The sequence below is a fragment of the Carassius auratus genome, chromosome 5 (genome assembly GCF_003368295.1).
Source record: "Carassius auratus strain Wakin chromosome 5, ASM336829v1, whole genome shotgun sequence".
NCBI classification, from domain to species: Eukaryota; Metazoa; Chordata; class Actinopteri; order Cypriniformes; family Cyprinidae; genus Carassius; species Carassius auratus.
The window spans coordinates 20,332,099-20,472,750 of record NC_039247.1 but is presented as its reverse complement, the minus strand read 5'-3'; the positions used below and the strand labels follow the sequence as shown (position 1 = coordinate 20,472,750).

General features: G+C 38.2%; 4 protein-coding genes and 2 long non-coding RNA genes across 9 annotated transcripts; 2 read left to right on the top strand and 4 right to left on the bottom strand.

Moving 5' to 3' along the window:
* Positions 1 to 6,251: 6,251 nt before the first annotated feature.
* LOC113069334 (uncharacterized) lies at positions 6,252 to 8,738 on the bottom strand. The gene is made up of 4 exons (XR_003279707.1): positions 8,273 to 8,738; positions 7,400 to 7,619; positions 7,071 to 7,239; positions 6,252 to 6,349 (listed from the first exon to the last, which is right to left on the bottom strand). It is a non-coding gene; the product is annotated as an uncharacterized LOC113069334 (long non-coding RNA).
* Positions 8,739 to 11,113: 2,375 nt separating this feature from the next.
* Positions 11,114 to 18,968, top strand: LOC113080395 (uncharacterized). 2 transcript variants are annotated; one of them, XR_003281852.1, is made up of 2 exons: positions 11,114 to 18,227; positions 18,811 to 18,968. XR_003281852.1 is itself a non-coding variant. In XM_026252570.1 (2 exons), exon 2 carries the CDS (start codon positions 12,129 to 12,131, stop codon positions 17,928 to 17,930), a length of 5,802 nt encoding a protein of 1,933 aa, XP_026108355.1. In that variant the 5' UTR covers positions 11,114 to 11,340; positions 11,924 to 12,128; the 3' UTR covers positions 17,931 to 18,968. The 2 variants fall into 2 exon arrangements, 1 of the variants encoding a protein (XP_026108355.1); XM_026252570.1 differs by having other exon boundaries at positions 11,114 to 11,340; positions 11,924 to 18,968.
* Positions 18,969 to 19,723: 755 nt separating this feature from the next.
* Positions 19,724 to 25,854, bottom strand: LOC113080387 (uncharacterized). Its single transcript, XM_026252560.1, has 16 exons — positions 25,593 to 25,854; positions 25,032 to 25,170; positions 24,867 to 24,947; positions 24,409 to 24,780; positions 24,148 to 24,243; positions 23,833 to 24,062; positions 23,451 to 23,629; positions 23,272 to 23,359; positions 22,794 to 23,141; positions 22,565 to 22,682; positions 22,178 to 22,269; positions 21,981 to 22,095; positions 21,762 to 21,851; positions 21,151 to 21,312; positions 20,687 to 20,866; positions 19,724 to 20,595 (listed from the first exon to the last, which is right to left on the bottom strand). The coding sequence occupies exons 1-16, from the start codon at positions 25,653 to 25,655 to the stop codon at positions 20,390 to 20,392; spliced, it is 2,559 nt and encodes an 852-aa protein (XP_026108345.1). The 5' UTR covers positions 25,656 to 25,854; the 3' UTR covers positions 19,724 to 20,389.
* A 5,722-nt stretch (positions 25,855 to 31,576) lies between these two features.
* Positions 31,577 to 35,078, top strand: LOC113069322 (homeobox protein orthopedia B-like). 2 transcript variants are annotated; one of them, XM_026242334.1, is made up of 3 exons: positions 31,577 to 31,702; positions 32,076 to 32,473; positions 33,847 to 35,078. In XM_026242334.1, the coding sequence occupies exons 1-3, from the start codon at positions 31,666 to 31,668 to the stop codon at positions 34,354 to 34,356; spliced, it is 945 nt and encodes a 314-aa protein (XP_026098119.1). In that variant the 5' UTR covers positions 31,577 to 31,665; the 3' UTR covers positions 34,357 to 35,078. The 2 variants fall into 2 exon arrangements, with proteins under 2 accessions (XP_026098119.1, XP_026098112.1); XM_026242327.1 differs by having other exon boundaries at positions 31,583 to 31,741.
* Positions 35,079 to 41,660: 6,582 nt separating this feature from the next.
* On the bottom strand, positions 41,661 to 102,375 carry LOC113080372 (ras-specific guanine nucleotide-releasing factor 2-like). Of its 2 annotated transcripts, XM_026252545.1 has the most exons (28): positions 101,759 to 102,375; positions 75,140 to 75,246; positions 73,111 to 73,258; positions 69,651 to 69,740; positions 69,219 to 69,472; positions 68,483 to 68,562; positions 67,965 to 68,158; positions 67,329 to 67,438; positions 66,446 to 66,564; positions 64,951 to 65,111; positions 62,932 to 62,998; positions 62,349 to 62,485; positions 61,916 to 61,998; positions 61,284 to 61,532; positions 60,119 to 60,211; positions 59,269 to 59,684; positions 56,555 to 56,680; positions 54,886 to 54,975; positions 54,243 to 54,349; positions 49,911 to 50,023; positions 49,692 to 49,752; positions 47,343 to 47,446; positions 47,063 to 47,147; positions 46,783 to 46,980; positions 46,599 to 46,678; positions 46,395 to 46,512; positions 46,201 to 46,269; positions 41,661 to 45,167 (listed from the first exon to the last, which is right to left on the bottom strand). In XM_026252545.1, the coding sequence occupies exons 1-28, from the start codon at positions 102,032 to 102,034 to the stop codon at positions 45,075 to 45,077; spliced, it is 3,828 nt and encodes a 1,275-aa protein (XP_026108330.1). In that variant the 5' UTR covers positions 102,035 to 102,375; the 3' UTR covers positions 41,661 to 45,074. The 2 variants fall into 2 exon arrangements, with proteins under 2 accessions (XP_026108330.1, XP_026108336.1); XM_026252551.1 differs by lacking the exon at positions 60,119 to 60,211.
* Positions 102,376 to 104,093: 1,718 nt separating this feature from the next.
* LOC113069313 (uncharacterized) lies at positions 104,094 to 105,056 on the bottom strand. Its single transcript, XR_003279705.1, has 2 exons — positions 104,878 to 105,056; positions 104,094 to 104,361 (listed from the first exon to the last, which is right to left on the bottom strand). It is a non-coding gene; the product is annotated as an uncharacterized LOC113069313 (long non-coding RNA).
* Positions 105,057 to 140,652: the final 35,596 nt, after the last annotated feature.

Here is a 140,652-nt window from a genome sequence, read left to right as displayed (position 1 = left end):
GTAGCATTTATTAGTTTGGAAAACAAGGAAAATACTAATAATCAGGGGTCATGGGAAAAAATGAGGACACCTCTTTGCGCACATATATTGTAACCTTTGAAATTTAATGCTAAACTTACCTGGATGAGTGTCTTTTACTTAATGTAAAATCACCCACTTCCAAAACAAGCGAAGATTAGTCGTTTTCCCCCCTTAGCATTTTAAAGATGAAAAAGTTCAATTTATGGCCTATAAATACCAAGTTCTGGCACGACCAGAGCACTGCGCCCAGCGCGCGCTGACTGTGTGATCCAAATTCATTTATACTATACCATCAGGTAAAATAGCGTCTTGCATGTCAATTACTTGGCAAATCATATCTGTATGTCTCAGTGCAGCCATATAGATAGAAATTAATATATTCTTACTGAAGAACAAATGGGGTGAGAGGGTGGTATAGCGAAATCGAAATAAGCGCATTTCGAGGAATTACAAGAGATGTAGTTATCCGTGATGTGCGCAGATCAGGGGCGTCGCTAGGCCCTTTTTAGGGGGGCTTCAGCCCCCCTAAACTTATGCCCAGCCCCCCTAAAAAATTATTTGATTAATTAATTAGTGATCGCTTCAGTCCCCTTTAAAAACTCATTTGAAACGGTGGCAAGCTGCATCAAGTTCCGGCTCCTCCCCTGATCTGAGTCTGCACGGATTCAGCGCGTTTTTCAATCCACAGGGGCGCCGAGCAGAGCGAACATCAGAGAGTACAAGGTGTGTGTGTGTGTGTGTGTGTGTGTGTGTGTGTGTGTGTGTGTGTGTGTGTGTGTGTGTGTGTGTGTGTGTGTGTGTGCGTGTGCGTGTGCAACCCAGTCTCATATAAAAACGTACCCTGACTACGTTGGTCCAAAGTGCAAAACGTAGAGGGGTTACAATAATGGCCCTTGAATTGTATGACTGTTACGTTTTTTTTTGCCAATTCTTTTCCTATTGTTTAGCGTCCAAGTCACGTGACTTTCAAGATTCCGACCGTGAGAACAAAAAAACATGGCGGACATTTCTCTCATTTTTAGTGAAAAAAATCAATATTTTGAGTTAGTCTCTGCATAAAAATAAGTTTTGATTACATTTCTAGCGAGAAATATATATATTATTTTCAGAATATTCACTCAGTGGATGTACATAATCACTCGCTTGTTCGTTGTTGCGAAGATTTTACTGATTTCGCCAGAATAACGTGAAACTGCAACGTTTTGGTTGCTATGGACGCTGCTATCGCCTAGCATAGCTGTGGCCCCAGATTCCACATACTCTTCCTTGCGATTTCGCTCCGTCTGACAGATCAAACCCCTGCCCACTATATGCGTTTCTTCCGAGCGGCAACCTCACGCTCTTTCTCGTGAAGCCAATAAAGAAGTGACTAAAACTGCAATTCATCGACCGGCCGCTTGAGGCTGGTTGCAGAAGGGAGTCATTCCCATAGAGTCCTCGTGTTAAAATGCCCAACTTTACAGCAGAAAAAAAACGTTTACAGCCTGGTTCAAAAAATGATTTTGGTCTACATTGCTAATTTTGCCCTTCATGACAACTGTGAGGGGGGTGATTTTTTTTATAACTCATCCGTTTAAATTATATTAAGCCTTAAAGTTCTGCATAATTAAGGGCGTGGCCACTTGAGTGACAGGTGGATTGCCGCTGCTGACAATGCCGTCGCGATAGGTGGGCGTGGCTTCAGCAATCAGCTCCCGCCTTTTTGCCCATTTTCGATTATCCGGGAGAGTCACGCGGTGATGCGCTGCCAAGATGGCGACGGCCCGCTCTGCACACTTTAGGCTTCAAAACCGAGGAGTCTATGGGTGACGTCACGGACACTACGTCCATATTTTTTTACAGTCTATGGTTTCGTCTGAGGTGGCAGCGGGAGAAACTAATGTTGACAAAGTGACGAGTTACAAAAAAGAAGTACTTTTTTTAGTTTGGAATCATTGTTAGTCCAAGAATATGGACTGGCGTGTTATTTGTGGTATTACTCCTCGAGCATAATATTTCAATAAATATCCAGGCAGTGTTCCACTGATGTGATGACGTTTCTTATGACATATTCAGTGCTGCCACCACGTGTCTGGTCTTAGTAATAACCACTGATCTATATTAAAGATCAGTGGTAATAACTTATTTCTGGTGTATTATCAAGTTTTTCTCTGCATGGAGGTGAATTAATTTTATTTATATTATTTGAAGTATGCAATATCTATCTATCTATCTATCATCTATGTGTGAAGGAGAGAGATGATCTGTCAAGCTTTTGTAAAAACAGCATGTGTTCTCTGGTTGCAACAAAGTGGGAGTCTTTCAGGCTTTTGAATTTTAATTTTTTTAATATACTGTAAACAACATACACATAGCTTATGGAACAAAACAATGGGATTGAACATTTCCTTAATTTGTGGTGTTCTCCTCCGTCACCCACTGTGGCGGCCAAGTTTCCCCACTGTAATAAAAAGAGATTGTTATTAATTTAGGTCTTTACATCAGCCATGAATTAAATTCAAAACAAACATGACAAGGTTAAGGGCAATGATGAACAGCAAGCCACCCCTTCATTCAGTAGGTTTATAAACTTACAGTAACCTGATAACAGTAAATTTCCTGCCTATGGTAATATTTTGGTTAAGGTTTGAATATGCATTACCTACGGTGTAGCCGGTTATTTGAAATCATATACCTCTGCTCTGAAGGTATCCATTGTAAAAGACCTCTGCAATTTGCTGCACAATATTAGTCTTGAAAATTTGGTCATGAAAGACCTCCCCTTTTGCTCAGAATAAATTGGTTCTTATGTTCAACATATGTCTTTCAATTATGGCAGTCAGGTTTATCTGCCTTAAAGGTCCCATGGCATGGATTATTTCATTGACTGACATGCTTGCATGTGAAATAGCCAGCATTAGATGTGCAACTCTCTCGAAGAGTGCCCAAGGACACTTCGACACACTGAGCCACAGCCACCCACAAATACAAACTAAGGATATTACTTTAAGTTTTGAAGTGCTAAGAATTAGGTTATTCCAATCAAAACTATGATAAATTGTACACACCAGAGTGAACAGGGCTCCCATTCCACCAACTTCATTTGGATCCCCTGAAAAAACATCAAAGTTATGTGGTTAAGGGGTTTCCAGTTGGGGTGCTGCAATTCCACTGAGTACATCTAAGACTTTTAATTATTGTAAAGCTAACCTTCTGCATTTTGCAGCGGATCACCCTCTTCACTGGGTAGTAAGGTTCCCCTTCTAGGATACCATGGTTACATTCTAAAAGAGCAAAAAAAGTACATGAGTTTGACCTCATACATCTTCATCAATTAGTTAAAAAATTATTTTGACAGGCAACACATGATATATTTATGACTTACGTACATCTGGCTAGGGTAAAATAATCACTTTATTTGAAATCTGATTTGAAATGGTGAAATGTAAATCTAGGAAAGCTTAATAACCTTTGGGTGATTTTTTCCCCCTCAGTTTCTTCCTTGTAGACATGTCTGAGGCTGCAGAATTCTGCTGCTTCTTTTTATTGTTTGCAGACATATCTGTTGAGATTAAGGAAATGTAGCTGTTATTACAATGAATACTGGTCTAAATACCTTTATTCCAATAACAAATATATAATATCACATTACAATTGGAAAGATATAGATATAGGCACTCATTGAAATTCATGGAAATTGTTTAACCATATGCTGTATGGTCACTTCTTCGCTCTACCAAGGGTTATAGACTACAAGATGTACACACAAGGTGACCAATTGAAGGAAAAGACAATGAATGTAGTTCCTCCTACACAAATTACCTTTATCCTATAACCTCAATATTGTCTGGAGATGTGTCTTCCAGACTTCAATTCACAGACCACAGTGTCTCACATAATGAATTACTAAGTATGAAGATTTTGTCAATCTGATTCAATGGGTTTTACAAACCCCAGTTTCAATGAAGCTTGGTCAACTGTAAAACGAAAATAAAAACATAATACAACTATTTGCAAATCATTTTCAACCTATATTAAATTGAATACTCTACAAAGACAAGCTGAAAAACTTTATTGTTTTTTAGCTAATATTAACTCATTTTGAATTTGAGCCCTGCAACATACTCCTAAAAACCTGGGACAGAATCAAGACTGGGAATGTTTGGAACATTCCACAGGTGAACAGGTTCATTGGAAACACGTGAGTGTCATGATTAGGCATAAAAGGGGCATCCCCGGAATTCATTCACGAGCAAGTCATCCTTGGTTGTGAATGACTGAGCCTTCTGGGGATGTTATGTGATGGTGGGAATCACTACTGTAAAGGATATTAATGTGGGCTCAGGAACACTTTGGAAAAAAATATGTTAACACAGTTTGTCGCTACTACAAGTGCTATGAGTGCTGTCCGCATTTGAAATAGATTTTTGAAATCATGGACGTTGTGTACCTCGGGATAAAGAGGAAAAGGACCATCCAGATTGTTATCAGTGCTAAGTTCAAAAGCCATGGGGGTGTGTTAGTGTCCATGGCATACCCATGCCCCATGACATTCAAAATGAGAGAATCTTTGTAAACAAACAGTAAAGCTTTTCAGTTTGAACATTAAATATCTTGTCTTCATTGTAAATTCATTGAACATAGGAACTCCACTGGAATAGGGTTTTTTATGATCATCAGGGGCCTAATTTATAAGTGTATAAACACATATAAACAAACTGAGAAATAAGAAATTGATTACGATGACATGAATCCACGCTCCCCACAGAATATGAAAGCTTGCTAAGTTACACATATTTTGAGTTGATTATCATTTATTATTACATGGTTTGGTTAAATTCTAATGTAGAATGTTATTTCTTGATAACAGACCACTGATAAGTATTACACACCGTTGCCATGGAAAAACAGAGCGTTCCCATGGACACGGTGTTCTTTAACGGAAGCAATACAATCGTTTTAAAATCAATAAACTCCTTTTTTAAATCAATATTTTGTGTAAAATTATTTATTTATTTGGTAGGTAGCCATTTTGGTAGACCCGATCAGCCTGTCGTGGTTGTATTCGCTATAACAACCGCCTCGCTATACATTATCCCTTACTTAACAGAAACCAGCACAGGATGTTAATTGTTACAGCCATGTATTTTGATGTGTGTGTGTGCACATACTGAGCTTGTCCATATGCACAGTAGACTGAAGTGCATCCTATACAGCTAAAAATGAGTCACCAAACACCTACAGCAGACCTTGGATGTGCAACAGTGCTCTCCATCATCATCAGTTCCTATATAGATTGAAGCTCTTCTAGTGGCACATTGTGGCTGATACCACTTCAGTAATTCACTTGCCAAAAGTTTGTTTTTGCTTCAGCATCTGTCAATCTTCCTGGCAGAATTTTAAAAATGTTATATTTGCCTTTAATAATATTTGAAAGGCAAGTTATCCAGACCTACATATTACAGTAGTTACTGGTATAACACCTCAAAAGTCACCTCACACTAATCGGTCATTGGATTTTTTTTCTTTTTTTCAAATTTAAATACATTTCCTTGTTTAGAGTATTGTTTCAGTTTAAGAAGGAGAGACAGATTAAATGTTTAACATGGTTATCATGTATACCGTGATTAAACAACATATGAAAAAAAAGATGACTAGCAATTGAATAATGATTTATATGCTATTTGAAAATATCAACATAACTTACTTCGTTTCTGCTGAGGTGGTTCTGTGAGGGGTAGGATGGGAGGACTGGTGGTGAGCTGGATGGTGGACTGGATTGGAGGAGGACTGGTGATGGACTGGATGGGAGGAGGACTGGTGATGGACTGGATGGGAGGAGGAGGAGGACTGGTGATGGACTGGATGGGAGGAGGAGGACAACTGGTGATGGACTGGATGGGAGGAGGAGGAGGACTGGTGATGGACTGGATGGGAGGAGGACTGGTGATGGACTGGATGGGAGGAGGACTGGTGATGGACTGGATGGGAGGAGGAGGAGGACTGGTGGTGGACTGGATGGGAGGAGGAGGAGGACTGGTGGTGGACTGGATGGGAGGAGGAGGAGGACTGGTGGTGGACTGGATGGGAGGAGGAGGAGGACTGGTGGTGGACTGGATGGGAGGAGGAGGAGGACTGGTGGTGGACTGGATGGGAGGAGGAGGAGGACTGGTGGTGGACTGGATGGGAGGAGGACTGGTGATGGACTGGATGGGAGGAGGAGGAGGACTGGTGGTGGACTGGATGGGAGGAGGAGGAGGACTGGTGGTGGACTGGATGGGAGGAGGAGGAGGACTGGTGGTGGACTGGATGGGAGGAGGACCGGTGGCGGGCTGCTGGTTAGTACAACCTAAATGGTACAAAAAGAGGAAATTATTCACCTCCTGTAATAAGAACAAAGGTCCCCTTTTTTCTAGCATGGACTGTGCTCCATAAGGAAATGTCCAGTACATTTGTCTTTTGTATTCTTCTGTCTATAAATGCTGCCCTATGGACTCTATGCTCTCTGTAGAACTGAGGTGAGGCTGATTTTGTACTCTGGTGCAAATTGTAGGATCTCATTATCTCATGTGAAGTGGAGATATGTGTTTATAGTTTTTTGAAGTTGAATTGAGCAATGCCTCTTGCTGTTGACTATTTTGCTATGTATAGCAGACAAATCAGTGAGCTATGTGGCTCACTGACTAGTAAAAGAAACTAGGTCTGCAAACAACTGTTATTTTCATAATCTTTTCAATGAATCAATAAGTTGTTTGGTCCATAAACCATCAGAAAATAAAAAAAAGGCTGACCAGTGTTTCCCAAAGTCAAAGATGATATATATATTTATATATTAATATGTAAGACTCTGAAAGTAGAAACATTTTTTATTAAACAAAAGAAACTAAAAGAAACACCTATTGGATAAAGCAAAGACCAAATTTGATGAAGCAACAAATGAATAGCTATTTTTGGCCCACTGTGGTTTGCCCTGTGACAGCGGTACCAAGAAAATCCACAACTGTAATTGCTGTCACATTTATTTTTATGTTGACTATGGAGTAAGATTTTAAATAATCGCACACACTTACCGTCAATTAACAGTTCATAAAGAGCCTTCATCCTGTCCAGGCATTTTGCAGAATGGTCTGACAGCTGCCATTTTGGCTGGAGGACTTGTGCGGACCAGGTTTTCTGTTTCTTTGTTTTCTTTCCAATGAAGACTATGGCCTTGTACCCCAATGTGTTTAACTTTTCGACCTGAAAATAAAGATATAATATTTTATATATATATATATATATATATATATATATATATATATATATATATATATATATATATATATATATATATACACACAGAAATATAGGCAATTATAAATGTCTTAAACATTGTGGGCTACAGACGTTAAACACATACCAAGACAGATGCCTCATCAATAACATGAGAGGTGGTTTGGTTTTTGGTTTGGTTTTTTAACCACTTCTCCTTTCTGTCCTCAAAATTCTTAAGTTTTTTTGCCAGTCTTTGCTTTCTTGGCTGTACAGACTGGCAATATTTGCAGGTCTTGGTGGCCACACCAATAGCTGCTTTGCAGCCCACACAGGTTGTTATTGTTGACCCTCGTGGCATCTTAAAACTAGAATATAAAACAATCAACATTTAATAACCAAAGAGACATAGGAACTGCCTTATTTAAGTGTTACATTACAAATATTTGTAATTTGGACTATTTCAGCATTATCAGTAGGCTAGTGTCAGATATCAACACTTCATGTGTGTTTCATATTTTCAAACGCGATACAGCACGAGATATCATTAATATCGATGTAGTTTATTTTGCGTTTAAATGACTATACATTTCTGCCCTTGAGCCGTTTTAATGACCTGTGTGTAAGCTATTGCAGTGCATTTTGGGATTTGTAGTTTGAGTGAGTGGTGGGAGTGCGATTTACCGCGGGCCATTAATAAAAGACGTATGAAATTATCCGGCCACGGAAAAAAATATTGATGCAGTTGACTGTTCTGCTGCAGTGACATGAATTTGGAATCAATAAAGTTTCCAACTTATCATTCTGAACTCGATTAGCACATTGCCGCCAACTGCAGCTAACGTTAAATGGGTAGGCTAATATACGTTAATGCTGGATAAACCCCTATGACCTTGGACACATCCCTATAAATTCATGGTGATAAATAATTAACGAATGATGGCTTAGACAGCGCTAACTAACTTTATTATTCCGGTTCCGTAAGCATATGTTGATATCACTACGTGTATTCATTACCTACCTTTGAGGATGTACAGTATGAATTAGTGATGGGTCATGCGCAAAAGATGCGGCTCTGAGAGCCGATGCTTTGTAGTGAATCAGAAGAGCCGGTTCGCTTCGATTGAGAGCCGGCTCCAAAAATGTTTTTCCTTTGGCTGCTTACCTCAAGGCAGAACTTTGTTTTGATTGGTCAGCAATCGCATCGAGGCCAATCAGATGTGAGTATATGGGATCATAACATTATGTAAAAACAGAGAGGGGGGTGAAGTGAAGCGGCATTCCACTGCAAGTTAAGGAGTCGTAACAACGTTAATGGAGGGGAGACTGTGTGTATTGTGGCAACATCTGTTCCTTCAGAGAGAATCTAAAAAAACAGGGCAGATAATCACAGAAAAAAGAAATATGATCAGTCCATCAAAGCTGAGGCATCTGATTTTTTTTGAATGCCAATCTTCACTGAGGACATTAAAACTGTTTGCTTGAGTTTGGTTCTAGTTCTGTGGATTTATTTGCTTTTTTTTTTTTTATTTCTATTGGATTTATATTCGGTTTTGTTGTTAATTTGTGCAATAAAATTTTTGTTTAAAATATTAAACAAAAGACTGGTTTTGTAACAAAATAAATGCACAAAATTTAAGCAATTATAATGATTCTCATAAAAAATACTGCACATGAAAGGGTTTTCAACACACAAACCATTAATATTTGCAAAATTATGGTAAAACAAAGCTCTGCAAAAAATCCTAAATTAAGACCCATTCAGGAGTCGAAAGAGCCGGATCTTCTTTGGAAGCTGAGCCAAAAGAGCCGAACTTCCCATCACTAGTATGAATGGTGGGTGGCGGAAAGAGCGGACCCCCCCCCCCCCCCCCCCCTCCCACTCACTTGTCAATCTGCTGACCTCTGTGCCTCTGTGATAGGGCAACCCACGTGTCAATCAATGACCTCTCAGAGCTACGTTGCCCACACGTAAAAACGTGATGCCACTTTTGTGACAGTTACATTTAACCATTGTATGGTGTCCGGGTCTGTTGGACCCGTTTTCATTTTTTATCAAAATAAAAATGATACGATTAATTATTTGTTCAAACTCAGACACTTTGGCCTTGGCTCATTTTCTGTGAAGAATATATATTTATTTAATCCTTTAGCAGATGCTTTTGTCCAAAGCGACTTACAAATATTTACAATAGAAAATATATTTGAACACATTTTCAATGGCCACACACTGAACACCACATTTATATTACACACAGGATGTTCGGGTCCACTGGACTAATAGAAGACCGGGGGCTGATAAAAGTGTGGAAATTGTAGGTCCTGTGTACCTTTACTCTGTCCCCTCCTGTCAGGGCCTGCTGTTAGTGTGTGTGTGTGTGTGTGTGTGTGTTTTTGTATATGGTTTATGAGGACACAAATTTGCATAATGACATGGGTATTACAACGAAAACATGGTTTGTGAGGACATCTGTGTCCTCATAAACCATACCGCTTTAAAAAACCATACTAAATGGTGTAAAAAAAAAAAAAAATGGAGAGTTCCCGTAAACCACATATCCAAGTGTGTGTATGTGTGTGCGCGTGCGTGTGTGAGAGAGAGTTATATACTAGTGAACCATGCCATCCAATAAAGCACTGCAAACACTTTTCTTGTCTACTTAAATCTAACTATATCATTAGATGCATTGTGTAGCCTATTTGCTGTGGCATATATAAATGATTTGAATGACTGTGTTCATCCTGGCATAAAACCCTCCATAATCATAAAGATCTCAATCAAAAAAAATCTCAAACAATCCTCATTTTGATCATAATTTCAACACACACACAGGGGCGTTGCACAAGATCCCGGGCCCTATGCAGTCCTGATGGGCCTCCCTAAAAATATCCAGGTAAAATAAAATATATTCCAGACTTTTCAAGGACCCTCTCTTCCTTTGGGGCCCTTGTAATCAGTACTGGTTTTACCCCTAGTCTGATGCCCCTGCACACACGCACACACACACACACACACACACACACACACACACACACACTTGAAGCCCTCAAAGTGCTCTCTGAACCAGAGGCTGTTAGGGTACATGTCCAAAATGTGATTTTTTTTTTAACTTTGTCATAGAGCTTAACCAAATACATCTATGGAAAGGTCTTGACCTGGAGAGTAACATATATCAATCTAAAGGTTCTATATTATTCCTGCTTTGAGATATTGACCTTTGAACCTTAACCACAGGGCATATTTGAAGGCTTATAATTATGGGACAAAAAGGGTTACATACATGAGACAAACTGTAATAGATAGATGTTGACATGGGTTATAAATTCAGCATAGTCACAAAGGGATGTGGTGGGGAGGGGGGTGTGCTATGGCGTAAAAATAAAAATCCCCAATTGAACAAGACAATATTTAAAGTCTGATGCCAAAAATTTGTTTGATATCCCCTAAAATCCCTGGAATGCCACCAATTAAGTATTTACAACTTCCAATTTTAAGAAAAACCCAGTGTTTTAAAAAAAACTACAACTCCCTAGACCCCTCTTCAGTAATTGTGTTGACATCAGCACCCCAGTTGTAGTTCTTCCGTTTTAGGGTTGTGCTAGGGTTGTAAAAACATATATCTACCCAATATATCAAATATCACAAACTGACTAATAAATAATTATACTGCATGTATATGATCTTTGCTAAAAGAGGACAAAAATGTTTGTTTAATGACGATAGTTTAACTAAAACATGAGACCAGCGCGCCAACTGCTCTGCTCACGTAACGCAAAGCGGACTGTCCTAATCTCCATAGTAACGGCCATGGACAATGTTGCTACTTTCCTTATCAAAAATGTTAAAAAAAGAACACTGTAAAAAAGGCCCCCTCGTGGCCGCTAAGCATCAGACACTTTACTGTGACTCTCTCTCTCCTACGGGAAGATTACTTGCTTCACCTGGACTCTTAGCCAATCACAAGTTGACTCAGGATCGCTGCACGCTGGTAGCATTCTGTCCGAGACTTTTGCCAGTAGTGCACGCTAACTGCACGGACTTAAAACCCGTTTTGATACAACTGCTTTATCCTGTGTGCGTCTTTACAAGTAAGAATCTGTATTTTGTTGTTCCTTTACTGTCATTGCTGATGCTAGATTGGTAGTGTTTTGTCTGTTTAGTGTTGCTAATTTAAGCTCAGGTTTTTTCTGCCTGATTAGGCTTTGCGTTGTAATGCTTCTTCCTATGTATAAATGTATAAGTTTCTACTCGGGCATTATTCTTTTGTTACACATTGTATAATACCAGTTACGCACCCTCTGCACATAGTTTGTAAGCTATTGCGGCGATATTCGCCTTTAATCCAGTTAATTGGTTATAGAGCACGCACTGTCCGCATGAACACTGGTCGTCATGTGACACCTCTCAGAGCGGCCTGTTGTAGTTATTTATGTGACCGGCAGAGGGAGGCTTTGTATAGCGAATGGTTTATGCTTTCTCATTGTTATAGTTATAGCAGCCTTTTTCATTCTTCTAATGTCAGTTTCGGCCATGTTAAAATAATATTATTGTATTTTATTTCTGCTGTATTGTTAGAATAAGATACAGTCAATGCCAATAATGGTTTGTTTGCATGATAATCATTCATTTTCATTCAACTAATTGTTTGTTTTCACTTCTTTATTGTTTCAGAACCACACACACATCAATGTACATTTCAATCATGCAGTTGTAAATCCAATAAATACTTCCAGTGAAGAAATCTTGCGTGATTCTGACCGATCACCTGCTGTGAGCTCTACCTAACGATCCACAAACTATCAAAAATCAAAGAAGCCAGTCCTCTTCTAAACAAAGTGGTCCTTCGAGCCGGAACCAGAGCCTGCAGCGGAGCAAGATGTCTACCACCTCGGATAACGAGTATAATGCACAATCTAGGAGGCAGCGGTCCCTCCCTAACTACTTGCAAGATTATGACTTGTCTGATCTCCCGACCAGATCTCAAACCATGAAGCCTTCTGAGTCACAGCCTAGGGAGCGGCTAGACGAAGAGGACCACAGCAGACCTGATTCACGATCTGCACCACCAGAAAGTCAGCTGCACCACAGCCCAGCGCGATGGTCAGTCACTGATAAATGGGAATCTTCTGCAGATGAGTGGAGAAGGGAGTGCCGCATACTAGAGCGTGAAAGGGAAGATCTCCTAGCATCAATTGAGGAATTAAAAATACAGAACGAGCAGCTCAGAGCCAGGGCGGAGCCCAGCAATTCCCGTTCAGAGCCACGTACTGTAGCTGCCAGAGACAGACTTTACAGAGAAGGGCTGGAATACGGAGGTGCTTCAACCCAGTACAAATCAGTCTACTTCCGAGACAGAGAGACACCACCACAACGGTCCTCTGACAGGCGTCATGACTACAGTAGAGAGACAAAGGACTATAGGGAAACAACCAGGTATGACTCTCCCTCACCTAAAAGCTCTCCAGAGCCAGTACTCAGCAAGCACCAGGCTTCACGACGAAGCTATGAGTCCAGAGAAGGGCGCTACAGTTCTCAACATAATTATGAGCAGTGCAGCCACCGCCGCTCACCCGAGCGCTACGCCAGCTACAGAGACTCTTGTTATTCCTCCAGAGAGTACAGAGAACCATCATGCCGAGGTGACTACTCTCCTGCACGCCGCTTCAGCTACTCGCCAGATCAGCGTGAGAAACGTAGTCCCCCTTCACCTTGGCACGAGCCCAGACGCTCAGTGACTCCCCCTGGTGGACAGGAAAGAACATACAGAGGGCCTACTCCTACAATCCCGAACTTCAACCGTCCTAACCCAAGAGACTTTGCGAGACTCCGTATTGCCTTAGACAATCTCCTTCCAAGAGATGCCACTGAACGTTTCAAGTTCCAGATATTAGTGGATCATCTGAAGCTGGAGGAAGCATTGCTGGTGGCAGATTCTTACAGCAATTCTGACTACCCCTTTACTGACACTATGGCAGCTTTAAACCAGCAGTACGGACAGCCACACCAACTCGCCCTTCAGCGTATTGCCGAACTGATGGATGGCCCCAACATTCAGAGTGGAGACATCAAGTCATTCAGGTTGTTCGCTCTGAACGTCAGATCCCTGGTGAGCATGTTGGAGCAGCTTGGTTTAAAGGGGCAAGTTGAGCTGGACTGTGGTTCTCATGTCACCCGTCTACTGGGCAAGCTACCCCATGACCTGAGGTCCAGTTTCAGGCGTTACATCCACCCGCTCCGCATTCCTATCCCCACTCTTCTGGACCTGGCAGATTGGTTGGAATACGAGCTCCAGATCCAGGAGGATATAGCACAATATCGCTTGAGAAAGGACACTGGAACTAGGCCCAAAGAATCCAAGAGTAATGTAAAGTCGTCACCTAAGGCCTCAGTCCTCCTGCTGGGGGCTGAACCCAAACCGGTTAGGGAGCCAGCTAAAGTCACTCCTCCAACCAGTCTAGAAGCAAAGAAGTTCTGCCCATTCTGTGAGAATTACAAGCACACTCTGAATAATTGCGCAAATTTCAAACTTCTCAGCGCCACCCAGAAATGTAAGTGGATTCAGGACAACAACCGATGTTGGCGATGTGGCAGAGAACACCGATCAGCGGAATGTGATCTGAAGATGTGCTGTAAAACATGCAACAGCAGACACCTGCTTGTGCTGCACGATGTCAGCGAGAGAAGTTTAGTCAAGACTGACAAAGCTGAGAGAAGGTCTGACCAGGGGAAGTCCAGTGAGAGCAATCCTTCGTCCGTACCAAGTGCAGACCAAGTGCTATACATTGGCAAGCCACCGCAGGGCCCGCGTGTGCTTCTCAAGGTTAGTAAAGTTATCCTCCGCCATGGTGACCAAACTCTAGAGACATACGCTGTGCTAGACGACGGCTCTGAACGCACCCTGCTCCTCCAACCAGCTGTCCAACAACTGGGACTTGAAGGCCAGCCTGAGGATTTGCCCCTGCGTACAGTTAGACAGGAGCTGCAGACGCTTCACGGGGCGGCTGTCTCATTTAGCATCTCTCCAGCCTGTTCTCCAGCCATGGTATACAACATCCAAGGAGCTTTTACAGCACCCAAGCTCGGGCTAGGCCAGCACACGTATCCCTTTAAAGCACTGCAGAGCAAATACAGACATTTGAAGAAGCTTTCTATCCCTTCATTCAAGGACATTGTCCCGCTTCTGCTTATTGGTTCAGACCACCCTCACTTGGTGACTCCAGTTGAGCCAGTCATCTTTGGTCCCCCTGGTGCACCAGTTGCTGTCCGCACCCGTCTCGGATGGACGCTGCAAGGTCCGACCAACAATCTAAAGCATTACCTTATCGAGCAACGCTGTTTTTTCACCGCCTTCGGGGCGCCTCCAGCTGACATCTACCAGCATGTCGAGAGGCTGTGGCAACTGGACATCCTCCCATGGCGCAGCGAAAAGGCCAGTACGAGGTCACGGCAGGACAAGGAGGCCCTTGAATGCTTGGATAAACAGACGGTGCGAGTACATGTTAATGGTGTCCACCGCTATGCAACTCCTCTCCTCCGCGTGAAGAACTTTCCTCAGCTCTGCGCACCAAAGGAGGCAGTACTTCCTCAGCTCCGGAATACAGAAAGGCGGCTGGCAAAGAACCCTGAGACGGCCCAAGTCTACAATGCAGAGATCCAGAGACTTGAACAGGCTGGTTATGTGGCAAAACTACCCCCTGGCACAGAGAACACCTCAAGCAGCTGGTACATCCCTCACCACCTTGTCGAGCACAATGGCAAGCACAGAGTGGTTTTCAATTGCTCTTTCCAGTATGGCACCACTGACTTAAACAAACTCCTGCTCCCGGGTCCAACCCTTGGTCCACCACTCCTTTCAGTTCTCCTACGATTCAGAGAACACTGTGTGGCCTTCAGCAGTGACATACGGGGAATGTTTCACCAGGTCAGGCTCCTACCAGAGGATGAGCCTCTTCTCCGCTTCCTCTGGAGGGAGCTAAAGCGTGATGAACAACCTACAGTCTATCAGTGGAAGGTGCTTCCCTTCGGCACTACCTGTAGCCCCTGCTGTGCTACGTATGCCCTACAGAAGCATGTCACCGACCATACTCAGCCAGCTGATGCAGTGAGAGACTCTGTGTTAAGACATTTCTACGTTGATAACTGGCTGCAAAGTGTGCCTACAGTTGAAGATGCTAAGCCTATCATTGACAAGCTGCAGACTCTTCTTGCTGAAGGAGGCTTTGAGTTACGCCAGTGGGCCAGTACACATCCAGACACCATCCGTCACCTCCCTGCTGAGGCAAGATCGGCTAGTGCTGAAAAGTGGATCGCCCAAGGTCACCCAGATCAAGAAGAATCAGCCCTGGGCCTACAGTGGGACTGTCGAGAGGACACTCTGTCCTTCAAGTGTCGAGAAGTTCTAGCCACTGATGAAGTTGTCACTATGCGCTACATCTATAAAGTGGTGGCAAGCCAATACGACCCCCTTGGCTTTTTAGTACCTTACACCACCAGGGCAAAAGTTGTCATACAACACCTGTGGGACAAAAGGCGTGACTGGGATGACCCTGCTCTGCCAGATCACCTGCTAGCCGCATGGAGAGAGTGGGAGGACGAGTTACCTCACCTACAGAGCATAGCATTTCCGAGGTGTTACACTGGCCAAGAGTTAGACTCTCCTACCTGTGAGCGTGAGATCCACGTGTTCTGCGATGCCTCAGAGCAAGCCTATGGCTCTGTGGCATACCTCCGAACCAAGAATTCTCATGGAGTCGTCCAAGTAGCATTCGTCACCGCAAGATCCAGAGTTGCTCCAAGAAAGCAGCAGTCAATCCCACGCTTGGAGTTATGCGCTGCTCTGACTGGAGCACAAATGGCTCAGATCCTCAAATCTGAACTCACACTGCCCATCCAGCAGGTGATGCTCTGGTCGGACTCTACTACCGTGCTCAAGTGGCTGCAGTCAGAGTCATGCAGATTCAAAGTGTTTGTTGGTACACGCGTGGCAGAGATTCAAGATCTCACTGAGGGCGACACATGGAGATACGTGGACTCTGCACAGAACCCTGCCGATGACATAACGCGTGGCAAACCTCTCAACACATTGACACCAGACAGCCGCTGGGGTCAAGGCCCCACCTTCTTGTGGTGTGAACCAGACAAATGGCCACAAAGTCCTCAGATTCAGACAGAGGCAGATCAGAGTGAAGAGCTCAAGAAATCTCAGTTCTGCGGCCTCACTACTACCACGCCAAATCTTCTCCCAGATGCTAAGCAGTTCTCTTCCTTCAGAGACCTCCTGACCGCCACAACGAAGACTCTACATGGGGCGGCCCCAGGCAATGTCACAGCCTACAGGCAAGCCCAGCTGGCTCTGCTACAACAGGTCCAACAAGACAGTTTTCCTATTGACTATGCCCTGCTGCAGTCAGGGAAACCAGTCACCAAGAGCAGCAGACTTCTCAAGCTTGCACCAGAGTTCGACCACAGTGACAAGCTCATCCGTGTTGGCGGACGTCTGCGCCATAGTAACCAGCTGGAACCGGATACTGTTCACCCGGTGGTGCTGGATGCTAAACACCCAGTAACGCAGTTGCTCATCGAAGAGTACGATTACCGTCTGCACCATCCAGGCCCAGAGAGGGTCTTCTCCGAGATGCGCCGCAAGTATTGGCTACCAGGAGGGCGAGAGGCTATCCGCCACTTTCAGCGTAAGTGCCAAGAGTGTCAGAAATGGCGCGGTAAGCCACAAATCCCACAAATGGCAGACCTGCCTCCATCCAGAGTCCAACTTTTCAAGCCAGCATTTTATTCAACAGGAGTAGATTGCTTCGGGCCATACTCTGTAGCGATTGGAAGGAGGAGTGAAAAGCGCTGGGGAATAATCTTTAAATGCATGACCACCCGAGCCGTGCATATCGACATGCTCTCCAGTTTGAATGCAGATTCATTCCTCATGGCCCTAAGACGGTTCATTTCCCGCAGAGGAAAGCCGTTCGAGCTGATTTCAGACCAGGGGACTAACTTCAGAGGTGGTGATCGAGAGCTCCGGGAAGCATTCGCCGACCTTGCTCCAGACATCAAAGCTCAACTCGCCTCTCAGCAAATTGACTGGAAGTTTAATCCACCTAACGCCCCCCACTTTGGCGGCTGCTGGGAGCGCGAGATACGCTCTGTAAAACAAGCCTTGCAAGTAACCCTTGGAGCCCAGCTTGTAACAGATGAGGTACTGAGAACCCTACTAGTGGAGATTGAAGGGATTCTCAACTCCAAACCATTAGGCTACACATCTGCAGACATCGCTGACCCCGATCCAATAACTCCCAACTCACTGCTCATTGGGCGGCCAGATGCCTCTCTCCCGCAGGTGGTGTATCCTGACTCCGAGCTCCTAAGCAGTAGGCGTTGGCGCCATAGCCAGCTGTTGGCTGACCACTTCTGGAAGCATTTTATCCGTTTCTATCTGCCCAGCCTCCAGGCCCGACAGAAGTGGAATGCTGAAAACCCAAATCTGCACATCGGCAAGACTGTCCTCATGATTGACCCACAGCTCCCTCGATCACTGTGGCCAGTGGGTAAAGTGACCAGCGTCTTTCCTGGCCTCGATGGTAAAGTACGATCTGCTGAAGTGAATGTAGGAGACCGGGCGTACACCCGCCCTGTGGCTCGACTTATCCAGCTTCCAGAGTTGTCAGACTAATCACTACTGGACGAATGGGTGCCTTTCTTTCTTCTGCAGATTACCTTCAGTAATCTGGGGGCGGCTGTAAAAAAGGCCCCCTCGTGGCCGCTAAGCATCAGACACTTTACTGTGACTCTCTCTCTCCTACGGGAAGATTACTTGCTTCACCTGGACTCTTAGCCAATCACAAGTTGACTCAGGATCGCTGCACGCTGGTAGCATTCTGTCCGAGACTTTTGCCAGTAGTGCACGCTAACTGCACGGACTTAAAACCCGTTTTGATACAACTGCTTTATCCTGTGTGCGTCTTTACAAGTAAGAATCTGTATTTTGTTGTTCCTTTACTGTCATTGCTGATGCTAGATTGGTAGTGTTTTGTCTGTTTAGTGTTGCTAATTTAAGCTCAGGTTTTTTCTGCCTGATTAGGCTTTGCGTTGTAATGCTTCTTCCTATGTATAAATGTATAAGTTTCTACTCGGGCATTATTCTTTTGTTACACATTGTATAATACCAGTTACGCACCCTCTGCACATAGTTTGTAAGCTATTGCGGCGATATTCGCCTTTAATCCAGTTAATTGGTTATAGAGCACGCACTGTCCGCATGAACACTGGTCGTCATGTGACACCTCTCAGAGCGGCCTGTTGTAGTTATTTATGTGACCGGCAGAGGGAGGCTTTGTATAGCGAATGGTTTATGCTTTCTCATTGTTATAGTTATAGCAGCCTTTTTCATTCTTCTAATGTCAGTTTCGGCCATGTTAAAATAATATTATTGTATTTTATTTCTGCTGTATTGTTAGAATAAGATACAGTCAATGCCAATAATGGTTTGTTTGCATGATAATCATTCATTTTCATTCAACTAATTGTTTGTTTTCACTTCTTTATTGTTTCAGAACCACACACACATCAATGTACATTTCAATCATGCAGTTGTAAATCCAATAAATACTTCCAGTGAAGAAATCTTGCGTGATTCTGACCGATCACCTGCTGTGAGCTCTACCTAACGATCCACAAACTATCAAAAATCAAAGAAGCCAGTCCTCTTCTAAACAAACACACACACATTTATTTTTCATAACTGAAGGCGTGATTATTGAAACCGTTATTTGATGTCAATCTACTGTAACGTTAGTGCTGCGTTATAAAACACAAATATAATTAAGACAAGAGATATTTAATTTTCCACTTAATGTCCGCCGTTTTTGTTTTCCCGACAGGAACCTCGAGAGTCACATGATTGAGACACAAAACAAATTTTTTGGGAAAGTTTAACAATCACACAGTTTGCGAAAGAATTGACATTTCCCCTCTGACATTTCCGCTTGACAGCTGTTATGTCTGCATAAAGCGCCTGCAGTCCTAGCCTGGATGTCAATCAGTTCGCTGTGATTGGCCGCCTCGTCCAGCGGCAGTCACCTTCCCCACGTGAGCAGTTGACAGCATCATGAATATGAAGCCTAAAATATCGTTTTCGCCCTAGTGGCTTGCTATCGTACAGGTAATATGAGTAAGTTAACACTGGCAAAGGCTAATTAATATATAATAATATAATATATAATAATATATGTCTAATAATATATTACTTATAGGATACAATATTCAGTTTAATTTTACAAGAGTGTCTGGCCCTGATAGTGTCTGCCGAGAAATGGTTTGGCCCTCGGACAAGTGTAGTTGATGACCCCTGCCTTAGAATATAGGCCTTAATACTACTTACTTGAAAGGAACAACTCACACAATGGGATAAAACAGTAAACTGACTTAAATGAAAACTATTCATGAATCAAACAATAGAGACATGACTATAGTTGAAACAACAGTTCATTTTACTGGGTGAAATTAATAAAGTAGGCTTTCTAGAGCTAAGAGACTATGCCCTGTACAAAATAAAGACTATATATATTTAGAAAGGTAGGGGTGTGTGTGTGTGTGTGTGTGTGCGCGTGTGTGAACGAGAGAGTGAGAGTGTGTGTGAGAGTGAGTGTATGTATGTATGTGTGTGTGAGTGTGTGTGTGAGTGTGTGTGTGTGTGAGCGAGTGAGTGTGTGAGAGTGAGTGAGTATTGATATACTATACTAACGTGGAAACATAAGCTGGAATAGCACACTGTTGGAGAGAGTAAGAATACAATAGGCTATGTAAACTACAGTAGGTACACTATATACAAACTATAGTGAAGCTATGTAGGGATGCGCAATACATTTTGACCAAAAAAGTAATGCTATAAAAAACAAAGGTAATTTGTCATGTTTGACAGTTGTGAATCACCAGTGATTGAGTTGGGGGAGAGGGTGGGGACTAATGGGCTAACATTATGGGTTTTTACAGTATCAGAGGAATTTGCAGTACATGCTCTAAACACAAAGAAATATTACAACAGCAGTAAAATAACCTCAGGTTTCACATACAAGTTATTACAGCACTGACGTTTGGGTTCAACACAATGTAAACACATCATCTCCCTAATAACTACTCTCCCAGTTCCTCATCAGTTGAGGAAGTATTCTCTGAGTCTTCCTCTTCAGAAAAGTCATCTAAGGGCAATGTTTGCAGTCCAAGAATACATTTGTATGTTGTGCGTGCTTTAGCCAGTTGTGCTTCAACTTCACGCAATCTTCTCTTCAGCACACAGAGTAGTCCTTCACGTCCTTTCTCCATTAAGCCCTCTGTACTGCCTGAGAATGTGACATTAAAATATAAAGAAATGAGCCAATGGTTACCAGAGAAGCAAATAGAAGAAAGAGACTTCCTATGTGTTGTCCTTACATTTCCCAGTGGTGTCTTCAGTCAGCTGAAAGGTAAACTCTTCGATCAGTCCAGCAACACTCCTCATGTACTCCATGTGCTGCTTGACTTCGCGAACCACAATAAATTCTTCTTCTTTTAGTCTAGCCAGCAGCATTACCTTGTCAAAAACTTTTTTTTTTCGCTCCATATCACCATGACCTGCAATACATTACATCAAAGTGTTATCTTACAACCTCCTATAAAAATATTGGGACAGAAGATGTTTTGCTACTACAATAGAGAAATAAACCCTGACAGGATGAGATAGAACATCAGCGCTTCGCGAAGGGGTCTGATCACATCCATTTACAAATTACTGCATTCTTTTTTTTTGCATATTGCCCAAGTGTCTTAACATTTTTTTTTACATCGGATTCCATATTTACATCAAGATGTGTGAATCAAACAATTTGTATTCAGTGCATTTCAGGGGAAGTACTTACATTCCCATGGCCAGGAGTAGTTGTCTACAGCCAGGAGTTCATTGGGAGGAGGCAGTTTTTCAACTTCCCCCACAGTAGCATTGTGGTCATTGATGGCAACTTCCAAGGCTTTCTTCTCAACAGCAATCTTTCTTCTCAGTTGATGCCTTCGCTTGTTCCCACCTACAATGAGAAACACAAAATGAGTGTACATTCACACGATCACTACACAAAAGCACCATACAAAGTAAGACTTCACAATATGTATGTTTTATGATTATTGTGACAGATGTTGTGTGATAATTTTTGCATAACAAGTTTCATAATCATTTGAAAAATTGTGAAAAAACATTTTTTTTCAGAATCTACTTTTTTTTATTTTAAATAGAGTACAAAATTGGTAGGTCAGGATATCTCTGCACTATGCAGAAATATTGGAAATATTTGGATATTGCACTCAACCTTATTATGATTTTGACAGTTTTTCAGTATGCTGCCCTGACTTGTAGTAAACCTATTTCAAAAGATGTTTTTTTTTTTAATAAAAGGCTTTGCTATTTTTACTATGTATAAATCAGTAGTGAATTCATTTTTCACAAATCTGCATTACTAGCGGCCTTTTCTGCTCTCACCAGACTGACGATACAGCTGAAATTTTCGCTGTTTGATGCCCAAATATAGCCCCTCGATGGTCCTCTGCAGGTCATTTTGGATTGTTGCTCCTTTGGACGACAACAAACAAATTGATTAATGCCAATTTCAGTTTACAATCAGCCTATTTTCAGATGCCCTGTACAAGAGCAGAGCCTATGATTCTTAAAATATCGCATCAAATAATTTTTTCAAAGTACCTGAGGTCCACTGCTGCACATCAGACACCCACTGCTGGACTGTGTCTTGCTGTAGAGATAACTCAGTTGTGAGTTTCTCCAGGTCCTTTGTTGCCTCTGCAATCCTTTGTACAGTCTATCCAAAAGAAATATCCTTGTTAACAAATGCTGAGAATTTAAAAACAAAAATGTTATTATACATATTTTCCTAGTTGTACCTTGATGTATCTTTTGGCCAGTGTCCGGTCAAGGTTTTCTGCCTTTCGCTTGTTCCAGCCACTTGCCTGGATAGTTAGCATGTCTGTGCGAACTTGACACACAATGTATGTGCAGTAATTTAGGTTCACAGTGAGGACCACAGGTCAGATACTACATTGATCATTCTCTAATATTGTCACATAAACCTGGAAATAATCATACAATTAATTAACGTGTCAGAAGTTAAATTATTATTAAGAGAATCCTGATCAGTGTAAAAGTGCTGACTAGACAGTTGTTTTCTAAGGGAGCACCTATGCATGGAACTCTAAAAAGCAAAGGCCGAGCATTAGTGTTAAAACCACTTGGTCTCAATTTGGACACAACTTTACATGAAAAATGCTTACCGGCTTTTGACATGTACTTGGAACATATGGCTGCTCGAGAGAGGAAGCTGTTAACCTGTTCAACCTCCTCCCCGATTGTTGTTCCAGCTCCTTCTTGATTGCGTCCCCCCCATTTTAACTGAAACACATTTAAATGTTATAATTTGGAAAACAACAAGTAGGGGCAGAGGAAAGACAATCATAATGTGTGTTGCAAATGGTAAGTAATACATCTAATTGTCATTATTACCTCACACATCCATGAATGCGCTTTTGCATGCATGATGGAGAGAAATGGGCGCATGTTCAGCAAGTCCTCCAACTCTGGACAGTGGCCCACAACTTTCTGCAGATATGGCCAATATTTGCAGACCACATCAGAGCAAAAAAACTGGACGGTCTGTGAAGCTAGCTGTTTCTGGAGATATAATGGGTATGCAAATATTTCTCCACGGAACATATTCAGTCCCTTGAGCAAAACCCCATGACGGCAGACAGCAACTTCAACACCTTCCTCGTCTAGTTTGCTTCCAGACTTGTTGGCAGACTCTCGTGCTGCGGTCCACTGACCCGCACCACATCTCCCTTTCCCTGGATTCTTAAAAAGATCATGGTATTATGGCATTTGATGCAAACCAAATAATGTTTAAATTTTGGGGAAAAAACTGGCAAGCATTCATAAAAATGTAAAATTGTGGCGTTACACATGAAATATAAATTTAGCTTACATGTCCAGTTGTTTCATGGATGTAATCAACAAAGGAGGACACATCAGCATCATTGGCCAAAAAGACTCCATCAAAAAACCCATCAGGTCTTGAAAGAAATATATAGATGTGGGTTAAATTTACTGTATAAAAGTAATTTGTGGCTCACTAGCATTTCATTGTACATGAATGTTACACACCCTGGTTGGCTTTTGAAACGATATAATTTGCGGTTCCCATCCACTGCAACTGCCAACATGTATGGTGTGCATGCAGGGCACTGAAAATGCTGGACCTGAGACAGCTTGTCAACCTCAAATTTGGCATAGGCCCATTCGAGGAAGGCCCTCTGCATTGTGTCCCCACAAATCTTACCACTCTTAGAGCAAAAGTGAAAAACAAAAAAGTAAGTAACTGTGTCGAAGGTTGGCTTTAGACTGTGGTCATGATGAAGAAAGGGCTCTGTCAAGAAATATGTGCTGAAACTTTGGGGATTGTAACAACAAGTCCTAACAATGAATCTGTTCTATGAATCTCTAAAAGGTGATCCAAACAGGATAACTAAATGATGAGTCCACTCACTCGCCCGAAGAGTTTTGTACGACACTCGAGCATGCTGACAAAAGCTTGTCTGGACATCCCTGGGGCAGTGATTTTTAGATCCTCATACGTGGTGAACAAGTCCACCATGTGCAAGGTCTCAAAATTGACAGTGGCTGGCCAGTAACCACTTTCAACCAGATCACTTATGGTCACTGGCAAGGTTTTTCCACAGGAGCAGTTTACTGATGGAAGGAAGAGGTTGTATCTTCCTGAAATTTCAGACAAAAACAATTATCTCTTGTTCACAAGAAACAAAAAACACAATATGAAGAAATAATAAAAAAAATTTTTTACCATTCATTCCAATTAAAATAACTGGCTTTCCCTTGGAAAAGCTTGTTTGCCCAGTGGAGCAGTCGCAGCAGGGAGGAACGATTGGTAACATGCAATCTAAAAAGCAGAATTAGTTTACATATTAGAGTAAATGGAACCCAAAACTCAACAGAGAGGGTGTTGTTTCTATCAAACACAACTTAATCCAGCATGTTTGTTGGAGTAAACCAGGATTTGTGTAAAATGTAAAACAGCCTATATAACCTGAGACTTAAAAACCACCTTTTTCATGATAGGAGAATTTCCCTCCCTCGTGCTGCTGAACAAAAGTGGATGGCTGCAGTTGTCTGAAGAACCCCTCCACCATGGATGCTCTGTTATGAAGCACCAGGGCCTCATGTGTGGAAAGGTCACAGGCTGTGCAGTAGAGTGATCGTGGTAAACAGTCCCTACACATCACTACTGCAGCCTTGTGTCCACAGTGATGGCAAACCCCCTCCTTGGGCTTCTCAGATGACAACATATTGTTCACCATGAAGGGCCTCATTACTGTCCAATTCTCCAGAGAGGTAGTTTGCCTGTTACTCCACTCTGAGGGGAAAGACTGTTCATCACCACTTCCCAAGAGTTCTCGGACATCTTGAATGAGGGAGTCTGAAAATGAAAATGGAAGAAGGCATTGTTAAATCTGGGCAATTACCACATAACAAATGTGGAAAAAAGTATTAAGGGAAAAAAACCAAAATTTTCGATGATCACTGTGTCTTCAGTTGTGCTGGTAGACGGAGCACAGGACACGCTTTTAACGCTTGCTGAAGAAACTGCAAAAATATAAATATCAATTTAGAACTTGCTCAATAAATAATGAATGCAACTAATGATGAAAAAACAGACAAAAAACCAACCAGTAGCTGAATCTCGCTTTCGTTTCTCTCCAGCTCTACATCTTTTTGGCAGAGGTTGACCATCTTTGTCCTCATCAGGCCAAACACACAACTTTGTGGATTGTTTTGAACCTCCTTTAGTTTGTCCATGCTGATCCACCTAAATAAACAATTAAGCCACAGAATAAACCACCACCCACCAAGGTTATCACCACCTATAAACATCTCATTATAAAACCAATGTTATAATATTACATTGTAAAAATTCAGTCTAACGGTTGTGGCCCTGTCTAGAAAACCCGTTCTTCATTGAAAAATAGAAAAGAAAGTTAAACGTTTTGACAGAATATTGAATTAAACTCTCACTGGCTCTAACGTGTGAACTCAGCTCAGCTCAGCACTATAGCTTGCATTTGAATAAAGACATTTAACCTGGTACTGTATAGTTGCACTTTTTTTGGAGTGTTGCAATTTTGCACATTGATACTTCTTCCCTGCTATACCTCAGAGCCTATTATGGTCTTAGACATTGTAATTAGTATGTAATTCGTATACTTTTTCCACAACTGAGATGTTATTTACCTTGCACTCATCCAGGAATGCATCAACCAGGAATATGGCATCTTCGGGGTCAAGGTGATTCATTTTCAGCTTGGTCAAGTTAATTTTCCACGCTTCTTTTTCCTCCTTGTCTAACTTTCCCTGCTTATTTTCCCTCGTATTCTTCGTCTTCTTCTTCTTCTTCTTCTTCTTCTTCTTCTTCGTGGGGCCTTGACGCGTCAACACCCAACACCCACCAATGAGATCGCACCACACAAATGCACGGAGGTTATTATTTTTTATTTTTTTTTATTATGCCATACATCAAAAAAAAAAAAAAAAAAATACAAAGAGAAACATTAAAATGAGAAGGAAAATATGAACAACAATATTAAAACCATGCCAGAGGACAATAATAACCATAAAAAAATGCACGGAGGTTCCGGTGTTCCGGTAGATGTCAAAATTAAAAACAGCGGACTGATCGTAACTCCTCACTTTGTCAACATTAGTTTCTCCCGCTGCCACGGATTAATGTGTTGTTCAGCAAATCAACCTCAGACGAAACGCATATAGTGGGCAGGGGTTTGATCTGTCAGACGGAGCGAAATCGCAAGGAAGAGTATGTGGAATCTGGGGCCACAGCTATGCTAGGCGATAGCAGCGTCCATAGCAACCAAAACGTTGCAGTTTCACGTTATTCTGGCGAAATCAGAAAAATCTTCGCAACAACGAACAAGCGAGTGATTATGTACATCCACTGAGTGAATATTCTGAAAATAAAATATATATTTCTCGCTAGAAATGTAATCAAAACTTATTTTTATGCAGAGACTAACTCAAAATATTGATTTTTTTCACTAAAAATGAGAGAAATGTCCGCCATGTTTTTTTGTTCTCACGGTCGGAATCTTGAAAGTCACGTGACTTGGACGCTAAACAATATGAAAAGAATTGGCAAAAAAACGTAACAGTCATACAATTCAAGGGCCATTATTGTAACCCCTCTACGTTTTGCACTTTGGACCAACGTAGTCAGGGTACGTTTTTATATGAGACTGGGTTGGCGTGTGCGTGTGTGTGTGTTCTTGCATCCAATACCAATACGTCTTCGCTGCGTTCACCTTCAGCCTTTATCAAAGTGTGACAGTTGTTTTTTCTTCCAACAAAAATGAAGCGATTAACACCCATGAAAACATACTTTAGAAAACGATCATGATTTATTTTAATTTACTTTTTAAAATTGAAAACATATTATTGTGTATTTCGGCATTACATTATGCAGCCATGCAAAATAAATTATTAACGACACACATCATTGTCAGAAAGCACTAAATGGCACAGAGAGAGAAACATCATGTGGAGATATTTTGTTTTCTATTATTAAACATAATTTTGTATTAAGTAATAATGAATCATTAGTGTATCATGATACATATATTAGAGTAAGAGTAAAGGGATCTGTGATTTTTTTTTTTTTAAGTAATTGAGTTATAGAAGTGGCAAATTGATAATGGTGTTATTTTTAATAAATTGAAATAAATATAGAACAGATTAAACATATTGCCAATAGACAATTACATTAATACATGTTTTGTCTATATTCTTAATGAATATTAGCTGGTTAGTTAAATGATTTGAAATGAAATAAATTTTCAGGGGCTGACTTGATGTATAACCAACCATATTGTTGATTATAAAGGCTAAAAAGCTAAAAATTTATAATAATAATAAAATATAATAATTTATATTTCATTGTAGATGGATATACAAAATTTTTTTGTTGTGCGGGGGTCTGCAAATGAGCAACAGTCAGGTGAGAATAGAACAGACAGCCTCACACACACACACACACAATACCACTGTATTCCCAAGATTCATTGCAGTCATTGAACCCTTATGTTGTTTTAATATTCTGCCGATTTCCACATTTCATAAGAAAAAGCAGTGGTATCATCAAAGGATAAACATGAATGTCCTAATACTGAATCAGTTAGTCTTTATTGTAAAAAAAATAAATAAATCTACATTCCCAATTCAAAATTTTCCAGTGACTGGTCACATCTAAAAAACTGTATTAGTTTTTTTTTACAGTGTTGTATATGGCTCAGTCAGTACTCCTACTCCCATATATGAAATACAGGGAATACAATGGAATAGTGGATTGCAATAAGGTTAGTAGTATACAACCCTACCCTAATAGTCAAATAATATTTTTTAATCATACCCTTATTGGGGGCTGAGCCCCCCTAAAATGAAAATCTTAGAATCGCCCCTGGCGCAGATGCAATATCGATTTTATTTTGATTACATAACAAAGTGAAAATGGGCCCTAGATGACCTTTGCTACAGGTTGGTGCAAGATGTGCCACAGGCCATAACCTAGGCCTATTGGTTTGATAAAACACAATATCTACTTTGGAGAAATCATGTAGGCTACAGCTTTCAATACAGATATACACACACACACACACATAATATTCATACGAAATATTGGTGGCTCAATGGTAAAGGTTTGATTAAAGAAGATTTATTTTTATTTCTTTATTTATTTATTTGTACGTTTAATATCGGGATGAATCTGCGTTTATTGGATGGATTTATTTATTATTACTTTAAATTTAATAAATTACCAGAATTAAGCAAAATAATTGTTTGTGTGAAACTGATTTGGCCTACATTATTTTCAAATGGCATTTATGCCAACAAAAAGAAGCAGGTTTGACACAATGACGACTGAAAGTATTTGTAACTGACGCAAAGTTTAACAAAGTAGCTATGTCAGGTTTTCTGATCAAAGAACACAAAGAAGATCGGCCCCATAATGCACCTGACTAATGGCAGTTTGCCCAAGCGCACTGATGATTTCATGAAACATTTATTTTGTCCTGTCACTCCGACAAGTTAACAAGCAAATCCAGTAAGAACTAGTGCGGAATCATTATCAATAGTTTTATCTACAAACTCTATTAGAAAAATCAGCCAGCAATTTATTCAACAGATGAATCTCGTTTGTGCGTAATTGATACATAATCAAAATTCAACCTTGTATCAATGCAACCCGCATACATTTCAGTTACAATCAAAGAAAAGTAGACCATTTACCACCTGAGTTGGTCCGAATTAGGGCTAAATTGACGATCAATTAATCTTGGAGGCGCTAGTGTTGTATTTTGTGGACAAGCGGCAAATAAATGGAGTGGAGACAGGAGATTAGTGGAATGAGCAGAAAGGAGCTGAACCGCCTCGGTCTGTAGATAATGGGCTCGCAGCTAGGGCGCAAACTGCAGGATTTGTATCATCAGTATAGGAGTCAAATAGTAGCCTTTAAGATATATCATATACAGGTTTTTTATTTATTTATTTATTTTACTTTCAGGCGCAATTTTGTAGTTCGAATGGGATGGAATCCCAAGCTTCTGGCAGATTGATAAAATGAGTAGCCTACCTTCAATGCATTTTTAAATTAGCATATGCTATAGGCGAATAGAATAAACGAAGAAAATATTTTACGTACTTATTTATTTATTTATTTGCTTCACAGTATATTACAACTCAGGCGAAATGTTTTCATTTCCACACAACGCAATCAAGTATCTGAGAGTCCTCACAAATTCACTTGCACTTTTCTCCAATTTCGTCAGTAACATGAAACATTATAAACATCACTGTTTTGAGCGAGATATTATTCATAGCCTAATATAGCTACGTACTTGTATTGCATTATGAAAACTGGTTCACGTCGGGTTTTGTTTGGAAGGGGAGTGGTTTGGCTCATTTAGGCATTAGGCTACTGTTTCACTCTCGTCTTGCAGTGTACAAGGTCAGTGAAACTAATTATTTTCAGTATTAATTTGCTGATGCATTTAATTGCATTAGCAGAGTGATAATGCTGGAATTTAATAATTACTAGCACATGTTCTCAATTTGAGCAAACTCAGAGGGACCACTGACCCAAGTCCTCCCTTCTGGAAAGCCACTAAGGCCTTTCTTAAATTAATAGCAGTATCTTCGATATTAGTTTAAACATCCTATTCCTCTGCCTTTCAAAAAAATAAACAGAGTTCAGTTCACTGCTTATATAAAACAAAAATGACAAAATATAAGTTTAATTCATATTTATTTTAAAAAAAGAATAGTTTATTATTTATATAGCTGTTCCATGTTTTGCGTTAGAGTAAAATTGGCTACACTTCTTGCGTAAGCCTAGGCTATAAGACCCAGAGCTGAATTACGCACCTGTAAAATAGGACTAAACCTTGCATTAAGACTTCGAGAACAAAATTTTAGTGCAAACGTGGACATCGAAGTAAACACATTTTCATGTTTAGATGATTGTCGTGCTCACCCCCAAAAGTCTCATTACGGACCGTAATGGAGGCCAGTCACTCCGTGACTCACCAAAGCTCCATTTCATTACGGTAATCGCCGTCCAATGCTGATTATTTTATTTAGGGCTATAATTGTATTCTCCCCAGATAACTCACGTTGAAATCGGGTCCACATGGAGGGCACCGTGTCTAATCGAAGTATGAGATGCGACGGGGGTCGCGTCTGCTTGATTGGAGGAGCCGTTGTGTTACTTTCCAATTCACTTATTTCACGGTAGGCCTATATGGTGAACCCTTTGGACCTATTATCCAACCTATGTCAAACCCCAATGCCATTTACACAAAATAAATAAGAACTCATAGATGGAATCTGTAAGTATCAGCAGAAATTGTACTGGGAAAATAATAAAAGAACACCAAGAAGCAGCCATTCGACATCAAGTTATCTGAAAACGGCAACATTTATAGCAATAATAAAAATACATTATTCAATTACAGTAAATTGTAAATGGCATATATATATATCAGCTGTTCAAGATACATTTCAGGAAAGTATGTCCTATGCGATGTTCCCCAAAGCTGTTGTATAAGTGACATAGCTTCTCATTGCCGATTAAAAGCTCATGAAGGGATTTGTATGGTCTTTAGTGATATTCAAGATTCCCATCCTTTGTGTTTCTTAATTAGGCTACTCTCAGTAAGGCTTGCCGGTGCACATGCATACCACAATACGAAGGGAACACTGATTGATTGCACAAAAATACGCTGAAAACTTGACAGTCTGCGAATGTGCTTTCACTGAATGGATTAAATTAAGCAATGTATGTCAGCGAGTTTGAATTAAATAAATCAAATTACTTGCGTCAGCGCTGATGAAACATCGATACAACTGAGGCATCAGTGCGCATCAGTACCCCGTTTCACCTCAAGCCTTTACCGAAATAGAATTAGAATTCTTCAAACATGATTTACAACGCCTTCTTGCATTATATCTAAACACTTAAATTACCACGCATTATTCAGATTTAACTGTAATAACTGAGATGAAAGCTCATAGATTTGGCACTAATTACTTCAAATGCTTAATGGACTTGAAAATGACTAGTTGGAAATGTACCTTGGATGCATTGTTAGCTGCCTCAAATAATTCATCGTTTTTGATAGATGGATTCCACTCATAAAGCTGTAACTCACATGAAGGTAATAAAACAACCAGCTCACAGAACCCATTGCAACAACGCTCATTCTCGTCAAGCAAATATGACCAGCGACCTCGAAAGTTGGGCTACAACCAAATAGTGACTTTACAAAAAGTGCCTCTTATTCCATGTATTTAGATCCCAAGTCGGTCAAGTAATATAAAGACTAAACTTTCGCACATAGACTTTGTGAAGTCTATTTTATCGGATTTATTTTTATTTATTATTCACTGGTTATTTTCCATGATTATGAAATCATTTTAAATGTATAGCTAATAAGAGGGCGATGCAATAAAATTGAAATGAACGAGAGCAACTGCAGATGAAGCCGGTTTGTGGATTTTAGTGGTTGGTTTTCTGACATAGCAATTCAACCCTCAATTCTGATTGGCTCGTTTTTGTGGAAGCTGACGGGCTCATCCAACTATTAAGCGCCTCCCAATCTCTCAAAGGAACAGTATAATACATGGAATCGCCCTTTTCAACGCACTGACGACTTTCCTTCATTTGAGCCCTATGCGCTTTTTAAAAGGGTTAAAAGTTGTAGAGTAGTTTGGGAAGCAGTTGCGACTCCAGCAGTGCGCAATGCTCTCTCATGCCGACCTCTTGGATACTCGCCTCGGTGAGTTATCGCCACCAAACTCCGGTCTTCAGCTCCACTGTAAGCTAAAGTATTTTTTTCAATCTTCAAACTGGTGAAATGATGTGATGACAAAATTGATATCTCAATCTGTATTCATTTTAATTGAAATGCTTGTTAACTGTCAGATAAATTAATTACACATTTTCCTCCATCAACTTGGACTGCGATACTGAACAATGTTTAAATTGTTTGTGCAACAAATGTCAATACGTTTATATATATATATATATATATATATATATATATATATATATATATATATATATATATATATATTCTGTCTATGATGTCAATATCAACATGTTCCTGCCATTTGGAGAGAATGCTAAATTGTTGACTCGTGCGTCTTCAGGGATGAAGGATGCTGCAGCCGAGCTTCTCGGACACCGAGAGACTTTGAAGTGCAGACTAGGGGGGACTGACTCTGGACATCCCGGCGATCTTAATTCTGCTGCAGAGACTGTAGAAGGGACCACTCTGCTCCCCGGGGAAGATATAAGCAATGGTGGATCCAATCCTAATGGAATGCAGCAGGTCAACGCCAAAGACCAAGAAAAGCAGCAACAGCAAATCTCAAATAATCAGTCGGGTGGCCAACAAAACCAACAGAAACAGAAACGCCACAGGACCCGCTTTACTCCAGCGCAGCTGAACGAACTGGAAAGGAGCTTTGCTAAAACCCACTACCCTGATATCTTCATGAGAGAGGAACTTGCATTAAGGATTGGTTTAACGGAATCACGGGTTCAGGTGAGACTGAGTGGACCTGCTCATCTTTGACATCGTAACGGAGCTTTCCAGCTGGTGATTAACACAGATAAAAAGATGAAAGGAGGCAAACGGAACAAAAATGATCAAATGAAAATGATTTTTTCCCCTCTCTAAATATCGGTAACAATTTATTGCATAAATTGCACAGTAAGCTATTATTCAATATTCTCTCAAAACAGTGTCAAGCCTAAAATATAAATATAAAGGCAGTCGTCGCGCTAAAATGTAAAAAACATTTGCAGTGTTGAATGTGCAAAAATACAACATAAAAAATCGGTAGCATTTAAAATAAAATGAAATAATGCTTTCAAAATAAAAAAAAAATAAAAATAAAAAAATGACGACAACAAAAACTAGTAGCTAACATAGGCAAGCTATGTGCATATTTTTACTTCAAGGAAAGATGACATTAGCGTGAACATAATACCATAGACAATATTTTATAAAACGTGCTTTAGCCTATAGGTCTAACTGCATAAGAATTGTGTCGTTATAAGTAGCCTAATATACAAATATGTAAATTAGTAAAAAATAATAGTAAAGCTTCAGTAACCGGAAATGACAATAATAATTCGTATGAGCTAAGTGCAAAATCGTAGGCTAAATGCAAATTGTTAAAAATATAGACTATCTCAAGATAAGAAGTAGGCCTAGCCTAATATTTATGTTTGCTGCCTCTGAGCTTATTTTCTCCATGAATTCATGACCATGGCTCCATGATGAATTATTGAGGGCATCAAAGTATTTGTCTCCTAGAATGTGCCATCACGACTTCATCACAGGCTGTCTCCAAAACGTTATATTAATTGTTTTGTCTATTGTTCTCTTGAATTTACCCTCCCGCGTGTTATGGCTAGTTTTCCGTGAGGACAGCAGCCTAATTTTTTACATCTTACAAAAAAATAAAAAAAAATAAAAACACACACACACACAAAAAAAAAAAAACCAGATGATTCATAGGATGCATGTTTATAAACCTAAACATACAAGCAAATCCTATATATTTACAGTGGCTCAGTAGCCTACTGCATTTAAAAAAATATATTTTTTTAACCGACAAACGCTTTGCTAGAAAAAAGTGCGTTAAACTATTATATATTTTATGTTTTTATTTATTATATTTTATCATTGTATTTATATTTATATTAGGACTACTTTTCTAATATTGATGCCTATTTTTTTAATTATTATTAATCTTACATTTATAATAAATTTAATGTTACGCAGTTTATTATAGCCTAGCAAAATATTTGTGAAAGAAAGTTGTAAAAGTAGCCGACATAACTATAATAAATACCCACCACAATGAAATGCTTGATTTTCTAAGTGTTGGCTTTTGTTTTTAATTTCAGGTATGGTTTCAGAATCGACGTGCAAAATGGAAGAAGCGCAAGAAGACAACCAACGTTTTCCGGGCGCCCGGTACTTTGCTGCCAACACACGGTTTGCCTCACTTTCCCTCTGCGGCCGCGATGGGCGACAGTCTTTGCTCTTTTCATGCCAACGACACGCGCTGGGCCACGGCCGGGATGCATGGAGTCTCACAGCTGCAGATACCGCCTGCGCTGGGCCGACAGCAGGCGATGGCACAGTCCCTGTCCCAGTGCAGTCTCGGAGCCGGCCCCCCACCAAACTCCATGGGCCTTTCCAGCAGCTTATCGTCAAATGGTTCCGGTCTTCAGTCGAATCTGTATCAACACACATTTCCAGGAATGGTGCCCGCTTCCCTCTCGGGTCCCACGAATGTGAGCGGCTCACCTCAGCTGTGTAGCTCCCCGGACAGTGACATGTGGAGAGGGACTAGTATCGCTTCCCTGCGCCGTAAAGCACTTGAGCACACCGTTTCAATGAGTTTCACCTAATCTGAGCATTCAAGATGTCTTTTCTGTCACTGCAAAGTTTTCCTGAAAAACATTCACGGAGCACTCAGGACATGAGGTTATAACTGTGAAATTACAAATTGGCAGCCTTACTGATGAAACCCCAGACAACGCTTAGATACAGCAGAATTAGACTGTAGTGATAGTTTTAATGCTTGAAATGTATTTAATTTATTCATGTGTTGGATTCGGTCATATTTATTTTTTAAAATTTTCTTACATATAGCTATTGGTTTTCATGGTGGCGATTTATTTATGTATTTATGAGTTTTTATTTGACTCTTAGTTCACATATGAAGAAAACAACTTCAAACATATTTGTTTCGCTGGTCGGTGATATTATTTTTAAAAACTAAATTTAAAAGCACACGTTAAAAAAGACCACATGTGCATGTACAGATTGTTTTAAGGCACTTACTACACTCTGGAGTGATTTTTCAGGTAAAGAACTGAACAGCTTGGATAAAGAGCCAATTTCCAAATAATCAGATTCAGATGCATGTAATATTAGAACCGGCATCATCAGGAAGTTGTTTACATAAAGCAAAATGAACTTGAGTGTTTGTGTAGATAAGAAAAAAAAAAAGTTATCTGCTGGTATGTTTGTGATATGTTTTAACTTATTGTCTGTGCTTATTACTGGAATATGGCTTTTGTAAATGTTTATCTTACCAAATTCAACAGATTTGGGAAGGTTTATGTAAGTGGGTGAATAAAATAATTTTAAGAATTTCAGTATGGTAATGTGATCTTTATGCAAGAAAATATAGAGGGTACTGAACAGTATGTTGCCAGAGGATTCAAGAGTGACAAGTCAATATGCATTTTTAAAGATGAATGAGAAAGAAACAAAAAGTATAGGTCAAAATGAAAAAAAGGTCCACATATTTTAGGGTTATTGATAACAGATATGTTGTATTTCAAACTAATGTCTGAAGTGAACACATAAATTAGCAGACACGTTTTTTTCTAAAGCAACATTCTGGAAGGAGATGCTAAATAGAGACGCCTAACAATGTTTCAGTATACATTAATCACTTGTCCAGATTTTTGTCCTAACTATAGGAATTTGTCTAATGCTTGTATAACAAGTATTTATTCCCAACATTAAGCAAACTGACAGAATTATCATAAAATGCACACACACACACACACACACACACACTTTTCAGGAAAGGAAAACCTCTTAATGGGATAGTTCACATAAAAATCATGGTATTTCAAACATATTTGACTTTCTTCTCAATACAACGTAATCAAAATGTAATCTTTTTTTTAATCTTCCTTGAAGAAAGTTATGATACATGATGACGTGGAAATGAGCAATTGATGACTTATTATATAATAATTATTATTATTATTAGGATGAATATTATTATGGAACAGTTTTACATTTTTAATTAGAAACATTTTACAGATCTTGGAAAAATATAAATACTATTATTGGATATCTACCTGGATCATTAGTCACTGGACAGATATAACATATTAATATAGATGCATAAAATGTAAAATTCTTGAAAAAAACGGAGACACATCGGATAAATTACTCATGATCCTATACCACTTTGCTGTTCTACTGTAACAGTAAAACATCAATATAATTATAGCTATATCTATCTCACATCACACTTTACAGAGATTGCTTATGATATTGCACATTAGCATTAAGCCCATAGGGATATACGCTTATCTGCTTATAGTCTCTTCGAGACAAATATCTAAATCAAGATTGTAACCAATTAGTGTGCCATGTTTTTTCTCCTGATCTCTGTGCGGTTTGTGACTGTTACCACTGGGGAGGTGGAACAGCCCACAAACATCTTGATCTTTTCTCTGATACAATGGCCAGACTGTCTCCCATTTAGCAAAGATTCCTTTGAACTGTGAGAAGAACCATCAACTGTCACTTCTGCAAATGCCTTTATCAGTTGACAAAAGATCCAGACAGACCTGGGCAAACATAACCAGATATCAAATAATTACTGGAATGCCTGTAGTAGATACAAATCTATCCACTATTCCACTCTTTTTCACACTACTATTTTAAAAACATATGATATACAACTCAAAACATGAGAAACATAAAAGAATCTTGGTAAAAAGCAAAATCCAAGATTGCTTTTCTCAGAGTGTCACCCTGCCTTGGTGTGAGACTAATTGTCACTGTAAATTGACATATAAGATTTCATGAAACAATGGAAAATGTAGAATTTCTACGAGCCTCCCCTGATCATTCAACAGTCTCCATGTAGACATCCATCATCATCAGTTTTACCATCTGCTCTGAGAGACCCTCTGTCTCTCTGGTCCCCATGTGAATGCATGCTTGGTTCACTGGTGTATTTCATCACCTAAAGCAAAACACACAAGTGTCTCATGATTAAAACAGAATATAATGACAGTTAGGAGATTCTTTAAATGGAATGAATGAGATTTTGTCAAAAGCGTTCGTTGAAAAATCTACTTTCAGTTAATAGTTTTCTCTTAGGGCCACTGAAGACATTCTTTCTTATTCTTCATTTGTAATAGCATGGTCCCATGGATATGAGTGTATGCTAATTAATCAGTGATATATGCAAAAAGATGAGGAGATTTGAGTTATGAATGAAATTAAGGCTGCATGTGTATCCATTTCACAATTATGCTGCACTTTCGTATCTGATTATGGTCATCAAAATAAAAAAAAACAAAAGCATAAAAATGAAACCTTACAAGAACATAAAAGTATGAAGACAAAGAGATTAACAATTCACTTCTAATGCACATAAGCCATTCCTTGCTTTATCTGTGCTCTTTATTCACCACACCTGTCCACACCTGCCCTCGAGGTTGCTCTTTCAGTGCAAGGAAGGCACCTCACAGCCCCCTGACAAGAGCAGCACTAAATCAGAAATCAGTGGCTGGCAGAAGAGTAAGCCACCATGAAGGTCACAGACATCAGCGGGATGCCATCTTTATCCACCCAGAGCACACATCCGTGACTAGCAGGAGGATTCTCCCCGTCTCAGACTGGGACAGACTACCTGCCATAATCTCAAAATGGCCTGGCTGAATTAAAACAGAACTAAACAACAGAAAAGAAGAAGTATTCATCCCGTTGTAGGTTTGAGCAACTTATGTAGGTGAATGTAGGCCTACCCTATATGTAAGTACCTATAGGTGGGTTTAATAAATATGTATACCAGTCATTTATATTTGTCTGTTATGTTTATTAAGATTTTGAAAATATTTGTATTAACAATAAACAATAAAATAATATATATATATATATATATATATATATATATATATATATATATATATATATATATATATATTAAATACAGTTAAGTACAACAACCTTAATCTGGTACTGGTGCTATCACTATGATTGATTATTAATATAATAAGCGAAATATGGGTTATAATATTACAAATAAGACAACAGAAAATGTTATTACGGAAAACATATTTTAAGTTAATTACCTTCTGCAGAACTGGGAATATGTTCATCACATGTTAACACATTGCCATCTGCTGGTGAACTAAAGACAATGTTTTGTGCAATATAGGCTACCGCTTCTTGCGCACTTTTTATTTATATGAAAGGATTTATAAATGAAAATACCTTAGTTGAGGGGCACATTTCCCTAATTCACTCATAATACACTGGTAATTGTTTCATTTTGTTTTCTATTAATCTACTATATGTCTGGATTTCAGTCCAACCAAGCTGGTTGATGACGCATTACAAGACTGAAAGCTGATTCGCTTGAATGTATACCCCTGATAATTATAGGTTATAAATGTGGAAACGTGGAAATTAGTAACTAATTTAATTAGTTTGCTTTATTTGAATATCTATGAATATAAATTAATATTTGTATTCATAATGCATATATCATTGAATAGGCTCATCTGTAGATATTCAAATGTAGCAACATATTTTACATAATGTGCATCTGAGTTCCTCACATTAGTAGTTAAATATACTGACACAAAAGTTAACTTTATCAATTATAGTTCATTTTAAATATTTTTGAGCAGGCTCAGCCTCCCTTGCCTCTTCTGACAGACTGTAACTGGATTACTTTACTGACTCTTAAAAGCTCATAACACTTTCTCTCTAAAGGCCGATGCAAAACCAGTTTGAATGTTTCTCCAAAAATTACTTACATCAGACAGCTGGTACCTACATCTCTACCTCTGGTACCGTCTGGTACCTCTACAGAACCTTTCAAACACTCTCTTCATGTTCCCAGCCTTTTCTATGGATATCACACGGGTGTAATCCTCCTCAATGATCCAGATTAAAAATGCTTTTTCATTGTTGTACCTGGACATGAGGACAGACTGTGGTCAAAACATGTGCTAATGTTGCTAAAGGTGTTTTTATTCAGTCTTTTGATTCCATGTATAGTAATTGTTGTAGGGACCTCTGTCAGGGTCATAGATTATGTAACACATACAAGTACATGCTCTCTTTATGTGCCCTCTGGTGATGCAAGCCTCAGGCACCAAACCAGATGCGCCATAATCTCGTGCCATTCCTGCACAAGTCAGCAAGGGTGATACAGGCTTGTCAAACAAAAAGTGGTCCACAATTAGCATTTTAGCATGTCCTGTTGCATTATCCTGAAGACAGTATAGGGTTCTGGATTTTTGGTCAAATGTCTGAAATTAATTCTGTGGTTAAATACAACCTCAAAATATCTTCATGTTTTATTCAATTACACAAAATACATCAGTAATACTGTGTATGTGTTTTTTTTATTTTCATTTATCTTTAAGTTTTTACTTGTCTTGAAAAAGGCGGATGCTAACAATTGTCTAAATTAGAATACAGAGGTGGTTGAGGACATACAGAAAAGGTAAACTCATCTACTAACTAGTTCACTTTTACTGTCGTGTTGCTTATAATCACACTCTTGCAAACTATTCTAACTGAAAAATGTTTTTAAATAAAGACTGAAAAAGCTGTCCGAACTGATGGTGACAATGAAGTCATGCAACCATGGTGTAATTTGTTTATGGCCTATGCTTAGCTTTTTAACAGGTGCCGATTGTATTTAGGCTTCAAAATTCATAAAAGTTGTGTTCATTTGTGAAGATTATAATGATGAAAAAAGTGTAAGAATCATAAACTTTTGTTTTGGTCACAGAGCTTATTTTCTGCAGTATTACAAATGTCAACAGAAAAAATCCTACATGCAACTTATAAAAATATGTAATCACTTCAGTGCTCTAAAGCATCAAACTGGCACTAACCAATATAAATTAGAATGGAAATTCATGCAGGTCAAACATGGTCTGCTCAGCATGATGATGACAGTATGATTTGGGAAATATAATTGAGGTTCAGTGACCACGTCATGCATATGAAACGTTTCATTTTGTTTTAATTGCTTAAGTTTTAATGTCTGTTTTCGTGCTTATTGTCTTTTACTGAGAAAAAAATATAATGATTTTGTTTCTCATATTTTAATTTAGTTGGCTTAATATTTATTTAATTTAAATGTATGTATTTTATTTAAAATAATAGTGGATGTGAATAATAAAAGCAGGATTTTAAGACTAAAACAAATCAAAAAGTAGAAAATGATGCACTGAAAATAGAAAACACAAAATTACAAAACAAAACGTTATTTTACACCATATGAATTACTAACAGCTATATTGGATCAAGAAATTCATCAATATCAAACATATTGCTATGAAAAGTCCAAAGATGGAGCCAAAATATTTTCTGTATTGGCTGAGTGGGCCTGGTCTTAATGGAAGCTCAAACTTGTGCAAAATGTTTATTTGAGCTATTTTATGGAAATATATATGTGCAAATTCTTTGGTTTTATCCATCCTTTTTATTGTATTTACTTATTTAACTCTTTAATGTTCCTAAATATCATGGATCTTTTTTTTTTCAAGAGTTATGTTTACGTCCATTAGTAAAAGCAGGAAAGAGGGCTGTCACCCATCAAGCGAGCAGGGTTATCGTAACACTGGTTTAGTGTGGGAAACTCCATCCTTCTTGTTGTAGACAGAAGTTAATATTGCTTTTAGTACAGTACCTTGCAGTTTTATTTTTAGACTGTTTTTTATTATCCTTTGTTTTTATGCCGTTAAACATATTTAATTCACACATTTGCTCTGAATTGACACTGATTGGACACCAAATCAGCTCCTCTGTTTACATCTCGATGTGATCATCCTTTTGACCGCTCAGGTCTCTATCACAGTGGAATATAAACACACATCAAATCATGAAATCAATGTTGTTTGAAATATTGAAATAAACATCAGAAACAGTGCACAGTGGATCTACAGCAAATGGTCTTACACAGTGGTGCCCATATGTTACTAAAATGATCACCTGTGGCCATTTGGATGGTTTACAATGGGACAGCGTGGCTCTACGATGGTAACACTTCTAGTGGATCCTGAGAATTTAATCTTGTGTAATATCTTTAATCTTGGCTCATCTCTCCAGCCAGTCCTGTTTCCACTGTCAGCATGTCACCACGTCTCTGTGTTATTGAGCTCTCTTTAACCAGTGGAAACCTTCAATTATATGCCAGTGATACGGAACACATCTGGCGATACTATACATATACATGTACCTTTTACCCTTTTAACCCTTTCTTGGAATCTGCATGACAACAAAGGACAAGAGTGCTACTCTATAAGGACACACTCACTGGCCACTTTAGGTAAACCTGTTCAAGCAACTCATTTGGGTATGTAGACATGGTCAAGAGGATCTGCTGGAAATTCAAATTGAGCATCAGAATGAGGAATAAAGGAGATTTAAGTGACCGTGGCATGGTTGTTGGTTGTAGACCGCTGGTTTGAGTATTTCATATACTGTTGTTCTGCTGGGATTTTCATATGCAACCATCCCTAGGGTTTACAGAGAATGGTCCAAAAAAGAGAAAAGATCAGAATCAAATAGTGAGTGGCAGATCTGTGGATGAATTTTTTTGGTTGATGCCAGAGGTCAGAGGAGAAAGGCCAGACTGGTTCAAGCTGATAGAAATGCAACAGTGACTCACATTACCATTCATTACAACAGAGGTATGCAGAAGAGCATCTTTAAACACTCAACATGTTAAACCTTGAAGCAGATACACAGGCGAAGACCACACCAGGTGCCTCTCCTATCAGCTAAGAGCAGGAAACTGAGACTAGGGCTCACCAAAACTGGACAAAAGATCTATCTATCTATCTATCTATCTATCTATCTATCTATCTATCTATCTGATTTGATATATCATTTGATTAATAATTAATTGTAGATTACATTTTTAGTTTGATTCGTTTATTTGAAATGAAACCATGGCATTTAAGCACAGAAGCCATACTGTACATTCTCCAAGAGAATCAGTGATAAAATAAAGAGGAAGAAAAACAGTTTGATGTGGAAATGTACAGAAAGCAGATTTTCACAGAAGGAATCCAACCTGAACATGCAAAGACATGCAACATACCAAAGTAACAATTCTGTGTACACAACACACTAAACCCATGAATAAAAGAGAAAAGGGACAAAGGATTGTAAATGAATCAGATATGCTACATTTTCTTAACACATTTGGCAAAAGGTAACAATTACAGGAGTGCTTTCTGAAATCTCGAATGGCGATGGATGGGGACAAAAATCACATTATGTCATAAACCCACAATAACACGGTATATACAACAAAAGGTCAAATAAATATGCCAGGAAATAAATACTACCGATTCACACTTATTTGAAAGATAACAACGCTACATTGATGAAAGTGTAACTCACACCTCTCCAACCCACTCACCTCTGAGATCACATTCACACCTTTACGCTCTCATGCGTAATAGAAATAAATAATAAATAATAGAAATCCATCCCACTCTGAAGAAAGGAGATATCAGACAAAACAACATTGTCTTCATACAGCACAGTGGTAGATGTGTGTGTGTGTGTTTATATATAATATATACACACACACACATATGTACACACACACACACACACACACATATATATATATATATATATATATGGCCAATTTGACAGTTCTTTGCCAATCTATGCATATGAAATATCCAGCTATTATGATCAAAGTATTTAGATAGAGAAGTGCAGTTAGATGAAAAGTTAAATATATGTATGTATCTGTTTTACTTGAGGTTTCTAGAGAGTTTAAAAAGGCTACACAGCAGCTGAATGACACATGAGCACAAAACATGTCTTGCAATGCATTTTCCAACATGCGATCACTGTATTTTTCATGCAAATAATGGAGAGACCCTCTTTTCTGGATAGCTGGCCAGTGGGGTCATGATATTCAAAAGCAGGAAAACATTGATTATTGAAGAACTTGCGGGTCAAAATTCGATCCCAGTCATTTGTTTAAAGGGGTCTTATTATGCTCTTTTACAAAGACTTGATTTTGTTTTGGGTGTGTACTAAAACATGCTCTCATGCTTGGGGGCTCGAAAAATGCATTATTTTTCACATAATTTACATTATTAATGTATCTTTCTCCCCAGCCTGGCACAAACGGCCCAATCACTTCTGGGTTTGAGGCTTGCTTTCCATAAAATGAAATGCGTTGTGATTGGTTGGCTGTCCCGGTGCGTTGTGATTGGTGAACAGCTTAGACTGTGTTTCAGTACTTCCATACTCCTTGGTTCGTCTTTCAACATACGTTTTTTGGCGAAACCAGCACTGTACTTCCTCATGCTGTGGAAGTTGTTCTCAGTAAAATGTGCAGCACACAATAGTAAATTGGGGTAATAATGCTCAGGAACAGAGTTAAAAATAAATTGCACCATGGAAACCCAAAGAAAGACGTTTGGGCACGGAGGTTAAAACAAAAAGCATTTCTTAAGACGGTTGCACACCGAACGAGAAGTGTTGCGCAGAGTTGCATCAAGCTACGTCTTTAAAATTCAAACACATTATTTTCTATGAGTGTATACACACCGGCTGTGCCGTTCAGCAACTGTCCACAGCACCCAGCTACATCGTGTTGTACTTGTTGTAAGAATTGATCTAGACGTAGTGCTGCGCTTCTCGTCTGGTGTGCGACAAACTTTAGACATGTCGAAAACTTGATGCTAGAGCAGCTCTTCTTCTTCTTTATTTTCTCTGATGCACTAACTCTGCAGCAGCACTTCGTCGTCGTCGTCTTGTCTGCTGCACTCAACCAAGCGTTTTAACCAGGACCTCACCCCTCCCCACCCCCACAGCCATTCGAAATTTCCATATTCGATATTCTAATGGAACGCTTTGTGAAGTCACGATATCTCCGTTTGGATTAGACTTTGAGATTTGTAACTTTGTAGAACTTTTTTTATGGCCAAACATACACACTACATCTCAACTAAAATTAAAAAGTGAAAAAGCATAACAGGACCCCTTTAAGAATCGTTTAAAAATAATGAGCTTTTCCTCCAATAGGGGGCAGCAAAGCCCTAAATTATTGTAAAATCAGATTAGAAAAAGTTTGCAATGCACAAGCATATGTCAACCTAATTTAAGTGTGTTATATCTGCACACCGAGGCATTTAAGATATTTTAACATTAAAGCCCATTCACATTAAAAACAATAATAATAGAGATAATATATAAGCATCCACACCAAAGAACGTTAATGTTGTTTATGTCAACCATGCACTGCAGTTCTGTTGTCTGCCTCTTAAAATGCTCAGCTCTTTAATGTATGATGTTTTTTTCATTCAAAAAGCTGGAAAACATTCAGAAAGTGATTTCAACAATATCGCCATTTCTTACCACAATAGTTGCAGTGTGGACTTAGAATTTAGAATGATTCTTAAAAATACATCTTTATCATTATCGTCCTTGGTATAAATGGGCCTTTATACTGAATTTTTGCAGAAAATGCTCATTATATTTGCGTTTACAGGTTTAAATAGTATGAATATCACCGTTTTGTCATCACTTTGCTACAGAGGCCAATATTCTGCTAATATCATAACTTTCAAGCATCGCAGAGACATTGGCTTCATTTACAAGTCTCTGTGAATATGAGAAGGCACAATGAAGCTATGTGAGTGCTTTATAAATCAGTTGCTTTTTTTAAATATCAATATAATCTAGAGCTGGTTAGTTTTTTAGAAAGCTACTACATTCTCATTATTTAGAAGTCTGATGTATCTTTTAAAAATTTTATGTGGCATTTTGGTTGAGTGCAGCCAGCTGTTGGCAGATGGGACGACACATGGAGTGTAAAGTTGAGGCAAAGCACACAGCAAACCCACAGTCTAGTTCATGCACAAAGCCACTACCATTACCAATGAGGGGATGTGCCAGGGGCCACAGGCCCATGTGGGCCACAATACACTACATACGATCTGGCTAATAGCTCTACTTCTGTACATGCTACATATCTTCACCCATTCTCTTCACAATTTAGACTGAATCCATCTGCTAGACTCTTAAACTCACTCATGAACCCTGACCTCTGACAGTGGTCAGTTTTCATCTGACATTCTTTTCCATGATAAAAGTCACCCTTCAGGGGACATTGTGATGGTGAGCACTCTTTAATACTCTCCTCCAAACCTGGACCCTCTGCCTTCCACACTTTCAAATGGACATTTTCCCTCCCTCCTTCACGTCCCTCTTCCTCAAACACAAGGCATGCTTCATGCCTTCAAAAGATCCCAAGAGTGAGAAGCACATCAAGATGGAAGTTGCCAGGAACTGAGGTTGTAGTTCATGCAGGAAGCCTTGGTTCAATCTTGAGAGACAAGTCATACAGTGTGTCTTCATCCATAATCAAGGTCTTATCCAGAAGATACTGTGTGACCTGGATACGAAAACAGTAGATCACATGATTACAAATTAGAGTAGAATTAGATTACATAATAAATGTTTAAAACAGTTACAAAAACTATAGAAAGTGCAGGGTCTTGTGATTCATCTGAAGTCCATTATGCTCATACTTTTCATGATATTTATTATTAACTCATACAAAGCAGAAAAATAAAATTAAGGAGTTGAGCAGCTCTCCAACCACCTGGCAAGATGTAAAAAGCACACAAATAATCATAGTGAATGTCACATGGCATTATGGTTAACTCTGTATAATACTGTATATTAGCACAGAATTTTTTTACTTTTTTTTATTTTGTTATAGGTCTCTTATTTTCACCAAGGTTGCATTTATTTGTTTTTAAAATATAGAAGAAAAAAATCTGCAGCCATTACTCCAATCTTCAGTATCACACGGTCCTTCAGAAATATTTCTTATTATTATTATCAATGTTGAAAACAGCTATTTAATACTTTTGTTGAAACGATGATACTTTTTTTTCCAGGATTCTTTGATGAATATAAAGTTAATAAGAACAGCATTTTTTATGTTTTGCAACATTCTAAATGTCTTTATCACTTCTGACGAACTTAATGTATTCTTCCTGAATAAAAGTATTAATTTCTTTAAAATATATATTTTTAAACTTATTGACTGGTACTATATATATTTATTTAAATAACTACAATAATATGTAATGTAAAGAATTAATAAAAATGCATGCCATGACATTATAATCAACTAAAATAGCATAATATATACACAATTTAACAAGGACTGATTGCAATAAATTGCATCTACAAAAACTACACATTAGTAAAAATAATAATGATAATAATAACAATAAAAATAAAAGCCAAAATATGAATGTCTCTTTACACTTTTGCATAGTCAAATATCATGAACAGTACAGACAGCACACTGTCTGCATGCATATCTGAGATCAATCAAATTATATATAGTAATATTATTGAAGCAGCAAGAATAGATGGAGATGTCAGATCTGAATATGAATTATTTGTCTAACCTTTGGTTGGTGCTCAATTCTGTAGGGAGTTTGCTGGAACTGTCGGATCTCCCGTATGATATGAGATATCTGCAGACAAAGTGGCATTATTTATTAGTCGAGCTAAAAAATATCATAGATACTAAATCTGCACACAAAGTAATTAGTCTTTTAATCCCTAAGAAAATAATACAGGATTTGATGTCATATCCTACCATTCTCATCTTAGAGAAGTTAACCAGTCCTTCTTCTGTGAAGTTTGGGGTTCCCTCTTCGATAAATGCGAGGTCCGTCAAGTACATCCCCAGATATGGAACACAAGGTGGATTACAGCTGCAGAAAGGCAGAAATGAGGTCAAATGCAAGGCATAAGTTATGTAATCATAATGTAGGTGTTTCAAAATGTAGCAATGGCTCACTTTTTTAGAGTTTCCCTCAGGTTTTTAAACCTTCCCTCAGATGACACAGTCTTTTGAAGTTTGTCCATCAGTGCTTTAGTCTGTTTGACAAGAAACAACAACAGTGAAAAAATTATGCCTTGCCATACTGATCTAATCTACTATATGAAACCTTATAGCACAGTATTCACACAGCTTCTCACACCTGTTTGCACACTTTAGCCCATGTCTTCTTTAGCCTGTAGATGGCGCTCCGGTTCAGGGCAGATGTGATCTCCAAGACACCATTATAGTTGTTGAGACAGCGGCAAATATCAGCCACTGCTATCCATTTTTCAATAGAGCTGGCTCTAGAGCCCACATCTGTGTGGCTCATGATCTGAGAGGCCACGAGATTACTCATCTACACAGCGAAAGAGAGAGAATTTTTCTATCCTTAATTACTTCAGTATCCTAAGAGGGTATATTTTTTCGTATATACTCACATCATTGAAGTGCTGACTTGTCTTCATGATGTATGGAGTTCTCTCCGTCTTGTCTGTCTTCATCCATCCTTGGCCAAGGAACTCCCTACAGCAAAAACGCGGTGTATTGTGAGAGATGTGTGTCTGCTGAAGCTTCTTCTCTCATGAACACAGGAGCTTTTTTGAAGCCCATAATGAATATGCTCAGTAAGCCTGACACAGATTTGTTCATGCATTATTCTCTGGTGTCTTTGAGGCTTGAGGTCGGCATCTCTCTGTGCGGTGTTGATTCTCTACTCACTCATAGGGAATGCTCCTGAAGACGATGTGATCGAGAAGAGTGATTTGTTCAGCTAGCTCCATCGCTGACAGATATTCGAAACACTCAGCCTTTGGGCATTCAGCCTGGATGAGAGGAACAGACACATAAACAGTTCTGTGATTAGATGGAACTGTAAATGTATAACAACTCTTGCTGGCATTATAAATACTGCATATCTAAAAGTATTTGTAAATTATGTTTTCATGTCTCCCCGCTGCCCCGCCAAAAAAGCAAGTCTTCATTTTTAGAAATTAAAAAGGAATAATTATTCCAAAAGGTAATTCATGTCATTATTTACTCTCCATCGAGTCTTTCTTTCTTTAGTGGAACACAAAAGAATGAGTGTTCATACAGCTTTTTTACATGCAATGAAAGTGAATAGTGACCAGGACAATCATGCTGCCAAAAAGACAAAAATAGATCCCTTATCTCTTTAACAATATAAGTGTTTTATTCTGTGAACAACTGTACTTGTGACAATGTAACATTCTTTAATGGCAAAGTGCACAATATCATGCTGATTCGACAGCTAGAAATGACACATATTGCGAGTGTGTGAATACATTTATCTGCATATCTATAAACAGTGGTGCATAAGAACCATTAAAATCAACTGATGTAACTCACTACTGTCATCTTAAAACATATAGTACTTCATACAATGTCCATTAAATGTACAGTATAAGCAGAGGAATAAGCGTAACTGTGCATTATACAGGAAATCATTCCTGCATTATTCAGTCCAATTACGTTTTTTCTGAACCAAACGGAAGCCCTCCAAAACCATGCATCCAAAGCTGAAACTCGACAAATATCACTAGCAGGGCTTTGAAATGTAATAGCATGATTATTTACATTAATACATGGATATTTCAGGAAGGAAATACTCTGGAAATGCTGTTTAGAGTGTGTCTTTGGGTGCCTTGGCTTTGCATATGGTGGACATCAACAGGCGCTCCATCTCACTGTTTGAAGTTGTAATTAGAGTCCTGCTGTGCAGAGATTTGCAGTTTGAACATGCAATTCAGTCCCTGAGCCTGAAGCTGCCTCATGAGGCATGCCAAAATCTGCCTTCCCTCTGAGATCTCAACCTTAGGTGGCTGCTCAACAGTGATGTGGAACAGAAAGATGATTTGAAGTGATGAGATCTATTTGCACGTGTGAGACAGCAGGGCGTGGGTGTCTTATATCAAAGTCTTATATGAGCCTTGTTTTAAAACAGATGGTTAACGCTCTAAATTCTGATTGGAGGAGACAAGTATGCATGTATGTCTGCCCCTCTGTCCATCTGATAATTCATATTTATTCACAGATGTGATGTAAATGAAAGTCTTTCAGCTGTTCAGTAGCCCATTTGACGAGCCCCAACCTCCTATACACTATATGGACAAAAGTATTGGGACATAACAGGGACTTTAATGACAACAAATTCTAAACACATAGACAATAATATGGAGTTGGTCCCCCAGCACAGCCTCCACTCGTTTGGGAATGCTTTCCACAAAATTTTGCAGGGTTTCTGTGGAAATGTTTACCCATCATTCCAGGAGAGCATTTGTGATGTAGGTACATATGTTGGATGAGACGACCTGGCACAAGCATGCTGAAATAGAAAAGGACATTCCCCAAACTGTTCCCATGAAGTTGGACACATTGCATTGTCCAGAATGTCTTTGTATGCTGAAGCATCAGCTATCAGACTGCTAAACAGAGAAGCATGAGAGTCCAATGGCAGCATGCTTTACACCACTCCATCTGACGCTTGGCATTGTATTTGGTGATGTGAGGCTTGCATGAAGCTGCTCAGCCATGGAAACCTATTCCTTGACACTCTTACCTCACAGTTTTTGTGCTGATATTAATACCAGTGGAAGTTTAGAAATCTTCAGCTATGGAATCAGCAAAGCATTGGTGACTTTTATGCACCATGCACCCACTTTTTGACAGAATGATCCCACTCTGACTTTACATAGTCTTCCGCTTCATGACTCTGCTTCGAGTTGATGCTGTTCTTAAATGCTCCCACTCTTCAATCATGCCACTTACAGTTAAACATGGAATCTAGCAGGAAATGAATTTCACAAACTGACTTACTGCAATGGAGACACCCTATCACAATACCATGTTCGTGAATGCAGACTGCAGGGCTAGGTGCTTTAGTTTTATACACCTTTGGTGGTGGGTCTGACTGAAACACCAGAATTCAGTGATTATAAGGTATGTCCCAATACTTTTGTCCATATAGTGTGTTAACACAGGAAAGAAAATGACACTTAAGCTATTTCTTGTGGTTCATAAGCAGATACAAAGACTATAACATATGCTCACCATCTGAAGAATGTCTTCAATCTTCAGTTGTGCATCATCCTGGTCATCTTGAGAAAGGGCACTGGAGAGAAAAACACAACTTTTTGTTTTTTTTAACAGGTTTCATGTTTCCCTATCTCAAAAAAGATGTACATTTATATTCAGAGATGGTCCTGTCCATAGTAACCTTCAGAAAGTGCTTTAATTTCATGTGTGAGAGGCCGTGCTTATATAACCTGCCTTAGTATATTTGCTGTGGCTTTCCTCTCCTGGGGAAGAACGTCAGGGTCTCTCAACACCTCCTCTAGCAGGCAGATCACACCCATCTTCAGCTCTCCATTCATTTCAAAGTCCTGAAACCCACCACACACATATAATCATGTCCCACAAACATGGAGACCCATACATAATTTAAGTAAAGCAAAAAGACTGATGGGTTCACATCCCCAGATGACCGAAATCAACAACTGGGTGAACTCTAAAATCTTTTTTTAAATAATGCAGATTAATCCAATGCAGATTTTGTGTGTAGACTGCAAAGTATTATTAATCAGCATCTTTGAGTAGTTTCTTTTGCAAGCATGTGATATTTAAGACTTGTTTCAGAGAACATATTTTGAATTAAACTGGAGAGAGAGAGAGAGAGAGAGATTATTAACACAGATTAATACAATTATTTTATGCTGTGTGAAAGTGTTGGTGTTTTAGATTGTACACACTCCATTAGTGCTCATCAGAAGCTGTACTACCTCCGCTTTACGGTTTCCTAGTGCACTAATCAACATCTAACCCAGCCTTTCCTCTGTCTCTCTGTGCCTGCAAGCACTGCAGGTGGGTGGCTAATCTCTTGTGTCACAGTTAAAGCATTCTTCAGTTCTAGCTAGATAAAGCCCCACATCTATTAAACAGTCAGTGTTCTTTATAGTTTCTTCTCCTTCACTTTAAGGTTACTGTTGAAATCATTTGGCCATCGGGACCAAAGCTTTCATCTTATTTGTTCTATCATTGTTCATACCATCTTTGTTTAGAGCACTTTCATACTTTCAGTTTTTGAACCTGACATGAAAAATGTAAATATTCCTCTGCTAAGGAACAGATATCCAAAATAGCATAAGTGACATGATTTAAACAAATCAGTAAATTAGTGCATAATATTCTGTGCAGTCTTTCAAATGCAAATGCATAAAGCACTTGAGCGCTTGTGCTGTGTTGTTCTCAGAGTACAAGTACTCTTATGTTTGATATGCTAGACTATAGTTAGCATAATGGACACCTCACTTGCTTATTCCTGTTATGCAGTACATTTGTATGTCCCCATTATACAGTATATGTCTGGATAGAATATTAAAATTACCATTTTGAAGATTTCTTTAAATTTTTTTTTTTTTTACTTTCCTAAGATATATTTGCCTGCAAACAGAAACTTTAAAACAAGGAAGAAGAACCTGATCAATTTAGTCATTTCTGATGATTCTGTAAGGTTTCTACACTTACTGGTATAGTTGGTGGAACATGTTGCTATCTTCCTAAATCCTGATAAGCTGGTATAACCTGCAGTATGGGCCTTTTGACTAAATATTAATCTGAATTCAAAAGTAGTAGCACCAGGCAGAAGCAGCAGAATCTGCATAACTGGTCGGTTTGTTTTTGCTATGAAGATGGTAGAAGGAGAAAAAGATGTAAACATCTGATAGAGGATGAGAGAGGTGAGACGGCAGTGCAGGGTCTCTGTGCTAATTAACAGTGCAGTTGAATCCTCAGTCCTCTTATTCACTTGTGGGGGTTTTTCAAAGAGATTCAGCAGCCTACAATAAACGCTTCTGGATCCAACAGTGATTCACACTAAATCATAATACTGCTGCTGGTACCATTTTACTGTGAACAGAACATAGCTGCTCATTCCAGTTTTGTCCCTAAAGTATCAAAAAAAGAGCCAAATAGTACCATGGTAATGCCATGATTTATTATGCATAGTACAACGTCAGTGTTGTTATTAAAATAATCAATTTTGAATAGAAATAAAGAAGGAATAAAATAAAATATTACGTTATAATTTTTAAAAAATATTATATGTTTTAGAATTAATATTACTGTATGTAAAACCTTAAACGAAAATGAAAAATGTTGACTTAGCCAATAACTAAAATATAATAGAATTTTACTAAATGCAAAAGTAAATAATTAAATAATAATAAGAAGAAGGTAAAGAAGAACAAATTACAACAGCAAAATTAAAAAAAAAAAGTTAAATAAAAGCTAATTCAACATATTACTAAATACTATAACAATTTATAAATAATGCTAAAATAATGTATTATGATAATACTTTGAATGCATTTGAGGTACTCCCTAAACAGCTGATTTTTTCACATCTCTTCCTGGAGAACCAGAATTTGTAAACATTTATTTTCTCGTGTTTCTCTTATCCGCATTTTTCACCTGCACAACCATAAAGGTCACTTCTAACAAGCTCTCTCTGCGTGAGTTTGCCAGGCCGTTCTTAGCCTAAACTGGCAAAGGGTTAAAACAGATCAATGCAATTAGCCCACACTTTGCCTTCACTCAAACAAAGCGAAGTAAATTGAAAAATAGCTGTTTATTTTAAAAGCCCACTATGAGAGACTATTCCCACTACAGCACGCAATTATGTTGGGTATGTGTGAGGTCCTGTGACTGTGTGTGTCTACTTGAGTTTTGCTTTTAACAGTTGTCAATATTAATGTTATAATATCCTATGTTTTGACTCCTGAAAAAGTTTGCAGGGACTAATGGGCATAATATAACACAGATCAATATGATGAATATATGGCTTTTCAGCTGAAAGCATGCCAAGTACTGCAGAAAACACCTGAATCAATAAAGATACAAGTGTACAGTGAGCTGCAGTGAGGCCATAAGATGCATTAAGACCATTAAGCACAGCGCATGCTAGATTTGAGCACAAACCACAATTAATTTAACAGTTACCCACAACTATCAGTTACCCAAAATGTAAAATAAATTTTTTTTTACTCTCATTCCATCCAAGATGTAGATTTTGGTGTAGATATAGAGTTTGTTTCTTCATTATAACAACCTTAGAATTACATCACTCACCAGTGGATCCCCTGCAGTGAATGGGTGCCATCAGAATATGAGTCCAAACAGCTGATGAAAACATCACAATAATCCACGAGCAATCCACACAACTCCAGTAAATCTTGTGAAATGAAAAGCTGCATGTTTGTAAGAAACAAATGCATCATTTAGACATTGCTTTAATTCAAAGCATTGTTTCCGACTTAAATACATGTCCTTCATTCATAATATTACTTTCTTTAATTAAAAAGTTGTCTCATCTGTATCAGGACATAAATTTGAACAGATAAAGCATTGTTTATAAGCAAAAACAGTCCAAAACAGTGCTAAGCAAATATTTTGGTGGATTTTGCTGACTTCATCAAGAGGAAGCGTTATTAATATTATTATTATAATTTTGGGAAGTCGTGGCCTAATGGTTAGAGAGTTTAACTCCTAACCTTAAGGTTGTGGGTTCAAGTCTTGGGCCGGCAATACCACGACTGAGGTGCCCTTGAGCGAGGTGCTCCCCGGGCGCCGCAGCATAAATGGCTGCCCACTGCTCCGAGTGTGTGGTCACAGTGTGTGTGTTCACTGCTGTGTGTGTGTGTGTGTGTGTGTGTGTGTGCACTTTGGATGGGTTAAATGCAGAGCACAAAGTATGGGTCACCGTACTTGACTGTATGTCACATCACTTTCACTTGTCACTATTACACTATTATGGATTGATATTTTGGCCTTACAGTAAGTGATGCTTTAAAATTAAAATTACATTTTGTTTCTTACAAACACACAGCTTTTCACTTCAAAAGACGTTAACTGATGGACTGGAATTGTGTGGATTTTCTCTCATTCTGACGGCACCCATTTCCTGCAGAGCATCCATTGGTGAGAAAGTGCTGTAAGGACCAATCTGTTCTGATAAAGAATCTAATTTTTCACATTACATTTTTTTTCTCCTATTCCAACAGAATGTGCATATTCAGAGTCATTTGTATCCCCTAGTCATAGTGTAACACTGGCTCTAAGGCTTCTCAAAATATTACTCAGCAACATTAACCAATGGCTAAGTTTGGGCCAGGGCTATCTGTCAGTCCAACCACTGATAGACGGGAAAATGTTCAAACAATCATTATTCTTTCAAATCCATTTGGTTGGATGCTATTGGAACAGAAATACGCACTTTACCTTTAATAGCCTTTCTTTAAAGAAAAACATTTTGATACATTAGTTGGTAATCAAGTTTGGTTCAGTTTATGTAAGGTAATATGTTTTCCTTGTGAAAATAACATGAAAAGTATGAAGAGGTTATGCTTTCTTTGTGTTCACACCCAGAGCCTGGACTAAAATGTAAAGCTGATAAAATATCAGTCAAGCCGCAGGGAGGAAGAAAGAGAGGCAGATGAGTGTGACAACTGCTGCTTTAGGTATGTTGTGACAAGCAATTTGTCATCTGTTCTGTGAGGCACATTGTAATACAAGCAGCTACGGAAGAAGTGATGCTGACGGACAGACCTGGGAGTGTTTGGAGACCCAATGGCGCAGGACATTCAGGACTCTGTTGGTAGCCGCACGGCGTATAATGAACTCCTTGTCACAAGTCCGCTCAGAATTGTTAAAAACTGCAAAAGAAAATAGACACTGTAAGGGTAATACAAACAGACCTGTAAGATCCAGCCTCTCATTTCAGATTGTAAAACCAGTGAGTATAAAGATTACACAAACAGCAACTTATTTTCTTTATTATAGGCTTTATGCATTACCTTGCAAGGTTATTAAGAATAATTTTTATACACACACATCAAAGCTCCTTAATATATTCACATTTTGTTATGCTGAAACCACAAATTGCCATAAATGTATTAATAGAATTCTGATGGTATTTATGAGAGAATGTTAGGTTATGCAGTTTTGTTGTTATTTTTTTTTTTGATGGTTTAATCTAAGTAAATTATTCCTTAATTTAACATGTAACTCTTGAGCCTGCTATTCCTGTTATGATGTTAAACACTGTGCTGATAATGAAAAAGCTACTAGACCTGCAGAAACTGCAACAACTGTATGTGTATAGTGAATTTCAATTAGAGAATTCTGAGGCAAAGGGCAGAGCATATGAATCTGTGCGTTTCTCTCGGCTTGTGTCAGTGAGGCAGTGTACCTGGAGGGCTGCTGTGTCCAGCTGCTGCTGTGGCGATAGCAAACGCAGAGGCTGGAGAAACAGAGCAGCGTGAGTTCTCAGCTGACTGGACTAGAAAAATAAATAAATATGGAGAACAGATTTAACGATAATCCTTTTTTTTAAAAAAGAAAACACTAAATCACCAAAAAGGGGTGATGGGACCTACAAAGAATTAAGTCACTCAAAAATTCCTTCATTATTTAGTCACTAAGTGATTTCTCAAATGGAATACATATAATGCAATAGTTTAATATTTAGATACATTTTTTATGGGGGGGGGGGTGCATACAGGTTCGGAATGACATTATGGTGAGTAAATAATGACAGAATTTTTATTCTTGTATGAATTTCCCCTTGATGTATAGCACAGGATGTAGTACTATATGCATAGTAAAGCCATAGTTATCACATAACCAGTCCTTCTGCCAATCCAGTGGTCATACTTCTATTTTTTTCTTTAGTAACCATATTCAGTTAGTAACTCAGTGAACATATGGAAACAGCTTTTCATGGAAACAGAGAGCAGGCACAGTTATAAACCATATACTGTATACAGAATCATAATCTGATTGTGTTATGTTGAACAAAATGAAGATGCTAAAGATACCCAATACAAACAGTCTGGATGGAACGACATCTGTGCCATTCAGAACCAATTACGTGCTGGTGGAAATAAGTCACATATAATCAACTCCTGTCCTGACTCTCCTAATATATAGTTTCATAGTTTCAGATCCAAGACTGTGACTGTGGCCATTTAGTAACAGAGCTGGACTTTACCAGCGTTTTAACAGCGTTTGAAGCCCAATTCATGCATTCCACAAATTGAGACTGTGTCACGTGTAATCAATGCTTGCTCAAAAAAAGTTGGTCGCTCTGTATCCTTGAGCCCCAGGCAGCCAAAAGAACATTACTTGACAGTTCAGCACGCTACTGTTGCCACACCCACCCCTCAGTTGAACTGCTGACTAGGTTATTGTCAACTTTTTCATTGTTGTCATGACAGTGCACGCACGTGCATACCAGACACACTGGGAAGGATCTTTTAGATGCATGCTTTCCAATTCGAAAAATGGAGAAAGAGACTCTGAGGCACCGCCATCATCAATTAAAAAAGAGAAGATGTGTCCTGTTTCAAACTGTTTTTTTTTTTCATTTTTTTTATGATTTATTTAAAGTGAATACATTGTAATGAAAAAAAAATCAAATTAAATAGCTAAAGTAAATCGTAAGTGGAAGTGCATTTGTCGATTCTGTCATGAGCATACATCAGCAATTACACATGTTTAGGGGAATAGGGCATGCCCATATTCTGAGTCTGCCCATGGGGTGGGGGCACCACCGCACAAGGCAGTGTCCCACATTGTCCCTCAGAAACATACCCCTTGTCCCCCCTTGGGCTTATTAGCAGGTGGTCACCCTAACTGGCACTGACTAAGTTTCACTTGAGGAACCATCAGACATTTTGGCAGCATTCGCCTCTAAAATGCAAACTGAAAATATAAGACACATACAACTGATTTAAGACCAGTACAAAAGCAACTACATGCCTCAACAGCTACTCAATACATGCAAAACAACGACTCGTTCTCAGAAGAGGCCTGTACTGCCAAGGGAGCCAAACACAAACAGACATGCGCACGCTTACCTCCTGACTGTCTGTAGCGGAGGTGGCGTGGAGTGGAGGGTGAGCGACAGGGAGAGATTTCTCCCGGTTCACTGCCTTGTGGAGACTCTGGAATAAATTTGTCCAAAGAAACTGAATCCAGCACACCTGAGGGGAAGTCAGACCCTTTATTAAAATGGTTTTAGGCCAACAGCTCTACAAGCAAACAGAGCAGGGAGCAGGATACAGCAAATAACTATGGCCAGGCAGTTGCTATGCGGATGCTAGGAAGATCTGGGTGGTTGTTGATACACTGATATACTGTAAGAGATTTTGTGGTGGTTACACACTGGCACCATTAAAAAATTTAAACAATTTATATCAAATGTAACCTAATTTGATGATGCTAAGGTAAAAAATATCAATCAACATCATGTAAGTTTTTTTTTTTATGTCAATATTTTCATAATTGTTTTAATGATTAAAATGAGCATTCAAAATTAATAATTTAACTTACAAACTGTAATGGAGTGGAATAATATGTTTAAATACTCCATTTAATATCAAAGAACTTTACATAAACACAAGTGCAGAAATACAAATACTCTTACACAAACTGGTAATGTGTGGATGTAGTAAAACACCCACTGATGCCGCAGAAAACATCTGGGCCATGTTTGACACTAGCCATAATTCTAACCTTGAAATCAGGAGTATAACTAGAGTATAACGAGTATAACTATAACATTCATACATGTAAAAATTGTCAGAGAATTTACCAAACATTTTTAACCTGGCTAAGAGGAAGACAGAAACCATGTATTTTTGGCTGTTTTTCTCTCTCTCTCTCTTTTTTGGTGATTAATGAATGATACAAGACCATCAACTTACAAAAAGGCTGAAAGCAAAAACACTATGAAATGCACACCATATTTTGTGAGAAACTCTGATATGCTAAAGCAAAACAGGGACTGTTTTTTTATTAGAATAGAAAAAAAAAATCAAGTATTGAATTCCATTCAGCAAATATGATGCAGAGCAGTGTCATATCTAAAAGTAATACAAATATAGAATCAACAGTAAGATTACTAAAATTTTAACTAACATTTAAATGAAAATGGAAGATATAAAAATAAAAACTAATTTAAACTATAATACTATTTAATTCTACTAAAATAATATGTATATAATATTCTGGTCCATATATATGATTAAAGACATTCAATTAAATAATTTTTAAGCCTGGTTTATCATTTGACAGACAATGAAACTTAATAATTTGGGCCAGTGGTTTGTAACAAGGCACATCTGTGACAGACAAATATTACACAGTTGATCATATAACAAATAATCTGTGTAGGCTTGCTTTAAAAACATTTGAATTTTATCAAAGTAACATTTGTTCCCTGTGGCTACGGGACTGATTATCTCGATACTGAGATTTTTAAAAGCTCAAAAAATCGAAAACAAGAAAATAATTGCATCTTTTTTTTATGGGACATTTATTGGGATGTGATACAAAGCAAAGTAGAAGGTTTAATGTGGCTCATCTGATGCAGTGTGAAAGCTTACTATTAGTGCGAATGTTCACAATAAAAACTATATGTGGTTTTACAGCAGAAAGAGGGAAAAACACTACAAGCACATCTCTTTAAACTAGCAAACACAAGAAGCAAACTATTAGTACTTAGCACACCACACTGCCTAACCAAAGACACTCAAAGATTCCCATTTCCAAGACACAAATCAATTCTTTGAATATTTCTGAATAAAGCAAGCGCTATATCATTCCCAGCTGCCTGGATGCCAGTATAAGTTATAACCACAAAATGAAGGGTGTATCACCAAATATCTCATATATTCTGTTTTGCATTAAGGAGGTACACAATGCAAGCATGTTTGCACTTTATTTGCGCTTGGATTTTATGTCAGACTAATAGCCTATAAAAGAAAATAACACATTTGCTTGGCCGTCAAGTTATTATGATGAAGTGGATTTCATTATTATTTGGAGCAGCTACAGAAATCTCTCCCACAATATTCACCCTGCCAGCTACTTCTTGGACTAGATGAAATTAAGTTTTTTTAAAGGCAAAAGCCAGCTAATGAAGTTCATATTCATAATCATCCACGTTACCATCCAGCCAGTGTGCTGAACTACTTCCAACATCCAAACACTGCTCTGTTCCAAAACCTAGTGGGCTACCTACACAAGCATCATAGGCACACACCCAATGCTAAGACTTTTAAGATTAAAAATCTTAATTATACTTAATTAGATACTTCGTTTTAGCCATATTTCCTCGAAAAAGCAATGCCAAAATGCATTGCGATAAGCTCATAGAAAAAAAACAAGTAAAAGTAATTACAAAAGTTGTAAGTAATTACAACATTGGCTTGTAGCTCACAACATGTCTGCCTTTATTGGTTTATAACAGGAGTGTCCAATCCTGTTCCTAGAGATCCAACCCTGATTAAACACAACAGAACCAGTGAATTGAGATCTTTGGGATCATTTGATAAATACAGACTGGTATACTGGTTCAGGGTTGGATCTGAACTCTGCAGGTAGATCTTGAGGAACAGGATTGGGCACTCTATGGAGAATATTCAGTCACATGTGTGCTTCCAACTTGTGAGGTTTCATTTCAGAGGATACAACGGAAGTCACCTACAGAAGAAGGCAGCGGGGCAACTCCATAGGTTTTAAAACAGAGCTAAATTGTTTCTCTCACTAAAAATGATTTTCTGCTCACCTCTCCTGATGCTGCGTCGCAGTTTACCACAGAGAGCATCGATTCGTGGCACCTCAGCATTCTCATCCAGATCCCCAGGGCTCTGTTCAGGGGAGGATGGACTTTGTCCATGGCTTGGATCCAAAGGGGGCTTGTTGTTGTTGTTGTTGTTGGATGGTGGGGGTGAGATGGTGGGGTTTGCAGAGGTTGGACTACTGGCTGCCGATAAAGAGGTCGTGGACAGATCTAGGATGCCTACTTTTGAGCCAATAGGGGAATTAAGAGAGAGTTTCCTGATGCGAACCGGAGAGGAAGTACGGGAGGGGATGGAGAGAGGTGGAGGAGATGAGAACTTGCGACACAGTCTGGGGGATTTGTCATTTACGTGGTCCCCGCTGCGGTTGTTTTGGTTGGTGGCGAAGAAAAGCTCCAGGGATCTGAGTTGTGGAAATAACAGTGAATGAAGGGGCATAAATGGCAGAGCAACAACGGCACATCTCTCATGTTCTCTTCTTCATACTTGCATGCTCCAAGTAAATTAAACACTAGTCAAACAGTGCGCTGGACGCATTCCACGTGTGGAAACACATGAGGAGTATTGATTGCAGCTTTCAGAAATTGAGAAAAACAGTAACAAAGCAGGTAAACATTGCAAGATGTGAAATCTGCAATGGATGACAGCATTTGTGCAAGTGCAGAAGTTTGGAGAATCCAGGATTTAATAAAATCCCATATTTGTAACTACCAAAAAAAGAGGATCAAGACAAACACTCCAAAAATAAAGAATAACAGAGTGGAAAATGTGAGGATATAAAGTAGAAAAATGGACAGAGGTGAAAGTGAATCGGTAACAGAGAGATGGGTTTGTTACTTTGACTGATCCAGTGCTATCTTCCTGATCTTCAGGCTGTAGTCTGGGCAGATGGATGTAATGGACAAGCGGTCAAATGAATGATACTGGACCCTGTGTGACAGCAAAGTAGGTGTGGGGATGAGGAACATCAGAGACAGCACATTGAACATCACAGCACTCACAATGACCACGAGCATCTGCACTTGAGGTGCAGTACACAGTCTGTGTTCGCCTTCTGCACAAGCAAACTGAACATTCAAGGAAAATGGAGGAGGAATTGCTGAGCACTTTGACGCTTTCTGAACTGCTTTTTAGGTAAAGGTCACTGAGCGTGCACCAATTTAAACTGACAGAACACGTGCTTTTGAAACAGAACACATTCTCCCATTTGAAAGGACAAATGTATGAAGAGATAAATGCCCTACTCACACTGATTCACAGCAGTGCACAAACAACAAACAAAGTAACTGAAAAAATAAACCAATAAATCCTGTTGATCGTTGTGGTTAGGATTTTCAGCGAAGGTTAGGGACACCATTTTATATTTTGAATTATAAAAGATGTTACTTCTCTGGGTTCCGTAAATTTGATTTCTGATTTCTTCTTTGACTTGGCAGCAGTAACTATAGAACTGGCTATACATCAGATGTATTGAATATTTACAATATAAATGAAATTTTTAAAGCCCATATAAAATGAAGAAGCATTGTGATTATTTTAAATCTGTTTAATGAGTGTCTGTGATTTAAACTTCATTAATAAAAACTTCATTAGTTCACTCAGTTGGTTAATTTGTCCGTTTGAACTGTGCGTTTCAGTGAATCATTTCAGTTCAATTGATTCAACAGTTTGTTCGTATCATCATTCAAAAATGTAAACAGAAGTCTTAGTGTTCTATTTTCCAAAAATTCCATGTATTTTTCAGTAAAAAAAAACGTATGCAGGTTAAAATAGCTGTTTATTGCTATTATTTATTTATTTACTGTATTCTACTTGCATTAAACATTTGAAATCAACTCAACAACAATATATGCATGGCTGAAATGATTGAGATAAAAGCTGAGATACACAGTGTATGTATATTGGACATGTAAACAAAAGGCTGTAAAGCACAGATATAATTTTTCATTTCTATTTCCCAGCTCTAGCAAGTGATTTTTAACCCCTTTAAGAGTCCTATTACCTGACTGGTATGGAGGTAAAAGGCTTCTTGTAGATGTCAGCCAGTTTCTCCATGACCACGATGGCGGTGGTGAAGATCCGGTAGGTGTGCAGGAATGTGTTAAGGAAGTCTATGGAGAGGAATCGCAGGTCGGTCAGCCTCTCCAGAAGCCTCTCCACGCTGGCGTAGCGGATCTGAGGAACCTTGCAGGAGTTGAGCGTCTTACTGAAGCAAATGTCAACATCATCTTTATGGAGACGCGCATCGGATCTAATGAGGAGCACAACCAAAGCATCTTTACTGTCTGTATACGTTGCATTTATGATGGTATTATGAAGCATTAGTGGAGATGCACTGATGTCATTTTCCCAGTTGATAGGGATTGTAGCTAAATATGTTAACAAGCCCATAACAAATGTAATTTTTGAAGAGTAATAATAGTAACATGTACCTTTAAAAAAAATTGTTTTGGGCTACCTGACACATTTTTGTGCACTTAAAATTTTGAAGGGCTAATCATTTCAAAACTGTGATTTTTGAATGGTTAAAATATTATTTTTAGTCATTTTGATGTTTTACAAAGTGCTCCTATAATTACAAAAACACTGACCCATAGCACACATTATTTCACACTAAACAAAGGTCTGTCTTACCTGATCATATGCGGCACTGTGACTTTTGAGTTCTCCTCGAACACGCTGGTCATCAGGCCGTTACAGCGGATGTTATCAATGCACTATATCCCAAAAGAGCAGAAATTAAATTGTGGGATCACAAAAAGGAGCAGAGATCAGGGAACAACATAATTAATCCAGTCAATAAACACTGGACATAATGTATTTTCTTTGTGTTTGTAAGAGACTGGGGGATTAATGGACAGAGAGATATATTACATATAGAGGTCTGTTACAATGAATTGGAACCAATTACAATTTAAAATATGAGTGTAAAAGACATCCTTCACAAATATTGGAAATATTGCCAACCCCAAACTTTTGAATGGTACTGTAAATGTTAAAATACCAGTGAGCAGTTGTCTGTAATCTCAGAGGGGGTGCTGTTGGTGATTTGTGGCTTCTTTCTCACCTGGCTGATGTCACTGGTCCAGGCTGCTTTCTCCTGACGGGACGGTGCCAGCAATACCACAGTAAAGGCAGGAGCATCTGAGGGCTCGACCACAATCTTAAAGTCCAGGTGACCAAACACCTGTCCTGAATTCTTAGCTAAAAAAAGACAGAAGGTTACATTTAAACATGAATCATGCTTGAAAATCCTAATTACGAGTCCTGAGGGATCACTCAGGAAACGATGGCATTAAAAACTAATTGAACTGAAGTGATCTCTATTTAGTTACATAATAATAATGGTGATGATGTTTATTAGCTCTTAGGGACCAAATTCATGAATCAAGAGAGGTCACTGTGATGCAGTTTTGAATTTGCCCTTGGGTCTTTTTCTATACCCTCAAGTGGATAATCAAACCATGACAATTATCATCTCTGCCCATTTGACATTCAAACAGCAGACAGTTTGGACTCTTTTCTGGCCTGTCTATAACAGTTAATTAACCTGCAGTATATGAATAATGGCTAATATGTAGCTAATGATGCATGTCTCCATTCATCTCTGCTGATGTGTTTGAAAATGTGTGTCAAAGAACCAGGCTCACCATCTTCATCGTTGGCATCAGGCTCCTCGATGAGAGTGCAGTCAATCAGAGACAGCACACCACCTTGCTGCCAGAGACAAACCATTAGGATGAGAGGTTAATCACAAAAGTAGAGTTTCCAGATATTGATGGTTTGTTAGATTATTGGGTTTGAGATGGATCTTAATGTACAAAGATATCTCAAAGGTGTTTTCCAAAAGCCTTGCAGTGCTTGCTTATAAATGTCCTTTTACTTTGGTAATTGCCCAAAAATGTAATAACTGGTAATTATGTAGCTGGACAAAAAAAAAAAAGAAGGTGTTTTTGAGAAAAATAAATTGATTAGTTAATGGATCAAACAAATTAGAAAATATTTTGTACTGCATTGCAAAAGTTTTTATAAACTGTATGAAAATAGCAAATAGTTTCATGTTGCAAAAAAACTCAATATTAATAAAAGATACTGTATAACTCTATTTTTGTGATGCATATAAAGCATGTCGCAAAAAATTAAATGCATAATTTGTCTGCCTTACTGGGTCAGTGGAGAAGACATTTATTATAGTGAATTAAACAAACCACTTCAATATTTATTGTTTAAAAATTAGGTAACACTTTATAATAACGGCAAACTATTAATCATTAATTAAGCATTAGTAAACAGATAATTCATAATTTATAAAGCGTTAATAGACAGTAATGATCAGTTTATAAAAACAGATATAAATGCTTTATTCTTGATTTGAAAGCATATCTATAATGTGTAATTTCATACTTTATTCATGATCAATTTATCATTTCTTAATGAAGTATAGCATTATTTACAAAACAGTTATTTAGGAGTTGGCAGTGATTCATAAGATCACAAGAAATGTAGAAAATTCAGGTAGTTATAAAGCATTTAGTAGTGGTCAGTTAACTATTTATGTGAGCTCATCTAAAGTGAGGACTAGTTATGCCTTGTAAAGCATTTATAAAGGATATTTAAAGGCTCAGTTATATTCTAAACAAAAAACAGAAACAAACACAACACAGTGATACAAAACATAGAAACATTAACAGCCTTTAAATCTCATTTGTAAAAGCTTTTACAAGGCATAAATAGTCCTCACTTTAGATAAGCTCCCAAAAATAGTTAACTAACAACTACATGAATTAACCCTGAATTACAGAAGAAATACATGTTAATAAACCATTTATTAACACTATAAGTAACTATTACTATATGTCTGAATAAAAAGATGTATGAATGCACATTTAAATAGTTTATTAATCATTTACTTACAATTTCTAAGTGATCTTATGAACCACTGACAACTCCTTAAAAACTGGTGTGTAAATAATGATATACTTAATTTAGAAATTATAAATTGATCACTAATAAAGTATGAAAAAACAATTATTAAATACATTATAGATATGCTTTTAAAGCATTTATATCTGTATTTATAAACTGCTTATAAGTGTCTATTAATGCTTTATAAATGATGAATTAACTGTTTCCTAATGCTTAAATAATGATTAATAGCATGCAGTTATTATAAAGTGTTACCAACAATTATTTTTTTTAAACCCTCTTAGTTATACTGATATTTGAAGATAATGAGGAAATTCAGCTCCAGAAATTGTGTGAGGATTGACCCAGTCAATTAAAATAGCATAAAGAACCTCACAGAAGTGTGAGAGGAGTAATATGCAAAAATCCAGACAGGGCTGTAGGGACTGAACAAAATTAACAGGGGAAGCACAAGCCTCATTACACATGATTAACCTTTTGACATCATTACCATGATCAAATATTTGCTGCTGGGTTCTAAGTTATTGATCTTCAGGGGTTTTCTTCATAATCACTATGTCTTAGCTGTGCTGTCAATATATATATATCTATATATATATATATATATATATATATATATATATATATATATATATATATATATATATATATATATATATATATATCTTTTTAAGTGACTGGTGTGCAGTAGAATGTCATGTTCAATTGCATTATTATGTGTGCATGTGATGTGTGTAAAATACTTTGAGCAGGTGAAGTTTGCCTCCTGAGCTGCGTGTGCAGATAAGGAAGTGCTTGGTGAAGAGGAAACACTGTCTCTCTCCTTCCTTCTTTACTGAGAGAGAGCCTAGTCGCACCTTACTGAGCTTCCCTCTCTCCACTGAGGGTAACTGGATCAAAGAGCCTGAGAGAAGAGAGAGACAGGCAGAGAGAGAGAGAGAGAGAGAGAGAGAGAGAGAGAAAGCAAAAGTATTAACATAGTGACACAATAAGCTTAGACAACAGAGCCACAGCAACACAAATGATAAAAGATCAAAGACACCTTTACCACTAAACAAAAGATTACAAGAAGGAAACATGGTGGATTTTAAATCAAGTGGAAGAAATCATATTTAGAAATGATAAGTTCATGAAAAACAAATGTATGCATCCATACATGTTATAACTTCAGGACAACACAACACAGAAACTGAATCTATTTACTAGATTACATTTATAGTACTTATTTACTCAGTGTGTGTGTATATATACACACACACAAACAATTTTGCAAATTACAATTTGCTTAAAACGTCTAAACACATCGTGGACAGTAGAGTGGAATGCTAACAATCTAATACATATATATACATATAACCTTATATAACAGTTTTTTTTTGTTTGTTTGTTTCCATATTTGAAAAGCTGGAGAGACTATTTTGACAAGAACTCACTATAATTATTGCTAAAAATAAACATTTTACAGAGGAAACCATTTGTATTAAAATTGTACAAGTGTAAGATTTAAATCAAGCACAAGATGACTATGTTAAATTGAAAACTTCTCACACACGAAATGAAGGTTTTCTGTACAATTTAACTGTAACTTTGTCATTGTTAAATAACAGCTACTTTGCAAAGTATGCAGGAATCAGGATGAATAATAAAACAAATAAAAAATTTAAATACAATAAATAAATAAAAGTATATAAAATATAGATAGATAGATAGATAGATAGATAGATAGATAGATAGATAGATAGATAGATAGATAGATAGATAGATAGATAGATAGATAGATAGATAGATAGATAGATAGATAGGTAGATAGAATGCAACATGGAAGTCATAATAATAAATCCTCTCATCTTATGGGGCTTGAGCGTTGCACGTCAAACACAAGAAATGTCAACGAAAGAAATTGCTTTTCCTGTCACTCATGCTGCAAAAGAACATGAACTTTATTATGGTGAGCTGACGTCATTTCCTATCCCATACATTCCATGTAAAGACCCCCCAAATTATCCCTGGTTTTCTGCTTCTCCAGTACAGGGTTGGATTCTAATACATTAGAAAACACCTCAACTGAAAACATCAGAAATTCTGTCAATCCTGAAAACAATGCTGTCCAACTGTGAAACCATGAATTATTCAGAAACTGAGAGGATCAAAGCAAGGCTGTCACTGTCACTCAGGTGTTAGTTCTGCTTAAAGCAGCGTGTCAGGCAGATGGCAGCTCGAAGTGTTAACACGACTCACCTTGTCTCACAAACGTCTGACTGGTGTCAAGGAGGATGTCACAGCCCTCCACGATCATGCGCTCAATAGCCAGGTTCTTACGGATGTTTTCTGTATCACTCACTTCATCGTGCATCACCCTGAAACAATGCAAACATGACACTTGTGTCACAAATGAAAACGTGAGAAATTCACCTCCTTACTTTTAGCCACTTGAATTCTCTGCCAAACTGTAAATGAACATGTCAGGGTATAAGAAGCAACTACTGCATAATGCCAAGGGCAAAAAACAGAAGGAAATTCACTAAGCCTGCTGAAGTACTGTCTATGTGTCTTGACAGAATTTTTTAAATTAATATAATTCATTGAATAAATATAATTCAAATGCAAATCAACTACAATATTATTTTAAATTGAATCTATAATATAAAATGATTAGAAAATTCTGATGGTCAATCGGCTTATGAACTGATCAGCAGAAATTGTTCTCTTTTCAATTAATTTGAATTTACTGCTGAATTCTCTGTTTACCACCTGCTTTTTTCAGCGGAATTAGTAGAATGTTCAATCTACTATCTACTATCAATCTATTACCTATCTACTATTCAATCTAAAATCTTTTTTTTTTCATACAATGGAAGTCAATGGTCCCCAAAACCAAATGGACCCCAAACCAACATCCTTCAAAATATCTCCATTTGTGTTTCACCGACGAAAACGAGTCATGCAAGTCTTTTTATTTTATTTTGGAAAGCGGATTAATTTTAATATTTTTATTTATTTATTTTTGGGGGGTGAGCTATCCCTTTAAACTCATTGTTAAGCAGGATTGCAGTTGGTTAGTGAATTAGGCAAAGGTGTTTGCAATGACATACAACTTCGGCCCTCACTGTGGTTTCTTTACCTGGAGAGTTCTTCCAGTTTAGACTTGGCAAACTCTAGACTTTTCCTTTCCACATGCTCATGAGGTGTATGAGCCAGTAGCTCATGGAGAGTGATGATATAACGAGGGATCTGTCAATCAATAGTATAAAGAGAGAAACACTGTAAAGTTTGAAAGCGTGCAAAGAGAGTGAGAGTTGCCTGCATAGAATCTGTGCCCACAGAATGTCTGTCTATCAATCAATTTCCATACGTCCCTCATCCCTTTCATGTTCATTCAATTGTGTCTAATTTGACAATGCTTTCATCCAAGAGTTTAGTACTCTCTGAAACAATTACATTTTGCAGATTTTACCCCAAAAATCACCTCTAAAAAGGTATGCAGTTTCAGTCTGGGTCTCGATTTCAGAAACCTAAAAAATATTACTTTGAATGTTTGAGAAATTGAGATACATCAGGCTTCTACAAGTGCTAAATGAGGCTCTAAGTGAGTGAGTTTGAAGAGCTCGCTCCAATGGTTTATGGAAAATAAATGTCTTATTTGTAGAAACACAAGTCAGCAATTCCCAGTGGCAGTTTAAATTAATTGAACACATCAAGCTTTTGAGTGATCAGGCTGGAATTAAATAAGACACTAATGAGAGTGCGAGAACAGCACCTGAAACATGGGGTACGTGAGGAACGTTTCCAGCATCCTCCCCTCACACGCAGCGTTTGATTCGTACTGCTTCAGGAGTTTGTCAAAGTCCCGATTCTGCTTACAGTTGGCCAGAACTTGAAGACTGTACTGGTGGTTCCTCACAAACTCCTGATAGATGTTCAGCATTGGCAGCAAGATATCAAAGAGATCCGCTTTAAAAGAGAAAACAAGTCAAAGTCATTTAAAACTGGTTCTTTTAGTCATAGCGGTGTTTGAAAATGCTTATCCTGGGTTTAATATGTTGACGTTTTTGGCATTGTTGCAGAAGAGTGCGTGTCTGTATAAGGTGAGATAGCAGAGAGTCAGACGTCACTGATGGGTTTGATTGAGATGCTGTGCGTCAGCAGAAACAGCTCGTCCTTGATGTTAGTGTCACCCTGCAATGTGCTGTCTTTGTTGATGGGGTGTTCTGAATAGCTGCTCTTGAGTGCGGTAATTAGCTTTCTGAGAGATAAAATGTAACAATCATGACATACCTAGGATCAGTGTGGGCCAGTTTGCTATCCTCGCCTTCAGTCCCTGATGGAATATTTCATGTAGAAACATGATTGTCTCACTGAGGACAAAAAAAATTGGTTGCAGTTAGGTTAAAATGCAGCACAACATTTAAAAAAAACAACATTTGTAGTATGTTTTATCTAGGTTTAAAATACCAATCAATATATTTGGAAGAGATTTTTCAAAAACATAAAAATACCAAAACACAGCCATTTCAATTTTCAACACTTGTGGATCATTATACACACACACACACACACACACACACACATATATATATATATATATATATCTCGCTGGACTTGTACATGAGTGCTCTGTATTGTAAGTGCAGTGCTGTACCAGGTGAGCTACAGAGCAAGCTTACCATGTCAGAAAGTCATACATATGGAGCTGATTATTTATCTTATCATCAAAATATATGTTTTCACAATCATGAGAGGTTTTGAAGTTATAACAGAGTATAGTGCACAGAAACATGCAAAAATAAGTCTTTATTAGTTGATAATCTGTCCCTGTAATCATTACTATTGTGAAAAGGAATAACGTTGTTACTGTTTTACTGCTAAAAACTGCAGTGATAAATATGTTCATGTACATGTTTGGAGTTTTGCAACAATGTAGACTGTTTTTTCAAATGTGCCTTTGTTTTAGTTTTTTTAAAAGTGTGGTTTTCAATACCGATTGGATGCTAAAGAAACCAAACTCACACACCTGTTAAGGAAGATGCTACTGACATCATCGTGGTTAATGGGTGGTTTCTTGGAGCTGGCGGCCATTCTGAGCGGCCTCAGGAAGCAGTTGACCAGGATGTAAAGCTGATGGACGTACTCTGTCTCAGCCTCCACCATGTTGAAGACGATCTGATTCCTCTTCCTCATGCTCTCAGCATGAGGAGAACAGATGTAGTCCTGCACAATAATCTTCCATTTTCTTCTACAAAGCCACCCTCGCATGAAGCTCTGGACCTACAGAGACAAAGAGTCTAGGACTACGTTTTTTGGTCACAGTTTGATCAATGAGGGAAACTTCATGAACTTCTCAAGCCAGTGGCCAAGGTTAAATGTTTAACAATCCCATATGGCAGCGGTGTTTGGATGAGCATATACCTCTGGCCATGTAGGCAAAAAGGTTGAAGTTCTTTACCTTTTTTATTTTTTTAATATCAGGATCCTCCTCTTCCTGGTATACGTGGTAGGGACGCATTCTTTCCTTAGTTTTGTTCAAGGCTATAATCTTTAAGAGAGAACAATATCATGACTTAGCATTACAATGTTCAAAACACTTGAGAAAGGAAATTGGTGGAGGTGACTGTCAAAACGATTAGGCAGCAAATGGTTTCTGTGATTATAATTTGGTAAATCAGATAATGCTGGGGTATTTAATGCTCATCCCTCTCGGTGAATAATCAGTGTGTCATAAATGTGGATCACTGAGACCCTGTGTGGGTGCTGGCACATCAGATAACCATCTTAACTTCCTCTCCATGGACTATTTCCTTCCTTCATTCAACAGCTTTCATCAAAAAGCTCTCTCACCAAGACTTTATCAGCCATTTACTTTGGATGCAAATAGGCTAAATGCCCCACAGCATATCTCCCAGCATATGTGGTCCACAGGCACAAGCTAAAGACTTTAGTTTACTGAAGTGCTGTTATACACTCGATTATACACAAGATAATAAGTAATGGTCATGCTTGTTGTTGTTTTTTTTATTCTTTGTTATGTGTTAGTTTGAAATATATATATTTAAAAAAATATTTCATATAATCTGAAGTATTTTATCACTAATCTCTAATTAGTTGATAATGGTTAAAGAGTTAATTCACCCAAAAATGAAAATTAGGCCAAATATTATTCACCCATCAAGTCATCCTTGGTGTATATGACTTTCTTCTTTCAGACGAATCCAGTCAGAGTTATATAAAAAAAATATTCTTTCATCTTTCAAGCTGTTTAATGGCACTCAGTGGGTGCTGCGTGCATCAGTCCAAAAGAAGTTAAATAAAAACCGCCCATCTTTAATAAAAAGTGTCTCATACGGCTCTGGGGGTTGAACAAAGGCCTCTTGTAGTGAATCGATGCGTTTTTGTAAGAAAAATAAACATATTTAAAATGTAATAATCAATTTAATCTAGTTTGCACTCACTGTTGTGCACGGAAGCAGCTCCGGGTGAATGACGTATGGAGGTTGGCTTTGTGCATGCGCCGCACAGAAGTGACAAACATGGAAGCGTAGGGGCAGATCAAATCAACGGTCACTAATTAGAAGCACAAAATGAGGATTTGTAAAGAAGAGTGTTGGAGTATTTCAGTATAAGACAAGAGGAGACTGGTTTTCCTTTGTTAAAGTAAGAAAACGTTGCTTCCATTGCTTCTGTTAACAAACGTTGGTTTTCATAAGACTCACCGGAACATGCGCAGCTCTGACCTCATAAGTCATCCGCCCGGAGCTGCCTCTGTATACAACTGTTGGCGCAAGCTACATTAAAGTGATTATTACATTTTGTTTATGAATCTTTTTCTTACAAAAATGCCTCGATTCGCTACAGGAGGCCTTTGTCCACCCCACACAGCCATGTGAGACACTTTTTTTTAAATGGATGGGAACTTTTTATTTCACTTATTTTGGACTGAAGCACTGCAACACACGCTGAGTGTCATTAAACAGCTTGAAAGATCAAAGACAATTTTTAATATAACTGGATTCGTCTGGAAGAAGAAAGTCATTTACCATTAGGATGAGTTGAGGATGAGTAATTTATGGCCTAATTTTCATTTTTGGGTGAACTAACCCTTTAAGTTTCTTATTCTAGTTTTACTGCGATCATATACAAAACTAATGTTTTTTTTTTTTTTTTTTTTTTTTTTTTACAACAATACAATTTATACTGAATTTCTATAATAAAACAAATAATACAATCACTTACCAAAATACAGCATTTACACAGAATACATAGTATTTGTGAATATATTGGCTTTATATTATCTTATAATGTTTTCTACAATAGCAGGGTGTGAGCCAGTAGTAGTTACTGAAATTCTGCTTCGTTTTTAATTGTATCCTTATAAAATATTTATAACTTACAACAAGTTTGAATGCTGATGTTTTGGTTCAAAAGTTTCAAATAAAAAATAAAATAAAATAAAATAAAATAAAGAACTGCTTTTATGGCTTCATCATTTATTCATAAAATATTACTTCTGATATAATCATGACAATACAGCATAAGTGGATTTTACTTATATTATTTATAATATACACCAGACCTATGTCTATATAAATAAATAATAGTGCAAGGGAAAAAAAATGTGATAACAACAGTAGTTAGAACAACAGAATAACAGAATGAAATAATTTCAGATAGATAGATAGATAGATAGATAGATAGATAGATAGATAGATAGATAGATAGATAGATAGATAGATAGATAGATAGATAGATAGATAGATAGATAGATAGATAGATAGATAGATAGATGAATGGATAGATCTTGTCTTTTGTGAACACTGAGCAGTAAATGTACTGTAATCAGCTTAAGTGAGATTTCTTGTTGCTTTACAATGATTAGGTTTACATTGACAACAATACTCTGATTTTAATACGATTAAGACAATACTCTAATTAAGAATCTACCATGTAAACAGAGACTTTAATCCAGCTAAAGTCATAAATCGAAGTAAAAAATAATCAAATTAAGACATGTGGAGTATTCCTATTTTAGTTGTATTACTGCAGTGCAGAATAGACATGCAAACACCTTATTCACATTATTACCAGTGTGTAGGACTTTTTGCTGCATTATTTGACAGGATACACACACGGCAGTGGTCAACCGTTTGACAGCAAACAAAAGAATGGCTTCAATAATGCCATTGTTTGTTTGCATGTATAGCATTAATTAAAAATGAAACACCCAAAACTGTATATGGCATCATAATAAAGACAAACTATATGTTTATATGTGAAATTGTGAAGAGGACATCAGATGGCGTCGCGTGGTGACGTAATGATGTGTGCCATTAATCAATCTGTGTACTACAACATGTAAACCAGGAACATGTAAGGGATATTCTAAAAGCAACTAATGTAAACACCTTAACTGTAACACAGTCTTATTCAGAATAAGTTAAATAATTCGACTACTGATGTCCATGTAAACGTGGTCATTGATTTATACTCTAAATCATGCGTTCACATGCCATTGACCCTGCAATGTCAATAATGGGGCTTAATTCTCATCCCCATGGTGACTGGTCCAATGGGGAGGATAATTCCCTGGTAACACAACTAGGGAACAGATAAGAAGCAGAGCCTGAGAGATGCTCTGTGGCACACTGGGATTGAATATGTTGCTGGTAACCTTAATTTGCAAAAGCAATATGAGAAAAGTAAACCTATGGTTAAACTCCAAATCAGGATTTTGTCAGTCTGTATAATTCACAAATAATTTTGTACATAGGATCATTAAGTAATGGCGACACTTTTGAGACCTGCACTGTTATCATATTAATGGAATCTAGAGTTGTTTACTGATTCATAAAATTGGACTACACGTTGGGAAACAACCCATTAAATGGCACAGCTCAAGCATATACAGTTACCTCAGCTTTAAGCCTCTCAATCTCTGTGTCTTGGTCTTCCAGTTGTGTGCGGAGCTGATTGGCTGCCACCTTCTCTGTCTCCACAATCTGCACCAGATGGATGTACTTCTGCATGAGAACCTCACGCTCGATGATGATGTCAGAGTAGCTGAGATGAAACCGACAGGGTTACTCGCAATGAAATCTTAGAATATAAATGTACTGTATGCTTGAGTTTATTTAGCCGGGCACAACAATAAAGATGTCCAGTTGACAAAATTGCTTCTATCAAGCATCTGCTGAACTTGTTACATAACTTGATCTTGTTGATCATGTACATGTGTTTTTTCAAAAGTCACTGTCGCATCTAACTTGCTTACATATAGATTCATGTTGTAAAAATTCCAATTATAATTATAATTATATAATAATAAATTATAAACAACTCTTCCAGTGAAATCATGTTATTATAATTGGCGTGATGGATTTAAATGATTGATTTAATCATTTCCAGATATATTTTAACAAAAGAAAAAATACATTTTAAATGAAAAACTACTGAAACAAAACTACGATTCATGCATATTTAAAAACATGTTAACAACTAAAATATGGCACCAAAAATATATAAAATAAGACATTATCATTTTTGTTGTTGTTGTAGGGCTATTTAAATCATCAGGAGGCGAAGTATAAATATGCTTATGGTGCACTTTATGCCACAATTGTGATGCACTTTCCTTTACGTTTTGTCCATAACTGATTTCCAGTTGCATTGTTGCATTTAAGTGAACAATGTCGGCTTGTATGACTGAAGGGCAATGTGGCCTGTCCAGATGTTCACAAGCACATCTGCTCATGGGACACCAATAATCCGTTAGATTCAGCGATCTCCCCAGTGACGCAATACAAATGTACACTGTGGATCAAGTATAAATCTGTATAAGGAGTAATAAATCTCTGGAGTGTCAGCATGTGAGTGCCTTAAATCTTTGGTTTGTGTGTCTGCAGAATATTATGTGCATGTGTGATTCTTTGTGCGTAAATTGCCAACAACAACAAACCATTGTCATAACATCATTAATATTTTTTTCCCCACATAGACTTAAAACTGTATTTATTTCATTGTTTAAGATGAAGTGTAAAATTATTTCAATGCATGCACACACGCACACTCACACACACTTCATCTCTATCCTAGCTTATTTCTTAATGTAGCTTTCTAATAAAACTAGAATTGTATACTATAAATGTTATTGGCTCTGTAGTGAATATTTATTTTTTTATATTTTTTCCAGGCAAAAAAAGCTATTGTTAATAATCTAGTGGTAAATTACAGCAACAAAAAAATATGGAAAATGAATAAGCTTAAAGAAATTAAAAGGAAATGAAGAGGAAGTAAATAAAATCTAATTAAATAAAATTAAACTTCCTACAATCCAATCCTGAAATTGCTTAGGGAAAAAAAATGTTCCAGCTTACCAAAAGAAAACTGTACTACTTGATTTATACATGCATAACGAACAGCTAAGATGCTAAAAAGTTTTTAAGTTTCTAAAAACTCTTATTTTGCCTAGGACACCAAGTGAGAAAGGAATAGTGCATCCTCAAAACCAAAAAAAAGAAAATGAGTGATGCCCCTGGCAACAGTGTTTCCACTGTCTGAAACTACAGCTTAATATTATGTCTTGCTCTAAGGCAGATCTGTGATACAACAAATAAAGCAGTTTAAGCTTTCTTTAGAGATTTGTCTCTTTGAGATGAGATGCATAAAACATGACTGCAAAGTTTGATCTTAGGCTGTACATCTGAGCACCAGGGGGAGGAGGACAACAGTGCTGTCAACCTCAGTGTGGCTTATTTGTTGCTGTGCTGCTCTGCAGTGACAGGGATAAATGCACAATGCACTTGACTTAACCCGCTCTGATATGTCTTTCTTATTATGATGATTTTATTCTTTCAGCCTGAGAGTAAAGCTTCTTTAGCGCTGATAAATATTATCCTAGACTGAGCAGGATAAAAAAAACAAATACACATGCAGCCACAATACCTGGCCTGCTGGATGGCCTCCACCCATTCATCACAGTCTGACTCCTCCTCTGTCCGCAGTTCCAGAGGCTTCTGTCCATCATGCCCGAAGATGACCAGGAAATAATGCTGAAGAGGTAGACAGACAGATACAAACTGAACTGCAGAACTTCAAGCCTGTGTGTGCACCATTTAGGTTATTTATGAGGACATACATTTGTATAATGACATGAGTATGACATAGGTATTACAATGTGAAGGTGGTTTATGAAGACTTCCTGTGTCTCTGTAAAAGGCTTAAAAAACAAAATGCAGAAAGTTTTATATGAGGGGTAGGGTTGGTGTTGGGGTAAAAAATACAGTTTGTACAGTATTAAAAACATTATGAACATAAGACACATATTCCAACAAGTGTGTGTGCCATAAACCTGCTTAAGTTCAAACTTTACTATACTGTACATTAGAGTCCTATTTTAAAGCATTACAGGCATTTGTTGTTGAAAAATCTGTTTGATGCTAACTACTTCATAGCAAAATAGCTGCATAAAATGCATCAAACTTCACATCTTAACTTTCTCAACTGTATTCAACAGTAAAAATCAAACAATGTTACCATCTTGACATAATCTGTTGAATCGGTTTCATTATTTTTAATTATTACCTCATTTTATTGACTTTTTTATATTTACTTACTAAAAAAATATATTGTACCTGTTTTACATATTTTTGTAACAACCCTCTTACCATCTGTTATTTGTCCTATTGAAAATAAATAAATAAATAAATAAATAATAACATTCCTTAAAATTGTGACACTCATGACCACACACACAATGTGGATCCTTTTCTGCACCTGTTCTGTATTAATGAACTCATAGAAACATCAAGCTTTTGCTGCCAACACACAGATGCTGACAAGCTCTGTGAAATGAAACAGGTACAGGGTTATGAAAGCCAGAGCTCTGTGTGGCTTGAGGCCATCTGAAAGGCAAATAAACACATGCAGCCACTTAATAGCAGGTGTGAGAGGAGTTGAATCAGCTATTGTCATAATGACCTGAGGGGAAATGCATGGTGTGAGCTGGTTAGAATGTATGCTTTTATAGTGACATTCATAAGCAGCTTCACAAAGTGTAGAATGTAACATGCATTTCATTTTAAATATATTGTTTTGTGTTGTTTCACAGTTATAGTCAAATATGGCAAGTAAGACCAGAATAAATAATATGGAAGAAAATAAGGTTAAGTAGCCTGTATAAAGAAATAAGAGGGAGCATAAAGGAAAGATACAATGTAAAAAATAAATGAATAAACAAATAAATGAAAAAAAAGAATAATTAATTTCATTAAACTACCTACTTGAAAAAAATGTCATTATCATTTAGTCATACAATCTAATCCAGACAGCCTATGAGAGGAGTGCAGAATTTGGTATATACATCAAAATTAAAAGCATTTAGCTATTTTATATATAGGGGGATGAACTGGAATCCCTTTATAACATTAAAAACTGGTGCAACTTCAAAGACATTATTCATGAAATATCAACTGCATCAATAACCATAGCCTGACATGTACTTAGAAGAAGAAGAAGAAGAAGAAAAAGAAAATAATTGTGGCTTGGCCTTTTTCAAGCAGAGACTGACTCGGAAAGAAATAATCAGAGTCTAAATACATGAAAGCTGATCATTTCCATCCCTTGGTGCCTGAATTAGCATACACTTAAAATCCAGTGGGAAATAAGTCTAATATATATAAATAATTAGAACTATTTTACATCATTTCATAAGGCATTGATACTCATAGAAATGCAATCTGCTAATTCAAAGGTTGAGGGGTCAGAAAACAGAACATATTGTGTTTGTTTATATGACATTTCCATTTATTTCACATCTGCAGCCGACACTAATGAAACAAGCTACTTCAGCTGGTCATGCAACAGTAAACACAGCGAGCTCCACTCGTTGCTCTTTGAGTCATCGCTGGATTTGCGAGAAGGAGACAAAACACAGTGCACACAGTTGAGTCAGTTTGTGACAGCCATTCACTGTATATGTCAGAGAACTGTTTGATTTAACAGATGTGCATATGAGTCCAGTATATATATGTGTACATATATAAAAACAAAACTGCAGTTAAAGTCAAGTTCACGGGATTAAGCGCTCAGTGTTTTCTAGCACAGACAGGCATGAGAGGCCTTATGTAACCCTCCCCAGATCTATTTACAGTCTCTCAGGCTGGTTGCCTTTTGACATCCACCTGCAGTCCTCTCTGGGCGTTTAAGTTGCATGTAAACAGAAGGATAAAATCAGCACCAGGTATTCTTACATACACAAAACCATCTCTACACTCTCAGAAAAAGGTACAAAATTGTCTCTGGGGTGTTGTCCTTTCAAAAGATACAAATGTACTTTTAAAGGGGTCATGATCTGGCTTTTATTATTTTATACTCTTGTCTGAGTTCCACTCAGTTCTAATGAGTTCCATGATGTTTACGTGGTTTCTACATTCAAAAACATCAAAATTGATAAATAATAATTATTTTTTTATTGCTTGGATGCTCGATCCGGTTTAGGATAACACTTCTGTTATTTCCCTACTACCCACAAAGCAAATGGACTTTGCCCAAATGTGGCCTCAAGCTGACACTGCTGGCCTCCTGTCGGCAATGGCATGTACCCTTTCAGCCAGAGCTGGGCCATGTGTGGCAATGATGGCACGGCGGGGATCAGGCAAGAATATTAGGGCTGATTGTTGGTCGGAGGAGTGTGGCCCAGATCAGTCCAGTGATATGTGGCCCAAATCAGGCTAAGATCTGGCAGCATATTATGTGACCCATGATAAACAAGATAAATACAATATAGCATGATAATGGTTAAATTATCACATACATTATTTTTTTAAATATAATCTTTGAAATGGCAAGTTGAAACAGAATGAAACATTATCATTTCAAAATAAAGCAAATCGGTCAAGTGCATTAAACTGCACTTAATTATAATTTTATTAAATTTTATATTATTATTAATGGTACGAAGGATCTTTGAATCCTTACATGAAAAAAGAGACAGAGAGATAATTTAACCATTATCATGTAATATTTATTTGGTTTACCATGGGGCACACACTGATCTATAATAGAGAGTGGGGGCACATCATTTTTAACATCATTTTTCACATCAAGTATGCTGTCATGCACAAGCATTAAATAAAATGGTTATAAAAGTGTCTTATTTTTATTTAAATCCTCTGTATCCAAGTGATGCTCAATGTGAAAAAACAAACCAAATTCAAACCATTTATCGGCGATATGTATCTCTTTCATCTGTAGCTATAGTAACTATTTAAACATTTGGCGTTAAGTTTTACAACAAGTTTTATGGCAGCGATATCAAGCGCTCACTGGCTCTAGTCGGTATCCTCATAGATTGAGACATGCTGTGTTTCCGGCGATGCGTGTTTTGAATGAGAAATCCTGAGTGGATTGGGATAATACTGTCAGTGTTTAACAGCTTAAATTATGCCCTGCTCCTCGCACTATTATTATATTTCGCCAGAGAGGACTATAACTGAAATGTATCTAAGCCTAAATCTGCGTTTAGGTCTGATTTTCTATTCTATCAGTTTAATGTACACTATTGGCATAGTTTGTGTGTACATTACCAAAGCATGTCACAAAATTAATGGCGATTATAGTAATACACAATGCAGTAATATGAAATATTGGTCTGGGCTGTATAAGGCTCAGGTGTGGCTCAGATTTGGGGATTCTGGTTTACCTGAGGCTGAGAATTGACACCCATAATAAAACCTGTTTTGGCCCAGTTCAGGGCCAGTTAGGGGTGATTAAGTGGCTGAGATTTGGGCCAGTTATGGCCCTTGCCTTTAATCCAGTTGTGGGCCACTTCAGGATCATCATTCTTTGCAGCACTTGGGCCGAGGGAAAAGTGATTGTTTGGCCCGGATCTGGGCCAGAAAACCCAGGAATTGATATTGTTCTGTGGAGGCGGTGTTTAACCTATCTATCATATATACGTCATAGGTAGGCACATTCCAGGATCTGGTGTTCACTGGGCCTGGTGTCAATAAAAGCTTTTAATACAGTCACAATGACATTTTCAGTTCCCTTTCGAAAGCTACAGTCCATGCTGCGCTGCTCAGCTCATCGTGACCAGCTGTGAATAATGTGTGTAACACGTCGATAGAATTGACCCAGAGGTAATATAGCCTCTGTTGATGACGTCATCGGAGTGCACCCGCAACACGGGGCAATAAATAGATAAGCCACAGGTGCATCATCAGGTCTTTTGTCTTCAGATCATTCTGTGAATGTGTGCGTCAGGAAAATTATTACGTCTGCTACAAATCTTTGTTAGGATGAGACAACGAAACAGTAAGTCTTGTGTTCCTCCATGCTCCCTTTCCATGTCTGAACTGGATACACACGGTTACTGTTTTGTTTGTTGTTCTGGCTGTAGAGAAAGGCGAATGCGAGCATTGTGAACTTTTCACAGTGAAGAAAATGCTTCACTCTCGTCTGAACTATTTCCAGACCACAACCATATTATCATCGTGGGGCTCTCATAGGGATCTGCATGACAAGCGAACGACGGGTCCGTCCCTTTCGCATGCTGCATCACTTCATCCACGCATCCCTTCTCGTGACCTCGTAGCTCGCTCCGGTGCTTCTTCAGTTCACGATGGGGATGATATACCTCTTGGGCTTATCAGGCTGCATACCAGGCTGACCTGCTGAAGGAGCTGAGTGTGGGCAGTAGTCAACTCTGAGGAAGAGCAGTGGCAGATGCCAGAGAGGCATCTGTGGCTTAATTTGACAGGCATTGAAGAGGCATTCGTCAGTTCTATCCTCGCTGCACTCAAGGGGAGGGGCCATCGGCACCCAATTACATGCGCTAAACCTTAACCTAACGCGCTTCTCTCAGTTACTGCCCGGAAACGTACCGTAGTTCACAGTGCATTAACAAATGTGAACAAACACAACTTACATTAAAAAATGTAGTAGCCAAAAGGTTGAAATTATCATTGACTAAAATAAATAAACACTGTATTGTTCATTGTTAGTTTTTTTTCAAGCAAGAGACTAAAAAGTCTTGTGAGCAGCCTTGGTGATAGGTTGAGATAAAAACAGTCAAAACATATAATATACTTGGACATCAGAGTTAATACAGAACACAATATTACATCTCCGCAATCATAAGCCTTGGGAGTGATCTTTTAAATGGCCTATTACAAGGCTCTAGCGTACACTCATATTTCCTGCGATAACACGAAGCAAGTAATTTGCTCAAACTCGCAACACTTACTATGGAAGACAATCAGATTTTGCACATGATGATGATTTCTGAAGGACCATATGACACTTAAGACTAGAGTAATGATGCTGAGAATGATGCAGATACTCCTGAACACAAATGAACAATGTGGATAAACAGTTGACAGTAGCCATTGACATTAACGGTATTTTTCCATACTATGGAAGTAAACAGTTAGCAAGTGTTGGTTACCAACATTCAAAACGTATACAGGTTTATGACTTTTATGATAATAGAGATATATAAGCTCAAACATAAAGTAAAAACACAAGTCTACTCATGCTTCATTTCAAATCCGAGGACATTATCTGTAAAACTGTATTTTATGGAACATTTTGTAAGACCATGTTGTGTGTGCTTTTAAAGAAGGCTAATAAAGTTAATGGTCCTCTGTAAGCTCTCCTGCATGCTGTTCCCTCATGTCTGGCCTGGCAATCTGCCCCATTCATGATGCTACTGTTCTCGGCGAACCTTTCACACCTCCACCAGGTATGAGACATACTTTAGTCCTCATTATTCCTTCGTCACTATTCTTTTGTTTTATTCAGCCATTATTAGCCTTTATTCTGCCCTTACAAGGTTTACCAAGCCACATTGCTTCGATCACAATATACATTTACTTGCCTACACTGTTAAAAATCGCTGTAAAAAAACGGCCAAATTTCGACAGTAAAATACTGTTTTTCATTAAAACAGTGCATTCTGGGTAATATTCATCGTTTTCGAGAAGTAGCCTGCTGCTATATATCGTAAATTAACAACGTTCAAAGTCGACACTCAGCGGCTGTGTTTCAAATCACACCCTACACCCTCATTCACTATTCCCTACATGAGTTTACTAATATAGTCCACCTGACAGAGAGAATGAACACTAAAGAGTGAATTCAGACACTGATCAACAGCTGCTGTTAATGAGTAGAATCAATGAAGAAAAAAAAACATAACAAGACAAACACATGAAATACAACTGACTTCAGCCACAGCCTTAGATGAAATCAACTGAAGATTTAAATGATCAACAAACAGCTTCACCAACTTCACACATTACTAACCAGACTGACTTTATTTCTGCCAATCAGAGAACAGAGATCAAAAGATCTTATTGAGAATTAAAGAGATTTAGATGATTATGTTACTGTTTCATTTAGCGTCACCATTGTGGAGATCAGTGTTTGCTTTAGTTGGGCTCCTGACCATTGACTTTTGCACTTTAAATTTTGTTTTATTGCTGTATTTGTATCTTTATGATGCATCTGTTACAGCAGTATTAATTTTGATAGTCAAGTGATTATGGTTGTTTCTAACAGGCATGATCTACTAGACTGGCTTAAAGTGTTGCTATAATAATCAAATATTAATTTGGTGTTGAAATATTTGAGTGAATGACACTTCAATTTAGTAAGATTGAAAAGTAGTGTGATAACCAGTATTTATGGATTTAACGACTAGTTTTAGTTAAAAAGTATTTCGGGCAGCAGTCCCCACAACACTCAAAGAGAGAAATCAACAATCAGCATATGAATCTCAACAATGGTGACAATCAAAAGGTTCATGATGCAATGCATGCTGGGTACCAGCACAGGATAAAACTCATCCATGATTCCCAGCATGCATTGCAGCATGAATAAATTATGCCCCTGAATTGTTCACTTATTTTCTTGAATTCTTATGTGCTTATAATTTTGCATTTGTTTTAAGTTTTAGTAGCATGTGTTGTGATGTTCAGAACTGATCTGTTCATTTATTTTGTGGATTGTCACCATTGTTGTGATTCATACGCTGATTCTTGATGTTTCTGTCTAAATTTCAGCAAAGGTTTTTTTTTTTATTATGAGTGAAATTTTCTTAACAGTCTTTCATAACTTATGGCTCAGCAGTGTTCCTTCTCATGCTGTAGTATCAATATTCAATAAGAGAAGAGACACGGGATTAGATCAGAAATAATAGTATTTGTTCTTGTCAATCTATAAACAACAACATCAGATTTTTTTTCTTCTGTGTATTTTTGTTTTGCTATAACAGGTTCCAAAGGCGCATTGTTACAGCATGAAAAAAAAACCTTATTTGTTGAAAAGTCACGTTCAAGAGCCCAACTAAAGTAAACACTGATCTCCATCATGGTAGTGAAAAAACACCTAAACCTATTTAACTCTCCATAAGTTCTTCTGTAGACATCTGACAGAAATAAAGTCAGTCTGGTTAGTAATGTGAATCTGGTGAAGCTGTTTTAATAGTTGTTTAATCAGATCTTGAGAGATTTAGAGATGTATTCTTTTATTCAGTTGATTTCATCTAAGGCTGTGGCTGAAGTCATTTGTAGTTCTTGTGTTTCTCTTTCCTTCAGTGATTCTGCAGGTGTTTATCACTAATGCTCAATCATCAATTAATCACCGAATTATCTCATTAACTTCACTGATTCAGTGTTACTCTAACACTCTGTAGTGTGCACACATTATAAGTGTTCATTTAAAACTGAGGATTTTCTTGTGGGGTTTAAAGGGTTAAAGATTTAAGATGAAGAAAAAACAGCATGAAACATAATTTAACAGTAATAAACTGTAATTAATTTACAGGAAACAAACTGTAGAAAAACAGTTATTTACTGGCGCCCCTGCTGCCAGTAAAAAACTGTTTTTCTACTGTTTCTTGCCGTAAATTAATGGTTGCCAGCAAAAAAAGTGTTTTTCTACAGTTTGTTGCCGTTAAGTCAAGGAAAAACAGTAATATACTGTAAAATGTAAACGTCAGATTTACCAAATGAAAAAAAAGTTAATTTAACTAAAATATTTGTGAACATCCATCGAAAAAAAAACTAGGCAAAGTCATACACTGATAATGAGAGTAAATACTGAACTTGACTGTATTAATGTGTGTTTGCACAAGAGAAATAGTTTAATGTAGTTTTGTTGTTCACCATTGTGCTGGAGAGTAGAGCCTTTGCTTCAGTCAATGATGAGCCACAAATTCTGGTTTTCTGCTGCTTTATATAAAGACAGTAAATGTGGGTCTGCTGATACAGTGATGATCTCTGTGTTGAGTATTTCAGCACATACATGTGTGCTATAGCTGACAATGAGCTGCAGTGATTTGAGTAAAAGTCATGTATTTAGTTACCTTTATTACTGCACATTAAGTGTTTGCATCGTTATATTAAGAAATATTCCTTCTCAGTGGACTCAAATGAAATAAGTTCATAGTACTAACATCGTAGGAATGCTAGTTTTAAAAACTCGAACTGTTTGAAGCAGTGGGAGTGGAGTTAATTTCCATGGTAGAATTTACGGTAAAATACTGTTAAAAAATAAGAGCTGTAAATTAATGGTTAAGAGCTGTAAATTAACAGTTCTTTACTGGCGCCCCTGCTGCCAGAAAATTACTGTTATTTAACGGCAAAATTTTTTACAGTGTATTATCAAAAGTCTTTCTAAAAAAATACAATAAAAAAAATGTTGTGACCTTGAAGAAACATCATGAAGCAAAATTACACCTGTTCTGCAGCTGCATTAGAGCTAACATTAGCATCAGCTACAATTTATGACATTAATAGTAAAAAAAAAAAAGTCAAAACTTACTTTAAACCACCATCGAGTGTTTGTAATAACTTCCTTTTACGATCTCATGTGGGATTTGGTCATTTAATGTTGTTGAAATATGCTATTTATAGCCTTTTATATCGCTGCACAAATTAGCATTTCAGATGTACACATTATTTAATTGTTATGAAAATAGCCCAAATCTCAACAAACCATACTATCGTAATTGTGTGTTTATTATTTCGATATTTCGTGGGTACAGACATTTCTCTGTGTTTTGTTATGGTCAGATATGAACGTGGAAAAGCAGAGAAGTGTGTGACAGGATGAGAAGGGGCTTGTTATGAGACAAAATATGACTGACAAGCGATGGGCGAATAAGGTTTCTCTTCTAAACACATCGACACAGCCCTGGGAGCTGCTTATATTCATCAGATCGCATAAATCAATGGAGAATGAATAGAAATGATGATTCTGTCTGAGGAAATATGAAGTTAACGTATCTGTATATCTTAATGTATGTGCATCTTAGGACTATAAGCCCTTATTGACGCTGTTCAGTGAAGCTAAGTAAACACAAATAAACCGCTGCACACGTGACTGTATATGAATGCGTGGTGAATTTATATTCCAAATATGATACATACGGATTTATTATTTTGCACTCCTGACATAAATTAATAAACTACTAACACTGCAGCAATGTTTTATCAAAACAGTGGTCAAACATCGAGGCTAAAGTCTTTAATCTTTCTACTGATGCACAGTTTGTCCAGATCAAGTAAGAGTGTGATATTTTAACGTGCTGTGAAATTGAAACAACAAAAATCTGGGGCCGTTGCCCATCTTTGTCAAGTTAAGGGGTGTATTCTTTTAATTTTAATGCCAAACCATACCTTGAGCAAAACAGACTGATACACTATTAATAGAGCTAAATATTCTCTTTAAACAAAACAAATAAAAATAGAGTGGAGAAGTAGCCCACACTGATACTGACCTAGTAAACTAAATCATCAGCACTCTGGCCCTTTACACACATGAGCTCCTTTCAGTGCGGGTGAGAATGGACCAGTGACCCCTCCACTCACAAGCGGTTATGTCTAACTGAAATACTTCCTAGCCTATTTCCTTTGGGGGATATGCCCCAAAGCACTGAATTATATGAAGAGTCTATTCTGGGCTGAGCGCTTACATGGATGTGGTACACACAGAACGCTCTTGTTTTGACTCAAAGGAGGGCACTGAACTATGCCGCCGCATTAGTGCCAAACCAACAGGCCTAGTGAGCAGGGTGAAGGTTTGGCCCAACACCTCTAAATCAAGTCACAGAACTCTCCACCAATACACTAATTTATCACTCCATGTATCAGCAATAGTAATTTGCTCTGGAAATCTGCCAAGCCTACAGAAGGGAAAAGCAGAGCGGGTGGGGAAGAGAGACAGAACCTCTTGCATAACATTTCTTAACAAGTGTGAAGCATATTTTTAAACTGTCACTTTACCTAACAAATCTGTTTCCATGACAACACAGTGCTCTGCGCAAGAGCGATGCATTCATTACTACCGCTTTATCCATTCAGCACCTTGCCGATCTTCATTTAAACTTCCTCATCTATTAGGCTGACAGGAGATTGTTATAAATACATTTGGCTTTCCTTTAGCAAATCATATTTGCCATGATCTCAGCACCATAAATGACAATAATTCCCAATATGTTGGGGGGAAAAAACAGCCTAAGGTGATTTTTGCTGGTTTGATCTGGTTTAAACAGTTTTAACCTGCCAGCCAGCTGGTTCTTTCAGCATGACAAGCACTCAAACCCCCAATAAAACCAGCAAAACAAAATAAACTGAGACTAATCGGGTCTATATTAAAAATAAAGTTTGTTTATTGGCATTTATGGTTCTATGAAGAACTTTTAACATCCATGGAAACTTTTCGTTGGTTCTTTATAGTGGAAAAAGGTTCTTTAAATCATTCAAATGTTCTCACACCAAGAAAATCATAGTTCTTTTAAGAAATGATCACTGAAAGGTTCTTTGGGAAGCCTAAAATGGTTCATCTATGGCATCACTGCAAACCATGCTTTTGGAACTTTTATTTTTAAAAGTGAATTTTCTATGATTCCATGAAAATTTTCCATTCCACAAAAGTTTCTTTACAATGAAAAAAAGTTTTCTTTTAAATGTTCTTCACACTAACAAATTATTTGTTCAACATATTTGTTCAGAGCCTTCATTGAAACTTCATTCCTCATTTATTACGCTGGCAGGAAACTGTCGTTAGGCTCTGCTTTAGCAAATCATATTTGGCGTGATCTCATACAATAATATGTTGAAAAATAAACAACATAATGGGATTTTTGTTGGTATGATCTTGTTCAAATGCTTTTAGCATGTCAGCTAAGTTGGTTTTCCATCCTGACAAGAACTCGAACCCACCATAAATCCAGCGAAACAGCTTGAGCTTATCTGGGCTGGGAGACAATCTATATCTTTTGGAACCTTTATTTTTAAGAGTATAGGGTGGTTTAAGAACAACACATATTTGTCTTGATTAGCAGCACTTGTCTGTGTCATGCATTTCTCTAATAGGAGGAAGGAAGAAGGGATGGGGTTGTCAGCTTTGCTGTTGGTTTTTCAGGAAAAGTGTTGATGTTCACCGTCTGGATGAAGTAGATGATGCTTTCTGCTCTCACTCCTGCTGGGTGCTTACTGATACTGTTTACAGTAATGCAGTCTAGCTGTTCTCTATGTCTGTAGTTATCTTTGAAGCTACAGCCAGACATAAAGCAGTCAATCACAAAGCAATATTTTTTGCTTTCGTAATACATCTTTGTGGTAAATTTGTGACAGACCGATGCCAGTGAAAGAAATGGAGCAGGTCCTCCCTTTCTCAGGATGGCAGTGCACTCTTTCAAGATTTCAATCAAGTTTTATGGAATCTATTGAAATGTCCTGCCTCAATTATTTCTTGACATGCATGTAATATTTAACATGGAAAATAAAGTGGCCTACCAATAATATTTACTTTGTATTCTGGAGTTACTTAAGGCTGAAATACACTGCACTGATTTTCAGCCTGGATAAGTCAGCACTAAAGCTTCTGAAAGTCAGAGCCAGTCTGCATATTTTAGGCAGTTGGAGATGAGACAGAAAACTGCACATGGTACAGATTTTCTAGCTTCAGACTACGATCCTGTCTACTGATATCAAATGTTTTAAATTATAAGCAATTTTAAATCAATTATTGTTTCCATTTGCCAAGTGTTTCCATGCAATGAGCTGCATGCTGGCAAACTAATGTGAAGCTCAACTTTGGATTGAGATGTGAATTCTTTGAAAGATGTTTCAAAGAAAACAAAAAGTTGTTTCACTCTATACAGTAAGTGTAACGCATATTAAGAGACTAATATTAGTACTGTTTTTTTAATTATTCTATTTAAAAAAAATATATAGTTATATAAATAATTTTTTTTTTAAGAACTTAACATTCTAGTTTCAAATTTAGCTATTGAGCAAACATGAAGTGTGGTTTCTATGACTGCTGAGCGTGGAGCAGTTAATGGAAAACCCAGAGTGTGGCTGGAGTGGAGTGATTACAGAACACTTTCAGCAAGAGGAGAAATTGCTGTCACTCCACTTCACTCATACACTCTGCAGAAAAACACCTCAGGCTGGTTTAAGCTGTTATTTTTGGCAGTATAGGAGCATCAAGCTCCCAGACCCTGTCTCTGATCTGTGCCTCCACATGACGAGTTAAACCACACAAGGGTCAGATACAAAAATAATTCCGTTTAGTGTTCTCCAGCTGATCACATTATCAACACAGACTATGAACATGTGGTGTATATATCATAAATGAGATACATTTTATTTTCAACCATTACAAACATTTTTGCATCCTTTGAGCACACAAAGCAATATCTAAAATTCATAGGGAATTTCAAAAATACATTTCTAAATAAAATGTACAATTGTAAAAATGATTAATGATTAATGATTAATGTGCAGCACTAACATTCTTATGAATGATTATGGAACAGTAAGAGTGAAGAGTGTTATAAGAGTGTTGATTGATTTGTACTTCTTACTGGTTTTCACTCATATCTAAGTAAATTCACTTCCTTAAAGGTGATGTGTACAATTTCTGGGCCACCATTTGGATAGCAAAAAAATAATGACAACATTATAACAATGGTCAGCAAAACAATAAGAAGATAATTCCATCATGTGCTCAATACATATGACTGTGTCAACAGTAGTTCAAAATATAATAGTGCTGTCAAAAGATTAATCATGATTAATTGCATCCAAAATAAAAGTTTTTGTTTATAAAATATATAATTATAGATTTATATTATATATAAATATTAATATTTTATGTATAAACAAAAACATTTCTTAAATATTATATATATATATATATATATATATATATATATATATATATATATATATATATATATATATATATATATATATATATATATATGCATGTGTGAGTATTTATGTCACGCAGGTAAAAGAAGGATCCAAAAGCAGAGATGACAGGAATAACAGTCTTTAATGAAATAATATATAACAAAGGCAGTCCGTCCTTACAGCACACAGAACTGGTAAATAGAAACTAGAACAAACGGAAAGACTCCTGTCTCGAAGAGTAACAGAACAGAACTCCCTTGAAGCAGACTTGAGGCTCAGGAGTGGATAATTCAGGCAGGGTGAGAGAACCACATAGGTTTACAATCAGCAGCAACGGCAGCAGAATACAGCAACAACCTTGGGGCTAGACGGTTCCAGGCAGACAAGACAAGAATAGGTGAGTACCTCTCAATGCGGACAGGATGTAACTGCTTGACAAAACGCATGACATGTAACAATAATCCAACAAAGAATCTACCAGAGCAACCACCAGATAAAGGGTGAACACTTAGGGCAAAGTAGAAACAGGTGTCAAAGCAAATCAGCGCGAGCGCTGATTGCAATGACAAGCAGGTGCATGAAGAGAGAGAGGTCAGCGGGACCGAGAAAGAGTATTATAATAAAGCTAATAAGGTGTGTGAGTGTGTGTGTGTAAAAGAGTGAGAGAGCGTGCGAGAGAGAAAACGGAAGAAAAACCTGACTTATGACAGTACCCCTCCCTCAACGAGCGCCACTAGGCGCTCGAGGAAGGAGCCTGACGGGACCGGTAGAAGTCGTCAATCAGCGAGCGGTCCAGGACATCCCGGGCTGGAATCCACCGCCTCTCCTCAGGACCGTACCCCTCCCAGTCCACCAAAAACTGGTGACCACGCCCCCGGGGACGAACGTCGAGTAGTCTTCGAACCCTGTAAATGGAGGCCCCCTCGTCAATAGGAGGAGGGGGAACGGAGGGACGTGCGGGCGCACGAATAACGGGTTTAATGCAAGACACATGAAATACCGGATGAACACGGCGCATCTGACCCGACAGTCTTAGCTTTACAGCGACTGGACTGATGACCTTAACAATAGAAAAGGGTCCAATAAAACGAGGCATGAGCTTGCGAGACGTCTCCTGAATAGGCAAATTGCGGGTGGATAACCACACCCTCTGTCCGCAAAAATATCTGGGAGATCTCACCCTGCGGCGATTAGCGGCACGACGAGTACGTTCCCTAGTCTGACATAAGGCAGATCTCACCCTCCTCCAGGTACGCTTACATCTCTGAATAAAAGCCTCGACGGACGGAACCGAGGCCTGAGACTCCTGGGCGGAGAAAACAGGCGGTTGGAAACCAAGGCAACCCTCAAACGGAGATAACCCGGTGGCGGACGAAGGGAGAGAATTATGAGCATATTCGGCCCATGGTAACTGCTCGCACCAAGACGCGGGATTCTGAGAGGTAAGACTACGCAGCATGCGACCAAGAATCTGATTGGTCCTCTCGGCTTGCCCATTGGTCTGTGGATGGAATCCTGACGACAGACTGGGGGAAGCCCCTATCTGGCGACAGAACTCCCTCCAGAACAGAGAAGTGAATTGCGGACCTCTGTCAGACACAATGTCCGAAGGAAGACCATGGATCTTGAAAACGTGATTAACCATAATCTGTGCGGTCTCCTGAGCCGACGGTAATTTAGGGAGCGGAATAAAATGCGCAGCCTTAGAAAAACGGTCCACGACGGTGAGAATGACCGTATTGCCAGACGAAGAGGGAAGCCCAGTAACAAAATCCAACGCAATATGCGACCAGGGACGCGAAGGAACGGGAAGAGGTCTGAGAAGACCCGCCGGAGGATTATTACTAGATTTAGTCTGAGCGCAGATAGAACAAGAAGCAACAAAACGACGAATATCGCGTTCACGAGTGGGCCACCAAAATCTCTGACGGATGGTCGCTAAAGTACCTCTAACTCCGGGATGCGCGACTAATTTAGAAGAATGACCCCAGCGAAGAACCGTCGAACGAGCAGCCTCGGGAACAAACAAAGTTCCCTCAGGAGCGCGGGGTGGTCTTACAGTGTGAGAAAGAGCACGCCTGACCGCTTGTTCCACTCCCCAGACGGCTGCCCCGACCACACAGTGCTGAGGTAAAATCCTCTCATCGGTCGAGGCACCCTCTGATGAGTCAAACTGCCGAGAAAGGGCGTCAGGCTTGAGGTTCTTGGAACCGGGTCTAAATGAAATAGAAAAATCAAAGCGATCAAAAAATAATGCCCAGCGGGCCTGACGAGCGTTAAGACGTTTAGCAGAGCGAATGTACTCCAGGTTGCGGTGATCCGTCCAAACAATGTCGCCACTCACCTAGCGCCAGACGGATAGCCAAGAGTTCTTGATTACCTACGTCATAGTTGCGCTCCGCGGGCGAAAGACGGTGGGAGTAAAATGCGCAAGGATGAACCTTGTCATCCTGGGAGGAGCGTTGCGACAAGACAGCTCCTATCCCAACCTCGGAGGCATCGACCTCAACAATAAACTGACGTTCTCGATCAGGAGTGATCAGGATGGGCGCAGACGTAAAAAGCCTCTTAAGACGGTCAAACGCATCCTGAGCAGTCTCAGACCAAGCAAATTTGGACTTGGACGAAGTGAGAGCGGTAAGAGGGGCGGCAACCTGGCTAAAGTTACGAATAAAGCGCCTGTAAAAATTCGCAAACCCCAGAAATCGCTGGAGCGCGACTCGAGAATCGGGAACAGCCCAATCAAGAACCGCTCGAACCTTGTCAGGGTCCATACTAATCCCCTCCGCTGAAACGACCGAACCGAGAAACGTAACCGATTGGGCATGAAAAACGCATTTCTCAGCCTTGACGAATAGGCGATTCTCTAATAAGCGCTGCAGGACACGGCGAACGTGTTGAACGTGCACCTGGAGAGAGGGTGAGAAAATCAGGATGTCATCCAAATAAACGAACACGAAAACGTTTAGCATGTCTCTTAAGACATCGTTTACTAACGCTTGAAATACAGCGGGGGCGTTGACCAAACCGAAAGGTAGAACCCGGTACTCAAAGTGACCGACAGGAGTGTTGAACGCGGTCTTCCACTCGTCTCCCTCCTTAATACGCACTAAATGGTAGGCGTTGCGCAAGTCTAACTTTGTAAAAACCCTTGCGCCCTGTAGGATCTCAAAAGCCGACGACATAAAAGGCAAAGGATAACGGTTCTTGACTGTTATGTCGTTCAGCCCTCGATAATCGATACAAGGACGCAAAGAACCATCCTTCTTCTTTACAAAGAAAAACCCAGCGCCGGCGGGGGACGAAGAAGGAGTAATGATCCCCGCATCGAGAGACTCTGCAAGATATCTTTCCAGAGCCTCTCGTTCGGGCGCCGAAAGAGAGTACAGTCTACCGCGAGGAGGCGTGGTGCCAGGAAGGAGCTCGATAGAGCAGTCATACGGACGGTGAGGCGGTAAGGATACCGCCCGGGAACGACTGAAAACCGCCCGCAGATCATGGTACTCCTCCGGGACACCAGACAAATCATCAGGCTCCTCCTGGAAAAGAGGAACAGAAGACACGGGAGAAACAGCGGAAACCAGACAATTTACATGACAAGCTAAACTCCATGAATGAATAGACCCCTTAACCCAATCAATGTGAGGATTATGTTGGATAAGCCAGGGATGTCCTAAAACAATGGGGGTAAAGGGAGACTGAAAAACATAAAACGAGACTGTCTCAAGATGATTACCGGAAACAATGAGACTAACCGGACTGGTGACACGACAAACAGAAGAGAGCTCTCTGCCATCCAGGGCAAAGACAGTGGCGACATCAGTCAAATCAACTAAGGGAATCTTGTTCTCACGAGCCCACATCTCATCGATAAAATTGCCCTCCGCACCCGAGTCGACGAGGGCAAGACCGGTAACAGAAAAACCAGCCCAACGGAGAACAGCGGATATAGTGGTTCGAGACCTTGGTGATGAGGAGATGACAGAAGCGCTCACCAGTACTCCTCCGTCTACTGGCGAGCTTTGGCTTTTAAACAGCAGGATGAAGCGAAATGGCCCGCCGTACCACAGTAAAGGCAGAGACGGTTAATAATTCGCCGCTGTCGTTCCTCCGGGGAGATGCGTACGCCCCCCAGCTGCATGGGTACAGCATCAGGTTGGTTCTGAACAGAAGCAGTAGCAGAAGGAAAGTTATCACAGGATGTGAAAAGTGGAGAACGAACTCGACGCCTCTGCTCGAAACACTTGTCAAGGCGGATGGCCAGGTCGATAAGTTGATCGAGCTGAGTTGGCGACCCCCGCGCATAGATCTCCTCCTTAAGGTCTGCATTCAACCCTTCAAGAAAGCGAGCAGTTAGTGCAGGATCATTCCACTCACTTGTAGTAGCCAGAGTCCGGAACTCTATCGCGAAATCTGCTACAGATCTTCTGCCTTGACGTAGCACAGCAAGTAGACGAGATGCCTCGCTGCCGAAGACGGATCTATCAAAGACCTTGATCATCTCATCCTTGAAAAGAGTGTACTTGCTGCAGCATGCAGATTGCGCCTCCCAAACTGACGTACCCCACTCGCGTGCTCGTCCCGTGAGGAGAGAGAGAACATAAGCAATGCGGGCCCGATCCTCTGCATACGTCTGGGGCTGAAGGGAAAAGACAACCTCACATTGGATGAGAAAAGCTCTGCACTCAGTAGGCTCACCCGCATAACAGGAGGGATTGTTGACTCGTGGCTCAGAGGGCAGCTGACGGTTGTGAGACATGGCAGATTCCTGATGCAGGTGAAGTAAACGGGCAGATAGATCAGCAACCTGAGCTGAAAGACTCTTAACAGCCTGATGAGCGGCGGCCAACTCCTGCTCATGCTTTCCAAGCATAGCTCCCTGGATCTCGATCGCCGACCGGACAGGCCTCTCATCTGCTGGATCCATGATGGTTGGATTATTCTGTCACGCAGGTAAAAGAAGGATCCAAAAGCAGAGATGACAGGAATAACAGTCTTTAATGAAATAATATATAACAAAGGCAGTCCGTCCTTACAGCACACAGAACTGGTAAATAGAAACTAGAACAAACGGAAAGACTCCTGTCTCGAAGAGTAACAGAACAGAACTCCCTTGAAGCAGACTTGAGGCTCAGGAGTGGATAATTCAGGCAGGGTGAGAGAACCACATAGGTTTACAATCAGCAGCAACGGCAGCAGAATACAGCAACAACCTTGGGGCTAGACGGTTCCAGGCAGACAAGACAAGAATAGGTGAGTACCTCTCAATGCGGACAGGATGTAACTGCTTGACAAAACGCATGACATGTAACAATAATCCAACAAAGAATCTACCAGAGCAACCACCAGATAAAGGGTGAACACTTAGGGCAAAGTAGAAACAGGTGTCAAAGCAAATCAGCGCGAGCGTTGCAATGACAAGCAGGTGCATGAAGAGAGAGAGGTCAGCGGGACCGAGAAAGAGTATTATAATAAAGCTAATAAGGTGTGTGAGTGTGTGTGTGTAAAAGAGTGAGAGAGCGTGCGAGAGAGAAAACGGAAGAAAAACCTGACTTATGACAATTTATATACACATAATACATATACACAGTACACATGCATATTATGTAAATAAAAACTTTTATTTTGGATGCTATTAATCATGATTAATCATTTGACAGCACTTAAATATAAAGCTATATAATGATCGTTTCTGGAAAAAACATACTAAGAATATAAACGCACCTCAGGAATCATAATAATAAAAATGCATTTCATTACTCCTTTAATGAAAAACAAAAACAAATTAAAATCACAATAACACAAGGAACAGCAGGCTTCACATCCCAAAACAATATTTTTTGTGGGGACCTGTTTGTGGGGACCTGTCATTTTAATGCTTCCAATCTAGAGCTTATTTCTGAGGCCAATTATCAAAGCTGAACAGCTGGGGAATGAGTTTCTTCATCTCCCCACTTAATCTAGTAAAAAATATAAGAACTTGAGCTGGAAGATTTCCTCGCAAAACGTTTTGGTAACGAGGAACACAGGAACAAAATAACTTCCACTAAGAAACTACTGTAGTTTAATGCTGAAATACATCAGTATAATTGGAAAAGATTCACATTATGTCTGATCTCATTCCTCTGATGGTAATGGTGATGATAATTCTTGAGGCAGCATGGTGGTGGAACTGTCATGGGGCATGATAAATTTCATATATTAAAAGTGTATGAATTTGTGATCATCTGCTTTTATGTGAAGATGGATGAGCTTACATAAGATTCTGAAGAAAAAAAAGATGGTCATGGCCTTGGAAATAGTCTCTTATTATGAATAATTAATGGTAGCTGTTCAATAATAGCAGCTGTTTCACTGTAGACATATTGAAATGTGGCTGCAAGTTAAAATAGATACTGCTCTATTTACTGACACTAGCCTCATGTTAAGTGTGGGCACCAAATCAACCAGACAACCTACACTGCCCCCTTTTCTTTCTTGTACTTTTAAGAGCAACAGTTCTACCCCTTCCTGTGAATAGTAATGAGATGGCCAGCACTGATTCATTAAATGTTCAATAGTAACTGCAGTCAGGAGAGCAAATGTATAATCTAATATCATCATGATGTCAATGGTTATGACTCAGAATATATGAGTACACTGTAAAAAAAAATTCGTAAAATTTACGGTAAAAAAAAAGGCAGCTGCGGTTGCCGGAATTCTAACGTAAAATTTCATTAACTTATATAATGTTAAAATACCAAACTATTGAAATACTGAAATCTATTTTGTACCTTTGTAATGCAGTGATAACCACCAAATGCAAATGGTGATGAGAAAGTCAAATAAGGAAACAAAGCCCATCACAAGCAGCTTTTAAATAATAACATGTATAGAAGGTGCACAGTCTCATTCACACAAGCACTAAACACCATCATGGTGAGACACATTCAACTGAAATACAGGTGCATCTGAATAAATTAGAATGTCATGGAAAAGTTCATTTCTTTCAGTAATTCAACTCAAATTGTGAAACTCGTGTATTAAATAAATCCAATGCACACAGACTGAAGAGTTTAAGTCTTTGGTTCAATTGAGATGATTTTGGCTCACATTTATCAAAAACCCACAAATTCACAATCTCAACAAATTAGAACACTAGAATAATAGATTCCCTGTGGGGTTCAGGTCTGGTGAGTCTGCTGACCAACACCATTGTCATTGTCACAATGGACCAATACCAGCAGATGACATTGCACCACAAAAATTCACAGACTGTGGAAACTTAACACTGGACTTCAAGTAACTTGGGCTATGAGCTTCTCCACCCTTCCTCCAGACCCTTGGTTTCCAAATGAAATAGAAAACTTGCTCTCACTGGGCAACAGTCCAGTTCTTCTCCTTAGCCCAGGTAAGATGCCTCTGACATTGTCTGCGGTTCAGCAAATTCCTTGACAATTTTCTTTATGTGGTGGCTCTTGATGCCTTGACCCCAGCCTCAGTCCATTCCTCGTGAAGTTCACTCAAATTCTTGATTTAACGTGGACTGCTTTTGTAAACTATTATTAACAAGAGTTTGGCAAAACAGTCTGGAACCAAATGTAATGAAAAGACAGATTACACATTCCACTTGCTCTAGAGCACAAATCAAGCTATATCAGACACCGCTTGTTTTTCCACTCTAATATTTTCCATGTCAGAAAGTATTATCACTGCTCCATTATCTTAGTTGTGCTTATTATATCAGCTCATGCTGTAAGAAAACATTATTGTGTGCTATCTAGACCTGAACCATTTGTGAAGTGAAGTGCAGTGCAGTATAAAAGGTCATAACTTTAACTTTTTTCCACAACACATCCATTCGATGATCTGCTGGAAATTATATGTGATTTTCCGACATATGTATTTTCCCTAATTGGAAAGACAAACATCAGGCCTCTATTACTAAAGATGCAAAACACCTCAAATTGACGCTTTTAGGGTGTAAAAGTAAAAGTAATTTAATTTGCCTTAAATGCACTAAGTGCAGTTAATGTCTGACACCAAATTACAGACCTATATTGTATCAAACTTATCTCTGAAATCACAAACCCTGTATTGAAATAGCAACATGTATTTCCACCGCATTATGAAACTGCAGTTAGACTTGAACTGCAGTGACGAAGCACAACCTTGAGCCTGCATAGTTAAACTTTTTGCAACCTCGTCTTTGCTAAGAGTATGTTTCAGGTCTAAAACTAAGCATCACTGTGTAACATAACTGCAACTACAGTACACTTAGAGATTTAGACTGGCACCTGTTTAAACCGCTTAAACAGACTACATACTGGGATCTTTCCTGTTCTTTCATATTTCTGTAACTCTGTACCTGCTTTTTTATGAGCGCAATCCTACTCATCCCATGCTTTTTTTCTTCATTCTTTTCTTTTTTTAAACCCCGTTGAAAAGTATTATCTACATGTTGTAGGTTATGTCAGATTATGTCAATCCTATGCACAGTGCATATTAAATTCTACTTTCAGATAAGCAGAGCACAGACATTGTGAGAATAACATGCAAGTAAACCTACTATCGAGTGTTCCTCCAAGTATATTTGGGTCTGAACCCCTTTATAAACACTCCTAACACACAATATAGTATGTCTTACTACATCAAAAACATTAATATCATAGACTGGCCACACTCACTATGTAAACTGATCATTAATGAATGAGATGTCACTGCTGCTAGAGATACATGTTATTGGAATCTGTCTTTCTCAGTGTAATCTTTAATAGCAGCACAACAACATCGATAACTTGTGTGTGTGTGTTTACTTGCATGTGTTCTTTCTCCATAAGAACGACTAAGAGATTCAACAGGCTAATTTTCTTTAATCAGAGAACTAATCAGATTTTTTTTAAATAGGTCAATAATGTAATAGAGACACAAACAATAAGAAGAGTAATAAATCATTTGGTCTGCATTGACAAAGTAACTATATGTAACCGAGTTCAGACTGCATCAATTACAAGCAATCAAGCATTTGATCTGATGCTGTAAACAAACTTGATCAAATGGGACACCAAAGGTAAACATCTTACATTTCATCACACTGAATTACAGACTACATGCAATATCAATCAATAAAATTAAATGGATGGTTCACATGAAAATACTGTTACTCAGACTATGTTTTCTGATTAGTTCTCTGATTAAAGAGAATTAGTCTACATGGCTTACTTCCTACTGTGTAAAGCTAAACAATATGTATAATGTAAACTGAGTGAAAAGTGGGGCTGCCAAAAGGGAAAAAAAAGTAAAATAACAGTAGTGCTTTTGAAGCCATATAAAATATTGTAGAATTGTGTGGGACAGACCAAAAGGTAAGCAGTCACTATTCACCCACAATCTCGCATTTTAATTTGACTTTAAGAGCCCCTACTCTCTTAAAGATAAAGGTTCCAGAAGGATTTTACTTAATTTGTTTGTTTGCCGAGATGCCACAGAAGAACCATTTTGGGCTCCCCAAAGAACCCAAAGAACAGTTCTTGAAAGAAAGTGTAAAACATTTTAATAATCTGAAGAAACCGTATAAAGAACATTCTGATCAATGGAAAGATTGCATGGTTTATTTTTAGAGTGTGCCCACCATTTCTTTAACGCATGGGAAAAAAACAGTCAAGACATTCGGATAAACATCTACTTTTATTTTTCACAAAAGAAAGAATCCAGATGAGTAAAGCAATTAACAGGTGAGTAACAGAATACTTATTTTCAGTGAACTAACCTTTTTAATAGTGCAAGTGTTGACAACTAATCACTGACTAATTTCTTTGGCTAAAGGTAGAAATAGATATCAAGCACAATACATTTCAACAAAGCAAAAAAACTTCAGCTTTGCTTACAAGAAACTTTCAGTATTATGCGGTCATGATTCCTTCTGTACCCTGAAGTTATTACCTGGGTCTCTTCTGAAAACTACACACTCTGCCCCCACAGACCCTCATTCATCAAACTAGATATGCTGGATATGAATGAACAAGAAATGCTGGATATGAATGAACTACACGCAAGACCAAGAAACATCAATGAGCCTTGGGGCAGCGTATGAAATATAAAAATAAAGAATTGGTGTTATCAGCATTGAAGGTGCATGGCAACAGTAAAGGCTTTACCACTGTAATCTTACTGCATTATGTTGCATTATTTATACCATACGCACATGCAAAATCATTTGAATCTGAAAACATCAGCACAATATGCACCAAATCAACTTCATCCAGCTTGAACAAAACATACATATGCAGCATGTTTGTTGTTGCTCAAAGGGGATTAATTATTTAGAAATGATAAGATTATGATACTGATCCAGGACACAACATTAGCAGGAATACACTTCACTTCGTGAGGCCCAGAAGTGTTTTATTACTCCATATAATTTCTATGTTGATGTAATTAATCTCTCATAAAGGCCGGTATACAAAAGATCTCATAACAAACAAAAGTCCCTACATCAAATCATGATGTTGCCTGATTATTCCATGGTCTTTATAAGCTTCCAGACGTATATTTTCAGCAAATGACCAATCCTCAGAAATCTGGCATTATAAAAAGAGTTTTGGACTTCATAAGAACACACAAATGAAATCAGTCAGGCACAGGAAGGTTTTCATTGACATTAGCGTAAGCTGCATGTTTCAAATTAGCAGCTGGAAATCTCCACCTACACATTTTGATAAAATCTGTACGCTTTGCTCATCAAAAATAGTCATTTCTGTTTGGTTTTTAAATCAGAGCTGAAAACATCTATTCATTATAAATGTTGATTTACATTTTCTATTCCTCAAGGTTTTTTTTTTCTCCCCAAACGAGTTTCAGCATCCCCATCGACTGCATCTACACCTTTCTGTACTCTTTATGGACTAGCTCACATTTATTCCTTTGTCTATTTAGTTGTCTGTGGGAGAGAGTGTGCATACTTATATGCAGCCGTGTGGGAGTCTGTGGGTGTGTGATTGAGAGAGGATTTCTAACGGTGTTCTCGCAGAGGAAAGAGTCGATACAGGGTACAAACATGCACTGTGTGAGAACTATAGAACATCTTTAGATTGAAAGCCATCTCATTTCTGTTTGATCGGGTATAATATTCAAAGCGCTACACGATTGCTGATGCCTAACAAATCTTTTTCAGCTTTAAAAGTGAAGTTTTTAGTATGGCTGGTTTTCAACAAGCCTTGAGCTCACATGGGATATCATTATTATAATGCACAGCACCATTAAAAGGAAAAGTAAACTGCAGCATGAAATCAATAAAATGAAAGTGAATCTTATTAACTCATCAGCAGTTTAACAGACTTAATGGTTAGGTGGTTATACTGTATATGCCAACAGGCTTACATCACAGCCAAAAAATAAAGCAATCTTGTTGCAATGAATTTGTATGGCCTTATATGTTTTCATATGATCTGTTCACGCACCGGTAATGGTTAAAGGTTCTTCATTGTTTTTTTTTTTGTTTTTTTGTTTTTTACTTACATTTTCAGATGTTTCATTTCATATAACACTTTAGTTTAGGGACCAATCCTCACTATTAACTAGCTGCTTCTTAGCATGCCTACTATTAACATATTGGCTGTTTATTAGTACTTATAAAGCACATATTCTGCATGACCATATTCTACATCCCTAATCCTACCGAATACCTAAACTTAACAACTACGTTACTAACTATAAGCAGCAGAGTTTATTAAGGCAAAAGTCATAGTTAATGGTTTGTTGATAGCGGGAATTGTTAATATATAATATAAAGTGTGACCGAATTCATATGAAAATGCCACCTCGTGAACATTTTTCATGCAAGATTGGGAAGGTAGCATCTCTTTCATTAGCAAAATTTGAATCAACATGAGGGTCATATATGCCAGCTGAACAACACCCATATTTATTTGCTAAAAATGTATTTCGTCAACATTTCGAAGTATACTAGCATTTCAACTCCTTAAAAACTAACACAAATAGAATAAAAGGCGCCAAACTCTCACTTTGATTTCGTTATGGTCCTCAAGAGAATCAACTTTTAAAGAAGGTCCACTTTCCATTGCAATACAATAGAAAAATAACCATATGTCAATGTGTTAACCACAATATGGGTGGTTATGGAGCTCAGATGATTCCCATATTAGGCATGGCAGGTGATCCTTTTGCATAAATAACACTGGCATAAGTAGCTTTAATGTTTTTTTTCTGCTCAGAGGTAACAGACTGCACCTGTTAAATGGGGAGCCTCTAACACGGTTTCTAATTTAAAATTAATATCTGACATCAATGGCCACCACCTACAATCCCACATTTTTAATTACATCATGCTGCATACCACCAGTAGAAGGGGAACGTTTGCTCATGATAAAAAGGTTTCAGAACCCTTCATGAAATTCAATTATTATCGCACACACTAATAAAAGCCATCACGAGTCAATATAGGCGATGATCCAGATCAATGCATAACGTTTCCATATCATGGTCACGTTTCTGCACTGCTCGAATCCTATTTATAAGAGGACTTGGGATGTCCAATGCAACAGGTTTTCACATAATAAATGAATCGTTTTTACAAGACATTTGCAATGATATATTAGACACTTTCCAGCAAAAAGATAAGATATGACCAGAAGAGAGAGACTATATATTCTCCACAACGAAGATTAGACTGGATTTCCAGATGTGTCAGTGATAATTCCTTCAGATCTCTTTTACGCATGCTGTGATAACCGCACTAAAAATTCCAAAACAGAAAAATATTTCCTTCCATTCCCATTTTTTTTCTTTTGATTATATTAAATTATATTTAATTTAATTATATATTATTATTATTATTATTATATTTAAAATAATGAATTTTATATTTAATGTTTGAATATATTTAATTATTCATGAACTTTCAGGGGTCTGGGATTTTTAAAGTGTTTACTCATTTTAGGGCACAATCTCTGGAGGTTCCTCATGCGCATCCAAAGCGCATTTTGGAAACTCGTTTTAAGACTATGTGACATCTATTGTAAAGTGATAATGATCGCATTTGTGTATTTGTAGAGTTAAAATCCGACACTAATATTAGGCTCTAGCGCAGCGTATTGTTGCTATGGTTACCTCATCTCGCGAACTCGACCTCGATTCACGAGCGTCTGTTCAGTGCGCTCCGACAACTTGTAATTTTACTTTTTTTATGATTATTATTTTTTTTTAGTTAAGAGAACGTTGAAAAGGCAGGTTAAGATATCATATACGTTTATGTAAAAAGATAAGCTCAAGCCTTATCAGTGCTCATTCTCTCTAACCCCTCCATAATTCGTGCTTTTATTAACCTGATATGTTGAACAAACGTTGAACTCACCAGCTTGTCAAGAGTCTCTCTGCCAACGGTGGACACCTTGGGTGCAGGGACTCGTTCACATGTGCATCCTTCCAAAAGATAAATCCCTGATGGTCGAGCGCTCTGGTCGGTGTCGAAGTAAAATAAAACATTCTGATAAAGTGCAAAAAACTTCTCGTGCCATTTACTGTTTTCGGTGGTCTTCTTGCTGAGATAACCTCGCTTGGTGCCCTCTTTACGCGCGATAACGGAGAGATACAGAGCGTGTCCCTCATTGTACCGAACACTCTTCTGCATTTTCCGTCTTGGTTTAATGTGTATTCACTTGTTTGTCACCATATCCCATGTGATTTTAACTTTCCACCTCGGGTGTGTGGAGAAATGCGCACGAGAAAGTTGCCGAGCCGACGCGCACTGCTCATAAGCGACTCATCCAAACGAATTCGGAGTCCAATCCATTTCTGGCCAGAAGAAAAGTTCAAACCCCGACGAACAACGCTGTGCGTCAATGCGTTTAGCTCATGCAGTAGAGCAAAATAAGCAATAGTAGTGGACAGACGGCGAGAGAGAATCACTGTTGAGATCAAATGTAATCGGCTTTGGCATCCTCTCTTAAAGACACAGCGCCTCTCTCGCTCTCTCCCGCGCTGAGGTCCAATTTCCCTTGCGGCTGAACGCAGCTTTTAATGAGTGGGCGGATCAACAGTCAGGGCGGGCAGAAATTTTAATAAGGAGGCAGGTGATGCAGGGATTTTAATGAGGAGGCGGGGCGAAGCACTCTACAAGCATCACTCTAGCAGCTGACAAGGTCCAATTAAACCCCTTACCGTAGGTTAAGTAGTTTTTAAGGAAATGCCACAATTCACACTGGGTACATCATGCAACATGTTACATTTCAGTGTCCATGACACTCATTCAGAAATCAAGTACTAAAAAAAAAAAAAAAAAAAATTACACATTAAACACATGAATAGTTTATCATTTCATTAACTACTATTGCATAAACCGCACCAGTGCAAGTGTAAATGTTTACAGCAAGAGTGCTGTCTATTAAGATAAATAAACCGTTAATTATATTAGCATCTACACCAACACACAACATTGTTCTAAACATGCTGCTTTGTCATCTGCTGCTTTAAATGCTCATGTTCTATAAAGTCGAGTGGAATCTCACTGGCTATCATGCATTTATCACTCATAAGCTGGAAAAAAAAAAATTCTGAAAGTGCTTCCAACAATATTGTTCAACTGTGTCATTATTGTTATAGCTAGCTGTGATGTGGACTACCATATTCTCATAGAATTAGAGTTATAGTTACAGTTTTACTGACTGTTATAGTTCTTGGTGTGAACCGAACACGTTTTCACTTTCAACTGCTTTTGTTTTTTTCATTGTTTTTCTGTGTACAGTAAACATGCTCTATACAACGTGTTTGACCGCTGCACTTGTGTCTCATTACATTATTCTAAAAACAAGGCACTCAAGTTAAAATTTCAACTTTCGCAAGCACATTTTCATCATCAACAACAACTGCATCTCTAGACCTTGTGTCTCAAATCCTGGTGCTGGACAATTGCACATTTTGGACATCTCCAAATCTCGCAAATTATCAAGTTTAAAAGTTTCACTCTTCATCCCATTCACTGTACAAGTCTCTATCAATGATATAGTTTGTGTGTTGTCAGTCTCTATCAAGCTTCCATTACATCTGAGAAATATACACTCATTTTTCCTTTATTTTATTTGCTATGATTTTCTCTCAACTTTTAGTGGATGACAAATATAAGATATAAGATGGTTGTAACTGATATACCGCATATTTCATAAATCAGACATAAGTCAATTTCAAGATTCAGTTAAAGCGGTTTTCTCTATAAAGTGTAGCATAATCTATAATTCATAATTTTAAATGACATTGAAAAAAATATTTTTGAAGCAAACCTGGGTAACTTCAAAGCAATAAAAATGTGAGTAAGGGAGGAAGACACAAGGGTTTTATGTTCTCAGTCTGACTGCTTCAGCTTTTGTGAAGATTATCACTTATCACAGTTACATTCTTTTGTAAAATATTTATTTTGTCAATGGGCACCAAAACTGTTTGGTTACCAGCATCTTAAAAATGAATAAAAAAAGAAAAGAAAATCAAACATGAGGGCGATTAAATGTTTACAAGATTTTTGTGTATGGGTGAAATAATGGAAAGAACACAACACCAATTTACAGAATTTTTTGATCTCCAGTTTAAGTAGTGTAAATATAACATTACACTAATAATCTTAAAAATTAAAAAAAAAAAAAAATTCTTTGGACACAAATACAGCATATCAAATAACAGCAAATCTTCTGGCCAAAGCACCTGGATAAATGTCTTTATTAAGACATCACTCATAGTTGTAAGATCTACTGTTATGAGTTAATGTTAAAACAGGTGATGTAATACATTATGTATTTAAATACGTGATATTCAGTTCCTGTTTGTTTAATGTTTTTTTCCGACCATCATCAAACAGGCAAAAACCATCATGCTATTATTAGAGACTACACTTTCTCCAGTCCAGCATTGCTTCTTGTTGATAATACTCCAGGCATCAGATAACACTCTCACCATTTTACTACTGTATGTCTGTAATGAGAGAAGGGGGTAAAATCATTACATACCGTACAGTTACAAAAAGGTTTAAAGCATCACCACCTCAGGAAATATTTTTAACTAAGTAGACAAATCAAAGAAATTTGGTAAACTGCTGCTATTTTTAGTGGCTGGGGCAAATACAAATGCATATACACTAAGATAGGAAATATAGCAACTGGACAAAAACTGGCTTCCATGTTCGGTTTGTGAAAATAATTTATGCAAAGCAGCTGACTTTACACAATCAGTTACTATACATTTCTATTTTTTTAGCACAGGTTTCTAGCACTAACTTCAATGTCTATGAACAAATCCGCCATACAAAAATATTTGAGTCTACACAATATTGTTTTGCAAATGGAGCCAGTCAAACCCAAAATATACTTTGTAACATCTTCAGATATTTCTCTCACTGAAAATCTTCAATTTGTTCTGAAAGAAGCTCCTCCACAATCCAAAATTACTACAGTGTTCTTTTTCCATTGTGTAACCAATCAGCCCACGTACCTCCGGCTGTTCACGAGAGCCTCCAACTCTTTGGATTTGAATGCAGCAGTCCTGAGGATGGACTGGGATTTCAGCCAGACATGCTACACTTAGCTCATAGCTTCTGGCAGCTGCGCCTTCAATCAGCTGATAGAGAAATATGATGAACTCTGGCTCCACCTTTTCCTCTGGAAATGAGAGCAATAGAGTTATTAAACATTTTGGAAGCCCTATGTGTGTATCAAAGTAACGATCAGTTCAGAGGATTCATTGTGAAAGAATAAAAGTTTCAGGAAAATAATTTATGAAAGATCCATGATAATCCTCATGAAGATTATACTAAATTTACAGGTGCATCTCAATAAATTAGAATGTGGTGGAAAAGTTCATTTATTTCAGTAATTTAACTCAAATTGTGAAACGTGTGTATTAAATAAATTCAAAGCACACAGACTGAAGTTTTTTAAGTCTTTGGTTCTTTTAATTGTAATGATATTGGCTCACATTTAACAAAAACCCACCAATTCACGATCTCAACAAATTAGAATTTGATGAAATGTCAATCATCTAATCAACTCAAAACACCTGCAAAGGTTTCCTTAGGTTTCCAAATGGTCTCTCAGTTTGGTTCACTAATCTACACAATCATGGGGAAGACTATAGCTTGTTTGTGTGGATGACATCATGTTGAGAAGACGATGTATCCTACATTATGAAAGCAAATTTGTATTATTATTACTTCCTAAAGATGAGACTGCAAAGAATCAGTGGTGATTATTCATTTTTTTCCCACTGTACCACAGCAGTACAAACCCAATCTTTTTTGGTGTTCCCATCATTTTGGGGAAGTCTTGGCCTATTGGTTAAAGAGTTTGACTCCTAAACCTGAGGTTGTGGGTTCGAGTCTTGGGCAAGCAATAACACGACTTAGGTGCCCTTGAGCAAGGCACCAAACCCCCAACTGCTCCCCGGGCACCGCAGCATAAATGGCTGCCCACTGCTCCGGTGTGTGTGTGTGTGTGTGTTCACTGCTCTGTGTGTGCACTTTGGATGGGTCAAATGTAGAGCACAAATTCTGAGTATGGGTCACCATGCTTGGCTGAATGTCACTTTCATTTTACTGATGACCACTTCTCTAATCTCGGGATGCAAAACGCATGATTCACAAAATGCTTAGTCTTTAAAAATGGCTCAACAGACTTTTATGTTTTTATCATCTCTACACTAGTTACCTGTTAAGTCCGTATTGATTTCAAAATATGGCTACTGACCTATAAGGCTCTAAATGGTTTAGCTCCTGTATATTTAGCCGATCTTCTTATGCCCTAAAATCCATCATGCTTTTTAAGGTCACAAAATTCTGGAGGTTTAGTAGTACCTACGATATCGAAGTTCACTAAAGGTGGGAGATCACTTTCTCATCTGGCTCTTTAACTCTGGAATAGTCTTCCTGATGATGAATAATGAATCTCAATCTTACCCTTGTTCCCAGTTAGATCAGATAAAAGTCACAAACATATTTTTTGCTTGAAATTTTGAACAGTAGCTATGCTCATTCTTCTCATTTTCCATTTTCTTTCTGTTCCTATCCAGGGATGCCCATCTTGAGGTAACTAGAGATTACACCAGCTCCAGTGTGGTTCCAGCCTCATAGAAAGACTTCAGATGACACACTGACCCTGGCAAAGACCCCATATGACACCAACTTGAATCAATATGTCTGCCAAATTTAAAATCTTTTTGATCTCACTTGTAATAATTACTTTAATGAGCTTCTCTCTGAAATGAATTCATGTTAGCTGTAACTGTATTATTATATTACCTTGAATTGTTCTTTTGGGAAATTAACATTACTTGGACACATTCACTTCTGAAAACAGATCACTCTAAACTGTAATCTAGACATATGCATTTTCTGTAAATCTGCTTTGAAACAATGTGTATTGTGAAAAGCGCTATACAAATATATTTGAATTGGAAGAAGAACTCTGAATCTGGATTTGATTTAAGCATGAATTTCAATGCCGGTAAGTGAAACACAGCAAAGTTCAAAGAGAAACTGAAGAACAAAGACCATTTATGCAATAGGATTACTGCAATACACACAGGCTAGCTGTTAAGTAACCACTACCTACAGTATGTCTTGTAACAGTGTTACCAGGATTTAAGGTTCTGGAATTTCTCCTTTGGAATCTCATTCTGTATCTTTTGAATTTACTCCTCAGAACTACAAAATGTCTTTGATTGGTTAACAGAGGTTTCCAAGCCATCAATTTTCTATAACAACCTGAAAATAAATTTGTTCAAGTTCCATATCTCAAAGTCACAATTTAAAGTCAATACTTTTAGGCAAAGTAGCTGCTACCAATCTAAGTGCCAACCAAAGTAGGTTCTACCAAGTACTTTTCAGGAGAAGCAGCAGTAACTTGGGAATTCTTAGCAGGAAGCTTAATTGAACCATAAACAATTAAGCATACAAAATATTTTGAAATAAACAAACATGTGCTAACCATGGTAAAAGTGAAATTGTCAAATTAATCACAAAAACTACCACTCAGGTTTCTCATCTTTTGCACTCCTATCTGTCCTTAACACTATGCAGAGCAAAAAAATAAATAATTTAAATTATTTACAGATTATGCAATGTACTACACAACTGATTACCAAATCAATTTCACACATGGATGCTGGGAAAACATTTCACATATTTCATTCTGACTGATTCAACCATTTTCTTGGATATCAAAGAAAAAAAAGTTGCTTGAAAACAAATATTACTTTGACCATCCCTTCTCCTGTAAGGAAAAGTTCTCCCAAAAAATGTAAATTCTGCAATCATTTACTCACTATTTTAAGAAACCTCTGAGCTTTCTATTCCACCAATGAAAGTCCAGGTATCCAAAATGTAGAAAATCCAAAAAGTTAATAAAGGCAACATAAAACAAGTCTATATGAATTGAGCGATTTAATCAAAGTCTTGTGAATAGATACAGTGATTTAGGCTTTTATTCACATGCATATGGCACATCCCATATTATAAACACTGAAGACTGTGGTTATGTCACATATGATTTGTGCTAGAACAAACCTTCTTGTGCATCATGCATTTATATTTGAACTTCCGTTTTTACCATATTTAATGTGCTCTCTGTAAGCATGTTGATCATTGTTTACATGTAAATAAAAGACTAAATTAAATGTGTTCATCACATAAAGTGAGCGTTCCTCTTCACAAGATATGACATAAACGTCTTGATTCCTATGGATTCATTTCACAACGCCTTTATGTTTTTCTGTTCTTTGGTTACCTTAACTTTGAGTTTAGGGACACAAATCTCTCAGGTTTCATAAAAACGAAAAACATAAAGTCAGTAGATAATATGGGCAGTAAACTGACAAAAACACCAATAAGAGAAAAGATGGGCATAGAGCACAGACAATTAAAATTGGCCTTCAGACACATGTAAAAGTGGCATTTGTTAGTCTACAACTTAAATGAAAGGCTTTACACAAGAAGAAAAAAACATAATGAAGCACACACACAAAAAAAAGGGGAAAACATTATTTGGTTAAGAGTTAAGTATCCTACTCTAATCTATCATATTAATAATCAAGTGTTGGACAGAAATATTCCTAGACAGACCAGACAATAGGTGCATTGACTAACAGAAGGTACTGCACTCTTTGATCACTCAAGCAGCATAAGGTCAATGCAAAGATATCACGAAATGAGTAAGTGATCCATGAAATCCCGAATGACTCAGCTGACATATGACAACAAAAGAACTGGTTCAGAAGCTATCAAAACCAGCATATTCCAAGACAATGCACTCCTCAAACCCTACGACTGCTTTTTGTGCACCGAACTCCCTGATCCAGACACTAATGGCCTTCGCAGATGAAATCAAGATTAAGTAAATTACTGTGCATGGTTCGTTATCAAGAATGGCAAGATCAGGATTACTGAAGGACTGTACAGATGAGTAAGATATCAAAATACAGTTCATCAAGTGGTCACATGTTAAAATATAAATGTTCAAGAAGGGAAACAGCACCATAACAACAATTTGACGGGCTATGGAAGAACAAAAATAAAAATTAAGCCACTCTCAAAAAAATACTTTATCCTCAGATTTGTATTGTATTTGCTACTGCAATTACGATCACTATTGCTGTTGTAAATATACTTCCATATAGTCTACTGTCTATGCTTCGATTTGAAGACTAGAGTAATGGCTGCTGCAAATTCCATCACAGGACTAAATTACACTGTAAAATATATTAAAACAGAAAACAGTTATTTTACCTGAAAGTCAAAGCTGTTGTCAACCAACCACCTTTCAAAACCCCTTTTTGTGTGCTCAACAGAAAAAAAAGGAACACATACAGGTTGGGACAACATGAGGATGAGTAAATGACAGAATTTTGTTTCTTGAAGGCTGAAAGTTCAGTCAGTGTTATTTTTGATGGATATTTGATGTCGTCATGAATGTCAAGAAAATATAATGCAAACTAAATCAGAACAGATTGGATAACTGCAAAGTTTGGTGAATACAGCTTGAAAGATAGTCAGAAATAATTTTAGAAAAACAATTACACTTGCTTCACCTTAACTACATCAAATCAGCTCCAATTATAATCAAAACTCAATCTTATTCAAGGAATAAAAATATGGATTTGGTTACTCAGCATCCTGCTTCCATTTGACTGCGTGACAGAGCAGGACATCCTTGAGCCAGATTCACAAACCACACAAACAGCAACCACCCCCTCACTCGCCATTTACGAACATTATCAGCAGCCCAGCAGACCGCATGTGCATCTGTGTGCATTGCGTTACCACCTCACAAATGCACACATTTCATTCCAGAGGGGGGGACGTGTTCATTTTTTCCATTTATTGATGCGTTTGTTTTTTAGCAGGCTCAGGGGAAGCATTGAGCTGAAGTGTAAAAATGAGACGCATGGAAGATTCAGAGAGAAGAGCACTGAAGCAGATCAACAGGAATGCAATTTTTCGAGTGATTTTTCTGTGATGCCGTCCTCACGGGAAGTCCACATTTATTAGAGGTAGTCTTTACTTTAATGGAGGTTTTAGAGACTTTCAAAGCACCATCAAATACAAGCAGCATGTGAATGCATAGGATGAACATTATTGAAGCTAAATATATATATATTTTATTGGCCAGCAAGTTTTTAATCACTGTGCAAAGAACAAAATAAAATAAATAAATAAATAAAAAGCAAAGATTCTACGCAAAGACTTGTTTGTACCAATATTCATATTTGGTGTGAAAAATCTATTTAAAGTGAATAATTACCAAAACACATACTGTTACATGTAGGCACACTTTTGGCAAAAAACTCCCCACATAAAAGATATCAATTTATAAAAAATATATAATCTGATCAAAAGTTTTGAAAGTACAGGCGCTTCTCAAAATTAGAATGTCAAGGAAAAGTTCATTTATTTCAGTAATTCAACTCAAATTGTGAAACTCACGTATTAATTAAATTCAATGCACACAGACTGATTTAGTTTATGCCTTTGGTTCTTTTAATTGTTAAATTGGCTCACATTTAACAAAAATCTTAACAAATTAGAATACTTCATAAAAACAATTTTAAAAAAATTTAGTGAATTGTTGGCCTTCTGGAAAGTATGTTAATTTACTTTACATGTACTCAATACTTGGTAGGGGCTCCTTTTGCTTTAACTACTGCCTCAATTCGGCATGACATGGAGGTGATCAGTTTGTGGCACTGCTGCGGTTTTATGGAAGCCCAGGTTTCTTTGACAGTGGCCGTCAGCTCATCTGCATTGTTTGGTCTCTTGTTTCTCATCTTCCTCTTGACAATAGCCCAAAGATTCTCTATGGGGTTTGCTGGCCAGTCAAGCACACCAACACTATTAGTATGCACTGTCAGCTCTCATGGTTAACGGTGGAGAAAAGGCTGGTTTTTAGCACAATTACGTTTTTTAGAAACTACATAAAAAAAAGTTTTTTTTATATAACTAAATTGTTGGGTGTGACCAGCTACACTCTCATGTGACTAGGTCTGTGGATGATGGCCTGATAATGTTCCCTCACCCAAAATCAAATGCCTTAAAGAGAACTGTTATTTATCGTGCCATCAATCATTGGAATAATTGGCCATTGAAAATACGTAAAATGAATGGCAAAGACTCTTTTAGGTACCATCTTTAAATTTGTGAGTAAGGAAATGTAATGTCATATTGTAATCATTTATTCAGACTAATTTATGATGATGTGTATTGATGTATATAATGTTAATATAGTGCTATACTGTTTTTATTTTAACATTGTTATGTGATTTATGTTTCTTGTGGACCCCAGAAAGACTAGCATGTTCACTTTGGTGACAGCTAATAGGGATCCTTTTTACAATAAACAATAAACACCATGGTCATTTAACCAACTTTTGGTGCTTTTGTCAGTGTGGGCAGGTGCCAAATCCTGCTGGAAAATGAAATCAGCATCTTCAAAAAGCTGTTCAGCAGAAGGAAGCGTGAAGTGCTCCAAGATTTCTTGGTAAACGGGTGCAGTGACTTTTTTTAAAAAACACAATAGACCAATACAGCAGAGGACATTGCACCCCAAATCATCACAGACTGTGGAAACTTAACACTGGACTTCAAACAACTTGGTCTATGAGTTTCTCCACCCTTCCTTCAGACTCTAGGACATTGCTCAATACAAAACTTCCGATCATCTGAAAAAGGGACTTTAGACCAATGGCAATAGTCCATTTCTTCTTCTCGTTAGCCCAGGTAAGATGCCTTTGATGTTGTCTTTGGTATAGGAGTGGCTTAACAAGAGGAACACGATAACTGCAGGGTTGCCAACTCTCATGCATCTGGCGTGACACTCATTCTTGGACTTCAGCGTGAGATTGATGCTGAAAGCTTGAGAATTGGACCCAGAGTTGACAGCCATGCTTGCCCGGGCAGCTGTGAGCATCAGGATGGAGGTGAATGCACCGCCCAGCCCTGAGTGCTCATGGCTGTTCCATTGGTTCTTGGTGTAGAGCACGGCTCACAACCGCGTTTTGCTCTGGTTCCTTCCTTCCCGGATGTGCATGGGGAAGTGATGTAGTCGTGGATGGCCCCTTTTTACAGCCAGAAGCAACTAATTTCGTTCTTCCGTCCACACTACCCTTGATGGCGGGGCAGCTAGGGGTGCGTCGACATTCCCCAGCAGGATAGTGCGATTCCAGTGCACTTGTGTCCGCAAAACGCCGCCACTGGGAGGAATAGTCCGCGCCTCTCACCCAAGGCCTGTAAGCTGTCGGCCGCTCTCGCTGCCAAGACTTACAGTGCTGCGGAGCCAAGCTGTCTCTTCTCTGCATGCCATGGCTATCCTGTAAACTCACCAAGCCAAGCCTTTAACAAATGCACGAGGGTAGAACCAAACCGAGGTTAATGCAGGAGCTGCGCACGGTGACTGACCTCACCCTTCCAGATCAAGGAAGTCACGACGCAGTCCCTCAGGAAGGCGATGTCCACTTTGGTGGTCCAGTAGTGCCGTTTCTGGTTCAGCCTGGTCTGTATGCTTGGTCTGTATGAGAGACGTTAACAAAATGTGCACTTTCTCGACGCTCCCAGGCTGTCCTGTGTGGCGGCGCTGTCAGGGGCTGTGCCCAGCAGTTCCTGACAGAACAACAGCAGACTGAGGCCATGCAGCACATTTTGCCACGACGTGATCCTCCAGTTGCCACCATTCCATCACGGGCAGTGCCTCGGCCTGCTCGTCGCCGTGGGCGCCAACACATGGGGACACAACTCCCCATCGCTGCACCACTGCGGGTATGTTGACTGTCCCTTTGGTGCCACTTGTACGGAGTTCGGGAGTGTGGCTTGCGCTGCCCAACCCATCGCGCTGGCTCATTCGGACGGTCCGACTCGGTTACGTGATTCAGTTCACCTGGCTACCTCCCAAGTGCGATAGCATGCTCGAGACTTCGGTGGCAGTCCAGAACGCCTCTGTCTTGTGCGAGGAGATTGCTGTCCTTCTGGCAAAGGATGCAATCGAACCGGTCCCTCCAGTCGAACCGGTCCCTCCAGCCGAGATGAGGACGGGGTTTACAGCCCTTACTTCATCGTACCCAAGAAAAGCTGTGGCCTTCGGCCTATCCTGGATCTGCGAGTCCTGAATCGGGCCTTGCACAAGCTCCCGTTCAAGATGCTGATGCAGAAATGCATTATCAAATACGTTCAGCCCCAGGACTGGTTTGCAGCTATCGACCTGAAAGATGCGTACTTTCATGTCTCGATCCTCCCTCGCCACAGACCGTTTCTGCGGTTTGCATTCGAGGGTCAGGCATGGCAGTAAAAGGTCCTCCCCTTCGGGCTCTCCCTGTCCCCCTGTGTCTTTACGAAGGTCGCGGAGGGCGCCCTTGCCCCACTATGGGAAGTGGGCATCAGGATCCTCAACTATCTCGATGACTGGGTCATTATGGCCCGGTCCCCGAGAGCAGTTGTGCGATCACAGGGACTTGGTGCTCCGGAACCTCGGTCAGTTGGGGCTTCAGGTCAACCGAGAGAAGAGCAAGCTCTCCCCTGCGCAGAGAATCTCTTATCTTGGTATAGAGTAAGACTCGGTGAGTATGACAGCACGCCTAGTCAGTGCTGAACTGCCTGAGTTCCTTCAGGGGCAGAACAGTGGTACCACTGAAACACTTTCAGAGGCACCTGGGGCATATGGCATCCGCTGCCGCAGTCACGCCGCTCGGGTTGCTCCATATGAGGCCACTTCAGCACTGGTTGCACTCGTGAGTCCCGAGATGGGCATGGCGCTGCGATACACATCGTGTCACCATCACACCGATGTGTCGCCACCGATTCAGCCCCTGGTGGGACCTTGCCTTTCTGCGGGCCAGCGGGCCCTTAGAACAAGTGTTCCAGCATGTTGTTGTCACAACAGATGCCTTCAACATGGGCTGGGGCACAACATGCAACGTGCAGGTGGCTTCAGGGTCCTGGACGGGACCTCGACTGCCTTGGAACATCAACTGTCTGGAGTTGCTGGCAGTGCATCTAGCCTTACGGCAGTTTCGGCCGCTATTGCTAGATAGGCACATGTTGGTCCGCACGGACAACACTGCGGCTGTTACGTACATCAACCGACAGGGTGGTCTACAATCACGTCGCATGTCTCAACTCGCCTGCCATCTCCTCCTCTGGAGTCAGACGTGGCTCAAGTCGCTACTCACTACCCACAACCCGGGGGAGCTCAATCGTGCAGCCGACGCGCTCTCACGACATTTAACTTCCCGGGGAATGGCGACTCCATCCCCAGATGGTCCAGCAGGTCTGGAGTCGATTCAGGGAAACCGAGGTAGACATGGTTGCTTCCCACGAGTCCTCCCACTGCCAACTGTACTATTCCCTGTCCCAGGCCCCCCTGGGCACGGATGCAGTGGCACACAGCTGGCCTCAGGCATTACGCAATTATGCGTTTCCTCCAGTGAGCCTGCTTGCACAGATGCTGTGCAAGGTCAGGGAGGACGAGGAACAGGTCCTGTTGGTTGCGCCTTACTGGCCCACCCGGACCTGGTTTTCGGAACTCATGCTCCTTGTGACAACCCCTCCCTGGCGCATCCCCCTGAGGAGGGACCTCCTCTCTCAGGGGCTTGGCACCATTTGGCACCCGCGTCCAGATCTTTGGAACCTTCGTTTAGAGCCAGTTTCTTCCCGTGTGTAATCCCATATGTGTATTTTTCCACGGTAAGGTTTCCCTCTTGGCAAACCCATGTCTTCCCTTGACAGACCCTTTCTGTCAGTCTCTTCTGGCAGCCGTTCCATCCCTACTCTAAGGTAGGACCTGCCTCAGAGACCCCTTCCATATGTAGTACTGCCCCCTGGGTCAGTCCATATCAGTATCTCCACATATCACCTCCCTAAGGGTAGGATGTGGTCTCCGTAGCAACATTTTCCTAAGGCTCGCTTCCCCATTGTCTTGCCAAGCTGAAAGAACAAATAGGGAAGATTTGAAGCAATCTTTCTCTAAAGGTTGAAATACCTTCCATTAACTTTATGTGGGTGGAACAGCAGCGTGGCCTTCTCCAGCAGCGATGTACCCACCCTTTGGCCCCTTCGGTACCAAGGTCAGTGAATTTGCGCTGGGGCTTTGGGAAGGCGTAGCTTTTGTGGCATGCCACAGCTTGCCGACAATTGCAGCGCCACAGGGTTGTGACGGTGTTCAGGTTGTGGCGTTCAACCATAGGACCCCATATGTCGTTCAACATAACTCGTAGTGACCGACAGATAGGGAACGTCTCGGTTACATACGTAACCCTCGTGCCCTGATGGAGGGAACGGAGCTGTTATGTCCCCATGCCACAACCTTGAACCGGTCGCTGTTGCTGGGACACGTTCATGGCTCCTCAGCCTAAAACCTAAATGAGTGGATGCACCTGTCACCCTATTTATACCCGTTGGCATGGGGAGTGGCTCAGGTATGTTAAATCCACTAGCCAATTTTCATTGGCGTTTCTCTTAAACTCAGACATAATTGGCCTCCCAAGTGAGACCCCATGTGTCGTTCGACATAACGTTTTCGTTCCCTCCATCAGGGAACGAGGGTTACGTACGTAACCGAGACATTTTGTGGTCAAGGTCAACTTTGATTTTCAATATACAGTCATGTGAAGCTGAATGCACACTGAAATAAAAAGTCCAGATCAGGTGAAAGTCCAGCGTGATGGCACTACCACTGACAGCAAAAGACAGTTCTTCAAGGCCAGGTTACTGCACAACTAGAAGAAAAGCCTTTGTTTGAGATTTAGTGTGACGTTCCGAATAACATTAAGGTATCTTACTTTGGCCCACCTCCTCACTTCTTCAACTTCCAGATATCTCAATTTGGAAATGCCCTCAGATACTGTGGAGTGACTTCGCCTGCTTCTCTAATGTGCTACAAGTGCTTTGCTATGGCAACCAGCACTGCTCCACTATCTATTGCCCACAGAAGAAAGTTCTGTATCAAGGCTGCACATAATGCTTCATTCAAAAGTGTTACACAACATATGTATTTACTTTCTTAAATACAGCACAGGTGAACAAGTGAGCATTGTTGCCATGGTGATGTGCAGACACTCTCTACAAGATGCTGCCATGACACATGGATGCACTGTATAGGCAAATGGGCACGGACAAAAAGCTATTCTAGTGTGAAGGGGGGAATTTCAATATGAAGTCCACGCTTGAACAAACACTGGAGCATTTTATTTTTGAACCTCTGTGAGCACTAAGTGTCACAACTGTCTGAGTCTGAGCATATAAGACTCATGATATTCTAAGTGAATTCTTGTATTCAAAATAAGATTACATTTACACATTTTTTTCTGAAGATTTTCTTGTCAGAATGTTGTTATGTAGTTACTAAACAGTTCAGAAAAGATTTCAGTGGATTGCTATGGCATTGCTAGGGTAGTCTGGGTGGTTGCTAGGGTGTTGCTTGTTTATAGGACGCATGACACTCTGATCTCGAAATGTGTATGGGACCTTTTTTTCAATGCTTTTTTCAAGTCTGTGGAATTGACTTTGCTCATCTGGGTGTAATTCTTAGGTTTAATCAAAAATAACTATATTTAACAACCATACATATGTGTGAAAATGCACACACACAGCAGTGAGAAGTGAACACACACCCGGAGCAGTGGACAGCTATAGATCCAGCACTCGGGGTTTCAGTGCTTTGCTCAAGGGCACTGCAGTCATGGGTATTGAGGATGGAAGAGAGCGCTATTCATTCATTCCCTCCCACCTACAACCCCTGCCAGCACCGAAACTCGAACCGGCGACCTTCGGGTAACTAGTCCAAGTCTCTAATCATTAGGCCACAGCTACCTCTAAAGGAAACAAACACACACTCTACCGAGATGTGTGTGTAGGGCTTGGGGGGGGGGGGGGCACATTTAAATGATCTCTAAATTAGCATGTTAAAAAATAATGGAAGGAGTGAAAAATGTAGCAGGATAAGTTAAAATCTGAACTACTGAATTACTACAAAAATACCTCATTGTTAAACTGCACAAAACAACAAATGCTTAACCTCAACCATGAGCAACAGTGAAAATGATTCTTGCCTTAAAAAGGATCACCATGTATTTAAACACTTTTTTTTTTCCATAATACATCAACAGCTTTGAAACAGCTCATGCCAATTCAATGAGCAATGTGCATCAGATGGTGAGTGAATGGTTCGTGGCTATGCCGTCTAACACTGTGTCCCCACCAGGCGAGACGCACATTTCCACTGACTAATTTATCAGTAATTTATCAAGCGATTTGTCTCACCTCACTGAAAGCGAACATGTACCATGATGTGGCACAATCACACTCCATCAGAACATATTAGATGTTTCATATACTGTTATGAAGAGCTTTCATTCAAGTAAAATTACTTGAATGAAAGTAATTTAGGCTTTGCTGCATCATATGAGGTTGAGATTTGAGACTACAGGTGGCATGAAAAGGCTGTCAAATGAAAAACCATTCAAATGGCTTTGACATACAGTTAATTAATAACTGTAGACATGATGCAAATAAATGTATTGTACCATTAATGCTCACTGTTGAATGCATAGACATTCTATATGCATGTTGACACATTCCCTACACAGACTGATGATTCTCTGAGAAAACTAGTCAAACTTCCCATTTGACAATTCAACAGACAGAAACCCTACTTTAAGGACAAGCACCTTACAATAAAAATCCCTGTGTAAGAGAGGAAAAGAAGGGGAGATAGATGTTAAAAGGATCTGAGAAGAAGACAAACAGCAGCAATGCCTTGGCTATTCTGTATCACAGCTGACCTATGGCAAACATAATGCCAATAAGTAAATAACTCCAGCCTAAGCCAGTATCATTCCAAGAGACCTGTGGTGGGAGAAAGACAGCAAAATAGAAAAAGAAAAGAGTGATAGATCTTACACCTGAGCCATACCATAGAGACAGACAACAATACCCAGTGAAGCCCACCCTCTGACAGCCCAAACACCAGCACAGCATATAAAGTGACATTTACCTTCAATATGAGCAACTACAGTCAACATCAACTAATTAGCACTTTTAATTTGCTACACAAAGGATATGATTGCCAATTTTACTAGCATCCATCTCATTTAACTTGGCAGCAAAATTTGGTGTTCACAATGGTGTGAATTGACTTATATACTGACGATCATTTGCTGCTAAATTTCTACCTGCAGAGGATGCTGTAAGACAAAACCAATGTAGAATAAACAGCACATCAAAATATTTGATTAATTTAAAGCTAAAGAATGAAATTTCTGCACCATTAGTGCCACAAAAATCCCCAGTTATGTAGCTGAATATATATATATATATATATATATATATATATATATATATATATATATATATACAGACCAAAAGTTTGGACACACCTTTTCATTCAAAGAGTTTTCTTTATTTTCAGAGTCACACTGAAGGCATCAAGGTCTATTTGACCAAGAAGGAGAGTGATGGGGTGCTGCGCCACATGACCTGGCCTCCACAGTCACCGGACCTGAACCCAATCGAGATGGTTTAGGGGTGAGCTGGACCGCAGACAGAAGGCAAAAGGGCCAACAATCTGTCGGGGAACTCCTTCAAGACTGTTGGAAGACCATTTCAGGTGACTACCTCTTGAAGCTCATCAAGAGAATGCCAAGAGTGTGCAAAGCAGTGATCAAAGCAAAAGGTGGCTACTTTGAAGAACCTAGAATATGAAATATTTTCAGTTGTTTCACACTTTTTTGTTATGTATATAATCCATATATAATTCCACATGTGTTAATTCATAGATTTGATGCCTTCAGTGTGAATCTACAATTTTCATAGTCATGAAAATAAAGAAAACTCTTTGAATGAGACGGTGTGTCCAAACTTTTGGTCTGTACTGTTTATATATATATATATATATATATATATATATATATATATATATATATATATTAGAACAGAGGTTGGAAAGCTAAGCCTGTTCTATTATGGCCCCTGGTCATGGAATGAAGTGCAGACTAAACTTAAACTACAATCCCTCATCTCTTTAGGTGATTTTAAACATAGAATAAAAGAATTGGTCATTGCTAAGTGCAGATGTTTTGATAATTCCACTTCCACTTAAATTTATTATTAATATGATTTTATTAATGTTGTTTCTGTGAATAGTATTATATAGGGTATTTGGTAATACCTGTGTCATGATTCTGCCCTCGTGTCCTTGGTTTTTCCCTAGTCTTGAGGCAGGATCATGACAGACCCATGTTTTGTGTACAAGCACATGGCCTTGTCTTTGGGCCATGTGCTTGTGTTGTCTCGTTCCCTTGCCCCGCCCCCCTTGTTAACCTAGTCGTGTCGTGATTGCTATCTGTGCCACCTGTCGTGTCTTAATTGTTCCCCTATTTAGATCTCCTAGTGTGCTCTGTCTTGCGTCGGTTCATTGTTCATCACTTGTGATTGTACCACATTTGTGATTGTTCCTGAAGAAGTGTTTTGTATTTCCGTGAGTGTTTGTTTATAGTTAGTGTTCCCGTGCTTTGAGTCTTTGTTTATCTCGTTAACTCAGTCCTGTTCAGTTATTTTGTATTTCCCTAGTCAGTGTTTTCCCCCTCGTGGGTTTTTGTTTTCCCTTTTTTGTTAAATAAATCCTGTGTTTCGTTACTTCCTGTCTGCACCTGAGTTCCTCCCTTACCAAAACCCTGACAACCTGATTGTTTATGCTGCTGTATTCTTTGTTGTATCTATTGATGATGTTGGTTTTGTCTGTGGGTTGTTATCTGTTTAATCCTGCTATCTGACCCTGTCTTGGCTAGGTCTCACTTGTAAAAGAGGTGTTAACCTCAATGTGACTTTCCTAGTTAAATAAAGGTTAATAAATAATATATTAAATATATACAGCAGCAACAGTACCATGTACTCCGCCACTGTTGTGTATGTTTGTTTGCGCATTGTTTGCCTTTAAAATCCACACATATTGTGCATGTTTACATACCTAATACATACTACGCATGCGCATGATGTCACCATTTTCAAAGATTCACATTTTGGGTTTTAACACGGAAACGATAACAGCATTTGCAAAAACGTGCACTTTGAAACCCGTTTACAAAACTATGCATTTTCAGTCCCGAAAACAACGTTCTCATGTAAATGAACAGGCAAAACACATAAAAAAAAAGGTTCCAGTTTTTGGCTGAAAATGTTGTAGTGTAAACAGCTCCTAAATGCATTAATTTGCTGTCATATAATTGGCTGATTAGATATTTGCATGAATGAGCAGTTGAACATGTACAGTACATAATAAAGTGGCTGGTGAGTGTATATATATGTAAGGACGTGGCACAGGCCAAATGATCTGATGCTCCTCCATAAAGGTGCTCCTGCCCCTTGAGATGTTGTCAGAGGCTCCCATTACATCAGAACCTAATCAAGTTGAGCAAATTAAATTAGTCTGTGAAAAAACATTAGTTTGGTAAAAATGGTAAAACATTTGGAGATTATTTATCACCCTCTCATTGTTCAAAACCTGTATGACTTCCCTTCTTCTGTAGAACACAAAGGAAATGTGTAAAAGGAAATTTAAGGGCTACAAGTTAATCATATCCATACAGTTCATCAAAGTTATCCATATGTTTCAAGCACTATATTCCAAATAGTCTGTCTGAAGCTATATTGTAAATTTGTGTGAGATATAGATTGAGATGTAAGTTTTATAGGGCACAATATTTCGACCATGATCATGGTACTTTGACAACTTGTAAATTACAAATAACTTTTATAACTTGGAGTACAGCAGATAAACTTCATTGCAGAGACCAGAGTCAGCAATAAGAATGATAAGACGAATTCAGAACCATTAATGAGAGGCAGATGAAAGGGACCTACAAATTACTGGGGTGATCAAGCAGTACAATAAATAACACAGATAAGCAGCTAATAAAATTGGTCAAGGCTATAAGATCATTCCCATCAAATATGAACACCATAGGAAGATCACACGTACTAGGCAAATGCAGCTCCTCATTATTTCATAAGATGCTGAGAGTGCAGGAAAAGCGGACATTGTTGAAAAATCACCTTGTTGCGGTGAACGAACCTCTAGGGTATGTTTGTACCACAGGACTCTTTCTCTTAAAACGCTGTAATAAACAGAGTTAACATTTGGATTTTTCTTCTTTTCTTCTCTTTTTCCAATGGTTAGTAGAAAAGCACAATGCAAAGCCTCCCTATTTCAGGCCAACTTCAGCAGCATTAAGCAAGATATGAGCCAATTAATGTGCTGGCCATTATAGGTCATGTACACAGATCCCCAGGACGCAGAATTATTCTTTGTTAACAGCTAATCTGATAATGATTCCCGTTATCCTTATAAGGGGCTTCGTCCTATTTTTAAATTGAATAAAACGCCACAGACAAGCTTTAGCTGGACTAATAGTGCAGCTCTTGGCCACGCTCGAGAGAGAGCACAGATGGTATATGTAGTCTGCTTTGCTGTGAGCCACATTAACAAATTGTCACTTCCATTCTATTTCTTGCTTTTGTATTTGTCTCTAAATGATTTCTTGTATTTTAACATCCAAACATTCTGACTACATGCAGGCATTTTTTGTCAGCAGATTTTGAAACAGAGCTCGAGCTGCACAACCACATTTCCCTTTTGAGTCAAGTGCAATTAGAATTTTTATCAGCGGCTTTGACGGCTGTCGCAATCATATTGTTCCTCTATGACGATCAAAATGTGTTTTACACACATTAACTAGTTTGATTCTGTTCAGTGTCTGATATGCTTAATATTTATCCACATTTTTCTTGTAGAAACTATTCCATATTGGTCATTCTGCAGTGAATCAGTCTGTTCCCTTAAAAGCAATCTAAGGCTGAACACAACAATCAACACAATAAATGTCAGACAGTGCTTTAAAACTCAAAAATGGATTTAGATATTTCAGAGAAAATATATTTTATTCTTTATCATGAAAGAGTTTTCATTTAAGGCTTCATGTTTCATTTATTTTTCACATTGCACTCAACTTCCTGTTTCCATCGCAACCAAAACAAAGAGGTGGAAAGAGCTTCCAAACCTTAAGTCCTATTCAATAAAAGTGTCCCATCAGTGGAGGAAAAAAGACAAAATACTCTCTGTCTGACCAAAGAATCACACAGATGCTCTGGACTGTGTAGTCTTCTGCAGTTTAAACTAATAAATAAAGTCATTATGGGCATGTCACTATAAATAAGATGAAAAAGCATTCTGCTTCTGTGCCTGAATAGTTGACGCACAATGCATTCATCAATGAAAAAAATCAGTTGAGAATTTTGAGAAAATTTTAACTCAGACAGTGTGAAAAATTTAACTTTACAGTACATTTTTTAATTTTCCATACAGTCTCTCAAATAATATAAGGCTGCATGCATGATCTTTATTATCAGTGAATTGCAAGAAATGCCTTTTAAAACCATCTTAGATGGATTTTAGCATGTCACACCACAGGACATGTGCATTTTTCAAAGGTATTTCATTAGGCTATCAACAGTTTTAGAGTGCATCACAAATCTCTGTTACATGAAAAGCTAAAATACAGTCAAAGCAGCTCCAAGGGCTTTTGTGAAACCTAGACTCGGCTGAGGATGTAAACTCTTCTCCAGCATTCTAGTCCCATGACGCAAATGCGATAACTGCTCAATGTTTCTGCTTCACCAGAGTGCAGTATAGCCCACTGAACCCTTCAGGTTTAATTGGTAGCTGTTTGAACCTGATCTTGACCTGTTAATTGGAACAAACCAACACAACTCTGGGGAGTGAAGGCAATTATATTCTGATGTGAATAGTGCCAGGACTGGGTTAATTAAAAAGGCAGCACTTCAAAGTTAGCGGTGTGTACAGACTCAGACTGACAGAGTGTGTCAAAAAACATGCAACACTCTACATCACATCCCCTTCCTGCTGAACGGCCTCACGGTGGTGCATTAAAATAGTTAGGTGTAGATCAAAACCATTTTCACTGCAAAACTAATTCACTCAGTCAATGAATACATCAAAATAAAAGTGACTGCTGGCCGCTAAATACATTTACAAAATACCTAAATAAATGAATTCAATCTACTTTATTACTACGCCCTTGCGCAAAATATTTGTAAAACCTGCAATAGGTCTCAGGAAGTTTAATTGCATCTGAGTCTAATTAGTGATTCGCTGTGGATGTTGTTGATGTTGGTAGCCTAATGACTAGCATAGTCAGCAGAAATCAACCACCCCTACAAAGGTAAACAATGTTAATAAATCACATCAGAATGAAAGACTAAAGCAAGTAAAGAGGAGTTGGAAGTTAACTCAGGTTCCCAAGAAATAAGAGCAAGACAGGTTTAGTTAACAAGAATCTAGATTTTTCATTTGAATTTAGGAGGGAGGCGAAACACCGCAGAATACATTTCTGTGACAGACCAAATTAACACATTATATTATGATAGTAGATTACCACTGACAATCGCAAGAAATCTCCAGGAATTCCTTTTACAAATAAAGCTTGGTTTTGATGTGCGAATATATTTGTTTTCTCTCACAAAAGAGGTATTATTTATTTTTAAAGGGGAGAGAATGGGCATTAAAAATCGAACCAACAATGAAATCATTGCGATCTTTGCAAAGCGAATTATGACTTATCTGCTTTGTGTTTAATGGCATATATTTAATGTTAATTTATTGTGCAAATCAAAACAAATGTATTGACTTCTGATTACAGAGCACTGTAAATTGTAATGTAGACACATGCATTTTTTATAAATTAGAATTGAATTGAATTAAACACATTTAAAATAGCAATACTGTTTTTAAGTTTAAATACAATGTTTTCATTCTTGTCCTTAGTTGCCTGGCAAGCACCGGCATTTCTTTCTGGACCTGAAAATCTACTACTCTGCTCCTAAAAATCAAGCAGATGTGGCATAAGATCTGAATAGGTCTGACCCGCACTCCTGCCTCTGTAATCTGTGGTTACCGGGGTTCTGTGAAAAGACCAGTGGGCATGGTTTCACCCGGTTCAATTCTGGACCATTCAAGCTCAAACAAACTCTGAATTCTGCTCAGCCCCTCAAGTGTTGTCATGGTCACTAAAGTTCAGCTTTGTGCTGTCACACATAACTTCCTCTCTAATGGCCAGACAAGAAAAGAAACAATATTGAGAGCAGTGAGAGCTGTGCCATGATGGTCACTAGGGCAACCTGTCTGATGTTAGAGCTCTTGCCACCCATGATGGACCCTGTGATGATCATGACTCGCTTGCCTTCCACCGAAGACATGTAATCAGATGAACATTTGTGAAAGATTACAATAAAGATTCTCATGAAGGTAAAGTTCTGTCTGACTGCTTGAGTGTCAGAGATAAAAAGGGATTGAGCACAAAGGTCAAGCCCATCTCAGTCATCTGAGAATACAGAATAGATACACTACCATTCAAACATTTATTTTTAACTAATATTCAGAAAGGATGCCTTAAAAGAGACAATAAAGACATTTATAATGTTAGAAAAGATTTCCATTTCATAGAAATGCTGTTCTTTTTAACGTTCTATACAAATAACCCTGAAATAAAAAACAATTTCATGATTTCCACAAAAGTACTTAAAATTAAAATTATTTCTAAAAGATCATGTGACACTGAAGACTGGAGTAATGGCTGCTGACAATTCAATTTTGCTCTCACAAATAAATTCTGTTTTAAAAAGGTAAACAAGAAAAATATAAAAATATTTCACACTTTTACTGTTTTGACGGCATTTTGGTACATGCAGACTTGTTGAGCATAAGACTTCTTAAAAAAAAAAAAATACAAAAAACTTCTGAAAAGCAGCATATACTTCAATAATATATCCTATATATATATATATATATATATATAGTTATGTTTTTGTTTTGCAATTTATTATTTCAAGCTAAAAATATGTTAACTCACAAGGAATAATAATTGGAAATTATATTTAAGAAAAAGGAAAAAAGAAACACTGAATGTGACTGCAAATGTGAGTTTCAGAAAAAAAATCTTAAGTCGATTTTACATAAAATGGGTCTTATATTATAAAAGCGCATTGCTTTTCAGTGGCTCCAAAAGTATTTTGACATTTCAGCGACATTTAAAATGCATGAAGGCCATTGCAGTAGAAAAACTAAATCACATCAAGTGGCATTAATTTTAAAGAAAGACATTAAAAAGTGTACTTTAAATACATCATTTTCACAGTTAATGTGATGAACTACACCTGTGGACACGTGTGAATGTGAGAGGTACTGACATCATTTATGCTAATAAAGCCATTGCAAAAATGTCTCTTGCATCATTTCTCTGCAGATGCCACACAGTTATTTTTTTATTTTTGCAATGATATTCAGACATTTTTAACACTTTAACATCTGTTGAAACGTTTTAATAAGTGAATGGGCATATGACAAGTAATGTGAAGAAAAGTATTGTGACCTAGCAAGACGGCTTCATTATTAAAGCCTGACTCATACTTTGAATGGAAGCCCAGTGATTGGGTGGGGAAGAAAAAAGAGACAAAGGTATTAAAAAACATATGCTAAGTGGTATGGTGGAGTGGGTGGCCAATGCAAAAACTTTAGTTGCTGGTTCAATAGCATTTTCTTACAGGTGTAATAAAAAGCATGGCCTTGTAGTGAAAAACAACCGCACAGCCTTTGGCATGAGCACGGATTCCATCACCATTATTTTAATGCCAAAATTAAATGCCGGAATAATAATCAAGTTTTATAAAATCTCTAAGCTCTATAGGCCCCAACAGCATTATTTGAAAAAGAGTTGTTAAAGAGAATGCGGAAGCACAGATATTAATATGGCTCATGAATATGAGTCTAAAGTGAAGTGTGCAATTTCTGCACCACTAGTGGCATAAAAAGAATTGGTGAGTGAATCATTATTTTGACACTGGGTCTACACCAGACATGACAGCTGCAGTCTATCTACACTGGACGCGACAGAGCAACCGTTGCAAATCATTTGTACTTTGTGTCAGTACATCATAAATAGAGCGAGACATCAGTTTACTCTCTGGGATTTGTCATGTCATGTAGACAGCATCACTGATTATAATGGATTTTATTGACCCCTGTCACATTGCATTGCATATATATATATATATATATATATATATATATATATATATATATATATATTGGAACAGTGCATGAGACATATGGACCACTTTTATGATACTTTTATGCTGGTTTTGGAGCTTTAAAGCTTCAAAAGAGTGACCAGCACATTACTCAAAAATGCCCCTTTGTGCTACACAGAAAAAATTAATTAATATAGGTTTGAAGAAACGTGATGTAAATTATTATTCTGGGTCAACTAATCCTTTAAGAAATGATAACAGTTGTTGATAAAAATAAAAAATAAATCATTGGGGACATACTGATCCTGATCTCCCATCAGCGAGGCGATGACCGGATGCTTGCCTGCCATGATCAAAATCTGACTTTTCTCCTCAAGAACCTCATGCCTATGCTCAGGACATGCAAAAAATATGCATTCAAGAATGAATTTGCCAACATAAAGTTTTGCAAGCACGTTTTGGCATGACACTTTACATATAAGAGATGAAATTTATGGTATCAGCTCAACACACTTTTGAAAAGTCCAGAGGGAGAGGATAAGCTCTGGTGCTCTGCAGAACAGGAGGGAGGGGGAGGCGGTAAGGAGCAGAGGGGGAGTAGTTGGCGGAAACCTCTGCTTTCAAAGTCAAATCCACTCCCCCACACAGACTGTCAGAGGGATATGGAGTGGGCTCTATACTGCATGGGGGTGGGATTCATCCTACTGTTGGATTCAATTCGGGCCAGGAAGAGACAGAGATGTGGGGGCTCCAGGGTCCCCTTACTCTCGTTCATCTACAAAAGCTTATGTAAGATGCTTTATGTGCATCTCGCCAAACACAAAAGAGAAATACACAGAATATCAGAAAATATTGATTTTATTACACTTATGTGCCAAATAAAGCTTTAAAACTGGGAAAAGTCCCCACAGTTACTGCATGCATCTTTTAAATGTTCAAAAAGAATAGACGACTAAAGTCAGGCCTTGGAAATGAAGCTTCGTATATTTAATTAGATGAACTAGGTAATTTATGAGAGAGTGTGCATGCTTGTGCATTTGATTAGGTTTGAAATATGAGAGATGACAGGAAGTCAGCAGAGAATACGGGAATAAAAAGCCAACTTCATTACCACACCTGCAGTAATTATTTTCTTTAGAAGCCTGGGCCAATGAAAAGAGGCAGTACATGGTTGCTAGGTGACACACTGCTTTCCACATGATGTAGTAATGTCCCCAAATAGCTTACACATGGCACAAAAAAAAAAGAAACAAATACAAGGCTATTGAGAAAGAGAGAAAGAGTGCTGCCGGGTCTGAAAGTGACAGGATAAAACGCACATTTTGTACGATTAAATTAGTACAGCAGATTCCAGCTTTTTTAAACTCCATACTGAAACAAAATGCTGAAAGCATCTCAATCAATCAAGAGGCCTACAATTAAAAATGATTTTTATCATATTTCAAAGCTACATACTGAAGGAAACTGATCCACTCGTAATTGCAGTCAATAATCAGCTGCTCTCGCAGGCGACAAAGTTTCTCCAAAATGAATGGAGTGTGACAGCGGCACACAAGCTTAGTTCTGGGGATGAAAAGAAGACATTTAAATGCTAAAACTGGTTTGTATCCAACTTATTTTTTAATCCAGAACAGAAGCAAGCTTTTTGAATTCATTATGGGTAAATAACTAGAAGAAAAACAAAGCATAGTCAACAGTAAAACGTATTGCACTAAAAACTAGTGTGTTCATGATTATGATAATAAAATGTTCCTGTAGCTCAATTGGTAGAGCATTGCGTTATCAAGCGCAAGGTTGGGGGTTCGATTCCCCGGGAACACACATGATAGGTAAAAACTGATAGCCTGAATTCACTGTAAGTCGCTTTGGATAAAAGCGTCTGCTAAATGCATTAATTTAATTTAATAATAAATACCAATTTGCAATATCAACTTTTCTCTAGAAGCTCTCTTAAGATGTACTACAAAGGTTTTTTCAGGAAACAAGTGTCAAATTTGTCAACAATGGTGCCAATCTGCTTATTTTGACCCAGTCTGGCGGGACTATAGATGGCATACGAAAAACTGTGCAAGAAAAGATCAATTACAAGATCATTCACCCAAAAACTGAAAATTCTGTCTTTTTACTTACCCTCATGTTGTTTCCAAATTGTATCACTTACTTATGATAAGATATTTCGAGAAATGCCTCCATTTTTTGTTTTCTCAATAATTTAAGTCAAACCTTTTTCTAATTATCTTCATTTGTTTTCCACAAAAGAAATAAAATTCCTACATGAGTTGAGAATGAGCAAATGATGACCGAATTTTCATGCCTGGGTGGACTATAAGGTCTCCCATATTCTTATTGTATCATTTGATCATCTTGCTAGCGATGGCTAATGTAGTTAGTTGTTTAAGGCACAAGCACTCTGTTGATCTGGCATGACTGAGCTCTAATCTGACTGCTGAATGGCTGTAGACAACCATTAGGTGTACACTGGGAAAATTTATACCGTATTTTTCGGACTATAAGTCACACCTGAATATAAGACGCATCAGTCCAAAAATACGTTATGATGAGGAAAAAAAACATATATAAGTCGCACTGGACTATAAGTCACATTTATTTAGAACCAAGAACCAAATGAAAACATTACCGTCTACAGCCACCAGAGGGCGCTCTATGTTTTCAGTGTAGACTACAGGAGCACTGAGCAGTATAGAACGCCCTCTGGCGGCTGTAGACGGTAATGTTTTCTGTTAGTTCATTTCTCTTGGTTCATGTCAAATTAATTTTGATAAATAAGTCGCACCTGACTATAAGTCGCAGGACCAGCCAAACTATGAAAAAAAGTGTGACTTATAGTCCGGAAAATACGGTAGACATTTCTTTATTTTATGTCCAGCATTGCTGTGCTATTACTTTAGAGAATTCCCCCCACACTAGTCTTTTATTATGGTATCAACTCCTATAAATGTCATATACAAACCTTACAAAATGACATGTAAAAATGTTGGCATGTAATTTTCCATGTCAGTCAAACTGTCTCTTCTTGTGGTTCTTGCTAATTGGACCAGACTTTATCCTGATATTTAAAGGATCCTATTATGCTTTTCAAATTTAGTTAGTCTGTAATGTTGCAGTTTGAGCATAAAAAAAGATCTGCAAAGTTACAAATCTAATCTAAAGGAGATATTTTATTTAACAGAAATCGCTTTTCATAAACTACAACAAACGACTCGTTTGGACTACAACGCATATTTTCGGGGATTTGTGATATCACAAATATCGATGAATGAGACGAGACCTGGTTGAGCTGCACTAGAGAAGGCAATGAGTGTTATCCCAATGTCAGAGACACCCTATTTTTCCCTGCTCTTCAAAACACTGTGAAGGTTTAGAAAACAATCAGTGCTAAAAATGTGGGTGGCCATTTAAATGCATTCAAAGTTGTGTAAGTACAGAACAAATCATTTTTGCAGATTAGTTTCAATGAATAGTGTGTTTGGGCTGGAAAGTTACAAGTTAATATGAAAGCTGTAATGCTTATTCAAAATATTACATTTCATATAATTTGATTTTATCAATCTATAAGTGTAATTTTTCAAGATATGAACTCATTAAAAGACTTAGAATAATGAACAAATTCCCTTTATTGTGCGTTACTTCAATATGCATTAATATATACTGTGTGTATATAAATGCTTAAATACTGAGGAATACTGGTTTTCCGGGTCAATATTAAGTTTCATTCTGGATATTCAATTATTTTTTAAAAATCTGACAACAACTAAGTTTTAGCTCAAAACTACATATAAACCTTTATCTCTGGATTTCTTTTTGTTTTAGAAATTCTAAATTTTGTTTTAGATGAATGTGCGTTTACAAAACTGAACTACAATGAGATGACAGAGACAGGCAGGTGAGAGGAGGTTAATGAGGGCCTTCTGTCTCTGCAAAACAATAATCATTCCCATTCCTGTTCCCACTCTTGTCATTATGCAAATAGAGCCATTCAACAGAAACACGCCATTAAGCACCTTCCCTTCAACCTCTTGCCTGATTCCAGAAGCAAATGGAAAGAAAAAAGCAGGGAAAATATAGAACTTTCCATCAGCTTAAATATATTCTGGTCTTGAGAGGTTTTCATTTTCTTACAGAACATGACAGACACTTTTAGTGTCACCATGGCCACTATGGTCTAAAATGTATTGTTGTTCACTCTAATTCAAACTAATTTTGAATTGCAAATGGAAATGGGTGGATTCTTGATGGCATTACTTTTTTTGTAGTAGATTCTGTAAAGATCACTGAGTGCTGGGTTTGAAAATATTATAAACAGAAGCAAGCACATAAGTAGGGATTGTAGGTATTAGTCAGCAGATGCTGTGCACACAAACCAGATAAACTATTGAAACAAAAGAAGGCCTGTATCACACTGCACGCCTAGGTGAAGCAGTATCCAACTATCAGCAAAACGCATTGTGTTTTCCCGCTGTATAATGCAGCTGTGACACAATACAGAAAATAAAGACATTTCTGGGTTACTACAGAAACATTTTCTTTTAATAAAGCCTATGATTTACAAAATGGTTATTATGCTTGACAGGTGTGTTTTTAATGAGAGAATGGGCAGTTTACTTCATTGCTTCAATTTACTTCATAAAAGCATAGATTTTGGGCATGACTTTTGTGCATGTCTTGTTTTTAATCAGTTCCTACTGTAAGTAAATATAATTTTAAACCAATATCTCGCTGTATCTATTAAGAAGTGGCTTTAATTATGTACACTACAGTTCAAGAGAAACAAGGCTGCGTTTATTTTAAAATATTGTAAAATGACATTTGTTCCTGTGTTGAATTTTCAGGAGTAATTACTCCAGTCTTCAGTGTCACATGATCTTTCAGAAATCATTTTAATGTGCTGATTTGAAGCTCAGGAAACATTTCCTATTATTATCCATGTTGACAACAACTTAACATTTTTGTGGGAAAAAAATATAGTTTTTTTTTTTTTTTCAAAATTCTTGGATGAACAAATTTCAAAAGAACAGCATTTATCTTAAATGTATATCAATTGTAACATGTTATATTGCCTTAACTGTCACTTTGGATCATTTTAATGCAAAAAAATATATAATAATATTTAGAGATGTTCCGATACCCTTTTTCTCTTCCCGATACGGATTCCGATACCTGGGCTCAGGGTATCGGCCGATACCGAGTACTGATCCGATACCTGGGTGTATATCTGTATATACAGCTGTATATACTACTAGCCCTGTGTAAATTGCTAGAATTTTTTTATGGTGTGCTTCAGACAGATCCCTCAATAAAACATGAACAAATACATGGTGAACTACTGTATTTATTACAGTATTTTTATTATCTAACATGAATTTGACAGTATTATTTATTTTCTTATGCAAAAAAGAACTTCAAATGCAGCCAAAAATCTAACACCGCAAACTAAAAAAGGTATTTAAGTTTTACAATATAACTGTATAAAAAAACTGCAACAAATAAGTCTAGGAATATAAAAAAAGATCTATTAATCAGATAATCTCTAACAAGTAAAAAACAAGCAACCATCTAGGCATAATTATTATTATTATAGAGATGTATTATTATTACTGTAGGCTACAACAGTAGCTTTATATATTGTCAATTTACTCATGTAAACCAAACATTTATTTTAATGGGCTGCCATGAAGATCTTTGAGTGTCTGTGTTTATGATATGACAGTATTCTCAAATGAAACGGTAAATTCTCATGAAGTGACGGTTTATGCGTTCGTGTCCTCATGACACACAGCAGAGACTACAAAACAGCGAGCTCTCGCGCATCTGTGCCAGTCACCCACAGAGATGTAGATTTTGCGGGAGTAATATTTAAATAGTATTTTGCAGTTTAATATTCACAGACACTAGTATATATTCGGCTACTGTCTGGAGCCCTGCGTTTTGACTTACACGGAAGCGACTGAACGCAGTTGCCGGTACTGAATATACTCGAGAGTCTGTAACTACCGGTACTACAGAGACATACTGCTAACCACTGATCTATAATATAGTAGCGGCTTCACTGTCTTTTGGCAGTTTAGAATGTGATGAGTGATCCAGTCATATATAGATAAGGGCTGCTAACGCGTTTTCATTTCTTCTTCGCTGCTCTAAACAGGGGTTGCTTGTGGCAACACAGCACAACTTCCTGTGTTTTCAATGCATTTTGAGCAGCGAAGAAGAACCGTGCAGCGGTTAGGCAAAGCTTGCGGTCATAACTAGGTCTTTTTTAAGAAAATGGTATCGGATCGGTATATGGGTTCATGTACTCGCCGATGCCGATGCCAGAATTTGTTGTGGTATCGGAGATATTTCCGATACTAGTATCGGAATCGGAACAACTCTAATAATATTATAATATTATGAATGAAAATAATAATTTATTTTGAAAACCAAATGACTCCAAACTTTAGAATTTTTTAGGCTGACCCATTTATGAGGTTGGTAAAGACAGTTTAAGATCATTTCCTGATCTAACTGCATTACCCAATCCTTCCACAGACACTCCAGCATTTTCATAGAAATTCACATTCACTGGCATGATAGACTCAATTCAAAAATTCTCCCCGACATCTCTGTTAAGAAGTTTGGCAGGAAAATATGTGGATTTAAGATTAAGATTGTTATTTGGAATTAAATATTTATTTATTTATTTATTCTCCACAAACATAATTGAATACTTTGCAAGCATGTTTTACTTCACACACAGATCCAAACAATCCCCCACAACCTTTAAAAGGCGTATATATATGGCATCTGTTTTACAGAGTCTGGCCAATTTAATTTTGGGGAGAAAACATAAATAATGAATTTGATTTTTTTGCATTTTACAACAGGTTATCCATTTTATAAACAATTGTGTTTTCCTATAATCTATAATCTATGTTTTTTTTAGCCAGAATAGAAATTTAATCCTGCCAGTAGTTGAAAAGAGGGGTGCAAAGTTCCTCTCTTTTCAAAATATTCTAGGACTTGGATTAACCTAGGCTCGGAGTTCAGAGCTCAATGTTATTTGTAGTGTAGTGAAGATCTGGGCATGCCACTACTCTTCAGCACTGGAAACACTCTGCATCTTCCATACTAGCATTCAAATCACTGTGATACTGAATAATAACATTAAATAATGACTCACATCACAGACTTCAGCTGCTGGCTCACCTACTTTCTTAACAGTCTCTTCCCAAATGGAGTTTGAGTGTGATCCAGATCCCAGAGCAGACTGCCTTTTCCTGAACCTGTGGTCCGATGGCCATGAAGAGGAAGTCATCCAAACCAACAAACCAACATCCTAGATAAAAAATAAATTACCTGACGGTTAACAAAACACAAACACCTCTATTATTATTCAGGCAGCCTGTGACACAAGGCAGAGAAAATGGCATAATTGTATTATGCTGTAATATTAACATCCTAATCCTACATAAAAGGCAGATTTATAGCGAAGCATAAAGCTACATTGCTTACAAATGATTTTATTTAAATGAGATGTTCACTGTAATTGATAATGTGTTTCCAAATAAGCAAAAAGTCCACCTTTAGTCCATGCCTGACAAAAACTGTCAAATGGATATTTTGTTCTTCAAACATGCCTTGTCTGATAATTTGACTTATACTGACATTCAACTCTCTCTGTGTAAACATGCCACAGTGGTGCAGTGATGAAAAAAAAAAATTAGCTGGACGTTGAAAGGTTATAGGTTCAAACCTCACAGGATACATGTCTTGTTTTTCTTCTTTTTCCCTTCAAGAAGTGATCCAAAGAGCATCTAGAGCTTCAGTGGAAGAGCATCTGATTTATTTTCCCCCACAATATAAATAAGCCTTCACTGATGCATGTCGTCATAAAAGTAGACCTTCCCCTTAACAACATCCAATCACAAGTGATCTCTGAAGAATCATTTTAGACACATTATAAATGGCAATGTTTAATGAGCACAAGTGATCAGATCGCCCAAGACAGATGCTAATGCTAAGTGTAAACAGTACGGCTGTGTGTGTGTATTATTCAGTCATCCATGTTTTCCTCACTTTTACTGGCCTGGTTGCACAGGATTTCCAGGTTCTTCGTGGTAGCAGCATTGAAGTGCATGTGGTCAAAGTCACTCGACAGCTGCTTGAACGAGCTGCAAACATCACAACACAACAATAATTACATCTTTACACATTTTCACATCTTTGGAAGTCAGACTAGCAACAATACACAGTGATGACAAACTGTTAGGTATAGCGAGCCCCTATTTCAGCTAATGATGCATGTTAATTAAGGCCATTTCAGAAAGGTCGATGCCTCTTATTTTTCTATAAAGAACATGCTTGATCAGTCTATAATTGCAGGATGTTTCTGAACATTTACACATCAGGGGTGACACTCTGCTAGCCTCATAATTCAGATTTGGCGCTGTTTCCCGCTGCTACGCTACTTGGATAAACCAAGGTCCTTGTTAAGAACTATGTGGCTGATGGAAGTAGGTGTGAGATGTCTCCACTTTAGGTGAGGAGGAAAATTCACAAGAGTTTGTCTCCAAATAGGTTCACACTATGCCACGGATTCATTAATGTGCTTGAAGCACATGGCAATGAGAGAGGAAAGTGTAGGTGTAGCAGACACTGACTCATTCAGGAAATACACAGTGAACCGATAGTTAACACTCTGTTGAGATTGCTATATTATTATTCAAATATTAATTATTTTTATTAGCACACAAGCACTGTCAAAGCTCAAATTCAAACGAATAGAAACCAAAGTGAAAAACAGAAAAGTATTTACACAAACATTTTATTTGACATCTATAAGTTCATGTTTTTTTCTTTTCAAACCTTGCATGAATGACCTCGACATGCCATAGAGAAATGTTGCCTAGACCACTATTTTTGTCATTTTTGGATGGAAATTAGCTGTCAGAAAATTGTGCTAAACTGCTTAATCATTTTCCATTCCACCAAATAAAGATAGTCATATGGGCTTTGAGCATCATGAGTGTGATAAATGATGACAGAATTTTCATTTTTGGCTAAACTGTACCTGGAACAAATCTTCTCTAGCTTAAACTCAGTCAGATACTGGATCACAGGATCGAGACAGCAGATAATCGAGCTCTCCAGACCCATACAGAGGGAGTAGGAACCTATTTTGAAAGAATAAAAAAAAAAAAAAACATATTCACTGTTATTTAATTGCACTGATTAATGTTTTTTGCTTTTAGCATCTACAAAATGCTACTGGACAGACCGAGTCGGTTCAGCTGTCAGCAGTATCTGCCTTTCTGTAAACACTATCATTCAAACATTTCGGGTCAGTAAGATTTTTTAAAGAAATTAAAACTTATTAAAACTATATAAAATATGATTAAAACTAATATTAGAATATTAGATATATATTTCAAATAAATGCTCTTCCTTTGAAATGCTTCCCTTTCTATTCATCAAATAATCCTGAAACAAAAATATTAAGCAGCACGACCAAATCATCATATTAGAAGGATTTCTGAATGATTTGTTATGGTCACTGAATATTTTGCCTTTCCATCAAGGAATAAATTGTAATAATATTTCGCAAATATTAATTGTAATTAATAATGCTCATTGCTGAACATTGGAGACTTGTATATTTAAAAACAAATACTTTAAACTGTAGTTTGTCACTGTCAAGATTTCTAGTCCTTATAACCTATAGGGTTATTACAATACCAATATTTGAGCAGTTGATATAAATCATGGAAATTCATAATTCCTTCTTAATACCAATTTTGGCAAAACAATCATTTTGACATAACGAAATCTAATGTTCCTGAAATCACCTATTAAAAAATAAAAACAAATATAAAAAATACTAATTAAAATAAAAGCATACAGTCTTAAAATATATATTTTGTTTATTAAGCAAATTTTGTTGGCATTTTGCCCAAAGTAATTATTAAAGTAAACAGTCAGTAATAAAAAAAAAGAAAATAGAAGCAGAACAAACAGAATAAAATAAAACAAATAAATAAATAAATAATAAACACAACAGAAATAGAAATTGAGCAAACGATGCTTAGATTGTTTTTAGGTATAACAGCAGTTTCAAGTGTTATAATGCTATTAAATTCATCAAATGTGAAATAGAACTTTGTAAATCAATCAGATATAAACATGAACACATATTCAATGCTTTGTAATTACCCTGAAATTAGTAAAAATCACCTACACAATTTTTCCCTCTTCAGGTTTAACTTTGTGTTCATATTCGATTGTTAGTTTTTGCCACGAACACTGTAGAAAGACTGGACTGTTACATTGTTTTAGTTTTCAAATCTACTTGGTATTGAAGCACCAGTGCTTCTAACATCCCAGATTCTAATAAACATGACAACTGATGTTTGGAGACAATGATTAGATTAAAGAATTGTTGCTTGTCAACATTTTTCAATGTGAGTGACATCAAGTTGCATTTGAGATACAAAGCAAGGAGCATCAGAGAAAACTTCATCAATGGTGAGGGAGTCTGTTGTGTGCAATTAATGGATCCTGAACAAGACAAAAAGGTGATTTAGTCCGTCTTGCCAGGAAAGGCCACCACCCTTCGTCCTACACATGCCTAGCTTAAAGGACAGCAGACATTGATCTAAAACCCTTCTGCCTTCAGGGAATGAATTTTCAGTTAAACACGCTGACCTCACATCAATTTGACCAGCCAATGATTCATCAAGATTGAAAGTCAGACATAAAAAAACACACATGAGACAAGATAAAGTCATTTAGCCTTTTCTTGTTTTCAAACAGCTGGATGGGGGCTGTCTCTGTAGAAATCTTGAATTATTTTCACTGCGGTTAGGTATTCAAAATATAGAGCTTTCTCATTTCTCAATATGACACTGACAGAGGAGACCAACAAAAGGTTTATATGGGATAATCGCAACAGGTAAAACCTCTGGGGAAAACGGGAACTGTTCTTGCATATTTTGTAAATTTTGTATACTATATTATAATTCTGCAACGACAAAAGTTTTATCAATCTCGCATGGTAATAAAACAATCACTTTGGGCAAAAGTGTGATGAAAAATATAATTGTATATTAAAAAGTGTTATATATTACTTGTGTCAATACATAATTGAATTATTTATTGTCCTTATGGATACAAAAAAACAATGTAAATAATCATTTAAGATTAGATTATTAAATGTTTTTGAAAGAAGTCTCTAATGTGCACCATGGCTTAATTTATTAGATCCAAAATACAGAAATATTTTGAAATATTATTACAATGTAAAATAACTGTATTTTAATATAAATATATTTTAAAATAATTTATTCCTGTGAAAGCAAAGCTGAATTTACAGCAGCCATCACTTCAGATTTCTGTGTCACATGATCCTTCAAACATCATTTTAGTATGTTGATTTGATGCTCTGGAAACGTTTCTACTTATTCTCATCAGTGTGAAAACAGCTGTGCTTGTTAAAATGTTTGTGGAAGCCAAGACACCTTTTTTTCAGGATTCTTTGATGAACAGAAAAAGTTCAAAAGTATGAATTTCTTTTTTTTTTTTTTTTTTTTGCAATAGGAATATTTTGTAAAATAACAACTGTCTTAAAATGTGATTTAATATATATTACAATAATGAGAATGTTAATGAGAACCACCTCAGGTACCAAAACTACTAATTAAGGTTACCTAACATTCTTGTTACATGACAGAAATCATTCATAGAAGCGATGAATTCACTTCTGGCTGTTTTTTGTTTTTGTCTCATCTTGAAGCCTTCAATGGACTCTCTCAGTGCATAAGGTGCATATTATCTAACGCACGGACGCGCTTCACCATCAGTCCATTCACTTTTGCTTCCCCACCATTCAACATCACAGAGATCTCAAGGACACAGCTTTTCTTTGTATCTCTGTGCTGTTGCTGGGGCAACCAGTGAACATATGTGACCTATGCAAGTGTGCAGCCAGCTTTATCTTTCCTAGTGTAATCGACTTGCTGGAAAAAAACAAATAGTAAGAATTCTTTTCAAACGGTATGTGCCCATGGGTGATGGTTTCCACAAATCACAACCATTTAAACACATTCATAAGAGAAAGATGCAACATATATATATATATATATATATATATATATATATATATATATATATATATATATACACCTTAAAATGGCACAATATTTTTGCACTATAAACAGATCCTTTACTTTTCTTTCTTAAATAATTATGCTTAAATATCAGTGTAAAGTGTAACTGGCTCATAACATGTCCATGGCTTTTTTTTTATATAATAAGATTTCTATATTTGCTTTAGAAAAGGAAATTTTTAGTAACCTTTTGTCTTCACTTTAAATAGTACTGCATTGAGAAATGAATTTATCTAAATACAAACATTCTAGTCTCTCAACTAGTTACAGAATGCACGATTGGCATAAATCATGTTGACAACATATTGATCCAATAAAAAATGCTTCAAGGTAAATATCACATCCTTCCTAAATTGGATATCATGGGAAATTTACCAAGATTGCAACATTTGCATGGTCATGATAATTCAGTACAGTTCAGAACTTTGCATTATATTATTTGCATACAACTATTTTGGTTGTATTGTAAACACTGTGTATTTCAATGTTTATTCTTGCCCCACAGGCTCTTACTGCTAGTACATTATTGTGAAATTTGTTTGCATTTGCAAATGGAGGAAATAGGTAAAAAAAAAAAAAAAAAAAAACAAGAAGAGATGCTTTCAGTGGAACATAACTATAGCATTCAACCCAAAAGGTAACTAAGTTCTGGCCCTCACTGAAGTAATTTCATTACTGTCATTGGCTATCAAAGCCAAATAATGAAAACAGGAGGACATTTTCCAAGTTATTTTAAGGAATAAAAAATAGATGAAATCCTGTGATGAAGCGTGATTGTGCTGTGTATGAAGAAATTAAAGTTGTTTGATCGGTACAGCAGAGGAGCATTTGGAATCCATTTCAAGTAACCGGCACGCACTGGGAGAAACTGATGGCAATAGCACCTTCAACACACCACCTGCAATTCTCCTCAGGATCTCATTAACCCACAGCACAGCAACCACTCGGCAACAGTTGCTATGGGCCCTCCCGTACTATCACACCCCTGAGAACCGAAGCACACAGCACATGGTTGGCCGTGGAAACCTGCTGTACATTTCAAGCACCATGAACAAGAATGGACTGGAAAAATGGAGAACAAATGTGAAGAATGAAGAGATTTTATCAATGATGATAAAAAGTTGGCACCCAAAATCAGTATTTCAGAAACAGGAAAATACGAAGGTTATATGAAGTGGCTGCACCTTTGAAAACACTTTCCATGGTGCTATTTGATTCCTATTTCCATTTAAAAACACACGTAAACCATCGCTTTATAGAACAGAGGCTTCAGCACTCATTCAGACCTGCACGCACTCCATTTTAACATATCTTGAGATTAAGCTGTCTAACAACACTGCCCTTTAAAGCTTATGTGTAGACGTAAATGCCAACGCAGTGATTTGACAGCTGTTGAAGTGGATAGGTCAGAGGATCTAATCCATCAACACTTTGATATATAATTCTGCTTCATGCTTTCACCCCCAGATTTAGTACCATTAATGTAATATCAGAGGTTATGTTAATAGCAAAACGATGACAGTGCAATACAGGAGAAAGACATCAAAAAACTACAAGGCTAGACACGTCTGGTTATAAAACGGGTCAAATGAGGCAAAAAAAGAAGTTGCTGGAGACAAGACAAAGACAGAGAACGCATGTGTGGAAACCCATCATTAAGAAAAGAAGAATTGAGACCGTGAGTGTGATAAGGACAGTTAAAGCTTAGGTGTCTAATTTCTGCACAAATACATCAGTCAGGCCTGCAGAAACAATGACTGTTTATAAAACAGGTGTTTCTGTCTGCCATTGGTCAAGCGAACAGATTGTCTTACCTCTGGTGTCACTGTGTTGGGTTGCTTTGGATGCTCAATCAAAGAAATATTCTGAAAACACCACAAAGACAGAGTATGAACAGTTTTCCACAGTACAGAAAGATATAGATCGAGTCAGATGGGGAGACATCGCTCCTGCCTGGAGTGTGTGCTCCTCACTAATTTAATCTAATACCGTCCTTAGCCCTACTAGTACCTTTAAGTGTTGCCCCTGGCAACATTGATCACAGTCACAGGGATGAGCGAGGCAAAACTAAATCGACAACATGTGTCTCATTTAAGAGACAAAACAACAGATGTTGCTCCTCAACTAAGCAGTGTCTCTCTCAGGATCCCAATGGCCATTTCTCTTTCCCCTCAGGAAGTGATGATCCTTGATCGCCAGTCGATTCTAAGCCAGCACCTTTGAAACTGCTCACATGCAGATGCCAGCCAATTGGTAGCCATTAACAATACCATGTGCTTTCAAGGATCCTTTGAGGTGCTTCTTCAATGGCTGCTTCCATCTGCCAGGAGCAGGTAACTGACAGAGAACCGTATTGCTGTGGTTGCCTTTCCAAAGTTTCTTCCACAATGAAAGTGTTCAAGGGTCCCAGCATGGTAGCATGTTCAAGGGTCCCAGTGTTGGGAATCCCTCTCTACATGCAACACCTAGAATCCACCG

Bases quoted from the DNA above. Each gene is read 5' to 3' on its own strand.
- LOC113080395 (XM_026252570.1), top strand. From the start codon at position 12,129: ATGTCTACCACCTCGGATAACGAGTATAATGCACAATCTAGGAGGCAG.
- LOC113080387 (XM_026252560.1), bottom strand. From the start codon at position 25,655: ATGAATCACCTTGACCCCGAAGATGCCATATTCCTGGTTGATGCATTC. The intron at 24,948-25,031 runs GTTGGTTTTTTG...ATATTTTTGCAG, and splicing joins AAAGCGAGATTCAGCTACTG to TTTCTTCAGCAAGCGTTAAA. The intron at 23,360-23,450 runs GTGTGTAACATT...ATTTCTTTCAAG, and splicing joins CGTTTCAAAAGCCAACCAGG to ACCTGATGGGTTTTTTGATG.
- LOC113069322 (XM_026242327.1), top strand. From the start codon at position 31,666: ATGCTCTCTCATGCCGACCTCTTGGATACTCGCCTCGGTGAGTTATCG. The intron at 31,742-32,075 runs GTAAGCTAAAGT...GTGCGTCTTCAG, and splicing joins CTCCGGTCTTCAGCTCCACT to GGATGAAGGATGCTGCAGCC. The intron at 32,474-33,846 runs GTGAGACTGAGT...TTTTAATTTCAG, and splicing joins TAACGGAATCACGGGTTCAG to GTATGGTTTCAGAATCGACG.
- LOC113080372 (XM_026252545.1), bottom strand. From the start codon at position 102,034: ATGCAGAAGAGTGTTCGGTACAATGAGGGACACGCTCTGTATCTCTCC. The intron at 62,999-64,950 runs GTATTTTACACA...TGTCTCTGGCAG, and splicing joins GCAAACTTCACCTGCTCAAA to CAAGGTGGTGTGCTGTCTCT. The intron at 61,533-61,915 runs GTAAGACAGACC...GCTCCTCATTAG, and splicing joins ACAGTGCCGCATATGATCAG to ATCCGATGCGCGTCTCCATA.